Source organism: Pipistrellus kuhlii, unplaced genomic scaffold, assembly GCF_014108245.1.
Source record: "Pipistrellus kuhlii isolate mPipKuh1 unplaced genomic scaffold, mPipKuh1.p scaffold_m20_p_159, whole genome shotgun sequence".
Lineage (NCBI taxonomy): Eukaryota > Metazoa > Chordata > Mammalia > Chiroptera > Vespertilionidae > Pipistrellus > Pipistrellus kuhlii.
In genome coordinates this window covers 1-135844 of record NW_023425470.1, presented here as the reverse complement: position 1 = coordinate 135844, position 135844 = coordinate 1, and the positions used below count along the sequence as shown (strand labels likewise).

The window sequence follows — 135844 nt, the reverse complement described above, 5'->3', positions numbered from 1 at the left end:
CGGCTCCAGTTGTTGATATAAAAATAATGTAGTAATTAATAATAACACAAGAGTGTAACCTGTGCTTTGCGCACTCACGGCTGTAAACCTGCCTGTATGTCCAGGCAATCTTTGCCATCAGCAAAAACCTGCTCACCACGTGACTTAGACCGGCCTGTCCAGCAGAATTAGCCCCCTCCTCTCCGTGCTGCACAAACACTGTGTTCACACCTCAATCACACTGCGTCACGTTTTAATTGTAAGTGATGGTCATTTTTACAACCTTGGGACCCAACACTGCCTGACACATAATGGATATTCGTAAATGTCCAACAAGTGAACGGATGAGCTGGTGTTAGAATGTTTAGGATAAATATAGTTAATAAAAAGGTACTAGAGAATCAACAGGTGAACGGACAAACCAGTGACGGTACACGTCAATAACAGAACGTTCTCCAGTCATAGGAAGGAAGGCAGCAGTGACCCTCTCGGGGAGTGAACCCAGAACACTTGTGCTAAGCGAAAGAAGCCAGACACAAAGCCCAGATCTTGCCTGGTTCCGGGTGTGTGAAACATCCAGAACAGGCAGATCACCCCAGAAACAGGCCGCAGTGGCCGCCAGGAGGGAGTGGGGAGTCAGTGGCGGAGGAGTGCCACAGGTCTCCACCAGGTGACGATGTCTGGCAGCTGGACAGAGGTGGGCGGCATGACCCGGTGCTAAAATGCAAGGTTTGTTTTATGTAAACTTCACCTTCATTTAAGAAAGGACTAAAGGAAAGGTGGAAACACTACAGAATCAAGATTAAATTAACATTGGTGATCGGCCCGTTAGCTGGAGACCAAACCAGCAGCACCCTGAGTCTGCACAGGGGTAGGGTGCAGAGAAAAGTGGGGTCATTGTGAGCACAGCAATCACAAAACCCCGCTCCGTCCCACTTCGCTCCTATCAAACGGGCTCACTCGCTGTGATGAGGAATGAAGGAAACGCGCTTCCACGTAAGCACGGCAGAAGTGTCACCGTTACTATTACCCCCGTGGACACAGCCCTCATCTCCGCTCGTCAGTCCGCACCGCCTGTCTGCTGGCCAATCTCTCCACTCCCGCTGCAGAGGGGCCCCGGCCACACAACCAAGCCCCCTGCAGTGACAGCCCGCTCACAAGGTGACGGGACACCGCCATGCTCACGCAAGAGCTGCTGCAAGCGTGACACACCAAAGAGCAACCGGAGGAGGGGGACAGGGGCAGAGAGGAGGGGGACAGGGCAGGGAGGAGGGGGACGGGGGCAGGGAGGAGGGGGGCACGGAATCAGGAGGGGGAACATCACCTGCCCACGCACTGTACGTCCCACTGGACTCCCAGGTCCTTCCCAGCTCCCAGGCAGGCCGCTCCCCGCCACCCACCGGGCACAGCATCCTCGGTCCTCAGTCCTTGGGCTGCCTGCCTCCAGCTCCACCCGCCTCCTCCCCTCCAGACCCCTAAGCCAGTGAGAGGGGCGATTCCAGCGCTGAGCACAGTCCTAATGACAAGGCACAGGGGTGCTGGACGAACTGAACTGGATCCTGAATTCCAGGATGGGAGGAGCCAAAGAGGCCAACGCTGGTTTCCTTCCTTCCTTTCTTTTCATTTTTATGTCTTTATTGATTTGAGAGAGAAGAAGGAGGAGGGAGGAAGAGACAGAAACATCAGTGATGAGACAGAATCATGGATGGGCTGCCTCCTACACGCCCCGCACTGGGGATGGAGCCCGAAACCCGGGCCTGCGCCCTTGACTGAGAATCCAATCGAGAATGGAACCATGACCTCCTGGTTCATAGGTCAAAGCTCAACCACCACTGAGCCATACTGGCTGGCCAGCACTGGTTTTCAAATGCAAACGTGAAGCTCAGAGCAGACTGAGGGCCCTGCCGGAGTCAGAGACAGTGACCAGACCGGCACCTGCATTTTCTCTCCCAGTGAAACCCCCGCGCACAGAACTGAGGGTCTGGCTCCGGCTCCGAGCCCATCGGCCTGACACCCGGAGGGGGTGCATGGCAGGAGAGCCTCCCTGAAGGGCTTCCATTACTGAACACCACGTCCACACTGAAGGCTGCTTTGCGGCCCTCACTGGTGGGAAGGGAAGGCCAGGCCGTGGGGGGGAGGGGGGCAGTCTGTCTGTCCAGGGGGCATGTGAGGCCTCAAAACGGACCCACCGCGGACACACCCTCATGCAGATTCGGTGACACCCCAATAAAATGCAAGTGGCAGCTCGCCTCTGCGGGAACCGGGCACGGGGCACGTTTTGAGGAAGTGCCAGTCCCCCGGCCAGCAGCCGCCGGGCGGGGAGAAACCTGCTCCCGGCGAGGGAGCCCGGATGTGGGCACCGGGGAGGCCGGGAGGCCGGGGAGGCGCCAGGCGCCCGGGGACCACCGCTCCTGGCCGGCGGGCAGCTCGCGTCCTTCCAGGAAACTGGCGTCGGCGAGTCCCTAGAAACCGCTGGAGGCGCCGCGCTCGGGAGGCGCCGAGGCCGGCCAAGGCGGTCCCCCCCGGCGGGTGCTTCCTGCCCGGAGAGGCCGTGGGGCCGCGGACACTGTCAGGGGCGGAGGTGGGACTCCGGGCGGGTCCCGGCGCCCCGGGCCCTCCGCACGCCCCCAGCACCCGGGCTGCGCTCAGGGCAGCGGCCGCGGGCCTCCGCGGACCCCAGTGCCTGCAAGGCCGGGACACCCGGGGAGCGCCCGCCTCGGACCTCGGCCGCGCCGGGAGCCGCCGCCCACCGCGCCTGCGGCCTTCCCCGGCCTGCCCCGCACTCCGCAGGCCACGCCGGGCCGGTCGGAGCCGCGACCCGGCGGCGGGGCCCCAACTCCGCCCGCAGCGCTCCAGGGCGATGGGCGAGCGCCGGAGCGGCGAGGGGGGCGCCCGGCCCGCCGCCCCTCGGCACTCACCATGGCGACGCCCCGGCCCTGCGGCTCTCAGCAGCCTCCGCGCGCCCGGCCCGCCGCGGTCAGGTGACGCCAGCCAGGCCCCGCCCTCTCTAGCCCCGCCTCCGGGCCTGCAGGAGGCCCCTCGATTGGTCCGCTTCTAGGAGCCCAAGTCTCGCGTATCGATTGGCTCTTGCCCCAGCGCACTGGGTTGACGGACCGAGGCGCCAGCCAGTCTGTTCACGGTGTGGGAGAGGGCGGGGCGGAGGGGCGGGGACTCGCTCAGAGCCAGGAAGGAGAAAGCCAGAGGGGAAGGGAGCCTTCCTGGAGTCCGTGAGGAATGGAGCCCGTGAGGAACGGAGGAATGGAAGGAGCGGGAGCCGCTCCGCTTCGGCGCGTGCAATCGGCGTGCGCATGCGCATAAGGAGGGCCACGATTGGTGGGCGGGGGCGGCCTCACGGTCCGTCCCAGCCAATCCGGGCGCAGCAGGAGGGCGGGGCCTGGCCGCCACTGGCGGGCGCGGCGTCCGCGCGCGGGTTTCGTCTCCTCCGAGCGGCGCGCGGGCCCTCCGGTCGGCGCCATGGAGTCGGGGCTGATCCCCCGGTTAGCGCGGCGCCTGGGCGTCTCCGAGCCCGACGTGCTGAGGTGAGTCCGGCCGCGCAGGCCGCAGCGCCCGGGTCCTCGCCAGGCGGGCCGCGCCCCTTCCCGCGGGACCGAGGCCGGCGGCCGTCCCGCTATGGGCCTCCCCCCCGGAGCTGCTGGCTCCCCCGGGCGGGGTGCGGGGTGCGGGGTGCGGGCGGGAGAGCGGGAGGCGGGAACGTCGGTTCTTGGGGTCTGTCTGCAGCGGCGAAGCCGACCGAAGGGCACCGGCAGCAGCTACGCGCGAAACAGAGCGGGGCGCCGCCGGGCCGGGGCCGGGGGAGGGGTCCCGTGCGCCGAGGCCCGGGTGGCAGGAGGGGCCGGAGCGGAGCCACGGCTGTGCCGGAGCCTGGGGGCCGGCAGGGCCGGGTTGGCGGGCCAGCGGCTGCGGCTGCACCATGCACCGTGCACCGCGGACCCGGACGGGAGGAGACCCCTGGGCCTGGGTGCCATCCACTCAGCGCCTCCCGGTGCCGGCGCCTGGACAGAAAAGCAGGTTGTGGGTGCCGCCCACGCCCCCCCCCCTCCCGTCAGCGTCGCTGGGAGCAGACCCAGCCTCTCTGCCCCGGGTGTTGGGGCCTGGGAGCCCAGGCCTGGAGGGAGGGAGGGGTCCGGACGGAGCCGCGGGCCGGCCTGCCCGGCGCTGCACGCTGGTTCCGGGCCGTAAGGGAGACGGGAGGGCCGGTTCGGAGGGATCGGAGGGCTGGCTTTTGCCTGCAGGCGGTGCTGTGCACGGTGATGTCTGAGCCGGAGCCCCGCGGCCTCCCCCAGCGATGGCCGTCCAGGCCCCACGCAGCACTGGTCGGCAAACTCATCCGTCCACAGAGCCAAACATCAACAGGACGATGATTGACATTTCTTTGGAGAGCCACGTGTGTTTTTTTTAAATATATATTTTATTGATTTTTTTACAGAGAAGAAGGGAGAAGGATAGCGAGTTAGACACCCTACTGGGGATGTGCCTGTAACCACAGTGCATGCCCCTGACCAGAATCAAACCCGGGAGGGACCCTTTAGTCAGCAGGCTGATGCTCTATCCACTGAGCCAAACTGGTCTCGGCAAGAGAGAGGGACACATTTTTTAAACTTAAACTTCTAACGCCACTTCTTCAACATAGACTCGCCCAGGCCGTGGTGTTTTGTGGAAGAGCCGCACTCCAGGGGCCAGGGAGCCGCAGGTGGCTCACGGGCCTAGGGCTCAGGCCCAGGCCCAGGCCCAGGCCAGCCGGGCCCGCATGGTCTGGGTGTGGGACAGACGCCGGAGGGAGCCTCAGGGTTTGCTCATCCCCAGGAAGGCGGAGGAATTGCTGCGGCTGTCCCGGGTGAGGTGCGGTGGCCTGTCTGCATGCACCTCCGAGACCAGCAGCGCCGTCATGTGCCTGGACCTGGCGGCCGCCTGCCGGAGCTGCCCCTTGGACAGGGTAAGCGGGGCTGAGGCCGAACTGTCCTCATCTCCCCTTCTGGGGGGCCCATCAGAGCTCCCGTGTGAGGTTTTCCTGGCTGTTCGAGATGGACTTTAAAACCATTTTATCAAGCTGGAGGGGGGGGATTTTCCCCCCAACGTTCTCTATCGCCTGATTTCCCCGGCCCGCCTTCCTCCGTGCGAGGCCCCTCCCCGCTGTGGCTAGCGTCCTCCCCGCGCTCCTTCCATGGCCCCCGGCGTGTCCTTCCTCCGGGACCACAGTGGTCGGGGCACAGGCCGGGAATCGGGGAGTCGGGCTGAGACCAGATCTCGGCCCCACCTGGTTCTAGCTCCGGGAGCCTCAGTCTCCTCACCCGTGAAGTGGGGGTAAGGTAAGGTGACCAGACATCCAGCTTTTGGCGGGACAGTCCCGATTTTTAACCATTTGTCCCGTGTCCCGCGGCGTTTTAAAAAAGCCCCGATGTTTGGAAGGATTAACTTGGAGAGACACCTCCTGGTCCCGGTGACTTGCACACGAGCAGCTTTGTTGAAAAAGGGACGGCGGTACCTGCACCTCTCGGTTCCTGCCGCTCGCTGTACTGTGTGTGGAGGCACCCCACTCGGCTGTCCTGGCACAGCCCCTCGTGTGCAGGACTTAGGTCTGTGCGTCTTCCCTTCCGAAGGCTTACGTCGCCCAACTGGCCGGCCTGAACCAGAAGGCGTACCAGAGCCGCCTCAAGTCGTTCGAGTGTCTGCTGGGCCTGAACTCGAGTGTGGGGATACAGGACCTGGCCGTCCAGTTCGGCTGCACGGAGGCCGCGGCCCTGGCCGCGCAGACGCTGCAGAGGTACGAGCGTGAGGCCCGGGCCTGGGGCTGATGCCGGTCCGTAAGCAGCGTGAGTGACGCAGGGGTCTGCCCACGGGCCTCTCGCTGGACGCTCAGGTGCCAGAGAGCGTGGCGCACACATTTAAAGGGCCTTTACGTCTGACGGGCAATACTGCTCCTCACGGGGATCCTGCACGCTGCTCTCCCTCCCTCAGCTACGAGGCCAGCCTTCCACAGACGCAGCAGGCGGACCTCGACCTGTCCAGGCCGCTGTTCACCGCCGCCGCGCTGCTCACGGCCTGCAAGTGAGTGGGGCTCGGGTTTAACCTGCGAACCGGGAGGTCACGGTTCCATTCCCAGTCAGAGAAATCAATAAAAAATATATATTTGTCGTTTTAAAACGTCTTAAACCAAACAACTGTGGTTCTGCAAAACAATAATTTACCGAATTCCTTTGTAGGATTTTAAAGCTGAAGGTGGATAAAAACAAGATGGTAGCCACGTCGGGCGTGAAGAAGGCCATCTTTGACCGGCTGTGTAAGCAGCTGGAGAAGGTTGGGCGGCAGCTGGACCGTGAGTACCAGTTCCGGGGCTCAGAGCGTGTCCCGTGAAAACGTAAGCCTGCCGGTCGAAGGCCAGGATTTTCAAACTTGCGGAGCGGCTGCTTCTGAATTCTGTGTTGACGGCACCTGATACGTTTCCGCGAGGGAGTGTCTTATTCTGTCGTTCACTGAAGTGGCTTCAGGAGTGTTTAAAAGCCCGTGGCTCTGAGCCCACCTGGAAGTGGCTCTGCGCGGGCTTCCTGTTGGCGGCGGCCTCGCACGCTCCAGCCAGCAGAGCAGGGCTCTCGGGTCTGCCGAGAAGCCGAGAAGAGACCAGGGCGAGCTCGCTGCCTCCTCCCTGCTCCTGGTCGCTGACCAGTTGAGGAATCTGGTTTTTATTTGTCGCCCAAAAAGTGCCCAGACCTGGCCAGTGTTGCTCAGTGGTTGAGCATCGACCTATGAAGCAGGAGGTCTCAGGTTCAATTCCCAGTCAGGGCACAGGCCAGGTTTGCAAGCTGCATTCCCCAGTAAGGGGGCAGCCGATCCATGATTCTCTCTCACCATTGATGCTTCTCTCTCTCCCACTTCCTTCCTCTCCGAAATCAATAAAAACGTGTAAAAAAAAGTTGGTTTTAACATGCCTAAATACTAACGCTGAGCATAGAAGAAAAATTAACCCGATGACACTTACCGTTTCTGAAAGGAGAGCCTCGAGATGCCGGGTCCCCACCCTGGAAGAAACGGAAGGCCACGGACGAGGCTCTGGGAGCCGGTAAGGCGCACTGACTCCACGGACGGGTCTGTGCAGCGAGCGCCATGCCCGCTGCTGTTCCCGCCCTGACGGGCACCGGGTCCGAGGCACAGCTGCTGCCCATGCGTGGCCTCTGGCCGGGCCTTGCCGCCGCCTGACTGCGGTTTAGGGGTGTCCTTCCTGTCTGAGCGCCTGGCATTGCCCTGCGGGTGAAGGCGGCGGCTTCGGTGCTGGAGGCACAGGGTAGTGCGAGGCGAGTGCCCCTGCTGTCAGCGTAAGAGTAGGAATTAGGTGTGTTAGCGCTGCCTCCGCTTGCATTTCAGTCAGCGTCAAGTGCCAGTGAGGGTCCGGTTCCCTGTGACCCTAACGGGGGGCACGTGAAAGAGGCTTCTCTCTTAGGGCATTTGTACACTGAGGCTGACACACGGTGACTTGTCTCGCAGAAACAGAGGAGGTGGAAGAGGGCCCACCCAAACCGCCCAGCAGTGAAGACCCGGCGCTGGATTACGAGGAGTGGAAAAGGAAGATTCTGGAAAACGCTGCCAGAGCACAGGCGGCTGCGGCCGAGTGAGTTCCTCCTGCTGCTCGCTTTTATGGCAAGGACCCTCCGGCCCGCCTCAGCAGGGCAGCAGCGGCCCCCGCCTGGGCAGCAGCTGCCCCTGGCCTGGGCTGCACGCGCGCCAGATCAGCCCCGGCCCCGCTGGCACGGCCCGGCTCCCCATGCAGGGACCGGAGCCGCTGCTCCGTCTCCTCCGGCCTGTAACACTCAGGCCGATGGTTACAGGTTTCACTTCAGTTTTTGTCTTGTTTCTTGGATTGATTAAATCAATGTATGTACAGCCAAGTTAATAAATACCGCTTTTATGTGGGTCCATGCTGCCTTCCTCATGAGGGGCCCTTGCTGTCCACTAGCAGGAAAGCAGCCGGGGAAGCGGCGCCCCCGGTCAGCACCCGGCGCTCACCGCCCCGTGAAGCCGGGAGCAGACGGTCTGCTCACAGGAGGAGCTGAAGCACCCAGCACGCTGCTGAGGGAGCAGTGAGGACAATGTAGAGGAGCACCGCTCCCCTAGCGCAGTCCACAGCCCCTCCCTGAGAGCCAACGGGCCAGGTTCACTTCCTGCCATCACACTGAACAGCGTGATCTGTTAGACACCCTTTCTCCAAACCACAGGGGAAAGGCCTTTCTGAGGGGAGGCTGGTTGCTGTGGCTCAGTGATCACACCAGACACGATTTTAACTAAAATTAAGACCTGGCGGGGCTCAGTGATTGAGCGGCGACCTATGAACCAGGAGGTCACGGTTCAATTCCCGGTCAGGGCCCATCCTCAGGTTGTGGGTTTGATGCCCAGTACAGGAGGCAGCCAAAAAATGTCTTTTTAAAATATATTTACTGATTTCAGAGAGGAAGGGAGTGAGAGATATAAAAACGTCAGTAATGAGAAGCATGGGTCGGCTGCCTCCTGCACACCCCCTTATGGGGATTGAGCCTGAAACCCAAGCATGTGCCCTTGACCGATATCAAACCAAGACCCTTCGGTCCACAGGTGGACACACTATCCACTGAGCCAAACGGGCCAGGGCAGATAAATGATTCTCTTCATTGATGTTTCTCTCCCTTCTCTGATATCAGTAAATCTTTAGCACGTGGTAATCATTTTGATTATGTGGATTCCAGGAAGTATCGGGTCTAATAATAATTAATGTCGTTTTTAAACATTCGTTTAAAATCTTGCTTGGCGTTGACTTGTATCGACATAACCTTCAAACACGTGGTATCTACAGAACGTGTGAAGTGCAATTAACAAGTTTTGCTTGAAAAAGTTTGTGTTTGGTTTGGTTTGGTTTTTGTTGCAAAACTAGGGCTAAGAAGAAGGCGGATGAAGAGCATATTCGGCACTGCATGCTTTACGAGTTCCAATTAGGAAGAAAAGCAAGTGAGGCTGCAAAAAACATCTGTAGTGCTCTTGGTCAAGATGCATTAGCGCCAGAAAATGCCAGCGTTGGTTTGAGAAATTTCGCGAGGGAAATTTTTCGTTAGATGACAAGAGTGGTTGAGGCCGTGTGTCCAATTTTGATCAAGAAGCTCTTCAAGCTCTTTTGGTGCAAAATCCTCAAATTACCCAACAAGAGCTTGCGACAACTTTAAATTGTTCACAAAAAACAATTCCCAATCAATTGCGTCCACTTGGCAAAGTCCAAAAGTTTGGAAAATGGGTTCCTCATGAGTTGACCGACAACAGCCGTAATCAAAGAGTCACAATTTGCAGTTCGCTCCTCTCTCGTCAAAACTGTTTGCCGTTTTTAGAGCAAATTGTTACCGGAGATGAAGAATGGGTGCTGTATGTTAATTTGAAAAGGCAGCCTCAATGGTTGGACAAAAATGAGGCTCCGCAGCCCATGCCAAAACCTGACTTGCATGCGAAAAAAGTGATGTTGTGTGTTTGGTGGAATTTTAAAGGAATTCTTCATTATGAACTTTTACCATCTAACCAAACCATTACAAGTGCAGTGTATAGTGCCCAATTGGAAAGGGTAGCCCAAGCTTTAAGAGAAAAAGAACCTGCGCTGATTAATCGGAAGGGCGTAATTCTTCACCACGATAACGCACGACCGCATACTGCAAGAATCACTGCTGAAAAACTGCGCCAGTTGGAATGGGAAGTTCTCCCTCAACCTGCATATTCTCCTGATATTGCCCCTTCCGATTACCATTTGTTTCGTTCTTTGCAAAACTTTCTTCTTGGAAAAAAATTTAATAATGAAGAATGCCTCAAAAAATGCATTGACCGAATTTTTTGCATCAAAATCACAAGAATTTTACAACAGAGGGATTAAAATGCTTCCTGAGCGTTGGGCACAAGTAGTAGAAAACAACGGCAACTATATTGTTGATTAAATTTTGTTGTATTGTTTAAATAAATTCGATTTTAAAAAGTATTAGAAAACGACATTAATTATTACTAGACCAAATACTTGGTTCCGTCTTAAATTTGCACCTTGTCCAGGTGCCTCCTAGGCAGGATTCTTCCTGTTGAGACCTCTCCCGGCACGCTCCCAGGCGGGAAGCGTACACGCACTCCGTCCGCCCCCTTCTGTGTTAGAGCCTTTCGGAAGCTCAGCTCTCACAGCTGCTCCTGGTTTAACTGATTTTCTAAAACTTGCTCATGACAGTTTTCAAAGATCTAAGCAGTGAAGAGGACAGTGACAAGCACCCACGAACTGGTCACCCCGACGCAACTCTGAACCTGCCTGTTACCGACACACCTTTTCCCCAAGTCCCTCACCTGCAGCATCGCCCGCCCCGCAGCCCCCACGCTCTCAGCAGATCCGCCATTTAGAATCCCATTTCCCCGATGTCTCCAGTACCTTCTTATTTGCTCCAATCGGGGTCAAAACAAGGCCCACACTTGGCAAAGGGGTTGCTAATGTTTAATAAAAGCAGCACATGCTCCTTGTTTAAAAAATGAAACTATAAAGAGTGGGATTCCCCTCCCCCCATCACCCACGCTCCACACCTGCTGTTGGGTTTCTTACATAGCACGGACACGCGTGTCTCAGCGTGGGAGGGCCGTCCACACATGTAACAGCCGCAGGGCGTTCCCTCGTGGACGTGGAAATTTTGGTTACTAAACCCGAACCGATAGGCACCTGGGAGTGGTTTTCCTCGGGCCACCAGCGAACGTTAGAATGAACAACTGGCATGAATCTCTGTCCACGGGGCCAGGGTTTGCTGAGGGAGACATTTCTGGAAGCAGAATCCCCCGTGAACGTGGGGGCAGGACTGATTTGGGCGCACATCCATCCAGTGTGGGAGAACACGCCTCCCGCGCCCCTCGGCGGCTGGGCCCAGTGGCTCCTCCCGCCTTCGAGCTGCTCGGCCAGCGGTTCCCAGCGGCTTCGCTCAAACGGAAAAGTCCCTGGGAAACGGCTGGTACGGGCACGGGTGTGATCTAAAGCGAAGCGCACACCCCAGCCAAGCAGAGGGTTTAAAATAATCCGAGCTTTAACAGAAGTAACCCAGGAACATTGAAGCTTCAGGAAGGCTTTGGAGCATCAGGTAAGGGAGGCGCCAGCCCCCCCTCACTGGTGCGAACTGATCCTCTCGGGGAAAGATAGCAGCCCAGCCCCTGGGCTCAGAGGTTGAGCCACAACTCCCGAACCAAGAGGTCACGGGTTTGATTCCCGGTCAGAGCACAGGCCTGGGCTGCAGGCTCGATTCCCCACGAGGGGGCGTGCAGGAGGCAGCAGATGAATGTTTTTATCTGTATTCCTCCCCCTCTCTCAAATCAATAATATATTAAAAAAAAAAAAAAAAAAAAACAGCATATGGGAAAAAATAAAATTTAGTAGATAAAAGATTTTCTATCTGACCTGATACAGAAGCCACTGATTCCACGTGACTAGTAAGCACTTAAAATTAGCTAGTACAACTACAGAAAACTTAGTTTTTTTTAATTAAATGTCACCCTGGATACTTATTGTAATTCCGTGAGGAGGCAGTGTGTAAGATGTCACACAGCTCACGTCTGTTTCCGCAGTGAGTTTTATGAGATTTGAACACAAGCCCAGCCCGGATCGGAAATGTGTGTAAGGGTGGCCCATGCATCGATTGCGGAGTCTTCGCAGGAAAAATAAACACGAAGGGCCTCGGCAATCACGTTTGTGTGGACTACAGACGAAGAAACGCTTTGGGTGTGTTGTGTCCGATAAATCACTAAACTCCTTTCCCGGGTTTCCCTCTGAGAGGAGCTGTTAGAACTGTCTCCGTTAAGGATGTGGCTCGTGTTCAAGTTCCGGGAGGCTCTGCTGCTGTAGATCCAGGGAACGCAGTGTGTTTTCTGGGACAAGATGCGCAGCATCGCCAAGCAGCTGATGGCCGAGGGGCTGGAGGACCGGGACCCCGGAGTGCTGAAAGGTGTGCTCTCGCGCGCCCTCTGCAGGCTGCACTCGGAACAACGTTCCCAGAGGTACCTGCTGCATTGAAATCCAACACTTTACCAGGCCCCCCCCCCTTTATTTTTTTAATATATTTTATTGATTTTATACAGAGAGGAAGGGAGAGGGATAGAGAGTTAGAAACATGGATGAGAGAGAAACATCAATCAGCTGCCTCCTGCACACCACCCACTGGGGATGTGCCCGCAACCAAGGCACATGCCCTTGACCGGGATGGAACCCGGAACCCTTCAGCCTGAGGGCTGACGCTCCATCCCCTGAGCCAGACTGACGAGGGCCAGCCATTTGATGTTACTCTCCATTCCACTCCCTCCCTCTCTCTCTGAGATCAGTAAAGATACACAAATGCGTTCTCAGTGTATTTCCAAACTCAAAGGCTGTCAGAGGGGCACGCTTCCTTCTCAAAAGGGAGCGCAGGTAGAACGTCAGAGGATCCTTTTTTTTTTTTTTTTAAATATATTGATTTTTACAGAGAGGAAGGGAGAGGGAGAGAGTTAGAAACATCAATGAGAAACATCCATCAGCTGCCTCCTGCACGCCCCCTACTGGGGATGTGCCAGCAACCAAGGTACATGCCCCTGACCGGAATCGAACCCAAGACCCCTCAGTCCCAAGGCCAACGCTCTATCCACTGAGCCACACCAGTTTCGGCTGTTAGAGGATCCGACGTGGCTGCACACAGCGAGGGCCGGACGGTCAGTACAACGTGGCCCAGCCCCAGGGAACCGTAGCGGCAGGCCTTTCCGGGCCGAGGGAGACCGCTGACCGCCGGCCGCTGTGCGGGTCCGAGTCCCGGAATCCGGCCGAGCTCCGCAGTCCGTCCCCCTCCTCCCCCCTCCGTGCACGCCGCCCTCCTGCCACGGACGGCATGCCACACGGGCCCCGACGCAGGTGCACCTGACGGGCAGACACAGCCTTCACACCAGCCGCTCCGACGGCGGCCACAGTCCTGCCCACGGAAGGGCCGCCAGAGCCTCCTGGCACAGTTCTCGGCGTCCGTCTGAGCCAGAGGCCGGGTATCTCACGGCCACGGCTCCGTCAGGCCGGGATCAGGGGCAGGGCGGCCGGGCCGGGATCAGGGGCAGGGCGTCTGGGCCGGGCCCAGGGGCAGGGCGTCCGGGCCGGGATCAGGGACAGGGTGTCCGGCCAGGATCAGGGACAGGGCGTCCGGCCGGGATCAGGGGCCGGGATCAGGGGCAGGGCGTCCGGGCCGGGCCCAGGGCCAGGGGCAGGGCATCCGGCCGGGATTAGGGGCAGGGCTTCCGGCCGGGATCAGGGGCAGGGCGTCCGGGCTGGGATCAGGGGCAGGTGGGGAACTTCCTGAGCCTGTTGGCCGCCGTCACCACATGGAAGTGTTTCTGGAGACGAGGAGAGAGAGGAGAGAGGAGAGAAGCGGATCTTTAGGCTCGCTGTTTTCCTTAAACAACGAAAGGACAAGTGAGGCTCTTTAAACTGATCACCGAAAACCATGGTCGGCAAACTGCGGCTGGAGAGCCACATGTGGCTCTCTAGAGAAGTGGCGCTAGAAGAAGTTGAAGTTTAAACCATGTGGCTCTCCAAAGACATTTCAGTCGTTGTGCTGTTGGTATTTGGCTCTGAGGACTAATGAGTTTGCCGACCGCTGGCCTAAACCAGGATTCTAGCTGACATAGGACGGTCACGTGACTCTCGGGGCCAACTGGAGCAGGAGGAAGTGGGACCAGGAGCTGTCCCCAGCGCGGAGCCCACGGGGGTCCTGAAACCGAGTCGGCTGGGAAGCCAACAGGACCTTTCACTTCAGGGTGAGGCCAGGACTGCTGGCTCCTTCCCGGGCGAACGCGCTTTCTCTGTCTTTGCTTATTTGTTTGTTTCTTGTTTTGTTTTTTTAAGATATTTTTATTGATTTCGGAGAGGAAGGGAGGGGGAAAGAGAGGTAGAAACGTGAATGATGAGAATCAGGGTCCCGGGTTCGATTCCGGTCAAGGGCATGTACCTTGGTTGTGGGCACATCCCCAGTGGGGGGCGTGCAGGAGGCAGCTGGTCGATGTTTCTCTCTCATCGATGTTTCTGGCTCTCTACCCCTACCCTTTCCTCTCTGTAAGAAAATCAATAAGATATATTTAAGTAATAAAATAATTTTTAAAAAGCGGCGGCGGACAGGCACCTTCCACTTGCGCTGAGCCAGGTACTTCTGCAGCAGGAGCTGGGACCGGAGGCGCAGCTGGGCCCGGGACGCCTTGGCGGGCAGGTCGCTCAGCCACGCGTGCTTCAGGCACTGGGTGGCGCTCATCCTGCAGCTGGGAGCAAACAGCGGCCGGCGGTCAGCGGTCAGCGGTCAGCGGGGGCTGTCCGTCAGGAGGCCTCACGCACATGCGCCCCGGGCCACCACGTACCTCTTCTCCTTGACCAGCAGCTGGGACACGAAGTCCTTGGCGTCCTCCGACAGCCCCTCGAAGGACTCTGCCTCGAAGTCCCAGCAGCAGTTCACAATGAAGTTCATGGTCTCGGCGTCCGTCTCCCCGAGGAACGGGGACAGGCCGCTGAGCCTGCGGTGGGAGGGACTGTGGGCCACGGAGGCCACGGCAGCCACGTCCTGCCAGGTCCTCTCCCCCACACTCACAGCATGTGGTCCACAGAGGCCACGGCGGCCACAGGGCGGACAGTCCTGCCAGGTCTTCCCTCTCCTCCCTCCCCACACTCACAGCATGTGGGCCACGGTGGCCACGGCAGCCACGGGACGGATGGTCCTCGAGGTCTGCCCCCCCCCCACACACACACTCACACTCACAGCATGTGGTCCACAGAGGCCACGGCGGCCACGGGGCAGATGGTCCTCGAGGTCTGCCCCCCCCCCACACACACACACTCACAGCATGTGGTCCACAGAGGCCACGGCGGCCACGGGACGGATGGTCCTCGAGGTCTGCCCCCCACACACACACACACACACTCACAGCATGTGGTCCACAGGCGCCACGGCGGCCACGGGACGGATGGTCCTCGAGGTCTGCCCCCCCCTCCCCACACACACACACTCACAGCATGTGGTCCACAGAGGCCACGGTGGCCACGGCAGCCACGGGACGGATGGTCCTCGGGGTCTGCCCCCCCCCCCCCCACACACACACACTCACAGCATGTAGGTGATGACGCCCACGCTCCACATGTCCGTGGGGAACGAGACGAACTCGTAGTTGATGACCTCGGGGGCCAGGAACTCGGGCGTGCCGAAGTTCACCCTTAGCTTCTCCCGCGGCTTGTACCTGGGGGGGGGGGGGGCGGCTCAGGGAGACGCGGAGGCTGGGGCGGGCCCAGGTGCAGCCAGGCAATGTCGGACCCCACATGCCTCCGCCCCCCACACACACAGGGTTTCCCAGGCAACCCTCACTCCCCAGCCCCAGCCTCAGGCTTTCCTGGGTCCCCAGGGAGAACCGGAAGCCATGGAGCCCCCAGCCCCCACCAGGCCTTTGTCCGCGAGAGGAGAGAAGGTGACTCAGCCGGCAGCCGGGCTGGGTGGGGCTGGGTGGGGCTGGGTGGGCTGGGTGGGGCTGGTGGGGCTGGGTGGGGCTGGGTGGGGCTGGGTGGGGCTGGTGGGGCTGGGTGGGGCTGGGTGGGGCTGGTGGGGCTGGGTGGGGCTGGGGGGGCTGGGGGGGCTGGGGGGGCTGGGTGGGGCTGGGGGGGGCTGGGGGGGCTGGGGGGGCTGGGTGGGGCTGGTGGGGCTGGTGGGGCTGGTGGGGCTGGGTGGGGCTGGGTGGGGCTGGGTGGGGTGGGTGGGGTGGGGGGGGCTGGGGGGGGCTGGGGGGGGGCTGGTGGGGCTGGTGGGGCTGGGTGGGGCTGGGTGGGGCTGGGTGGGGCTGGTGGGGCTGGGTGGGGCTGGGGGGGGCTGGGTGGGGCTGGTGGGGCTGGGGGGGGCTGGCTCCCTGCTGGCTGCGCCGTGGCTGGGCCGGTGACTGTCGTGTGGGTTCATCGTGTTGGCGTCAGGGGCTGGGGGTGGGGGAGGGCTCTGCATGTGTGGGGCAGGGGGTCTGGAAACCTGTTTCTGCCCCTCAATCTTTCTGTGATGCTAAAACTGCTCTAAAAAGTAAAGTGTCCATTTAAAAAATTAAAAATAAAAAATCGGCTGAGCTGAGGGCACCCGTGCCCAAGAGGGCCAGAAAGAGCCCAGCGGGTGCTCAGTGCCCCCACGCCCTCACCTTCTGGCCAGCCCGAAGTCAATGATCTTTATCTGGTGTCCGGTCTGCTTGACACACAGGATGTTCTCCGGCTGCAGAGAAAGGGGGTCTGCTGAGGGCAGGCACCAGCTGGAAGCTCGGCAGCTCCCTCACTTACTGTCAGGCCTCAGCCTCCCAGCCTCCCGGGGAAATGAATGGCCCAGGTCAGCCTACGGGGAAGGGAGGGAGGGAGGGAGGGAGGGGGGAAGGATGGGAGGGAGGGAGGGTGATGGGTAGGTGATGGATGGTGGATGGTGGATGGTGGATGGTGGATGAATGATGGATGGATGGATGGATGGATGGATGGATGGATAGATGATGGATTATGGATGATGGATGGATAGATCAGTGTTTCCCAACCTTCTCTCATGATGAGAATCACCTGGTGGAGTTGTTAAAACACAGATTCCCGAATCCCAACTAAGAAGTGCTAAACCAGAATTTTTGAGAACATATAGGTAAAATTGCATACCTAACTTAGTGCTCTGTATATAAAATCTGTCTTAGAGCACTAGTTAAGTATACAATTTTACCTGTATGTTCCCAAAAATTCTAGTTTAGCACTTCTTAGTTGGGATCCGGGAATCTGTGTTTTAACAACTCCACCAGGTGATTCTCATCATGAGAGAAGGTTGGGAAACACTGGGATAGATGATGGACGATACAACTAGGAGTGGCAAGAAGCCAGGGATGAAATCCAGGTGAAAGCTCTCAGAGCCGAGGGAGCAGCAGAGGCGTGGGAACCCGGGCCGCCCACCACGCCCAGGTGGAGCCTGACCTTGAGGTCCAGGTGCAGGATGTAGTGCTGGTGGAGGTAGTGCACGCCCTCGCAGATCTGCCTGGTGAACAAGATCACGTCCAGCTCCGTCAGGTGGTACTTCTCATCCGTGATGCGGTCGAAGAGTTCTCCCCCGTCCACGCTGCCAGGAAAGCGGGAGGCAGGCGCCGGGCTGAGCGAGGCTCCGGAGCCGGCCGGGGAGCCCGAGGGGGCCCTGTGCTCCGGCCCCGCCCCAGCCCCGGTGCAGCTGCAAAAGGAAGTGGCGGCCACGGGGAGCGGGTTTCCTCCGTGCGGACACTCAGGCTCACATAGCGGGGACCATTACCGATGCCACAGGCCAGGGCCATGAACTCATCTGCCTACAGGGGCGCACGAGTGCCTCCAGGCGAGAACCCCAAACGGACAAACCAGCCCCCTTTCCGGCTGGGGGGACAGGCCCAGCGGCACTGGGTCTGCAAGAACAGCCGGAGCCCTGGCCAGGGCGCTGTCCCCTGCACCAAAGGCCGCCGGTTCGATTCCCGGTGAGGGCACGTGCTCGGGTTGCGGGCTCCATCCCCAGTGAGGAGTGTGCAGGAGGCAGCCCATCGATGTCTCTCACGCCCATGTTTCTTTCCCTTCCCTCTCTTTTCCTCCCTCTCTCTCCAAAGTCAATTTATTTTATTTTACATTTTATTGATTTTTTTACAGAGAGGAAGAGAGAGGGAATAGTTAGAAACATCGATCAGCTGCCTCCTGCACACCCCCTACTGGGGATGTGCCCACAACCCAGGCACATGTCCTTGATAGGAATCGAACCTGGGCCCTCTCAGTCCACAGACTGTCACTCTATCCACTGAGCCACACCAGCTAGAGCCCAAAATCAATTTTTAAAAGAAAAGCAGTATGCCTAGGTTTTAGTGTGAAACGTCCCAATTTCCAGCCGCTACCAACCAAACCCACATTCCTAACACCCGCCCAGCCACACTGCAGGTGGGGTCAGACTGGAGGCCGGGCAGAGGAGGTGACGGCGTGTCCGGGGTCCCAGGCCGGGGGCAGGGGTGGAGGGACGGGCGCAGTGCTGCCCAGCCGCCCTGCTCCAGCCCGGGGCCGCACACTCACCACTCCATGACCAGCGTGCAGCTGTGCCTGCCCTCGAAGGCGTCGTACAGCTGGATCAGGTTCGTGTGGCTCAGCTGGTTCATGATGGCCACCTCGTTCTTCACGTCCTCCTTGCCGAGCGGAGGGGGGGGGTCCCCAAAACATGTCAGGGGGCGGGGCCCACGGCACCTCCCGGGGCGCACACACGGGCACACGAGTGCCCACCCCCCCCCCCGTTTCCTGCCCTCACAGCAGGCCGCCTCCCCGCACCACCCAGTGGGTGCTCAGAGGGGGCCTGTCAGCCCCCCATCTCAGACGGGGCGCCCGGAGCCCGGGAGGAAGCCAGACGCCCGGGGGGGCCCCGCCGCCCAGGGTGCAGGGGAGCCCTGGCTGGGGTGCAGGGGGCACGGAAAAGAGGCGGCCCAGCCACAGGGCGCGGGAGTGAGCGGCAGCCTTGAGCCAGGTCACCGTTCCACTCCGGTCAGGGCCCAGGCCCGGTGCGGGCTCCATCCCTGTGTGGGGGCGTGCAGGAGGCAGCCGGCCCAGGATTCTCTCTCCTCACGGATGTTCCTGTCTCCCTCTCCCTCCCTCTCTGACATCAGTAAGCGTATATTGGGGGCCGGGGTGAGGGGGGAAGGAGCGGGAAGGCGAGGTCCCCCACTCAGCAGGCGGGAGCTGGGTGGCCGGGCCCCGGGCTGAGCCCTGAGCCGGGGCCGGAGCCGCCCGGCGGGCAGGCGGGCGGGCGGGCTCTCACCCGATCCTTGCTGCTCTTCACTTTGATGACCTTGGCTGCCAGCGCCAGGCCCGTGGCCCGCTCCGTGCACCGGTGGACCTGGCCAAACCGGCCCCTGTGGACCACACAGGGCTGAGCGCCCGGAGGCTCACCCCTCACCACCGGAGGTCCCCCTGTCCGGTCCCACCCCCTCCACACCCAGGGGACCCGTGGGTGTCATCCCACCCACTGCACACTGCCCTCTAAACCTAGACCAGAACTGCTCCTCCCTGCACCCCAGGGAGCACTCTCCCCTCCCCACCGCCGAGGACTTCCTCCCCCCCAACCCCAACCCCCCATGCGGCCCTCCCACTGCCTCCAACACGGCCCCTCTCCGCCCCGGGGACCTCCCGCTCCCCGCCCGCCATCAGCCGGAGCACCTACCCGCCCAGCACCTCATGCTGGCACACCGCGTAGCCCGCTGCGGCCGCCGCCTCGCGCAGGCTCACCACCCGGTGCCCGAACGGGGCCGGCGGGGCCGGGCTGTCGTCTGTGCAGGAGACAGCGGCCTGTGAGCCCCTGGGCCCTCCTCACGCTGCACACCCACCCGCCCCGGACCCCAGCGGGCAGCTCCCCCGGCCCCCCCAGGCTCCCCCGGCCCCACAAGACCCCCTGGGCCCCAGCGGGCAGCACCCCGGCCCCCCAGGCTCCCCCGGCCCCACAAGACCCCCCGGGCCCCAGCGGGCAGCACCCCGGCCCCCCAGGCTTCCCCGGCCCCACAAGACCCCCCGGGCCCCAGCGGGCAGCACCCCGGCCCCCCAGGCTCCCCCGGCCCCACAAGACCCCCCGGACCCCAGCGGGCAGCTCCCCAGCCTTGCGAGACCCCTTGGACAGACAGGGGGCCGGAGGGGGGATCCACACCCGCCCCCGGGGCACCGCCCGCTTACCCAGAACGAGGCCGCGGGCCACAGCTCCCTGGGGCGCCCCCGCCACGGCTGCACCCGGGCCCCCGGGGGTGCCGTCCCCCCCGGGCTCCGGGCCGCCGGCTCCCGCGCCCGTGTCCGCCCCCGAGCCCCCGCCGGCCCCGCTCAGTCCCGGGGCGGCTCCGGCTGCGGGTCCCGGCGAGCCCTCGGCCTCTGCTGCGCCGTGGCTGCTCCGAGCGGCGCCGTGTCCCCCCGGCTCGGTCCCTGGGGCCTGGGGCCGGCCCCCGTGCGCAGGCAGGGCCGGCTCCCCAGGCTGGGTAGTGGCCGGGGCCTCCACGGGGGACGCCACACGGGGGCTGACCCCTGGCACGCCCCGCAGCTCCCCCGGCGTGTCCGCCTCCTGCACGTCCGTCTCCTGCACGTGGACGGAGAGCCTGGGGGGGGAGACAGCCCGAGGAAGCCACCGTCACTGCCCCGTGGCCACCCCGCCGGGGCCAGGGCACCCAGGGGCGCTGCCCGGCAGCTGCTCTGCCCGAGCCTCACAGAGCGGCCCTGCCAGCCGGCCCCACGCCGAGGCCTCGCGCACCCCCCGCACCCCCCGCGCCCGCGCCAGCGGCTCGCTCACCTGCCAGGCGTGTCCTCGCCGCCGGGAGCTGCGGTGGCCCCGGCAGGCGGGCCCGAGGCCAGCGTCACACCGTCCTCCGCGCGCAGAGCGTCAGGACCGCTGGCCGCTGGCCCTGGTGCTGGGCCTGGTGCCACCTCCCGGCTGGGCTCGGGGGCCTCACCAGGCGCCCCGGGAGCTGTGGCTTCCGCCTCTGCGGGCGGCAGGTGTCCAGGTGCCTGGTCGGGGCCGGGGACCCCGCCTCCCGGCTCCGGCGGGGCCTCCGGCGGGGCCTCCGGCGGGGCCTCCGGCGGGGCCTCCAGCTGGGCCTCCGGCGGGGCCTCCGGCGGGGCCTCCTGCTGGGCCTCTGGCGGGGCCGGGACCTCAGACCCCATCCCTGACACGCAGACCGGGGGCGGCCTCGCCGCTGTGCCCTCCGGCGGGCCAGCCTTCTGGCTCTCTGCAGGGAAACGGGCGGAGTCTGTGCCCAGCAAGACAGGGACCTGCCTGCGCAGCTGCGGGGGGCGAGGCGGGACCCTCTGGAGCGCTGGGTGTACAGTGTGACTGTTCCATCTAAGATGTGTGTGTGCATGTGTGCGTGTGCATGTGTGCGAACATGTGTGTGTGCATGTGCATGTGTGTGCGTGGTGTCACCGCTTACAGTGTGGCCTTAGAAACCAGACTCCGGGGGAAATAAAAATAAAAGCTTCGTAGACACGGTGACATGGGGGGAAGGAGGAGGACAAGCCTGGCTGCTTCTTGTGCCTCGTTTGGTCACCGGGGCTTTGGGGCCGGGTAAATATTAGGCGGAGACAGCCCGTCAGAGCTCACTCAGCCCTCCGCACCCCTCCGCACCCCCACTCTCACCCCTCCGCACCCCCCGCTCTCACCCCTCCGCACCCCCCGCTCTCACCCCTCCGCACCCCGCACTCACCCCTCCGCACCCCCCGCACTCAACCCTCTGCACCCCCCGCTCTCACCCCTCCGCACCCCGCACTCACCCCTCCGCACCCCCCACACTCAACCCTCCGCACCCCCCGCTCTCACCGCCCCGCACCCCCCCGCTCTCACCGCCCCGAACCCCGCTCTCACCCCTCCGCACCCCCCGCTCTCACCCCTCCGCACCCCCCGCTCTCACCGCCCCGCACCCCCCGCTCTCACCCCTCCGCACCCCCCGCTCTCACCCCTCCGCACCCCCCGCTCTCACCGCCCCGCACCCCCCGCTCTCACCCCTCCGCACCCCCCGCTCTCACCCCTCCGCACCCCCCGCTCTCACCGCCCCGAACCCCGCTCTCACCCCTCCGCACCCGCTCTCACCGCCCCGAACCCCGTTCTCACCCCTCCGCACCCCCCGCACTCACCCCTCCGCACCCGCACTCACCGCCCCGCGGCCCCGGGCGCTCGGCCTGCACGCCCCGGCCGCTCAGCGCCCGCCGTGGCTGGGCTCCCGCCGCCTCCTCTCGCTCTTCGTCCTGAAAGAAGCACACGGACACACCATTGTCACCGTCGCTCCGCACAGACACGCTCGCACCGGCCACGTGCTGGGCCACCAGCGGGCAGAGCACCTCCAGGCGTCCTCAGTGCCTCCTAAACACGTTTACTGTTACTGACCTCGGAGAGGGAGAGAGAGACAGAAACATCTGTGACCAGCTGCCTCCGCACGCCCCCCACAGGGGGTCCAGCTTGCAATCCGGGCCTGTGCTCCGACCAAGAATGGAACCCTGACGCCTGGGTCATAGGTCAACACCCACTGAGCCACCCGGCTGGGTCCTAGGTGCCCTTCTTCCTCCTCTTTTTTTAAAAATATATTTTACTGATTTTTTACAGAGAGGAAGAGAGAGAAAGAGGGACAGAGAGCTAGAAACATCAATGAGAGAGATACATCAACCAGCTGCCGGGGATGTGCCTGCAACCAATGTACATGCCCTTGACCGGAATCGAACCCGGGACCGTCAGTCCACAGACCGACGCTCTACCACTGAGCCACACCGGCTTCGGCCAGGTACCCTTCTTCATGAGCCCCTGACAGAGGGTGACACAGAGTGGGCCTCGAAATGCTCAGAGCAGGGATGGAAAATTAGTTTAAATTCAACTGTCAACTCGGACCGGCCGCTTGGGGCGAATGGTGTGGTTTGGGTTGGATCCTAGGTCAGCTGACCCCGTGCTCGCAGGCAGCGTGCGGTGACCAGTGACGCGCTGCCTGGGAGCCGGGCGGCTGGACCCCACGGCCCCCCTCCGGTTCCCCAGGCGGCCAGGGCACCCCTTCACCACTCGGCCGAGATCCCTAACTCCCCTGCACCTCGCTTTCCCCTCTGGAGAATGGGGGGAATGTCAGCTTCTCACAGGGCTCAGTCCGGGGCGCTGGGGTGGGGCCGTCTGTGGGGCACTGGGAGGTGCCCAGCACAGGGTGGGCGCTCAGAGCCGGTGCTGGTGCCCGGCCTGGGACACAGCACCGTCCGGGCCCAGGGCGGGGCCGTGAGGACCTGGGAGCCCAGCGCCAGCCAGTGAGCGTCCCTCACGCTGAGCATCCGCAGGAGCCCCCGCAGTGTGGTCCGCAATCCGTTAAAGATGAGCCTGCCCGGGCTGGCTCAGCATCGACCTAGGACCCAGGAGGTCAGGGTTCGATGCCCGGTCAGGGCACAGGCCCGGGTTGCGGGCTCGGTCCCCAGGGTGGGGTGTGCAGGAGGTGGCCGATCCATGATTCTCTCATCATTGATGTTTCTCCCTCCCTCCCTCTCCCTTCCTCTCTGACATTGATTTTAAAACTCTGGCTGCTGCCGAGACCGGTTTGGCTCAGTGGATAGAGTGTCAGCCTGCAGACTGAAGGGTCCCGGGTTCAATTCCGGTCAAGGGCATGGACCTTGGTTGCAGGCACATCCCCAGCAGGGGGTGTGCAAGAGGCAGCTGATCGATGATTCTCTCTCATCGATGTTTGGTTTTTTTTTTTTTAATATATTTTATTGATTTTGTACAGAGAGGAAGGGAGAGAGATAGAGAGCTAGAAACATCGATGAGAGAGAGTCATCGATCAGCCACCTCTTACACACCCCCTACTGGGGACATGCCTGCAACCAAGGTACATGCCCTTGACTGGAATCGAACCCGGGACCTTTCAGTCCCCAAGCCGACGCTCTATCCATTGAGCCAAACCGGTCTCGGCTCTCATCGATGTTTCTAACTCTCTATCCCTCTCTCTTCCTCTCTATAAAAAAAAAATCAATAAAATATATTAAACAAACAAACAAACAAACAAACAAAACCTCTGGCTGCTGTCCTCAGGGTCACCACCGGCACCAGCGCTGTGACGGGAGCCGTCCTGCCAGCCGCCCTGGGGAGCTGGGGCCTTATCGCAGGCGCCTCCTGCCCCCTCTCCCCCCCCCCCGTTTACCCCCCACCCCCACCTTTCCGTCCGGGAGACAGGGACTTGGACAGACTGTCCTTTGGCAGACCTTGCTGCTCAGATTGTTCTCTCTCCCTCTGTGGTTGGTGCAGGCAGGCGCACATGCACACACACACACACACACATGCACACATATGCACACACACACTCGCGCGTGCACACGCACAGGCACACGTAGGCTTTGTCTTCAGCGCTCAGCTTTCTTTCTTTCTTTCTTTTTTATTGATTTTTCTTACAGAGAGGAAGGAAGAGAGAGATAGAGAGCTAGAAATGTCGATGAGAGAGAAACATCGACCAGCTGCCTCTTGCACACCCCTTACCGGGGATGTACCCGCAACCAATGTACGTGCCCTTGACCGGAATCGAACCTGGGACCTTTCAGTCTGCAGACCGACGCTCTATCCTCTGAGCCACACCAGTTTCGGCTGGCGCTCAGCTTTCGGTCCCGCCTGTGCGGTGCATGCAAAGGAAGGAGAAGAGGCCGGCCCAGCGCCCGCCCGAGGCCTGCATCGCTGACAGCTCCGCCAGGATGAGGCCGGCCCGCCGAGCTGGACCTGCCTGAGCACCCCCTCCACCCCGCATCCCACAGCCCCACCCCCGACCCCCCCCCCCCGAATCCCACACCTCCGACCCCACGGTGCATCCCACACGGCCCAAGGAGGACTCGGGTGGAGTCAGGGCCGAGTTTAAAATTTAACAGCCAGCCCGGCCGGCGTGGCAGTGTGTCCGCGGGCCAGGCCGGCTCCCAGCGGCTCTCAGCGGCTGCCCCTGTGCTGTTCCGCCTGCGTGACCGGCCGGGCCGGGGGCACGGAGGGCGTGGAGGCCTCCTGGCGGGGCCGTGGGGAGCTGACTGCCGGCTGGGAGGGCACCCAGTCCTCAGGCAGCCCCTGGGCTGTGTGGCCGACAGAGGATGGCCAGTCAGAGCCGAGCAGAGGAGACTTGGGAGGCCCTGGGGAAGAGAAAGCTCCCTCCCCCCGCTCCTCCCCCCGGCACCCCCCTCCGCCCAGAAATGCCGCCCAGGACGGCTGGCTTCGCGGCCCCCCAGCCCGCTCCGACACAACAGCCAGAGGAGGAAGCGAAGGGGAGGACGGAGCGGCCGCCCGCCCGCGGGACAGCGCACACGGCCCTGGACCCAGAGGATGCGCAGCTCCTGGAGCTGCAGGCGAGGACCGCAGTGGGTACAGGCCTCCGTCCGGTGGTTCGCCCTGTTCCCGGGGGGCTCCCGTTTCTGTGTGAATGAAAGGGAAAAGGCTGCTCATGGAGCACAGGACTGATCGCCTTATTGGGAGCCTGGCCCCCACCGGAAGGAGAAGGAGCCGGCGGCTGGGCTGTGAGGAGGAGGCAGGGGAGGAGGTGCGGATGAGCGGGCACAGCAGCCTCGGGGGCAGAGGACCGCCCGGGGAGCAGACTCCGCACCGCTGCCAGGACAGCGTGGCCGAGCGAACATGCCGATACACGGAGACCCCACCCCCACCTCCGGCGCAGCCGCTGCAGCTTCACGGACAGAGCGAGGGTGCTCCCTGGTGCGGAGACGCGCCCACATCCATGACGCAGAGAGCAGCAGAGGCCAGCACAGGAGGTGACAGCGGAGCTAAACCAAACCTCGGGCTGGGGGCACCCCAGGGTGCTTCTGGAAGGATGCAGGAGACCGGGCTAGGCTCAGGGTTAGGAAGCAGGGCTTGTCCTGGGCCTGGGGGCGGGGCAGGAGGGGGCTGCTCTCACAGCCGGGGCATGGTTTGCACCCTGCTCACATATTAGGTGAATTCTCGCTTAAAGCTGAGGCTGGTGCCCGGCCGGCCTGGCTCAGGGGCTGAGAGCATCGACCTAGGAACTAGGAGGTCACAGTTTGATTCCCACTCAGGGCACAGGCCCACGGAGTGGGGCGAGAAGGGGGCAGCCGACCCATGATTCTTACCGTTGATAGCTCTTTCTCCCTCTCCCTTCCTCTCTGAAATCAATACAACATAATGTAAAATAAACTAAATAAAATAAAGCTGAGGGTGGCTCTCAGCGGCGAGGGCAGGCCAGACGCCCCTGCAGGCCGCGCTCGTGGGCCGGTGCCCACAGGAGGGGCCGGGGTGAGGCGGCGCTGGGGGAGTGGCCGGCGGGGTGAGGGAGGGTCAGCGGGGACAGCGCCGGCCAGGCTGGGGGCGAGGAAGGGAGGCCGGAGCCCCTGAGAGCCCAGCTCAGCTGTAGCAGAGCCGGTGGGTACCAGCAGGTCCGAGGCGGCTCAGGCCCCGAGTGTCCCTAAGCAGCTGCCCCTGTGCCGTACCTAACAGAGCATTGCCTGGACACACCGCACATGGGCACACGTGTGCGTGCACACACACCCAAACACACATGTGCACGCACATGCGCGGACACGTACATACACAAACATGTGTGCACACACATGCACACACTCAAGCACACGCACACCCCCCAGCCAAACTCCCATAAGCCCAGGCTCGATTGCACAACCCCGGAGCAGCCGCCCTGCACCCCAGCTGCGCTGCGGCCCGCCCGCCCGGCTGGGTGCCCGGGTCCCTGTCAGCACCTCGGAGGCAGCTGCACTCGCGCCCACTCGGGGACGGGGCACAAGGTCGCGCACAGGAAGGGAGGGGGCTGGTTCTGGATGGTGCCCTGTCTGGGGGGCGGGCTGCTCCCCACGCCGCCCCCGGGGGACACGGCCTGTCCAGCGAGCGTCCCCACGGCCCCCAGCTCACCGGCTCTGCCTCGCTCTCCCGTCTGCACCCGCCCATGACTGTACGCTGCAGCTCCCCATTTCCCCATCAACTGGTCACACAGGAGGCACAAGGGGGACTAGACGCTGGCCGGGGTGGCTCAGGGGTGAGCGTCAGCCTAGGAGCCAGGAGGTCAGGGTTTGATTCCCGGTCAGGGCACAGGCCCAGGTTTTGGGCTCCGTCCCCAGTGTGCGGGGCGTGCAGGAGGCAGCTGGTCCATGGCTCTCTCTCATCATTGATGTGTCTCTCTCCCTCTCCCTCTCCCTTCCTCTCTGAAATCAATAAAATAGATTTTAGCCGAAACCGGTGTGGCTCAGTGGGTAGAGCGTCGGCCTGTGGACTGAAGGGTCTAGGGTTTGATTCCGGTCAAGGGCATGTACCGTGGTTGCGGGCACATCCCCAGTGGGGGGCGTGCAAGAGGCAGCTGATGGATGTTTCTCTCTCATCAATGTTTCTGACTCTCTATCCCTCTCCCTTCCTCTCTGTAAAAAAAACAATAAAATATATTTTAAAAAAACACAAATAATATTTTAAAATAATAAGAAGGGACAAAGGCTCGGCTCTCTACGCGCAGCCCCCTGGCCGAACTCCCCACTGCCCGGGCGGCCCCCCAGCAGGGCCGGGCGGGGGACGCGTCACCCACCTCGGGGGACCCGGGGGCCGGGCGGCCTCGCCTCCAGGGCGCACTGCCTCGCAGGACGAAGTCCAGCACCACGGAGTTCTGGAACAGGGCGCCCAGCAGGGCGATGGCCCGGTCCACGGCCGCCACCACCCGGAGCAGGGCCTCCAGCCGGGCGCCATGCCGGGCCACATCCTGCCGCACCGCCCGCACCAGGCCCAGGACCTCCGGCCAGCCGGCCTGCGCGTCCCCCCTCGGGGCCGGCTCCCCCGAAGGGGCAGGGTCCCCCTGGGGGGCAGGGTCCCCCTGGGGGGCAGAGTCCCCCTGGGAGACAGAGTCCCCCTGGGGGGCAGGGTCCCCCCGAGGGGCCGGCTCCCCTGGCAGGGTGGGCTCCCCGGGGGGGGCAGGGTCCCCCCGAGGGGCCGGCTCCCCTGGCAGGGTGGGCTCCCCGGGGGGGGCAGGGTCCCCCCGAGGGGCCGGCTCCCCTGGCAGGGCTGGCTCCCCCTGGGGGGCAGGGTCCCCCAGCGGGGCAGGCTCCTCGGGCGGGGTGGGGCCGGCCCCCGGGGGGCCCGGGCCCCGGGAGGCCTCCAGCCGGCTCAGGCCCCGCTCCAGGTGGTCCAGGCCCCGGCACACGCCCTGCAGCTTGTCCGCCACGTCCTCCTGGGCGCGCAGCAGTGTGTCCACCTTCTCGTCCAGCGCGCTCAGCTTCCGGTCCAGGCTGGACAGGCAGGCCCTGCCCGCTGCAGCCGCCGCCGGCAGCCCCCGGGGCCCCGCTCCCTCCTGGGAGGCCCTGGACATCCCAGCGCGGGCCGGCCGGGCGGGCGGGGGCGCGCGGGGCCCGGCCTCAGCGGGGCCGCGGAGCCCGGAGGGTCATGTCGGCCGCTCCGCGTGCCCAGCGCCCGCACGGCGATCGATCCGGGCGTCCGCAGCGCGACCTGTGGGCTCTGAGGCCTCGCTAACGGCCGCTCTGCGGGAGGGCGGGAGGGCGCCTCTGCGGGGCCTCTGACATCACGGAGCTGGCGCATTCCGGCCTGAGAGGGTGCTGACGGGCAGACATGTGAGGAATCTGCCCTGGCAGCGGGCGCGGGGCTGAAGCCGGAGGCTGGAGGGGGGTTCTCTCCCCGGACTCCGAGAGGAGCGGGGCCTCGGGAGTCCCCGGCCGTGGGGTGCCGCCCGCCACACACACACACACACACACACACACACAGACACAGACACACACACACAGGTGTGCACGCGCACACACACGCACACACGCACACACAGGTGTGCACACACACACGCACATACACAGACGCACACACATACACACGCAGACACAGACACACACAGACACACAGAGACGCGTGTGCGTGCGCACACACAGGCGCGCGCACACGCGCACACACAGACACACACAGACACACACACAGTCGCACACAGACAGACACACACACAGAGACACACGCACAGAGACGCACACAGACACACAGACACACACAGAGACGCGCACACAGACACACAGAGAGGCGCACGCACGTGCACATACACACACACACACACACACACACACGCTCACGCACACAGACGCACAATGAAAAGCGAGGCCGTGGAAAATGCCTGGCCGCCCTGGCGTGAGCCGGATGGAACAGGTGAAGCTTCCCCAAATCAAACACAAACCCTGGCCCCGGCCGGCAGCTCAGCAGGTGAGAGCGTTGTCCCCGATACGCCCAGCTGCGGGTTCGACCCTGGGGGAGGGCACACACAAGAATCAACCAATGCCCGGCCGGGTGGCTCAGGGGTTGAGCATTGACCGAGGAACCAGGAGGTCAGGGTTCGATTCCCAGTCAGATGGGCCCAGGTTGCCGGCTCCATCCACAGTGGGGATGGTATAGGAGGCAGCCCGGTCTATGATTCTCTCATCATTGATGTTTCTATCTCTCCCTCCCTCTCCCTTCCTCTCTGAAATCAATTTTTTTAAATTAAAATATATTTTATTGATTTTTTTACAGAGAGGAAGGGAGAGATATAGAGAGATAGAAACATCGATGAGAGAGAAACATCGACCAGCTGCCTCTTGCACACCCCCTACTGGGGATGTGCCCGCAACTCATGTACATGCCCTTGACCGGAATCAAACCTGGGACCTTCCAGTCCGCAGACCGACGCTCTACCACTGAGCCAAACCGGTTTCGGCTGAAATCAAATATTTTATTATAAAAATAATAAAATAAAATAAAGAATCAGCCAATGAGAGCACCGATAAATGGAATAACAAATGGGTGTTCCCCTCTCCCTTCCTTTCTCTCCCCCAAATAAAAAGTTGACCAATTACAGAAACCTGGGTGCTCGCTGCTGCTCTGCAGACGACCCCAGGGTGTCAGGCTGCGGGTGAGCCCCACAGCAGGCCCCCGTCACTCGGCACTTGTAGCTAAAAATAGAAGTGCAGCTCAATGGCCCGCCCATCCTCGCCAAGAGCGCCCTGCAGGCCGTGCTCCTCCCCGGACCCTCTGGGGCACATCTGCCCGCGAGGCCTGCGCCCCACAGCGGCTCCCCTGGAACCGACGGGTCAGGCCCGGGTGGCCCAGAGCCCGGCTCCCGTGGCCTCGCGCGTCTGGGCCTCACAGCCCTGTTCCCCGTGAACTTGGCCGGAGCGGCATTGGTAAAGCCGGCGGACATCAGGTGGGGGCGCCGAGAGTGCCACCGAGTCCCCAGCCCCTGGGGGCCCCTTGTGGCCCCCTGCCTTCTCCGTTTCCTTCCGGGCCCCCAGGCTCTCGGCCGCCCCAGGAGGGCTCAGATGGGGTCCCGGGTGAGCACGGGGCAGCCGATCCACTCCCGAAAAGCACAGGCTGGCCGCGGTATGCTGTGGGCGGGGTCAGCACCCACGGGCCCCCGAGACTCCACGCTGGCCTGTCTGGGGACAGCCAGCTTTCCCTGAGGCCTGGCCCAGGAGACATCCACCTCGGTCCGAGCTGCAGCCTGAGGAGGGAGAGCCCGCAAAGCGAGGCCTCGGGGAGAACCGGTCCAGGTGGCACGGATCACAGACACGCCGGACAACGGGGAGGCGCCCGGCGCCACGCGGGCCAGCCCACGCCTGCCCCGGCCGGTGCCCCTGCTGGTGCGGGGGCGGGGGACGGCCCGTGCTGTCTGCCTGGCCTCAGAGCCCGCTGCCCGCTGCGGCCGGAGACTGACGGCACTCGGCTGCGCGGCCGTGGCCGTGGCCGTGGCCGTGGCCGTGGCCGGTTCCATGAGGAGGGTGACGGGGACGGGACGTACGTGCCGCAGAGCGAGTGCTCAGACCCAGAGGGAGCGCAGGCCAACGGGCAAAGCGGAGCAAAAGGAACCAGAGACTCCAAGAAACCCCAGCGCGTCCGAGACAGAGTGAGCGCGGAACACATGCCTTTCCCACGGCGCCATGCACACGGCGCCATGCACACGGCGACATGCACACGGCGACGTGCACACGGTGACATGCACATGGCAACGTGCACACGGTGCCATGCCCACAGTGCTATGCACACGGTGACGTGCACACGGCGACGTGCACACGGCGACAGGCACACGGTGCCATGCACACGGTGCCATGCACACGGCGACATGCACACGGCGACGTGCACACGGTGACATGCACACGGTGACATGCACATGGCAACGTGCACACGGTGCCATGCCCACAGTGCTATGCACACGGTGACGTGCACACGGCGACGTGCACACGGTGACATGCACACGGCGACATGCACACGGCGACGTGCACACGGCGACGTGCACACGGTGCCATGCACACGGCGACATGCACACGGCGACGTGCACACGGTGACATGCACACGGTGACATGCACACGGCGACGTGCACACGGCGACGTGCACACGGTGACATGCACACGGCGACATGCACACGGCACCATGCACACGGTGACATACATGCACACGGTGACATGCACACGGCGACGTGCACACGGTGCCATGCACACGGTGACATACATGCACACGGTGACATGCACATGGTGACAGTACGAAGGTAACCGTCATCCCTGGCCAGTGTGGCTCAGGGGACAGCGCGCCGGCCTACAGACAGAAGGGTCCCAGGTTTGATTCCCGGTCAGGGCACATGTCCGGGTTGTGGGCTCCATCCCCAGTGTGGGGCGTGCAGGAGGCAGCAATCTGTCTCTCTTCCTCTCCCTCCCTCTAAAATCAATAAAAATATCAAAAAAAGAAAGAAAAGAAAGCAACTGTAGAGATCAAAACTGGCCATGCCCACCCACCCTACCCCACCCCAGAGGAGAGCCAGCCGACAGATGTGTCAGTCACCTCGGTGTGAGTTGGGGCAGGAGGGAGAGGGCCACCCCGCTGGCCCTAGGCTTCCTCTGCTGCCCAGGCCCTGGCCCAGGCCACCCTCCCGCCGGCGCCGTTAGCTGAGGCACACACGAACGAAGAGGACCCCAGCGGTGACCAGAGCCCAGCCAGCCCCGCAGGGTCCACACCAAACACCATGGGCAGCTCCACCGGCCTGGCCTGCACACACCTCCTTCAGGAGCCGGGAAGGGCCCACGCCGACAGACCCCACAACCCGCCTGGCCCCCTGAGTCCGTGGTCCCGAGGCCGCAGGTCAGGGGCCAGCTGTCCGGCTCCCTAGCTCCCTGGCCATGACAGCTGCTCAGGGCTCCCACTTCAAAGCAGGCCAGAGGCTGCCTTACCGCAAAGATCCGGGTGTAACCCGGTGCCCGTGGTGGAGGCGGGCGCAGCGTCCTCATCCTGCCGCCCACCGGGGACTCTGCCAGCTCCGTGTTTACTCCCCTGGAGATGCCCGGGTGGGAGTGAGGGGCTGGCCGGCAGGGCCATCTCTCCAGAACTCAGGAGCTTCGATAAGCCTGGCATTTCCGCTTATCTGCCCTGGCCCCGGCCCCGAGGCGCCCGGGCGTCACTGTTATCAGCTCTGCTGGCTGTCCCTCTCCGAGGGCCCACTTCCTGCATCACTTAGCGGGGTGTCCAGGGAAACAACCCCCCTGGTCCCAGGAGGGGAGAGGGGATGGGGGGAGAATAGAAGAGGGGAGGAGGGGAGGGAGGGAGGAGGGGGAGCTTGAGGGCCCAGCGGACCTGAGTTCAGACCCCAGAGCCTGGTGCGGGGCCCAGGGCTGCGCTGGGATCTGGGGGTGGCTGCTGCAGTGGACCTGGGGCAGCGGGGGCCTGACCAGCCACACAGGGGGGCGCAGAGGGAGGAAGCTCTTCCTCATGGTGCTGCTTGCACCCAGCTGGGGGCCTAGTCTCAGGAATTTTTTAAAATATTTTTTTATTGATTTCCGAGAGGAAGGAAGAAGGAGAGAGAGAGAAACACCCATGAGGAGAGAGAACTATGGACCCGCTGCCTCCCGCGCCCTCTCTCAGGGATGGAGCCCACAGCCCGGGCCTGCGCCCTGACCGGGAGTGGGACTGGACCTCCTGGTTCATGGGTTGATGCTCAGCCCCTGAGCCGGGCCGGCCAGACAAGAGGTCTTGCTGTCACATCTGAAGAACGGATGGTGGACCCGGTCCGGGAGAGGAGGGGCTGAGCTGAGAGGTGAAGAGTCAGGAGGGGGAAGGGGGTAGACAGGGGGAGCAGGTGCGAGAGCGAGGAGAGGACGGGTGGGCAGCCCTGGGCGGGACAGACTGGCCCCTGGGAGTGGCGGGGGGGCGGCATCGAGCCGGGGCGTCCAGGGCTCCCACACTTTGCAGACACCCAGGCCCACGCTGCCAGCTCCTTCCGGGTGTGGGTGGAGGTGAAGACATTGGAGAACCTTTTGGCAAAGAGGGAGGACTGCCTGGAGGAAGTGGGACTTGGGCTGAGCCTGCAGGGAGGGGTGTGCTGTGGGGAAGCCACGGGGAGCCACCCACACGGAGCCGGCACAGAGGGGTCCCGATGGCTGCAGGCCCAGGGGTCCAGCGGGCGTGACCGGGACCCAGGGAGAGAGGACGGGGAAATCGAGGCAGAGACCTGGGGACCCAAAGCCGAAGCAGAAGGGGACGCCAGCCCTGCAGCATGTCCTGAGGTGGGGGTGAGAGGACAAAGCTCGCCTCTGAGATGGAGGCAGTGGTGCCTGCGGGCAGGGCACCGACCTGGAGAGTCACCGAGGCCCCTCAGGAGGCTGGAGGCGTGTCCTGCTCCGGGTGCTGCACACACCTCTGTGTGTTGGACTCAGCAGCTATTCGGTCGGTGCCCTGGACTGCCCATCAGTTATGCCTCAACCAGGTTGTTGCAGCCCTAGCCGGTGTGGCTCAGTGGATAGAGCATCGGCCTGCGGATTGAAGGGTCCCAGGTTCGATTCCAGTCAAGGACACATGCCCAGGTTGTGGGCTCCATCCTCAGTGTGGGGCATGCAGGAGGCAACTGGTCCATGATTCTCTCTCATCACTGATGCTTCTATCTCCCTCTCCCTTCCTCTCTGAAATCAATAAAAACATATTTTTAAAAACCTCCATAACTGGTCTGGCTCAGTGGATAGAGCATCAGCCTGCGGGCTGAAGGGTCCCAGGTTCGATTCCGGTCAAGGGCATGTACCTTGGTTGTGGGCACATTCCCAGTGGGGGTTGGGGGGGGGATGCAGGAGGCAGCTGATTGGTGTTTCTCATCGATGTTTCTGACTCTATACCTCTCCTCTCCTCTCTGTAAAAAGTCAATAAAAAATATTTTTTAAAAAATAATAACGGAGGGGTGAGCCTGACACAGGTACGAACGGAGGGGCAGGCCCAGGATCCGCCTCCACAGAAGCGGAAATTTTCCAGCAAGTGTTTACCCGTCCTGGGGGCGCTGTTGCCAAAACACAGGGCCCTGAGGAGGCGGAGGCGCCGAGGAGGACTCTGGGAAAGTTCATCCCGCCTCCTCCCGGCCGCAGCAGGGGGGGCCCCCCCACAGCAGCTGGCCGGACCCCGAGGGTCTGCGATGTTCTTCCCAGGGCCATGGGGAAGACCTCACCCCCAGAGCGGGTGCAGAAACACGCGCACACAATAGAATCCCATTTTCCTTTAAAATATACGGATGCCGGCACGGCCAAGTCTGCACCAGAGAATTGCAGGTGATCTTTAATTTCTATGTTTCATTCATTTATTTATTTTTAAATACTTTTTACTGATTTTTGAGAGAGAGAGGAAGTGAAAGAGGTAGAAACATGGATGAGGCGTCATCACTTGGCTGCAACCTGCACCCCCCTCGCCCCCCCCACACACAAACACACACACGCACACACACACACACACACAGGATCCAGCCCCCCCGGGCATGGCCCTGACCGGGAGTGGAATGGTGGCCTTTTGGTTCCTGGGTGGATGCTCAGCCGCGGAGCTACACTGGCCGGTCTCCTGTGTTTCTCACTTATATGCTTATTTTAACGTTTAAAAATGTGTATTCCCTGCTTTATCAAACCAGTTTGTTTTTCTGTAACGGTCACCACCCCCTGGACCCAGAGGAGCGTTCCAGACAGTATGCACCAAGAGGCTGTAGGCGCCGAGAGCGGGCGACGGGCTCCTTGGGGCCCCGGTGACAGACGCACTGACCAGCTTCTCGGACGGCCGAGCCCAGCTGCTTTCCGCCTTAAAGGAACAGAACCCAGAGCTCGGGCCTCGCACAGCAAACCCAGGAGAAGGGCGGCTCCTCTCTGCACTGTCCTACGCGGCCGTCACCCCGTCCGCTGCAGCTCGGAGCCGTCCCGGTGGGGCTCACTGGGGAAGGCCCCAGCGCACAGCCGGTGGGGCTCACTGGGGAAGGCCCCAGCGCACAGCCGGTGGGGCTCACTGGGGAAGGCCCCAGAGCACAGCCGGTGGGGCTCACTGGGGAAGGCCCCAGAGCACAGCCGGTGGGGCTCACTGGGGAAGGCCCCAGAGCACAGCCGGTGGGGCTCACTGGGGAAGGCCCCAGAGCACAGCCGGTGGGGCTCACTGGGGAAGGCCCCAGAGCACAGCCGGTGGGGCTCACTGGGGAAGGCCCCAGAGCACAGCCGGTGGGGCTCACTGGGGAAGGCCTCAGAGCACAGCCGGTGGGGCTCACTGGGGAAGGCCCCAGAGCACAGCCGGTGGGGCTCACTGGGGAAGGCCCCAGAGCACAGCCGGTGGGGCTCACTGGGGAAGGCCTCAGCGCACAGCCGGTGGGGCTCACTGGGGAAGGCCCCAGAGCACAGCCGGTGGGGCTCACTGGGGAAGGCCCCAGCGCACAGCCGGTGGGGCTCACTGGGGAAGGCCCCAGAGCACAGCCGGTGGGGCTCACTGGGGAAGGCCCCAGCGCACAGCCGGTGGGGCTCACTGGGGACGCCCCTCTGCTCAGCGCTCACCAGGGCCGTCCGTCTGGAAACAGCCCTGAAACCGGGCTTACACGCGTGCCTCCCCCAAACCCGCGGGACCAAAGGCAGACCCGTGCTCGGGGAAGGATCCTGTCCCTGTGGTTGGCTCCGGCCAGACTCTGAAATGGCTTTCCGGCCGGTCTGCATGCCCCTCGCGCACCTGCTGCACACACACACGCACACACACACACACACACACACACACGCTCACACACACACGTTCACACACACACACACTCGCACACACGCACAAGCACACGCACACACAGACACACACGCTCACACACACACACGCTCACACACTCACACACACTCACACACACACTCACACACAAGCACACACACACACTCACACACACACACGCACAAGCACAGGCACACACACACTCACACACATGCACAAGCACACGCACACACAGACACACACGCTCACACACACACACGCTCACACACACACACACTCACACACACACACGCACACGCGCGCGCGGGACGTTTAGCATGTGCACTTACATACCACCTTCTGTCCATGGTCCCGGCGGCCCGGCAGAAATCCCCTCGCAGGTCCCGGGGGGGGCGCAGCTGTCACCCATCTTATAGGACCCGCTCCGGCGGGGGCGGGGGTGGCCCGTCAGCAGCCGCGGCCGCCCCTGCGCGCCGGCCGGCACTCTGGCTGGTGCCGGGTAAACCCTCACCACACCGTGCTCCCGCGGCTGGCCCGGGGCCCGGCACCGCATTTAGCCACAAGTGCATCAGCCCTGCGTGAGCGGGACAGCCCAGCTGCTTGGAAACCCTAAGTGGCATGTCAGCTAGCGGGGCCGAGAGCCACTCCAGGCCACGCAGCTAACACGGCCATCACCGGCCCGGAGCGGCCCCAGGCTTAGCGGTGACGTCTCCGGAGCCGGCGGACAAGTGCAAGGCAAAGGCCAGCTCCCTGGCCCGGCTCGGCCGCGGGAGCACAGCCCTCAGCGCCTGCTCCTCTCCCGGAAGTGACGCAGCCAACAACTGGGAGGACAGCGTGGCCGACTAACACGTTTACACCGTCTGTGCCCATGTGCCTGGCTTCCAGGCTGTCCACTGGTTAATTCAGAAAGGATCGACTACTTTTTAAATGTTTTTATTGACTTCAGTGAGAGGGAGGGAGAAGGGAAGAGAGAACCATCAGTGATGACAGAGAATCATATACCGGCTGCCCCGTGCAGGCCCTACACTGAGGCCTGTGCCCTGGCCAGGAATCGGGGCACGACCTGCTGGTTTGTAGGTCAACGCTCAACCCTGCGCTGCGCCACGCCGGCCGGCGGATCACCTTTTTGATGAGCTGCTCTGTGAGCTTTAACTTGGCCAATCACCTTGGGTAACTTTCTTTTTTAAATATATTTTATTTTTTTACAGAGAGGAAGGGAGAGGGATAGAGTTAGAAACATCGATGAGAGAGAAACATCGGCTGCCTCCTGCACACCCCCTACTGGGGATGTGCCCGCAACCAAGGTACATGCCCTTGACCGGAATCGAACCCGGGACCTTTCAGTCTGCAGGCCGACGCACTGTCCACTGGGCCACACCGGTGTCGGCACCTTGGGTAACTTTCTGCCCCCTCCTGGTTAACATTTTAGTTTGTGGTTTGTTTGTTTTTTTCTAAAAAGGCAAAATCTACTGCTTTTCTGTCTCACTGGCCCTTAGCACACGCCCCACTCAAACTGAGAAACCCTGATCCCCTCTGAAAAGCATCTCAGCGGGTGCCACTGCGTGGGGGGAGGGGGCCGCGCAAGACAGCTGGTCCCATTAGAAAAGGCGACTTCCCTGCGTAGCCAGGCTTCTGCGTTTGCATACGCTTTTTAGGCAATAAAATCTCTCTCAGTGGAAATATGTCGTTCTTTTCTAGAAACGACCATCAGTAACCATCAGTAAGCGTGTGTTGTTCTAAACCTTCACTAATGAACTAACGTGCTTGGCTTTACCCGCTGTGTGAAAGGAACAGAAGTGCCCGCAGGAGCGGAGCCAGCCTGGAGGAGAGCAGGGCAGTGAACGCCAAGCAGGGCGAGGCTGACGTGGGCGTGGAAGCCGCGGCTGATGGGAGAGACAGCAGAGACAGCACACGAGGGAGGCAGGACAAGGGCTGAGGGCTGCGGAGGGGGCTGTTCCCCAGGCTGAAGGGGCCCGGGCAGGGGGTGGCTCAACTGTCCCCACCTGCACTGCTCCACCACCCACTTCACCACCCCGCCCCTCACACACACTCAGTGAGTACAGCTGGCACTGACCCTGCAGCAAAAATAAAGACGCTCCCTGGCAGCTCTTCTCGAAAGACATGGAACTTCCGCACCGGAGAACCAAGGCTTTTCATCAAGGCTTGTGGTCCCAGTCAAGTCCTCCTGGCAACCCGGTGGCCTCGGCCTACATGGGTTCCTGTCCCCCTCGCCCACTCGGGTCCGGAGCACCCAGGGAGAAATGCTGCTGGGGAGCTGCCACCTGGTCCATGGATCCTGCATGCAAAGTGCTAGATGTGAGCCCTGGCCGGTGTGGCTCAGTGGATAGAGCGTCAGCCTGCGGACTGAAAGGTCCCGGGTTCGATTCCGGTCAAGGGCATGTACCTTGGTTGCGGGCACATCCCCGGTAGGGGGTGTGCAAGAGGCAGCTGATCGATGATTCTCTCTCATCGATGTTTCTAACTCTCTTTCCCTCTCTCTTCCTCTCTGTAAAAGAAAAAAAAAAAAGTAATAAATATAAAGTTAAAAAGAAATGTACCTTTGTGCCCCTTAGTCATGACCAGAATCTCAGCACAAACCTGGCTGCAGGGAGTGTTTTGCTGCGGACGGTCAGGGACGTTCTGGAAAAGGCCGAATGTTCACTAGCCAGGCACTCACCCATGCCGTTAGGAAAGTCCTGATGTCCTTGTGAACCAGGCAGGGAGCTGGTGCAGCCGTAAGCAGGGAACCGGCGGTCCAAAGAGGGTGGCCTGGCCTTAGCCGGGCTGCAGGGTCAGTCCTGAGTTTTGCGTCTCCCGCAGCGACGCAGATGGGTTATACCGAGGGCGGTGCGGTCAGGCCACATCAACCAAGGGGTATCACTTGCCATTTCCTGACCACCAGCTCCCCTTCCTGAGTACACCGCCCCCCAGTCTTGGGGTGCTAAGTCCAGGGGCTCCCATCCAAGCTCCCCTGAGGAGTGGTGCAGAGATGGGGGAGTGGCTGGCTCCATCCCCCCTCCCTGCCCTCCCAGCCTTCTCTCCTCCCAGACCCCCACGTAGTGAGCACCGGGTTTCTGGGTTTCATCTGTTCCTTCCCGTTGTCTCTCTCTCTCCTGTGCTCCCGTAGACCGTCTCTATCTTAGGATTCTTCGGAACATTTTGTGTCAGCGATCCTAATTTAAATCTCAAATTGCTTTTCAGATTGTGCTCTGATTTTTTTTTTTTTTTCAAATCATCCTCTTCTGGTTCTGTCAAATGTTTCTGAAACGTCTTTGAGCCGACTTTTCTCCTATTTCCTGCCCGTCGTTGTTCCCACCAGGATTTCTTACATCTGATACCTTTGCCTTTCTCACGCTGCTGCATCTGCTCACATCTAGAGCTTTTTAAAAAATCTTTAAATAGATTTTGTTGATTTTTTTACGGAGAGGGATAGAGAGTCAGAAACATTGATGAGAGAGAAACATTGATCAGCTGCCTCCTGCGCACACCCTATTGGGGATGTGCCCGCAACCAAGGTACATGCCCTTGACCGGAATCGAACCTGGGACCGACGCTCTATCCACTGAGCCACACTGGTTTAGGCTATTTATTACTTTTTAAGTATATTTTTATTGATTTCAGAGAGGGGGAGGGAGACGAAAACAAGAGAATATTGTGGACCGGCTGCCTCCTGCGCACTCTGCTGGGGATGAGCCCACAGGCCGGACCTGTGCCCTGACCGGAAACCTAGCTTTGACCTCCTGGTTCCTAGGCTGGGGGGCCAGTTTTCAGTTTAAACATTGACTAGGTTTGTGATGGACTGTCTGTAGGTGTGACATCTGTAAGGAGACTTCCGGTTTCAGCTGACAGGGAAGGGACCGGAAGTCATCCTCCCATCCTCACCAGAAAGGAGCTCAGGAACAGAGCTCGGTGCCTCCCTGGGACCGGCCAGGAGCGGAGGCTGAGAGCAATGGCCGGCCGGGGCTGGAGACGTGGAGCACAGAGAGCAGGGGAGACTCCGGAGCAGGAACCTCTGAAGCCAGGAGGAGCACCTCCACGGGGCCTGACCATGCTGGGCGCGGTGGACTGTGCGTGAGACACGCCTGGGCTGCGGTCCTGGTGGGCAGAGGGCACTGTCCTGGGCACTCCTGGGATCCTGCCAGGGTCTCGCAGTTCACAACCAAGAAAAGGAGTCCCTTCACAGCTCTAACCGAGAGGAGAAATAGCCCTCCACCCTAACACACACTGGCATCCTTCTCCAGGACAAAGGCCAGCCCCAGGGAAAGCCTTTCTGGAGCCTCAGTCACCGAGGGGAAGAAATGGCTGAACAGATTACATCACCCAGGGGAAGCTGTTTGTCCTCTACCAGAGAACTTTCCAATGAGCCAATGCTTTCTACACGCAAGCTGCAGCCCAGTCAGCAGGCCCCTCCCTTAGCCAATGACTAGCTCGGTGTGACTCCGCTATCTGCTCACAGGAACAGCCTCTGACATGGAGGATTCTTTAAGGAGATGCCTACTCAGTAAGCTCTTCTTGCTTTCTCTGGGGACATATATTTGGTTCACAGCATTTTTCAGTATTAACCACTTTTATGATTTTTTTCTCAAAATGAGATCGTTTTCTTATGTTTCAAAGATAAAACTCACATTAGTATTCTCAGGAATAAGAATTATTCTAGGGCTTTATTATTGTGGCTTTAAAATGCACACAAGAAAACTGCACTAGTACCTGCAGATAAATATGGAGGTTGAAGGGAAAGGACTTCTTAGGAAATTATAGGTCCGAGCTGGGGTGTCTCTTAAGCTCCCTCTGCTGGCTACCACTTAACAGAGTAAAAACAAAGCCGAGCCACAGCCTCTTTCTTTGGGGAGCTGCGGGGAGAGGAGATGCGGGTGCAGCGGAGGATGCTGTGGAGGCTAAGCCTGCGGCCGCCTGCCTCCCCTAATGAGGCTGTAGGACTTCCAAACGGAGTTGGCCCAGGGGTAGGTTTAAAATAGGAAGAGTTCTTGTCAAGTCTGAATATGTTAGTCATTAAATCGATATGCAAAACTACAAAAGCATTTAATATAAAATGAAACAATTATAAATGGTTAGCATTTAACACTGGAAAATTAAGAATTTAAATATATTTCACAAACTCCACTAGAACAATATGCTTGTAATATTATATAATCTATTCGTTTAAATATTAAGGTTTATTTTTTTTCCAGAGTGAGATTAAGCAACAATTTAAATAATTATCAGGATGCATTAAATGAACATCCATTCAGATAAAACATTACTGCTTAAAAGTGGATATGAAATATTTTGCATGTAATAAATATATTTAATGTTTAGGTTAACAAGCACCATCTCGAGAGCAGAAAAGTATTTTTTCATAACCAATAAATAAATTACATTCAGGAAAACAAGGTGTTTATATCTGAAGTATCAGATAACTTTAAATGTTTTTCTTAATATAGCACCCAAACTTCCAAACTGTCTAGAAAGTATCTCCCAAAATATAACTCATACCTTCAGTCATAAAAATAAAGGCCAAGAAAAAAATCAATTTAAGACAAAATTTACAATTTATGTTAATTCCCCATTCAATAAAATACCAACTGCCAAATCGTTAAAAGTAAATGAACTGTATATATGCAATCCATTAGTGCTGAAAATCTGAAATATATATTTTTAAAAGTCATTCTTTCTCAAAGTATTTAAAATATTGCATCTCTGGTGGCAAACCTGAAAATTACCAAGCATTTTATTTCCCTCGTTTTCATACTTCTGCTCCCATCCCCACCCCTTTAACCGTCATCCAGCTTTTTTTCTTGCTTTTTTTTTTTTTTTTTTGTAAATACACTTGCTTATATCCCGAACACAAAACACTGACAATCTCCTTGGGAGCCAAGGAAAGCCCGAGCAGCCCAGCCCAGCTTTGCTCCCCAGCGGGGCCCGGGTGCGGGGACAGGAGGCCAGCGCGGCCCTTCCCGAGGCCTCAGGAGGCTCCGGAGAGCCCACGCTGTCTGAGGCTTGGCTGATGCAATCCCGAAGGACGTGTGAACACATTCTGCAGACGAATGTCAGAGAATAAGTCTTTGATTGATAATTTTTCTATTTATTTCTGCCAAGGCGACTGAAAACACAAAAGCCTTTTCATCAGAGAGGTTAGCATAGATGTCAATTTCCTTTTCCTGTTTTTCTGTTAAGAGAAAAAGGGAAAGCTTACTATAAAAGCAGTAGATACAGTGTTTTTGTTTAAAAATTTAAAGCTTTCAAGTTTTTCTTTAAATGACAATATTATACATGATACTACAATGTACATTAAGTATTTCAAAGTATTATGCTACTGAACTGAAAAAAAAATTAATTTCAAAGGAGTTATTGAAATATCATGAACTGTATTCTGAAGACTAACTGGACAGACTATATATATTTCTATATATCTTCTAATATCTACATCATTTCTGTAAGAATCTCAAATTTCTTTCTCCTCGCTAGTATGAGTCAAATGACTCTACCAAAATGAATTTTCTCACCCTAAAGATAGTCTTCCTGAAAATCAATGGTATCTTTGTGACTATATTAACCTCTTCACCTTAGCCTTGCTACCAAATATAATAACATTTATTTCCCTTTTTCCTTTCCTGATTAAAAATGCAATCTAAGTTCACGGTAGAAAAAAAAACTTAAGTACAGAAGGACAAAAAGAAGCACCTAGCTTGTGAGTCAGCATTTTTGTGTACATTCTTCCAAAATTTCACAAGCTCTACCATGATTCCACTTTTGTCTGTTTTTTATGCTATCATTGTTTTGCTCTTTAATCCAAGTTAAACATTCATCTATCTTTTTTTTATTTTTTTATTTTATTGATTTTACACAGAGAGGAATTGAGGGACAGAGAGTTAGAAACGTCGATGAAATACCGACCAGCTGCCTCTTGCACCCCCCACACTGGGGATGTGCCCGCAACCAAGGTACATGCCCTTGACCGGAATCGAACCTGGGACCTTTCAGTCTGCAGGCCAACGCTCTATCCACTGAGCCAAACCAGTCCCGGCACATTCCTCTATCTTAAAGTAAAATTATTTTCACAGAACTGGTTACCAAAGTCACAACTCCTCCTCCCATGCACACTTCCTCTTCTCCACATGCACCCACACTCTTTCAGTTGTTCCTTCTTGTTTTTGCCTTCTGTCTGTAAAGAACATTTTTACATGATGCTACTGCTTGGGTTTTTTGTTTGTTTGTTTGTTTTAGGCATTAACTGACTTTCCCCAGTGGAAAATTAGGATTATACTGTTTTCCATCTCTTGCCCCCACCATGTGCTTCCCTTCCATCTTCCCATTATATCACAATTTTGGTGAGATTACTATTCAATATTCACATTATTCTGACTGTGTAAATGATTTCACTCTACACATACACTGTCTTCCCTGAAAAGATTCTCTTTGCACATCTGCTTAGTTTTCATTACTAATTGAACTGAACTCTCTCCGAGTTGTATAACATTTTCAGAATATTTATACATAATCAGGTATTAGATCAATTTTTCCTCTGGAGTAAATCTCTGCAGGTCTTCTGCTCTGCTCCAATCGGAAATGGTCGCTTTCTGAGCTTACCCACGGCACTTATCATCTGGGGATCTCTCTCCAACATCACGCTGGAGATCCTCCCCTCCCTCTCTCAGGGTGGGCCCTGTGCCCCAATGCCAGCATGCTTTCTTGGCTCACTTCTTCGTTTGATGGCATGTATCTTGCAGTAGGTCCTGAGAAAGGGAGTGTAGGCAGCTAATTTTTGAGACCCTGAAGGTCCAAAACACATCTATAGCCTACCCTCACACCAATTCATGGTGTGGCTGACTAAAGACTCGTAGATTCCCACTCAGTATTATGAAGGCAAAAAACTGTCTTCCATTAACTGGTGCTACTGCTAAACACACACAAAAAAACCCAATACCCCTTCTTACAGTTTAAAAAAAAATTATTGCTAAATCTCAGTGAAATATATAAACCAGTTCTTAAGTGTATAAATGGAAGGATTTTAACGAACACATGCCAATGTAACTCCCATCATACTCCTCTCCCGACAATCCCTCCCCACCCATCAGCAACGACTTCTAGTTCCATCGCCATAGAGTAACTTCGCCTCCTCCTAAACTTCACATACAGGACATCGTACTGGTTTGTGTCGAGCTTCTGCTGTTTAACGTGTTCTTGAAATGCACATATCAGCAGATTGTTCCACTGAATTAGTTCTAATACCATTTTGATTCTTTTGTCTTTTTCCCCTGAATACTGGAGGATTCCTTTAACCAGAGAGATGACTTACGATAATGTGCTTTGGCAGAACTCTACTGTAGCCGGTTATCCACTGAGAATCTGTGGCCGCTTCAATAGGAAACGCAAAGTCCTTCAGGTTTGGGATTTCTTAGATTGTGTCACTGACGACTGCCTTCTCCTGCATCTTCTGTGTTCTTCTGCTGCAATGTCACTGTTTATAGATGCTGATCTCAAACTGGTCCTCTAAATGCCTCGCCTTTCCCATTCTGTTTTTTTCGCCTCGTACCCTATTGTTCTACACGCTGGTACATTTCTTCAATTTTGTCCGTGAGCCTTTGGTGATGGCTCTTCATTTCTGAAAATCATGTGTGTGTGTGTATGTTCATATTTTAAAGTTCCTGTTCCAGGTCCTTTTTTTAGACACGGGCAACTTTTGTTTACATATCATCTTGTTCTTGTTTTATGACTACAATATGTCCTCCTTCTATGAATATTTATAATAGCCTTAATTTTTCTTCTCCCTGCAAAAACTTGTGTTATTCGAATGTTTTTTCTTCCCTGATGACTTGGTCTTCGTCTTGCACACTAGGTGCTGTCTTCCGTACATCCGGGTAATGCTTGGCCATATGCTCATACCTGGGCGCGGACCAAAAAGCTGACTGGCTCCTGCACACAGTGAGCCTGGCGGTGGCCGGCCCTTCGGGACACTGCCTGGACCGGTTCTTCGTGAGCTCAGGCCTTCGCTCTTGGGCTCTTCAGGGCCCCTGGAGAAGATGCTTCTCATCTCGTACCTGGGAGACCAAGCCTTCCTGCAGAACTCCATGCCCACCACCTCCTCTTCTCACCTCACCTCACCTTCACCTTCACCTGGTTATACCCCTGCCCTCAGTGAAGCCGGTGTGCCCTAGGCCAGAGATTCGCTGTGTCTCATCTTTTTCAAAGGATCAACTTGGAGAGAGGTGAGGACGAGGTAAACAGCCTTAATGGGGTATTTTAAAAAACAGTCTTTCAAACAATATTGTTTGTAGCCTCACTTCCTGACATAGCTGATGTGCAAATTCCTCATCGTAAGGCAGTTGTGTAAAAAAAACATTTTTTTCCTTAGCTTTCGCCAAAGGAGCTTACAATTTGTTTCATAGGTGTGCTAAAGCAGTTATCATTTTCCAGAATTTTGCTGTTTCTCCCATTCCTTGTTCTTGTGGGATTTTGCCATTTTTGAAAAATATCCTTATACTAGGATTTGGGGAGGATGCAGAGCTAAATGTGTTTGTTTAAGTCACCATCTTTAACCTGAAGTCTCAGGAATTCTATATGTTCATTAATAAGACATTCAGAATTGCCCAATATATTTTAGTCAAAAATGTCACTACATTACTAATATCCCAAATAATTATACTCCCCACATATAAAATGAAGACTTATCTTTTTTTTATTATTATTATTGATTTTTTACAGAGAGGAAGGGAGAGGGACAGAGAGCTAGAAACATTGATGAGAGAGAAACATTGACCAGCTGCCTCTTGCACACCCCCTACCGGGGATGTACCCGCAACCAATGTACACGCCCCTGACCGGAATCGAACCTGGGACCCTTCAGTCCAAAGACCTACGCTCTATCCACCGAGCAAACCGGTTTAGGCTGAAGACTTATCTTAAACAAACCAAAACTTGTTACATTTAATGATTTGTTTTTATGATTTTATAAAGATAATATTGTTATCTGGATGCCTAACAAGCTTGCGTTCTCTATCCTTCCTTCTTCCTGTTCTTTTTCAAAATATTGAAAACAAGGAAGCCAATTGAAAATGTGTTTTTAGAAACAGTCAGGTTATTCTTATTAAAATAATGGCAAACCTTGCTTCGAACCTTTCAAGTGCCCGCGAGCAGACAATAAAAGCTAAATTAAATAGCTACTTAACACTAAGGAGCATATCAAAGACGTCTATTCTAGTCTTCTCACTGAGCTCCTTTCTGTCGCTCTGTGGCAGTTATGGATTCGCATGAGAAGAGACCATTCACAGAGCTAGCATTATTCTGCCTCCTGTCTTCAGAGCTATATGCTGCTGTTTTGTGAGACATTTTTGCAAAAAATTAAAATTAAAAAAAATAAAATAAATCTATTCTAAAACATATGACACTCCAAAAGTCCTATTTCCTCTCTGTATTTAGAAAACTTGGTCTGCCTCAAAGGTTAGCAAAGTGCAGCCTCGGTGCCCCGTCTGGCCCACCACCTGTTTTTGCCAAGCCTGACTGGCACACGCCCTGCCCGTTCATTTACATGGTGCCGATGGCTGTTTTCCAGCTGCGATGACAGAGCAGAGTAGCTGTGAGAGACTGTGTGGCCCACAAGGCCTGGAACATTTATCTGGCTCTTTACCATCCACCCCACCCCTGGTCTACACTGAAAGATTGGTTTATTCTGCCAAAGTTTTGAGCACTTTCCAGTTTGTATTAGGAGCAAATAAATTAAGCCATATTTTATTCTAGAAATCATTTCTTAAAACTGTTTTTATAATAAACTTAAAATACCTGAAAAAATGTATAGCCAAATCAACGCTTCTTTCTCCCAAGTCACCATGGAAGGAAAGTACGAACCTGCATATCAGGTCCTGGTCCACCCAGACTCACTCCCTGTCTGCTCCCCACCGCGCCCCTCCACTGCAGCATTCCTTCTCTCTTCCTTCGGTTCCATTCCCTTTACTTCGGCTGGAAGAATGCTGTTTTCTGGGCCAAGCAGTATTTTCCTCTCTCCCTTTTTTCTGTGACTTTATTTCCCTGGTAGCATTGATCTTTCTATCACCCCCTGTGAGAGCAACACATTCAGACTGAGGAAATAACTCAAACTCCGGGAGAGCAGTAACAGACGGAAAGAGAAAAAGCAGTGAAACTGCTCAGGAACGAACGAGTAAGGACAGTCTTCACAGAAGCCAGTCAAACACAATACAAATGGCATTCCCCAAGCCATACAACAGAACACCTTCACCCTGACAAAAGTTAGGGACAGCTGTACCAGTGAAGTCATTTTCCCTAGCAGCTGTTACTTTACTCAATTAAAAGCAGAGAAAAATGATAAACAGGTAAAACTTTCTCAATGTCTTAAAAAAAGAGAAGTTTATATTTATGCTCAATATTTGAATACCTACGACTGAATATCTGAAAAAGCAGAGCATAACTCATAAATATCTAAGAAACACATTTCACTGAAAATAAAGTTACTTTACGAGGTTTTTAAAGAATTGTAAAGAGCAACCATACTGAAGAACTTTTTCAATAGTTAATTTTAAAAACTCATAGTATAGCAGTTTGAAATGTCTTAATAGAACCCACTTTTACCTTAAAAAAAATAAAAGCACAACCACTTGAACAGGATGTCACATACACATTATTATCTCTGAACTCTACTATCATCAATCATAGCAAGGTGAATATTACCTAATTTAAGCCTTTAGTTTTCTAATAAAAATTACATTGATGAGCAACGTCAACATCAACTGGCTGCTTCCTACACACCCCCTACTGGGGATGGACCCTGCAATCTGGGCATGTGCCCTGACCGGGAATGGAACCAGAGATCCCTTAGCGCACTGCTGATGCTCAGCCATTGAGCCATACTGGCCAGGCGAGGAAATGGGGATTTTTAAGGCCAGGAGCTCCATGCCTGGCTAACACTTCCTTTGAGGCTAGCTCAGTAGGATCTTAGGAACACGGAGTGTGTGGCAACAAGCTGCTTGGGTCATCATACCTCTTTCTTCCTCGTGTTTTTTGGCAGATGCACTCTTAGGTCTTCCTCGGCCTCGCCTGCTGTGATCTGAGTGGCTGTTGCTCCGGGACCTCTTTCTGTTTTCTAAGTCCTTATTTCCTGTCGGGTGCATCTTCTCTCTCCTGGCTCTCTCTGTGCGCCTCCTCTTGGCCTCGTGCTTGTTCTCTGGATGGGGAATAAAAGTGATATATTTTAGGGCTTTAGCAAGAACTGTTTGCCCAAATTCTCCCTCTCTTCCTTTTTCTTTCTAAAAGCACTAGTTTGCTGCCTGGCAAATTTCATTAAACTGCCACCATGACATTTATGCCCCTATTAGCCACACAGGAAAAAAGAAATTCAACAGCATTTAGGTGACCCATGGACACATGAGGGAAGTCTTAAAACAGAACACTTTTCTTTACTTGGCACCTTTAACTCCAGCCCCTACAAGCCTGCACAACTCGCCGAAACCGATTTGGCTCAGTGGTAGAGCGTCGGTCTGCGGACTGAAAGGTCCTGGGTTCGATTCCGGTCAAGGGCATGTACCTTGGTTGCGGGCACATCCCCAGGAGGGAGTGTGCAAGAGGCAGCTGGTCGATGTTTCTCTCTCATTGACGTTTCTAGCTCTCTATCTCTCTCCCTTCCTCTCTGTAAAAAAATCAATAAAATATATTAAAAAAAAAAAAAAAAAAAAAAAAAGCCTGCACAACTCCACAGTGACCTTTCTGCTCTTTCTCTCTGCTTCCAAGCTAAAAAGGGTGACGTAGTAGAAAAGAAGGTGGGGGGGGGGGGGTCATTCTTTTTTGCCACTATGCAAATTATGTGTTGAAATATGTCAAGTATGCAGAAGCGAAACTGACCTTGCCATAATATATTACAGTTACCAATAAAAAACAAACAGAAAGCATCCACAGAAAATATAACACTAGGAAACTAAGTAGTTTTCCTCACCTTAGCCACAGAGGAGGTCATTTCTGACATTCTAAGAACATGCTGATCCGTAAATGGAACAGCAACAGAGGCACTTGACTCAATATGGTCATTTAATTAATACAAGAAACCACCCTCTCACTCCAAACAAATCAAAATGATTTGATTTGATAAGACAACAACAATTTTTAAACAGCAAAACCCAAAACTTGCTTTAATCCATCCATACCTGAAAAGAAAATTCCCCAAATGCTTAAAAATTACTGTGGGAGAGGCAAATCACTGCTACAAAACGCATGAACTTGGGAAGCATTAGGCTAACTGAGCTAAGCCAGACACAAAGGACACACACCACAGGATTCCACTTTCAGGAAACAACAGTAGTCAAATTTACAGGCACAAAAAGGAGAACAGTGGTAACCTGGGACCGGGGGGTGGGGGGTGAGGGTGGAGGGATGAGGGGTTACTGTTTAAGGGGTACAGGGTGTCGGTCTGCGAAGATGAAAAGAGTTCTAGAGATGGATGGTGATGATGGTTAAGTACACAATAAGAATGTACTTAATGCCACTGAACTGTGCACTTAAATGATCAAAATACTAAATTTTGTATATGAATTTATCTCAATAAAAGATGAAAAAATAGCCAAAACCGGTTTGGCTCAGTGGTAGAGCGTCAGTCTGCGGACTGAAAGGTCCCAGGTTCGATTCCGGTCAAGGGCATGTACCTTGGTTGCGGGCACATCCCCAGTAGGGGGTGTGCAAGAGGCAGCTGGTCGATGTTTCTCTCTCATCGACGTTTCTAGCTCTCTATCTCTCTCCCTTTCTCTCTGTAAAATATCAATAAAATATATATTTTTTTAAAAAAGATGAAAAAATAAGATTTGATAAAAAAGAAGAAAACAAGATGAACTGCTAAAAATTAAAGTGCAAAAGACACACTAAAAAACAGCATGTCTGCAGACCAAATTAGACCTAGAAAGGAAATTCAATTAAAGTTCCTGGAACAAAGCAGAAGGACAAAAAGAGAGAACATGTGACAGCAAGTGAAGAGAAGGGAGAAAGGCCCAAGAACCCAATGCCGCTCACCTATGACAATACTGTAATTATCTACCCAACACTCAGCCTCCCTCTGGATAAGAACAGCGTCCTGTGTGTTCCTAGGACGATGTGCCCGCTAACAAACACATCTGAGACTCCTCGTGTGAGCGGCCATGAAATGCAGCCTGGCAGTGACCCGCCAGTGGAGGAGTGAGGTTTCCAGAGAGATTTTTTCAGGGGACAAGCATGGCTGGCTCGCCCCTCTGCCTTCCCTCTTCTTCCTGCTCAGGGTGCTCGTGGGAGGCCCCTCCTCACAGGTGAAAGCCGCAGCCTCTCAGGAGGGAGAAGGACCCAGGTCCTGATATCACTGAGCCCAGTCCTGTGGGGCCGCCGTCATCTTCCTCACTAAGCTGTGACGGCAAACTCTGTCCAACCAGGGCCAGGCAGGTGTGCTGTGGATGGTGATCCTTATATGTCACCCAGGAAGTATTGCCAAAAGGAAAAGGAAGGATGATGGCGGGGAATATACAGAGGTAAAAACTGCCTCAGCTGCAGCCTGGAGCGTTCCAGAGGAAGAATGGGAACACTTAATGCAAAGTAAAGGTATTCCCCATCACCACATTTTTTCATAAAAATTTTTCCAGGTCTGAAACAATTTCTGCAAAATTTGTTCCAGAGACAAAAACACAAGGGTAAAAAAAAAAAAAAAAAAAAGGGTGCATACGAAAAAGTGGGATTATCCCTGGAGTACAATGGAAAGAAATCTTAGTTTGACAGTGTGCAGCTAACCTTAAACCATTTTTTTTTAGTTTATTTTTATTGATTTCAGAGAGGAAGGGAGGTGGAATGAGAGAGGTAGAAACATCAATAATAAGAGCATCGCTGATCGGCTGCCTCCTGCACTCCCCACTGTGGAGGGAGCCCACAGCACACAATCAGTATGTCTTCTGCAAAGGCCTAAAGCTTCTTCATCAGAAGTCAGAGGATCTATTTAAAAGGTCTTAAAGCTCAGCTGGTGTGGCTCAGAGGTTGAGTGTCAACCTATGAAACAGGTCATGCCTGGTTCCCGGCCGGGGCACAGGCCCGGACTGCGGGCTCTAGTCCAGTAGGGGGCATGTAGGAAGCAGCTAATTAATGATTCGCATCCATTGATGTTTCTCTCTCTCCCTCTCCTTTGCCCTCTGAAATCAATAAAAATATTTTTAATTAAAAAATTATCTTTGCCGGGACCGGTTTGGCTCAGTGGTAGAGCGTTGGCCTGCGGACTGGAAGGTCCCAGGTTCGATTCCGGACAAGGGCATGTACCTTGGTTGCAGGCACAAACCCAGTGGGGGGGGTGCAAGAGGCAGCTGGTTGATGTTTCTCTCTCATCAACGTTTCTAACTCTCCCTCTCAATTCCTCTCTGGGTAAAATCAATAAAATATATTAAAAAAATAAAATAAAATAAAAAATTATCTTTTATTGCTTTGACTTCACTTTTTAAGTTAGTACAATTTTAGGTTTAAAGATGGCTCTTTTTTATTAAATCCGAACTTCTTATTCTGTTTACAAAGTCCTACTTAATCTGGCCCCTGCCTAACCTCCGGCCTCATCTCCACACTCTCCCGCTGACTACCCTGCAAGCACATCAGTCTTCATGTTCCTAAAATATACCAATCTTTTTCTAGCCTTAGAATTTCTGCATCTGCTATTTCATCAGTCAAGAATGTTCTCCCTGATCTGATCATGACTAGTCCCTTGTTCCATTCAGCCGCACCTTAAATGGCACTTCTCAGAGGCCTTCTCCAACCATTCAGTCAAAGGAGCCTTCTATGCCGAGACCAGTTTGGCTCAATGGATAGAGCGTCGGCTTGGGGACTGAAGGGTCCCGGATTCGATTCCGGTCAAGGGCATGTACCTTGGTTGCGGGCATATCCCCAGTGGGGGGTGTGCAAGAGGCAGCTGATCGATGACTCTCTCTCATTGATATTTCTAACTCTCTATTCCCTTCCTCTCTGTACAAAATCAATAAAATATATTTAAAAAGACAAAGGAGCCTTCTAGTCACACGCTGGCACAGTCCTCATCTGAATTTCCTACATGGCACTTATCACAAGCTGATATTCTCCGCCGATTTGTTCACTACCTCTCTCCTGCTCACAGGAGCATTAGCTCCATGACAGCAGCGAGCCGCCTCTATAGGACAGACAGACAGTCATTCATTCATTCATTCATTCACTCATTCATGGCCAAGGCTCTGAATAGTGCCTAGCATACAGCCGGTGCTCAGAACATATTTGTAATCAACCTACTTTTATTTGAGGATCATGGCTATATGAAGTCTGATTTTACCAAAGAATAAGTATCAAAATTTCATCTTTTAATAAGTATATCCATTGAATAAATCCAATCTGTCCAGTTAATGGGAATGTAAAATAAGATTATTTTTTAGATCTTCTAAATAAAGGAGTTATAAACAATAACCAATGTGTCTAAAAATTACATTCACACCAAATCAGCTATTATTTTTTCCAGTCGCTAGTTTAAAACCTCGAAAGTTGTTATAAATTTTATCAGCATGATGAAGGAAAAAAACAAATGTCCATCAACCGGTAACTACAAAAACAAATTAGGGCATATCCATGCAGAGAATACTACTAAGCAATAACAAGGGTACTTTTTCTTGATGTAAACAGCGTGGTTGAGTCTTAAACTAGCTCAGTGAAAGCAGCCAGACAAAAAGGAATACATATTACATGATTCCATTTATATTAAGTTCTAGAACAGTGACAGGAAACAGAGCAGCAGGTATCTGGGGCTGGGGCAGCAACACTACAAAGGGAACGAGGAAACTGGGAATGAAGGACATGTTCATCATCTTGACCGTGGTGACTGACTGGCGTGAACATGACAGACTAATCACACTGTGGAGTTTACATATGTGTCACTTGTTGAACGTCAATTATACCTTAGTTGTTTTGTAAATCAAATCGTACACACGCTTGCATTAAAATCCTTCAATGGCTCTCCGCCCTCCAAAAACAGAAAATTTGTTACAAGCTTACCAGCACGATAAGGGATTATCATTTAAATGAAGGAACAGCAAACTAATGTCATAAGCTGACTTCCAACAGCTAATAAAAACCAGACACACTTCAATAGATTTTAATATGACTTCAACAAAAATGTAAATAGCAAATTCACACAAAAAAATTAAATTTCTACATCAAATCTGAAAATGTGGTAAGCTCTCAATTACCTGTTGAAGGTGGTGATTTCTCTGGGTGCTTTGCATTTAAAAGTTTTCTGCTAATAAATATGTAACCACAGGGACATGACTTACATGCAACAGGAACCTGTAGAAAAAAAAGAAAAAAATATATTATTACTATTTTTCTATTGTTAACCTTCCCAATGTTTACAAAGTCTCCTAAACGGAATGATAAATTACAGTAGGAATCATAGATTTATTTAAGCCCCAGCTCCATACAACAAATTATTTGAGCTCGGTATTGTGTCCTATACATCTTCATATTTCCCTAAGGCTTTACAATGCCATGACTATGTAAATGAATAAACAACATGTACTGAGGAAAGTGACCAATAGGAAAGCATATTAGAACCAAAGCCAGGAAAAACATGTGAAAAGGAAAGGTAACATTTCTTAAAAGATTAGTTAGCCAGGCCACTGTGGCTCAGAGGCTGAGTGTAGACCTAAGAACCAGGAGGCCATGGTGGATTCTGGTCAGGGCACAGGCCCGGGCTGGGGGCTCCATCCCCAACAAGGGGAGTGCAGGAGGCAGCCGGTCCATGATTCTCTCTCATCACTAATGTTTCTCTCTCTCTCTCCCTCTCCCTCCCCTTCCTCTGTGAGATAAATAAAAATATATTTATAAGGGGGGAAAAAAGATTACTTTGCTAGCTGGTACCTCTTGGCAAGACTGCAACTAGTGATGTTTGTACAACCAAAGACTCTATTTTGTAGTTTAAGGGGGAAAAATTGACTATGTTTTACTTTCCGGAAAGAAAAAAAGAAAAAAAGATTAGCTTGATAGCAGTTTACATAGAACAAAGTGGGAAGGGAAACGTGGCCGGGAAGCCATTAAAATAATCCCAGCATAAGAGCATGAGGGCCCAGCGGGAAACAATGGTAAGAAGGGAGATGGAGAAAAGTAAATCTCTGCCAGACCCTCCAAGAGAAAGAAAGAACTGAAAATGACTCAGGTTCTTACATGATAAGGTCAGATGCCAATTGCCAACAACACACACATACACACACTAGTTTTCAGTAACCAGTTTGAGGGCAAAATTACATTACATTACAAGCCAAAGAGAACGCAGGAGAAAGTAGTAGTTGAGATCTAGGGTCACAGAGTCTCAGCTCCAGAGAGGACAATGGATGGAACAGCGTGCCTGGACTCTGAGAAAGAAGGTACCCACTGAGAAGGCTCAAGGCTCACTGGGCTCAAGATTATAAAATGGAACCTGCCAGCTGTTTCCACGCCTGGCCACTCGGACCAGCTGTTCCAGGGATAACATCTCCACCAACAACCAGAGCGGCTCCATTCTGACGAAGAAGGACAGTGCTTCTGGGACCAAACGAAGGAGAGAAACTAGTCCTCGTTTGCACCAGGAAGAACCAACTGGCCGGGCCAGGGCCAGGGCCTTCTCTAAGTCAGCTCCCACCCCTTTCCACTGAAGACAAGACTGATTCCCCAGCTGGAGATGAACCACCACAGCCGCCTCCCCACCCGAGGGGAGAACAGGCAGAGCCGGGCAGACCAGCTGTCTGGCCAGAGGGCCTCGCCCAGCCACCTCCCAGCGCACTGCTGCCTGACTGAGCTGGAACACCGTGTCCCACCACCCAGAGCTGTGTGCACTGATAATGTCTCTTTCTCCACCGCTCTCTCTCCAAACTGGGCTTCCTATTGGTGTTCAATCGGCGCCAACAACCATCAGCTGACAACACTTAAACTCTTCACGCTTCTACTTCTAACAACGTAAAATACAAATGGCTCCTTTCTCCATTTCAAATGTTCTTGAAAATTATTGAAAAAAATTTTACATTTCCCCCAATAACCTAATTACATTTCACTAAATCAACCTACTGATCCTTGGAGTCATGTTAATAAAAAACCAGACATGTTAATAAAAAAAACCACAGAAATTAATCTCAACAAAAAATACTCAGAATAATTAGTCAGAAAAATTGCAATTCCCTTTGTAAGATAAAATTAATTTTCCCATTGCTCTGCTTGTTAAAAAGTTTAGTTACGATCATAAAGCTTTTTATCTGTGTATGTGTGAAATGCCTCATACTCTAGATAGGGGTGTCAAACTCAATCAGAGAAGGGGCCAAAATCTAAAATCCAGCCTAAATCGCGGGCCGAATGGTTTACTGAACAGTCATAAACTGTCATTGTGATGGAAACGCAGCGGAGTGCAGTGATGACAGCGCGGTGCGGGCCACATTGCAAGGCCTGGTGGGACGGATTTGGCCCGCGGGCCTTGTGTTTGACACATGTGCTCTAGAATATACTTTCATTAAGCTAAATTTAAAAATTTGGCAGAATTCTTTTTCTTTGCATAAAAAAAAAAAAAACTGAACAAAGGATACCTAGTTTGAATTTAAGAAAAATAACAATAAATCCTACAAAAACAATCAAAATCCAGATGTCTAACAGCTTGCTCTATTTTAAAATGTGATGAGATTCTTTCAAACCATGACAGAAAATGTAACATTACACTTTTAATAGTGTAAAACCTGCCCAAAATAGATGTTTGTCATTTTAAAAATTTCACATCTTCATAGAAACCAAGCTAAGAGGCACTGACTCACTTCCCTTACCCTTAGTCACATCGTTAAGGCAGTCACGGGACTGTGAACTGTTTTAAATTAACGCCGTCAGAGCCGCAGAAAACCTGATGTGCTTACTTAGAGACCCCTCTCCGCAGCAAGCACTCTCCTACCTGCTGAAAGTCACTATGTTTCCAGTTAAGTCTCTGTCCTCTACAATAAAAAGTATCAGCCCACATCCGGAATCAGCAGATTGCTACAGTTAGATGAGAAATGTACATGTGGCTTAGGGATGAAGAATACACAATTCTAACTACTTAATAGGTTGATTTTCATCCCTTAATGCAAGTGTTTTATGCTCAAGAAACATTCAATGCACCTGAGCTAAGTCACCTAAAGTCCTTTCCAAAAAGGAAGGTTCCTTTCCACGACCCCAATCCATATACACACACTCACACACGCCCCTACACACACACACACACACACACACACACACACACACACACACACACACACCAAACACCACCAAAACCCAAATCCTATAAAAATAATTATTAAATAGGGTAGACAACTTCATTAACCTCTTTATAGTATAATTTGGATTTTAAACAGCCTAAATAAAATTCCTTCAAATTTCAGTTGCAATGTCAAAGATATTGAAAGTTCTAATGCCATACTTTCAGGAATTTAAAATAGGAAAAGAAATCCTGATGTGGCTCAGTTGGCTGAGCATGGGCCTATGACCCAGGAGTTGACGGTTCGATGCCTGGTCAGGGCACATGCCAAGGCTGTGAGCTCCATCCCCAGAAGTAGGTGGTGTGCAGGAGGCAGCCGGTCAACGATTATCTCTCGTCATTGACATTTCTCTCTCTCTTCCTCTCCCTCTCCCCCTCCCCCTCTCTGAAATCAATAAAAATATATTTAAAATAAATAGAAAAAATCCAAAATTTTATTTACTGATGGCTTATTGTGTATCAACTTATTTCTTGAAAAGTGTATTTAGGTTGTTCGTATGTTTTACAAGTAAAACAGATTTAAAAAAACTACCAAAAAAAAAAATCCTGTTCCTTTATTGTTTCAGTGATTTAAAAAAGCTCTAAAATTACCTAATTATATTCTTTGCTGCTAAAAAAAAGTTACTTATTGTGGGCATGTTTGCTATGACACATAAAATTTCTTATAAATGAAAAAACAAACAGCTGCTCTATTTTTAAAAATTAAGACAAAAACAGAAACAGACAAAAATACCAGAAAAGTCACTAGAATCATCAATAGTATTAGCTTAGTAATTTGGGCCTAGTGGATGTGAAAATGAAAAGTATTGTGGTTTAGATGTTTCAGAACTATATCATCAAATGGAGGCATTTAAAAGGGATGTTCAAAAACAACTAAAAATCTAGATCTGTCTTCTTTGCTGCTCTCTCTCTACCTGTTTTTTAAACTTACATATTTAATGGGGGCCATCTCCTCAAATTTTGAAGATTTTTTAAATTTTCAATTGAGTTTTAGAGAGGGGGGGGAAACATCTGTGCGAGAAACAGTCATCAGTGCCTCCCACACCGCCCTAGGAGATGGTACTCCAACCCGGGAATATCCCTGACCCGGAATCGAACCCACCGGGATGACACGCCGACCAACTGGACCACACAGGCCAGTGGGCTTGTCCTCGCTATCCCTCTTAAGATTTTACATTTGTATTTATAAATTGAATTTGCATTTAACATTTCTAAACTATGTAGTAGCTTGCTAGGGACTGAGCTGTGTCCCACCTCCCTTCCCAAATTCTCACACGGAAGCCCTCCCCCCAATTGGCGGGGTCTGGAGGTGAGATGATCTGGAGATGAGGTGGTGAGGTCACCTCAGGAGACTGTGCCACTAGAATAAGAGACACCAGCCAGCTCCCTGCCAAGACCTCGGCCAGCCAGCTCCAGACCGGGAGGAAGTAAGCCGTTGGTTGAATCACCAGCTGTGGTATTTCACGGCAGCGAGGGGGGCGATCGCGTGTGCAAAGCCAAAGGGCTGTCTGCGCTCTTCCCAAATAGCACGCTGACCACCTTTGGCTGGACAGTTCCAGGACTCCTTAAGCTTATTATTCTCTCCTCTTTCTTTAAAAGGGTATCAAAAGCGGGTCATTTTCCCCAGAAGGTTCCTTCTTGCCAAGTAAAACATGGTCGGGATTCGCAATGACTTGCACCCAACAGAACACTGGGATGCGTCCCGCATGCCAGGAAAACCTCACTCCGCCCTCTGCGCCGGGATGGACGGGAATGACTGAACCACTGAAATAAGCCCCTGCAAAGCAACTCCAGTAGCTGTGTCCTAATGTCAGAACTTCACAAACCACTGAATGGAAGAATGGGTAAGAATGGAAATTGAGCCGAGACCTGTGTGGCTCAGTGGATAGAGCATCGGCTTGGGGACTGATAGGTCCCGGGTTCGATTCCAGCCAAGGGCATGGACCTTGGTTGCGGGCACATCCCCAGTGGGGGGGGGGGGGTGCAAGAGGCAGCTGATCGATGACTCTCTCTCATCGATGTTTCTAACTCTCTATCCCTCTCCCCTCCTCTCTGTACAAAATCAATAAAATATATTTAAAAAATAAAAATAAAAGAATGGAAGTTGAGCTCCTCACTTTGGAAGCCGCGGCCGCATCGTGTGTAGAATGCGTCCTCAAACTCCCGCCGACACCCGGGCGGATCAGAACCCCGCCGGCCCAACAGGGTACCGGGTGCAACACGCACTCGGTTTCTGCCACGAGGGCTGCTCCGCGGAAAAGACCGCTTGCTCCTCCAAGAATGCGCGAAAAGCCGGCTTATGAGAAGCCTCCAGCCATTCCAAATCACTCCCGATCAAAACCACGAAAATAAGGGGGCGGGGCGGGGCGGGAGGAGGAAGGTAGTCATTTTGAAAAAACTCTCTCGGTGGAAAAGAAGGAAAAAAACAAGAAAACACCCAGATCCGCACGCGGGCATGAAACGAGAGCCTCGCGACTGGTTCTCACTGAGTTTCAGCTCCTTAGACTGCGGCCTCGGAGGGAGAGGAGGGCGCTCCCACCCACAGCAAACGGGCATTTCACAGCACAGCCCCACTCCAGGGCTCTGCCAGAGGCAGTCACTTAGAATGCTGGGACCGTCATTTACATAATGTACACATATAACACATATAAATAATTTATATATTATTATTATTAATTTTTGACCGGGAGTGATGTGCAATGGCCGGGACGCATCCTGAGGGAGCATCTGTCCCCCTCGGTGTGCGGGCCGGGGGCAGGGAGGACGGGAGGGCCTCCGGGGCGTCGGTCCGGCGGGTGGAACCACGGAGAGGAGGCCCGCGCCGCCAGCCAGGCCGTCTGTTCGGAAGGAAAAGGAGCGCCAGCCCCGCCGGCACACGGCCCCGCGGCCCCGCCGTCAGGGGCGGGCGGGCGCCGGGCGGGGGCCGCGGGGCGGGCCCGGGGGGAACAAAGCCTCCTGCGGGCAGGGCGGGCGCGGGCCGCGCTGTCAGCCGAGCGGCCGGGCGGGGGCCGGCCCACGCCCCCTCCGCGCCGCCGCCGCCGCGGGCCGCCCCGCCGCCCTGGGGCGCAGCCCGCGGGCCGGGCGCCCCGGGGCCCCGAGCCCACAGGCCGGCCCCCGCCCGGCCGCCGCGACCACAGCCAACCGCCGCCGGCAACGGCCGCCCGCCCGCCGCCCGCCGCCCACCTGTTGGTCGCACTCGGGGCACGATTTGGTGGCCATCTTCACTTTCTTGGCGCGGCTCGCGGACATGCTCCCCTCCGGCGGCGGCGGCGGCGGCGGCCTGGGCTCCTCCCCTCGCACCGAGGCCCAGCCCCGCCCGCCGGTCCCGCGGCCCCGGCCGACGCGCTGCCCGGTGCGCGCGCGCGTGCGCGAGGGTGGGCGGAGCCTGCGTGCGAGGGGGCGCGGCCGGCGTGCGAGGGGGCGCGGCGTGCGAGGGGCGTGGCCGGAGTGCGAGGGTGCCTCGGCGATGGGCGTGGCCTGTGTTCGGGGGCGTGGCCTGTTGTCAGGGGCGCGGCTGCAAGGGGGCGTAGCGCGACGTGGCGTGCGCTAGCTCCGTGGGACTCGGGACCGCGCTCCCCCCCACCCACCCACCCACTCAATCCCATCAGGATTCAGGGGCAGATGGCCGGACCTTCCCGCGAGATTATGGCCACGCCTTCTCTCGGTTAGGCGAACAGTGGAGGCGTGGCTCGGACGAGATTTGACAAGACGGGCATCTGGCTCGACCAATGAGTGCACAGAACACCAGTAGGTGCTGGCCACGGAAGGAAGGAGAGAGGGAGGGGGAGAGGGGGAGGAGGGCTGTCGCCCCGGTGGTTAGTTAGTAACTGTTAGTAAGTAACTGCATTTAGTTAGTAAGTTTAATCATTGCGGAGCTTAGACATCTGATGAGTCTCCTCTATGCCAGGCCCTGGGGTCAGCGCCGCGAGATACAATATTCGTTGTCCAATATTTATCGAGGGCCAGTCTGCCACACGAATGGGAATACGTACTAGGAAGTGCTGAACCTAAGAATCACCTAACATTCCACTCCTGAGGAGTTGGGTGGCTAATGGGAAGAGTGAAGTGGTTGAAATCCACTTATTTATTTATGGAAATAAGTATCCTGAGGTGAGGATTTTAAAAAATATGTTTAAAGACTAATAACATTAAATATTAGTGAGAGGGAGTATAAAATGGTGCAATCATGCTGGGAAAATTAAATATACACATAGCCTCGGACTCAGGTGCTCCAATTTCAGGTATTTACCCGAGAAATGTAAACACATGTCCACAAAAAGCCTCTGCAAGAATATTCATAGCAGCTTTATTCATAAAAGCGAGAGGATCACTGTAAAATTCAAGTATATAAAGTATACTTGAACATGTTTGGACATTTTCACAAGTTAGAGAAAACAAAACCTACTTATTTAAAAAACTGTTCATTTGGCTTTTAACTACTTGCAATAACAAAACAAGGATTTTCTACAAAGAGGACGAACCTGGCCCTCGCATTTACTCATTCACTGAACAAACATTAACAGGTGTCTCATATGCACTAGACTCACGCATGTGCACCCCGGGTTGCTCCTCACCCTCCGGAAGAAGCCTGTCCCCAGGTCCGAGTGCCAGTCCATCTCCGGGCTCAGCCGGGATCTAGGAGGTGCCAGGGTGAACCATATGAAATTGCCTTCTGTAGGTCAAAAGGAAAATGCTGTATTTAAAAACAACAACAACAACAAAAACCCAACAGCTTCATTCAACCTAAAATATGCACTGATAGCATTAGCTGCTTTCTCCAAGTGATAAACATCTCCCAATATTAAAGGATATAGACTACATTTATAAAATCCAGTCCTGTTAAAAGATATTCATTCCGGCTTCTCAGTCGGAGAATGTTCTGTTTCTTAGTTACAATGACAAGGAGCGTGGTGGACTGTTTTACCAGGTCAGGGAGCCTGATGGACCGCTAGTTCCTTCGCTCGATGCAGGCGCCTCCCCGTGGCGCTCTGCCGTCCGAGGTCACCTGTGGCCACGGGAAGGCAGACCACGCCAGGCGATTCGGTCCGTGAGTTCCGCTGCATGACAACGCGAGCTCGCTTTAAAACGGTAAAAGCGATCTGGGGTAACAAGCAGTGGGGTAACACCACCAACTGGTACCAGATCCTTTTTTTGGTTGAACGGCGATTTTGACATGTTTGGGAACTTCATCAACATCCAACCACTGTCCAGATCGGATCACTTTCAATTTCATTTCTGTCGCACTCATGACGCCGCATCAAGTCTCTCCAACTACCTGTTTATGGTCACCCATCAACGGCTGTCACCCACTCGTCCAGCTTTTTCACCTTCCCGATGGCGGCCAGGTGTCGAGAAATGGTGGTGGTGGACACGCCGAGGTCGGCGGCGAGGCCCCGGATGGCGTGCTTGGGGTTGGCTTCCACCAGGGCTCGCAGCTGGTCCTGGTTGAGGACAGACCTGGGTCTCCCGCGAGGCTCGTTTTTCAGACTCAGGTCCCCCGAACGGAACTTCTCGAACCACCAGCGGATCGTCCTCTCGTTGACAGCGCCTTCTCCAAAGACGGAGACGATGTTCCGGCTGGCCGTGGCCGCGCTGTGGCCCAGTTTAAACTCGTATAAGAAAAGTATTCGCAAATCCTGCGGAGACATGGTTTTGCTCGCTTCTGTGGAGAAAACAAACAGGAGCTCAGTCATCGAAGACGGCTGAAGAGCACGCCATCGACACGGACCCTAAACAACACGAGCGAGCAGACCTGACACCTACTTCCGTCAGTTACATGCGGCGGCCGGCAGCAGCAATCTCATTCAGAGGGAAGTGCTCGGAGCACAGTTTCTATGCGGTGGATGTTATGTTGGAGTCTTTTGGTTTTCCCATAGGGATCCAACTGCCAGTAATTTCATAAACATCTACCACAGAAAAAAAATTATTTTGAGCCCTAACTGGTTTGGCTCAGTGGATAGTGTCAGCCTGTGGACTGAGGGGTCCCAGGTTCAATTGCGGTCAAGGGCATGGACCTAGGTTGCAGGCACATCCCCAGTAGGAGGTGTGCAGGAGGCAGCTGATCGATGTTTCTAACTCTCTATCCCGCCTCCCTTCCTCTCTGTAAGAAATCAATAAAATATTTTTTTTAAAGGAAAAATTATTTTGAACTAAAATATGAGTTGTGCTGCCCTAGCTGCTTTGGCTCAGTGGATAGAGCGTCAGCCTGTGGACTGAAGGGCCCCGGGTTTGATTCCGTCAAGGGCATGCACCTTGGTTGCAGGCAAATCCCCTGTGGAGGGTATGCAGAAGGTGGCCAATCAACGATTCTCTCACATCATTGATATTTCTCTCTCTCTCTCCCTCTCCCTTCCTCCCTGAAATCAATAAAATATATATTCAAATATATGAGTTGTGCTTTGAGACCCAGGAACTCACACCTTCCATTTTTTTCAGTGCTCTCAAATTAAGATCTCAGATCGATGTGATGCTTGGAAAAACATCCTCCCATGATGGACTGGTAAGCAGCTGTTCCTTATACTTTCTGAGTGTTTTTAGGTCTGCCTCCTCCCTGTCTCAGGCGATCTGAATGACTGCCACTTAACAGACTCCCCATCTTCTTTTAGCCTCTCTATTTCACTGCTCTTGGCTTCAGACTTAATTTTGGTGTAGACGAGTAGAAATAACTTACTTTAGGGACGTGAAAGAACCGTTTGCCTAAGTTTGCACCCCACCCCAGCAGTCGCATCTTTTAAATGGCTCTATAGTCCACAGCCCAGTAACACACAACCATAACACAACCTTTCCTACACTCATCAAAAGTTGTTTTTTAAAAAAGGAAGAGAAATTCAGCAGAATTCAATTCTGGGCAAATTTGGGGGGAAATCGTGGGGCAATAAGCAGGATTTCTCTTTCAACACCTTTAATTCCAGTCCCGTATAAATACACATCCCTTCCCAGAAACTGTTCTGCCTTCCAAGATGATGAATACCCTTGCTTAATTTCTAAGTTACACTATTTCAAATAAGTCAATAATTAATCTTCTGCTACAAGAGCAGAAAAAATGTGACCTCAACCATAAATACTGTTACAAAATATATATATATATCTTGCAAACTATAAGGTATTAGGAAAGTGGATAGCTCTATTTTAGTTTCTAATATCCTGAAAGCAATTTACCCTATTGTTCCTAATGGCCCTGACATTGAGGAGAAAGGTTTCCTGTCGATATACAATAGATTTAATTAATGCAAGAAGCCAGCTCTTCTACTTCAAACAAACATGCTGTTGAGATACAATCAAAGACAAAACTTGTTTTACTACAGATCTAAATCCAAAAGCAAAAGATTTTCCCAAATGCATAGGGGGGCAGGGAACCTCAAAGCCACACTGTGGTGAGAGGTCACGGGAATAGAATTCATACCTCAGAACTGCATACAAATAATAGAACAATCCAAAACAGAAACATTTGCAGGCAAGTTAAAATAAGACATTCTGCCCTAGCCCGTTTGGCTCAGTGGATAGATTGTCAGCTTACAGACTAAAGGGTGCCGGGTTTGATTCCAGTCAAGGGCATGTACCTTGGTTGTGGGCACATCCCCAGTAGGGGGTGTGCAGGAGGCACCTGATCGATGTTTCTCTCTCATTGATGTTTCTAATTCTCTCTCCCTCTCCCTTTCTTTCTGTAAAAAATCAATAAAACGTATTTTAAAAATTAAAATTAAAAAGGAGGAGAGGAGAGGGAGAGAGAGAGAAACACTGATTGGCTGCTCTGACTGAGACTATAATCGGCAACCATAAAGTACATGGGATGATGCTCAACTGAGCAACATGAGCCACGGCCCAATAGACTTTAATATTATAACTTAAAAAATAAATAAATAAATTATAACTTCAGCAGCAGAAAAAAATTAACAAAAATTAACTTTTAGCCGAAACCGGTTTGGCTCAATGGATAGAGCGTCAGCTTGGGGACTGAAGGGTCCCGGGTTCGATTCCGGTCAAGGGCATGTACCTTGGTTGCGGGCATATCCCCAGTAGAGGGTGTGCAGGAGGCAGCTGATTGATGACTCTCTCTCATCGATGTTTCTAACTCTCTATCCCTCTCCCTTCCTCTCTGTACAAAATCAATAAAATATATTTTTTTAAAAATTAACTTTTAATCTATATAACAAAAACCATAAAAGCTGAAAAGATGGTAAACTTGCAATTACCTGTAAAAGGTGATGACTTATCTGACTGTTTCACTTTCAGGAGTTTCCTATTAATAAATATATAACCACAGGGACAAGATTTACATGCAACAGGAACCTGGAGAGGGGAAAAAGAGAGAACATATATTACCTTAGACTTTTTAAGTGTTTCTGCGGTCTCTTCAACTAAACAATAAGTAACCTGAAGGAAGCAATCACATTTACATTTAAATTCTACCTCCTCATACGCACTGAGATAAGAATCACATCTAGCCCTGGCCAGTTTGGCTCAGTGGATAGCGCACTGGCCTGTGGACTGAAGGGTCCCAGGTTCAATTCTGGTCAAGGGCACATGCTTCAGTTGCAGGCTCCAGCCCTGGTAGGGGTCCATGCAGGAAGCAACCACTTGATGTGTCTCTCTCACATGGATGTTTCTCTCTCTGTCTCTCCTCGCCTTTCCACTCTCTCTAAAAAAATCAATGGAGCTGAAATCGGTTTGGCTCAGTGGATATTTAACCCTGCTATTCTGGCTTTCACACTCGCTTACTTGCTTACTTGCTCAAGGGTCCCAGGTTTGATTCCGGTCAAGGGCATGTACCTTGGTTGCATGCATATCCCCAGAAGGGGGTGTGCAGGAGGCAGCTGATCGATGTTTCTAACTCTCTCTCCCTTCTTCTCTGTAAAATAATCAATAAAATATATATTTTTTAAAATAAATAAAAATCAGCCGAAAGCGGTTTGGCTCAGTGGATAGAGCGTCAGCCTGCGGACTGGAAGGTCCCAGGTTTGATTCTGGACAAGGGCATGTACCTTGATTGCGGGCACATCCCGGTGTGCAAGAGGCAGCTGATCGATGATTCTTTCTCATCGATATTTCTAACTCTCCATCCCTCTCTCTTCCTCTCTGTAAAAAATCAATAAAATACATATTAAAAAATAAATAAAAATCATATTAAAAACAAAAAGATTAACAGGAGTTCTCCAAAGACCAGAAGGAGGAGCTCTGGTCACCCTCCCGCCAGCGCTCTGGCCCCGCCAGCCCACAGCGGTGGGACGTCATCGGTTGCTAGGAGACGGGATGGCGCCCAGGACCCTGCGGCATCTCAGCCGGTGACAGGCCCTGGCTCTGGCTTCCCGGACCGCAGCGCTACCACGCCATTCCCCGCCGATCCTGGGAGCCCGGCCTTGCTGGTGGGCGAGTTCAAATCCACAAACTGTCCCGCCACCGTCGCTCCCGCCGGCGCCGCGGGGGAAGCCCCGGAGCGCGGAGCATCCTCCGAGCCAGGGCGCGGCGGGGGCAGTCCGGTCCGGGTCTGACGGGGACAAACTGCCCTCCAGGCGCGTTCCCGTCCGGACGGACACGGGGGCTGACGGGCCGGACCCGCCGCCGTCACCGGGACCGCCGGGCGGCCGGGGACGGCCCACGCCCCCTTCCGCGCCGCCGGCCGCCGGAGGAGCCCGCGCCGCAGGACGGACCCTCACCTGTAGGTCGCACTGTGGGCACGACTTGGAGGCCATCTTCACTTTCTTGGCTCGACTCGCAGACATGGTCCTCCCGCCAGCAGCCCGGCCCCCGCCCTGCGGGTCCCGCTGCCCCGACTGAGGCACAGCCGCATGCGCATGCGCGTGCGCGAGATTGGGCGGGGCCTGTATGCTGGGGGCGGGGCCTGTGGGGCGGGGCCTATGTGCGAGGGGGCGGGGCGCTGCAGCGTGCGCTGGCACGTGGGACCGCGCTCCCACCAATCCACGCGAAGGGCGGGCCCTCCAGCGAGACAATGACCTCGGCTTCTCTGGGTTCTGCAACGGCGTGGGGGCGTGGCTAGGGCGGGACCTGGCAGTGACGGGCGTCGGGCTCCACCAATGAGTGCACAGGACGGTGCTGGGCACGCCTCCCCCGGGAGGGAAACCGGGAATGGGAGAGGGCGGGTGGGAGAGGGGAGGTGGAAGGTACATTGTCCAGCACAGGTTAACTTCAGCAGCTGGCAGCGAGTCTAATCATGGAGGAGTTGTACTCACACCCTGCATCCAGGGCCCGGGATTGAAAATGCACCCCTTTACTTAATAAATAATTGCCTAAGGCCCACTGCGGGGCCAGTTCCGCCAGGAAACACCTGCTTTTTGAGCCATTAGTCAGAGATCTACAACCTACTCCTCATAAAACGACGTAAAAAACATACATATAAATGCAAGTTCATTTTTTAAAATGTGGAAGTCGACACAAAATCACATTTCAAGATTAAATTATGTTCTCTCTTATGTTGAAAGCAGGAACAAACATGAGAGAGAACATAATTTAAGAAACTGTGCACTTTGCTCAGAGAAAATTTGCCCATCAGCGTTGCTGACAGACAATGGCTGTTGCCCTGGTAACTGGCTGTTCTATTGTAACTAAAGCACGGTCTGAGCGATAGTTCTATTCTGCACATTAAGTGCCTGTAAGCACATTTTGAATAAATACAATGTGCATAAATAAATACGTAAAGCATTCAATGTTGCAAATTGAAGTATGGTAGCAACCAGACATAGGTAAAAACTGCTGTTTGAATTGTAACCCTGCTATTCTGGCTTCGGCACTCGCTCACTTGCTTAAACAATAGGGTAGTTGTCTCGGCTCCCAGATGGAGACCTGGAGGCTAAGGGAGTTTTCCTGTGCCTGTGAGCCAGGACCACAGGAGACTGATTCCCACCGATTCAGTAGCTTCAGGAGCAGAAACTGTAGATAACCTTTAGAGATTAACCGCTCAGCTCTGCTTCTGTACTATCTGCTATCGCAAGATAGGGCCACATTCCAATGTCCAGCAGGATGTGGCTGGGAACGACCCTAGGACTGTTCCCAGAATTTAGAATTTAGAACAAAGGAAAATGTCTGTAGTTTAGGCCTTTAAAAGGACTGCCTACACCTGGAAGGGCACAGTTGTGAGTGTGGACTCCACCTGTGTGTGGTGCTCTGGAGGCCGTCCTGGCCAGTTCAATAATTCTGCTTTTTTTAATCAACCGGCAGCCTCCTGTGGTCTTATTCTGACTCCAGGGTTCGACCCACAACAGAATGTGTGACCACCCAGCCAGGTGGTGAGTCCCTGAGCGTGGTGGACCGGCCACGGGGGATGATTTTGGGTGATGATGATGTTCCTCACGATTGTAGTGAATCCACAAGGCCACTCCACACTCGGGAAGGCAGGGATTGAGGCCCACCTCCCGAAGGAGGGTGTCTTGAAGAATCTGCAGACATCTGTCAAAACCATGACTCTGGCTGCTGGCAAGAGGCCTCAGCTCAGCCCCTCCCCACGGGGCCTCTCCATAGGGTGGCTCCGGTGGCCTTAGGACATGGCAGCTGGCCTTCAACAGATCGGTGACCCGAGAGAAAACAAGCAAGAATCCGCAGTGTCTTTGATGGCCTGCCTTCCGCTCTGTACACTCATCTCTGTAGTACCGCATGGCTCGCCCAGGCCAGCTCCCTTCGCGTGGAAGGGACTAAATCGGGGCACACATTCCGGGAAGCAGGGGTCCCGGGGGTCATCCTGGCCCCCGGCCACCACAGGTGCCCACAGGAAGCAGTGGCTAATTCTGGTCAATAAGCAATTAGACCAGGCAGGTCGTCTGTAATAGCAGGCATGCTGGGGAGGGCCCTGCAAGGAGAGTGGCAGCCACTGAGAAAGCTGAGCAGGGTCAGAGGTCAGGGACAGAAGGAAAGGAAGAACAGAAGGGGCTGGAGGAGACGGGCTCTGGCAGGCTCACAAAGAGCAATCAGAGCAGGCGGCGGCGGCGGTAATGGCAGGTATTGTGTGCTCAGTGAGCAGGCTGGCTCTTCACAGCCGCTGCGAGAGCTCCCGGAAATTAGGACGTGGGCTTCCTCAGGGACACGGAGTGTGCCAGCCCGCCTCCCTCCCATCATGTGAACATTCAGAACATCGCGTCTCCACCGACAGCTCTTTATTTTATTTTATTTTTTTATTTTTTCCAACAGCCCTTTCAAAGGGTCCGTTTTTGGTGGGGAGAGGAAAGGAGGAGCAGCAGCAGGAAGCTCAGCCAATCTCGGTTCATTCCCGGTCAGGGCACCTGCCCAGATTGTGGGCTTGATCCCCCCGTAAGAGCAAGTGGAAGGCAGCTGATCCATGATTCTCATCATTGATGTTTCTCTCTCTCTCTCACTTCTCTCTCTCTCTCTCTCTCTCTCTCTCTGAAATCAATAAATATACTTGTTAGTCCTTGCTGGTTTGTTCAGTGAATAGAGCATTGGCCTGGGGATGGAAGGGTCCCAGGTTCGATTCCAGCCAGGGGCACAGGCCCGGGTTGCAGGCTCGATCCCCAGTGCGGGGCGCGCAGGAGGCAGCTGATCCATGATTCTCTCTCACCACTGATGTTTCTCTCCCTTTCCCTCTCCCTTCCTCTCTGAAATCAATAAAAATATATTTTTAAAGGTATATTTTAAAACGTAATCATGAGGTAGGAATGATAGAGGAAGTCTGATGGGGAGGTTTCTCCTGCTGTGAAGACAAAGGCCGTGGCTTCCTCCCTCTGACAGGCCCTCAGGAGGCCTTCCCGCTGGAAGCGGCCGTAAACAACGTGCAAACGGTGACAGCCGGCGCTAGGTGGCAGGCTAGCCATTCCCAGCCCCCGCCCGCCTGGCCCTGCGGTTCAGATTTCATGTCTAGTGCAGCCCGCTCCCTGCCAGGTCCCCACTCCCACCTCGGGCAGCCTCCTCCCTGCCCTCCGCTCCTCCAATTCCTCCTCACGGAGCCTGGGACCCCGGGCCTCCCTGCCCCGCCAGGGCCACCAGTGCTCCTGTGTGTACCTCCCTGCACTGGCCCACCCTCGGGTACCTGTTGCCAGGCACCCTGGCACACCCCAGGGCCTGGGTCCCTGGGGAAGAGGCTCAGAGTCTGAGGCTCAGGAGGAACCCTCCCGGTGCAGGGACTATATCCACCCCCCTCGCTAAATAACCGACTTCCACAACAGCTTTTTTTGTGTGTGTGTGTGTGTGTGTAGAAAAGCAAGCAAGAATGTATTGACCACAGCAAACATATACTTAGGTAGTGACACAGGAAGGCATAGGACAGTGGTTAGTAAACTCGTCAGTCCACAGAGCCAGATATCAACAGGACCAGGATTGACATGTCTTCAGAGAGCCACATTTTTTAAACTTAAACGTCTTCTAACGCCACTTCTTCAACATAGACTCGCCCGGGCCGTGGTGTTTTGTGGAAGAGCCACCCTCAAGGGGCCAAAAAGCCCCATGCGGCTCTCGAGCTGCGGTTTGCTGACCACGGGCCTAGGAGGAGCCACTGGAGAGCCCAGGCCGGGAAGTCAGAGAACAGGGGGCCTTGGAGACGGATTCGGGGGTGAGCCTGGGACAAGCTGCTGCTGCTGCCCACTGCTCCCCTGGTGGCAATCGCATGGGGTCCTTGGGGATACGTGCCTGAGGGGTAAGGGGTGGGGGGCGAGAATGGCACAGGTGTACTCTCAGAAGGAGAAGGCCCACAATGGCTCTCACCGGTGTCCTCGCTGCCTTTGGATTTAGCCAGTGAGGGACAGGAGGTGAAACCGTTGTCTTAAGAAAGGCACTTTTAGTTGTAAGTAACCAAAGCCCTGTGACAAGGAGCTTCAGCCAAATAGAAAGATGAGAGAAATTTGTTTTAGCCAATAGCCTTAGGGGCCATATGTAGTGTGTAATCTTCGACACAATTATACAACCATGTACCTACCTATAGAGTTTACGTTTCTCCAAAGAAATGTCCATCGTTGTCCTGTTGCTGTTTGGCTCTGTGGACTCATGAGTGTGCCGACCACTGGCCTATCCAGTTTGGCTAGACGGAGGCAGAGGTCAGGATGAGAACGAGGGAGGCAGGCGTGGCTTCCGAGAAAAATCACCAGGGTCCTGTCACCCGAGGGAGGGACCCAGGGCGAGCCGCCCCAGCACGCTCACTCCCTGTCCCCTGTCCAGGCACACCCGGGACTTCCTGTCGGGGAGCGGCTGTGCCTGGCTCAGCCGCCTCTGGCGAGCTGGCCGGCGGGGGCAGAGGTTGCCCTCTGGAAGCCCGTCACAGGCGGCCGATCCTGATCCCGGCTGACATTCTCTCTGAGGTGAATCAGCACCCCCTCCCTCGCCTCTTGCCACTGAGCGGGGTGCTGGCTCTGGCACCGGCTGCTGCCGACCAGGCCAAGCCCGTGGAGGAACTGCCTGCCCCTGGTGGCACTCCCGTCCCCGCCCCGGGAGGACTCCCCCACCCTCTACCCCTTAGACTTCCTTGGCTCCTGCCAAGTGCATGGGGATCCATTTCATCGTGCTCTTGCCCAAGACATGCAAGTTTCCCTTAATAAACCCTATTAATTACCGGCGGGGGGTGGGGAGGCTGGCTGTCTGCGTCCTTCCTGGGCTCTGCTTGCGGGGTGAGGTTTCAGCCCCGGCCTTACCCCGGGGTCTGTGTGGACTCGCCTACCAGGTAACAGCGCTGCTCCCCGGTTCGCTGGGCCCACCACCGCCCCTGACATCCTCTTCTCCAAAGCCGGGGTCAGGTCAGGGTTGCCCAGCAAGCCTGGAGCCGTGCCTCAGTGTGAGCTTCGACCTAGGAGCCAGGAGGTCACAGGTTGATTCCCCGGTTGGGGCACAGGTCCGGGTGCTGGGTCCATCCCCAGTGGGGGGTGTGCAGGAGGCAGCCGGTCCATGATTCTCTCTCATCATTGGTGTCTCTCTCTCTCCTCTCCCTTCCTCTCTGAAATCAATAAAAATATATATTAAAAAAAGAAAAAGATTGCATAGTCACACGTGTGATTGTTAAACTGGTGGGTATCTTTCCCCTGGTGTCCCACAAGAAGTTCTAAAACGTGCAACACCTGCCAAAACCGGTTTGGCTCAGTGGAGAGAGCGTCGGCCTGCGGACTGAGGGGTCCCGGGTTTGATTCTGGTCAAGGGCATGTACACTGGTTGCGGGCACCTCCCCGGTAGGGGGTGTGCAGGGGGCAGCTGGTCGGTGTTTCTCTCTCATCGATGTTTCTAGCTCTCTATCCCTCTCCTTTCCTCTCTGTAAAAAATCAATAAAATATATTTAAAACATGTAACACCTGACTCTGTAGTCAGGGGCACTAACCTTTTTCCCTCTTGGATTGTCAAGTTAGACAATGACAACAAAAAATAAATAAAATGAAATAAAAAATGACCACTGCCAACACAATAATAGCCGCCTGGTGTGAATGAATTAAAATTGCACCTATTGTTGTTGCCAGATCGGCAACAATACAATACACTTGTGGAGTGCCACAGAATTTTAGGAATTCATTTTTGTGCGACGAGATGGAGAAGGTTGAGAATCCGCAGGAGATGACATCCCTAAGCACACGCAGGCCTGGTGAGCCTCGGCCGGGATGGGTCCGTACACAGTGGGCGCTCAGTGAGCACGTACACAGTGGGTGCTCAGTAAGCACGGGTCCACTCGGCCCTCCCGCTAACCTGTTAGACTCCGGCGTGAGTCCAAGCAGACATGGCCCCTGCCCGGCCCCGCCTGGGGGACCGGCTGGGCCGCCACAGCCACGGCCACCGCAGTGCTTCCTCCGAGAGCAGCCCTCAGGGGGGAAGGAGCCTGGGAGAAACCGCTGAGTCACAGGATCCAGGGGAGCTGCCCTGACCCGGACCAAAGTGCAAAGCATTGGAAAGACACTAGCCAGGTGGGGGGGGGGGAGGAGGAAGTGGAGGAGAGGAGGAGGGGAAGAGGATGAGGAAGAGCGGGGAGGGGAGGGGAGGAGGGGGGAGGAGGAGGAGGAGGAGAAGGAGGGGGGAGGGGGGAGGAAGAGGAGGAAGGGGGAAGGGGAAGAGGAGGAGGAGGAGGAGCGGGGAGGGGAGGGGAGGAGGGGGGAGGAGGAGGAGGAGGAGAAGGAGGGGGGAGGGGGGAGGAAGAGGAGGAAGGGGAAAGGGGAGGGGAGGAAGAGAGGAGGAGGAGGAGAAGGAGGAGGAAGAGGAGGAGGAGGAGGGGGGGAGGAGGAGAGGGAGAAGAAAGGAGAAGGAGGAGGAGGGGGGAGGAGGAGGAGGAGGGGGAGGGAGGGGGAGGAGGAGGAGGAAAAGGGGAAGGAGGAGGAGGAGATGGAGGAGGAGGAGGGGAGGGGGGGAGGAGGAGGACTAGGCCCTCACAAATAAGGTGAAAAGCAAGGGAATGCAGCGTAGCCTGTGTGTTGGGGGGGAGCAGGAGGGGTGGGGCAGGGGGTGGAGGCCTGATGGCGGAGTCCCTCGGCATTAACCCTCCAGAACAGGGGTCTCCATGCAGAAACGGGGGCGTTTGGTTAGCCAGAGCCTTTCTTTGAAAGAAAAAGCCTGGCTGGTGTGGCTCAGTGGTTGGGCCTGGACCTATGAACCAGGAGATCCGGGTTCGATTCGGGGGTTAGGGCACGTGGCTGGGGAGTGGCTCGATCCCCAGCATGGGGCGTGCAGGAGGCAGCTGATCATGACTGAAGTTCCTCTCATCATTGATGTTTCTCTCTCTCTCTCCCTCTCCCTTCCTCTCTGAAATTAATAAAAACATATTTACAAAGAAGAAAGGAAGGAAGGAAAGAAGGGAGAGAGGGAGGGAGGGAGGAAAGGGGCTGGTGTCCAAGGAGAGTTTTTTGGACAAAGCACTGCTTTAAAGGCCAGGGCCTGGCTGTGGGATTCCCCCAGCGCCTGGCAGGCGGCTGCCGCACAGTAGGCCTGCAGTCAATGTGCGCATGCCTGAGGGGAGGCGGTCATTGCGATCAATGGGTTTTCCTTTTCCTTTTTCTTTTAGGGAGAGAAACATCCACTCGTTGTTCCACTTGTTTATGCGTTCATCGGGAGTCCTGTCTGTGCCCTGACCGCAGATGGAGCCACCACCCTGGCGTACTGGCACACAGGCCTGCCAACCGACTACCCGGAGCTCCGGCCGGGCCCACGGGTTTCCGTTAGAAGGGAGAGCGCAGCCCGCGGGCAGGCCTCGCTGGGCGCCCGCGAGGACTCGAGCACACAAAGGGAATAGAGGGACGGCAGTTACCTCAGCGGGGCAGGTCTCTGTGACCTGTCAGGGCGGAATGAACTGTGCCGGCTCCGCGGGCCATCAGTCCAGGTGCTGCCACTGCCCCTCAGAGGGGCCAGGGGCCCTTGGGTGCCAGGCCGAGCCGGGGCCAGGGGGACTCAGCGCTCGGGGTGTGAAGGGGAGGCCTGGCCCACACACCGTTCCTGTTCCCCGGGCCCCTGTGTGTCACCCCGCTTGGGACCTGGGGTTCTTGAAGACGGCGGCGATACGCATTATAGAGGAAGTTCAATCCCGTCTCTGCCCACCGCCCCTGCCCTCCCCCAGGTCACGGCAGGCCTGGCGGTGGAGAGGCCTAGAAAGGGTTCATCAAGAAATTAGGGTGCGGGGGAAAAAAAAAAAAGAAAAGAAAAGAAAAGAAATCAGGGTGCGGCCCTGACCAGTGTGACTCAGTGGATGGAGCGTCGGCCTGTGGACTGAAAGGTCCCAGGTTCAATTCCGGTCAAGGGCATGTTCTTGGTTGCAGGCACATCCCCAGTAGGAGGTGTGCTGGAGGCAGCTGGTCGATGTTTCTCTCTCATCGATGTTTCTAACTCTCTTTCCTTTTCCCTTTTTCTCTGTAAAAAAATCAATAAAATATTAAAAAGAAAAAAAAGAAAGAAACAGGGCAGGCGCCCGCTCGGCTCTCTGGAGCGCGTCCTCTGAGGGCTCCCGGCCCCGGGCAAGGAACGCTCTCCCCACTAAGGTCACCCAGCGGCAGGACCTGCCATTCCGCCCGCACTGTGTGTTGTAAAGTCCATTTTTGATGATGTGAATAATTGACGAATGTGCTCCTTCCTGAGACAGTCACACGGGTGAGGCTCACGTCCTCCCCAGCCCCCAGCTCTCCCGGCACCGCCCTGACGATGCCCGTCTCCCACCCCCTCCGGGCTCCTGACCCCCCTGCCTGCTGAGACAGCGCTTCCAGCCCCTGCACATTAACCAGCGCGGGCCTGGCCGGTGGGGCGGTGGGTGGGGGTACAGCAGCGGCCGCGCACTGACCCTCGGTGAGCAGGGAGGGCCTGCGCTTTGCTCGTATGCAGGTCAAGGTTACGTGTTTGGGGTGGAGGTGGGGGGTGGGGAGTGTCTGGAAGTGCAGCTCCCTAAGTGGGCAGAGCAGGTGAGAACAGGACGTGGGAGGCAGGAATCTTAGGAAAGCTAAGCTCCCAGGGAGTCACCGGGAGCCTGGCCTCAGAGACAGAGGCTGGGGAGGAGCTGGTGTAGGCCCAGAATTTCCAGAGCGGATGCCCTGGCCGGTTTGGCTCGGTGAATGGAGTGTCAGCCTGCGGACTGAGGGGTTCCAGGTTCGATTCCGGTCAAGGACATGTATCTTGGTTGCGGGCACATCACCAGTAGAGGGTGTGCAGGTGGCAGCTGATCGATGTTTCTCTTTCATCAATGTTTCAAACTCTATCCCTCTCCCTTCCTCTCTGTAAAAAATCAATAAAATGTATTTAAAAGGAGAAAAAAAAAAATTTCCAGCTCAGATCCCCAGGGTGGAGCGTGCAGGAGGCAGCCAATCAACAGATCAATGAGTCTCATCATTGATGTTTCCCTCTCTCTCTCTCTTCCTTCCTCTCTGAAGTCAATGTAAACATAACCCATCCTGTGTTAAGCATTCATTCATTCTCCAGCAACGTGTAGAGCGGCTGCTGGGAGCGCTCAGAGGGGCGGTCATGCAGGACACGCGCTGCCCCAGCCGTTCCCGAGCTCCCACCGAGGAGGACCGTAAACCAGAGAACAGTGACTGAGCAGGATCATGTCCGATGCCGGGGAGGAGATACACAGGGGCCGGAGGTGGGGGAGAGCCCCGACGGCGGGACCAGAAGAAGCCCGACCACGTGCTCCGCCAGGTGCGGGACCCCCCACCTTCCACCCGCTTCCAGGCTGTGGGCATCCTCCGAGCTGCCCACACGGAGCTCCCCGTTCGGAAGGGGAAAGGGTGGCCGTCCGGCCCCAGACTCCTCCCCGCCGCCGGCCACCTGGATGATGAAACCGGTGGAGGCTGCACCTCCTTCCAGGGGTGGCGGGGTGGCGGGGAGTTTGCGGGAGACGCGCCTCCAGGGAGAATCCGCAAACAGCTCTGCATTCACAGAAGTTTGAGACGTGCCGAGCCCCGGCTAAACCCCCCTCCCCGGGGGCTGAGCCAGACCCCGACTCCCGCCCGCCCAGCCCGGGACGGAGCCAGACTCCGGTGCCCGCCTCCTCCCCGCCCCGCCCCGCCAGGCAGGCCAGCGCGGGGCACGATGGGACTTGTAGTCCACCCAGTCCCCACACCGGCTCCAGAAATACCCCGGGGAACTACAAAGCCCAGGGGTCAGCGGGCGGCCGGGGCGGGCTCGCGGCTGTGGGTGTGCGAGCGCAGGGACCTGGCCGGGCGGCGCGGGCGCCGGGATGCGGGAGCGGACGGCGGAGCCCGGGAGCGGCGGGAGGCTCGCGCGCTAGCGGGGCGGCCGGGCGGCGACGCGCACGGTGCGGGCCCGCCCTGGGCACGGCCTCCGCGGCCCCGACGGCGCCGCGCTCCGGCCCCGCGGCCGCGCGTGGGGGGTCCGGTCGCCGGGGGATGGGCGCCCGGTCCCGGAGCCCGGCGGGTGGCGGTCGCCCGGCCGGGCTGGGGGGCGGGAGCCCGGGTGCCGGCCGTGGGCTGTGAGCCGCGTGGTTTTTAATTCTTTTTCTTTTTCGTTTTGTGCCAAAGGTGTCCCTGCGCGGGAGCGCGATGCAGCGAGCGGCGGCGGCGTGGGTGCGGCGGGGCTGCTGCCCCGGGACCCGGGGCCCCTGGCGCCGCGGCCGGAGCAGCGCGGCCGCCGAGGCCCCGGCGGTGCTCCCGGGGCGGCCCGAGCGGGCCCCGCGCGAGCGCATCCTGACGCCCGAGTCCATGAACCCGCGGGTGAGGGCGGTGGAGTACGCGGTGCGGGGCCCCATCGTGCTCAAGGCGGGCGAGATCGAGCTGGAGCTGCAGCGGGTGAGCGTGCGCGGGGCCGGGGCGCGGGGCTGGGGCGCGGGACGCGGGGCCGGGGGGCGCGGGGCCGGCGGGCGCGATGGGGGCGCAGAGCCGCCGTCCTCCGCCGGGTCCGCGCGCCCCACTCCCCTCCTCCCCCCGAGGCGGCTCCTGCTTCGGTCCAGCTGGACCCGAAAGGACCTGCCTTCCTCCCACCCTCTCACCCCCAGTGCCCGTGCTCCGCACAGCACGGCCCTCCCGGGGTTCGGGTCACTTGTTGAGCCGCGGGGTGCCTGGCGCTGCAAGTTGGGGGGCTGCCTTCCTTCCTCGCCCGGAATCCGGACCCTTGGGGGCGGGGGGGGGGGGAGATAAAGAGACAACCAGCAGCAACGGGAGGTCAGAGTGCAGGGCCTGAGTCAGTGGAGGGCCCGATGGGGTGCTGGGTGGAGGTGGGGGGAGGCGATCGCTGGGGAGGGGTCCGGCTTGTGCCCCAAGCCTGCGCTCTCCATGTCTGAGACCTTTGGGGTCCTTCCCTAGTGAGCCCCAGGCAAGAGCAGGCCGGAGGGGGCCCTGCCTGGTCCAGGTCCAGGGCGCACACACACACACACACACACACACACCCGCCCCCTCTGGGACCTTGATCTGCAGCCACAGTCGGTTCTCTGTCCGAGGACAGCCGCCCCTGTGAGTGGCCGCGCAGTCAGGATGGGCCCTCGGGCGTTGGTCGGGACTTTCTTGGTGGGATCCTGGCTGAGTTCACAGCAGAGTTCACAGCTGCGAATCAGGAGGGCTTTCTGCACCGGGACAGCCAGGTGGCTGGCAGGGGCTGGAGGTGCCACCGTGAAGTGGCGTCTGGAGGGGCATGGCACAGGGTGAGCGCCAGGGTTAGAGCTTAGAGAGTTGGACAGGAGAGTTCTGGCCCCGAGTGGGGGCGGGGAGGTGCCTGGATCTTGCTCTCAGAGGCCCCAGATCACTCACTGTCCCAGGGCAGGCAGGGGCCGTGACGGCCGTGGCACTCGGTCCTCATTCCGATGGGGCCCCTCGGGGCTGGAGGAGCTCCCGGCCTGCAGACACCTCGCTCGGGACACCCCGTTCTGCTGACTCAAAACCGAGAGCAGGACCGGCCGGCGTCAGCGGCTCCCGCTGGCTCCCTGCGGGGCCAAGTGTGAAGCTGGCTCCGAGGCTGGCGGTCTGATTTCTGGCCCCGAGGTGGCCGGCCGGGCGGGGCTGGCGGGGCAGGGTGGGGCCCTGCCCTGCCCCTGGCTGATACCTGGCAAGCAGAGTGATAACCATCTCCCTGTCATCACAAAGCAGAGGTTACCTGGTTCAAGTTTATCGCTTTCCTTATCGCTTTCCTGGAAGCTGATTTCTCTGCTCCCAGAGCTGGCTGGGGCAGGGTTATCTCTGCATTTCGCTAAACGCCAGCCTGGGTGTCGCCGAGGAGCACGAGGACTGGCTGGGATTCTGCCTTTGCCTCCCCACGGCTGGGGCTGGCTGCTCTGTGCCGGGGCCTGAGCCCCTCCCCAGTCCTTAGGGGGCGGTGGGACTTCTCAGCAGCCAGAGCAGACGTGAGCTAGGGGCTGTGAGCGGCGCCTGGCGGAGGTGGGGCCTGGGCAGGTGGGGAGCAGGGGGTGCTGGTTGGAGAGTCGCTGGGCAGAGGGAGACGGGAGGGACGGAGACGTGTGAGCTGGGCTCGGGCTGTCACGTGCGAGGTTTGGGGGTGAAGGTGAGGGACCCCGAAGGGCCCTCGGCGGGGTGGGGCGCGATGGTGGCAGGTAGACGTTTCTTGGCCACTTGAGTCGGAAACACGCTATGATTAAGGTGACTGGACGCCCCGATTTTCAACCATTTGTCCCCGCGCCCCACTGCGTTTAAAAAAAGTCCCGATTATTTCCAAAATTGTTAAAAATCGAGGGACAAATTGTTAAAAATCAGGACATCTGCCAAAACTGGTGTGACTCAGTGGATAGAGCGTCGGCCTGGGGACTGAAGGGTCCCAGGTTCGATTCCGGTCAGGGGCATGTACCTTGGTTGCGGGCACATTCCCGGTGGGAGGTGTGCAGGAGGCAGCTGATCGATGTTTCTCTCTCATCGGTGTTTCTAACTCTATCCCTCTCCCTTCCTCTCTGTAAAAAATCAATAAAAATATTTAAAAAAAAAATCGAGACGTCTGGCCACCTTGGCTGATGTCTGGGACAGACGCCCCTCGCCCCACGCCCTGCCTCTGTGTGAACTGAGCCGTCCTTTTTGTCCTCCTGCGGTGTCCAGTGCCCTCTCTTTTGTTGGGTCCCAGGCGCCTGTGCTGTTGGTGCTGGTGAGAGAGCCAGCCGGCCAGCACAGCCCGTCCCCTCCCCCCACCCCCACCCCCACCCCCACCCCTCGCCCCAGAGACAGTCTCTGCATTGTGCCGGCTTCAGCGGTGCCTCAGCCCTGGGTTCCCCGCCTTTTTTGGGGGGTGGGGGGAGGTGGGTGGCTTGGCCCAGCTCGGTGGTGAAAGCTGGACTGGTTCTAAGTGGGCCCCTCGGTTCTGGACGGGACGGGCAGGGGTGTGGCCGGGGGAGGCCTGGGGTGAGCCAGCCTCCAGGCTTTTTCTGCCCAGGCCTCTCGCTGTCCGGTCTCCAGGTGCTCTGCAAACAGGAGCGGCCTCGCTGGCCATGGGGCTCGTGTTTGGCTTTGGGGTGGCTCCCCTGGAGTCCTGTCCTTCCCGCTCCTGTGCTGGGCCTGGAGCTGGGCCTGGAGCGCTCCAGGGCGGGGCGGGGGCGGGGGCCGGGGGCGTGCCCTGCAGGGAGGGAGCCTTCTCCTGCCCCTCCGTGTGGGGCTTTTGTTCCTTCCTTCCTCTTGGCCCGGCAGCCTCCGGTGCGTGTTCACTTTAAAAGCTGCGGGAGCGGGATGGGAGCCGGGCTCAGACCCATCAGCCCTGTCCCTCCCTGTCCTTCCTGCTCGGTGCTGGGCCCTGAGAGCCGGGAGTGGTTTAAGTCAGCAGCTGGGGCCGAGCACCCCTCGCTGGAGGGAAGTGTGGCCTCTGCTGTCCACATCAGGCTGTGAGGTCACTGCTGTCCACATCAGGGTGAGAGCAGGTAACGGAGGCCCCGGGCTGTGCCTGGAAGCCGGGGGCAGGGCACAGGTGGTGAAATCGATGGGTCATTTCCTTTCCAGTTAGCAGCTCCTTTAAAAGAGAGAAACTCGGCCCTGGCCGGCCGGTGTGGCTCAGTGGATAGAGCCTTGGCCTGTGGACTGAAGGGCCCTGGGTTCAATTCCAGGCTCAGTCCCTGGTCCCAGTTGGGGCACATGTCTCTCTCACATCAGTGTTTCTCCCTCCCCCTCCCCCGCCCTCTCTAAAAGCCAAGAGGGAAATGCCCTCCGGGGAGGATTAACAAAAAATAAAGAAATCTGTGATGTAGGACTCACCGAAGGCCCAGGAGGCGGGGTGGGCAGAGTCCTCCCAGAACCGCGTCCTTGGCTGGGCATGCCCCCAGCTCATCCATCGCGGTCCGGGACCTTGAAAGGAGGTGCTCGGTGTTCCCAGGCCCGCGATTGGCGGAGCTCGCAGGCCGGCCGGGCCCGGCTCCAGGCATTATCCTCCCACAGGGCTGGCGGGGCGCCCGCAGCTGCGCTGCCTCCCGGCCGGAGCGTGGCTCCTCCGAGGGAACGGGCCGGCCAGCCGTGGGCATCACCTGCGTTCAGGGCCCGGCCTGGGGGCTGGGCGATTCGGCGCTGACCGAGGGCCGTGCTGGGAGCCCAGGCCTGTGCCCAGGGATGTGTCAGGCCCGCCCCTGTGTCCGTGGCCTCGGCCATCCCATCCCCAGCCTCTGGGCTCCCGCCTGCGCCTGCGAGAGGAGCCCTGAGGCCACACGCCCACAGCCCGTCTTCGGGCGCCTCTCACCCAGTCCCCGTGGCCCAGTGCCGTGGCCCAGTCCCCGTGGCCCAGTCCCGGAGCGGGGGCAGCGCCACGCCCGCTGGCCCTGGGGACACTGCCTCCTCCATGCCCCGGCACTCTCCGGGCTGGCCAGCCCCGAGGGCTTGCAGAAAGGGGGGGTAAGGAGGCCTCTTTCCCCCCAGAAACGTGGCCTTTGGGGACGGGCCAGGCCCTGCTTGTGAAGGTCATTTCTGGGGTGCCCTCCTCACGGTCCCCCCTCCAGAAGCCCCTGGAGGATTTCTGGGGGAGGAGGGCCGGAACACTTGCCTGGCAGCTGCTTTATCCCATAAGCCCCCAGCTTTCTGCGTCAGGTGCATATTACTGACTGAAAAGGGGACAGCTTTGCCGGCCGGCGTGGCTCCGTGCTTGCATGTGGACCTAGGAACCAGGAGGGCAGGGTTCGATTCTCGGGTCCTGAGCGGCCGGCGGGCTCCTCCGCTCTGAGCTCTGTGCTCTGGCCGGCCCTGGTGTTCTCCGCCGGCCTTTTCTTCCCAACACTGTGCTCCTCCTGTGAAATCAGCCCTCCTCCTCCTCCTGCAGAGCCAGGGCTGCGGGAGTGACCCTGAGTGCCCCCTGCTGACGGCTCTTCGGGGAGGGCGGTGACTGGGCTGTCCAGGCCGAGCTGCCCTGGGGGCGGGGGGAGGCGGGGGCAGGGGTTGGGGGGCCTCCCTCCCCCCACTCCCTGTGACCTTGGCCTCGCTCGGCCCCGTGTGCCCAGGACCCTCATTCAGACACGGCTCTGAGGCCGCCCAGGGCTGTGGCTGCAGCTGGGCCCGGGGCCCTGGAACAGGACGGTCCTTGTGGCCTTCGGGGAGGTGGGGTGGCGGGGAGGTGGAGCGGGTGGGCGGGCGGGTAAGAATGCTGTGGCTCTGGCTGCAGGCCCAGCGCTGTGTGTGTGTGTGTGTGTGTGTGTGTGTGTGTGTGTGGCCTCGGGGCCGTGTCTGCAGCCTTTGAAGTCTCCATCCACGTCTTAAAGTGAGATTAATGCTAATTATGCCAGTACCGGTGTGTCTCCGTGGTTAGAGCGTTGGTCTGCGGACTGAAGGGTCCCGGGTTCGATTCCGGTCAAGGGCATGTGCCTTGGTTGCGGGCACATCCCCAGTGAGGGTTGTGCAGGAGGCAGCTGATGTTTCTCTCTCATCGATGTTTCTAGCTCTCTATCCCTCTCCCTTCCTTTCTGTGGAAAATCAATAGTACATATATTTTTAAATGCTAATTCTGCCTCACGGGCTGGGGGATGGGTCGGTGGGACCCGGTGGGTCCCAGGCTTGGCAGGTGCCGGACACCGGGTGAGGCTGGCAGGGCGCTGCCGGTCTCTGTCCGTGGGACCCTCGCGCGGCCTCGGGAATCCAGCGTCCGAGAGGCGCCTGAAACCAGCTGCCACCCTCTGTGTGCTCAGGGCATCAAGAAGCCGTTCACTGAGGTCATCCGAGCCAACATCGGGGACGCCCAGGCCATGGGCCAGCAGCCCATCACCTTCCTCCGGCAGGTGAGGGGCCTGGGAGGGCGGGCTGGCCGTCCCCTCTCACCTCTCTCTCACCTCTCACCTCTGCCCCCTCCCCGCCGGGCCAGCCCCTCAGGGCGAGGCAGGCACCCCAATCCCAGTGCTCGCTCGCTCGCTGTCTCCCTCAGCCCCTGGCCCTTGCAAAACCGTCTGAAATTCCCCAGCCCATGGGTAAGGTGACCAGACAGTCCCGATTTTTAACCATTTGCCCCGAGGCGTTTTAAAAAAGTTGGGACTTTAAAAGGCCTCGGCACAAATGGTTAAAAATCGGGGCTGTCCCGCCAAAAGCGGGACGTCTGGTCACCTTACCCATGAGGGGTGGGGGGTTTCCCGGTGGACCGGCTCCGGGGCGGCTGTGCCTCAGGGTGGGGTCCGGGTGGCTGAGTTTGAGCCTCCTTGTCCCCACCATTCCTCTGGGGAGGCCCCGGTCACCGAGCACCCCTCCCTCGGAGCCCACGGCCTCGGAGTGGTCCTGACGAGCTTGTTGGTGCCCCCCCCCGGCTCTCTGGGGTGGGGGTGTGTGTGCAGGAGCCCAGCCTGTGCCTCTGTCTCCCAGGTGATGGCGCTGTGCACCTACCCCAACCTGCTGGACAGCCCCAGCTTCCCGGAAGACGCCAAGAAGCGAGCCCGGCGGATCCTGCAGGCCTGCGGAGGGAACAGCCTGGGTGAGGGCACCTGGCCCGGAGGGCGGGGGCAGTGAGCGAGCCGATGGTCGTGCGCGGGTGTGAGCGTGCGGGTGGCTGGGTCCTCGGTGGTCCGGTGTGAGGGCAATGGGGTACATCTTTTTGTAAAAAGCCACGTCCCGCGTGATTCGAGGTTTGGGATCTGGAGCGGGCAAATGATGAGACGGGAAATAGTAATTTGGAAATGGGGGCCGGGCGGAGAGCCCAGCAAGGGGAGGGCTTCGCCGGTGCCCAGGCCCTGCCAGCCTCGTGTTCCATTCTGGAAGCACGTCCAGCCCTTAGGCAGGCAGTTCCGGTGGCAGACAGAGGTAGAGGTCAGTAAATATTAGTAAAGGTTTCCTCGGAGACTGTGTGGTCAGGAAACGGCTGGAGCCACCATGGTCTCCTCTAAACAAACCGTCTCTGGTGCAGCATCCCGGCTGTTTACAGTTTCTGATCTTTCTGATCGGAGGACAATGGGGTTCTGCCAGCACAGGCATGTGGTGGACGGGAGGCTGGAGGCTGGATTTGGGGTTGGTCTTGGGAGCCCACGTGGGCACGGCCCTCCGTCAGCCGAGGGTTGAACCTGAGGCCAGGGAGGCGGAGTGGAGGCTCCAGCCCCCTGCTCGCCGCCCCAGCTCACCCGCTGGGCCTGGGGCTGAGGTCCATCCTTAGGGAAGGATGGTGCTGCACAGGCCCCGCCCCCTTTGGGCAGCTTCTGTGGGTCTGACAGTCCCCCTCTCCCCCTCGCTGTTCCATCCCTGGCCTGAGAGCCTCTCTGCTGGGAGCCAGGCCCTGCCCAGCCCAGCCCAGCCCTGCCTGCCGCCCCCAGAGCCAGACCCCCCAGAGCCAGGCCCCCCAGAGCCAGGCCCCCCCAGAGCCAGGCCCCCCAGAGCCAGGCCCCCCAGAGCCAGGCCCCCCAGAGCCGGGCCCCCCCAGAGCCAGGCCCCCCAGAGCCGGGCCCCCCCAGAGCCGGGCCCCCCCAGAGCCAGGCCCCCCCAGAGCCAGGCCCCCCAGAGCCAGGCCCCCCCAGAGCCAGGCCCCCCCAGAGCCAGGCCCCCCCAGAGCCAGGCCCCCCAGAGCCAGGCCCCCCCAGAGCCAGGCCCCCCAGAGCCGGGCCCCCCCAGAGCCAGGCCCCCCAGAGCCGGGCCCCCCCAGAGCCAGGCCCCCCAGAGCCAGGCCCCCCCAGAGCCAGGCCCCCCAGAGCCGGGCCCCCCCAGAGCCAGGCCCCCCAGAGCCGGGCCCCCCCCAGAGCCAGGCCCCCCCAGAGCCAGGCCCCCCAGAGCCAGGCCCCTCAGAGCCAGGCCCCCCCAGAGCCAGGCCCCCCCAGAGCCAGGCCCCCCAGAGCCAGGCCCCCCAGAGCCAGGCCCCCCCAGAGCCAGGTCCCCCCAGAGCCAGGCCCCCCCAGAGCCAGGCCCCCCAGAGCCAGGCCCCCCAGAGCCAGGCCCGGGAGGTGAAGTGAAAATGACCTCCTCTCTCCCTTCCTCTGGAGCCGGGACTCCGGCCTTGAGGCCTCTGCTCTCGGTGTCTCCGGTGGTTTTTCTGTTTAGTTTTGCTCTTTCCTTGCCCAGCAAGGGGGATCGGCTTCCCTCTGTAGACCCCGGGGGGTGGGGCGCCGTTGTTTTCAGAGCTTTTGTAGGCTGCACGCCCGATTGTTCCGGAACGCGGGGCAGGGATGCTCGCACTGCCCAGCAGGGGCTCAGGGCCCGGGCCTCTGTCCTCTGCCCGCCCTCCGCGCCCCTGGGCTGTCCCTCCGGCTGTCCTGAGAGGGCCCTCGGGTGCGGGTGTGGGTGGGGGCGGGGGCGGGTGCTCTGGCCGGGAGGTTCGGGAGAGGGGGCCGTGTCCTGTGAGGCGCTGGTGGGACGTGGCCGACTGGCGGTCACTGTCGCTGGGTGTCTCTCAGGCTCCTACAGCGCCAGCCAGGGCGTGAACTGCATCCGGGAGGACGTGGCCGCCTACATCGCCCGGCGCGACGGCGGGGTGCCCGCCGACCCCGACAACATCTACCTGACCACCGGCGCCAGCGACGGCATCACGGTGCGGCAGGCAGCAGGGCCGGGGGCCGCGCCCGGGGGTGGGGGTGGGGGGCGCAGAGGGGGAGGGGGGGCCGCGCCCGGGGGGGGGGCAGAGGGGGGGGGGGCCGCGCGGAGCCTCCGCCGCAGGCAGCCTGGGAGGGAGCTGGGCCCGGGGGCTGCGGGCCTCACCTCGTCCGCCCTCCGGAGCCCGCGGGGCGGCAGCCTGGGTGTCCCCCGAGCGCACAGCTGCAGGGGCCGGGGGAGGCGCCCGCGTTCCTGCCACCGGCCGCTCTCCTCTGCCGGCCGGTGCTGGGAACCGGCCCCGCGCAGACCCATTTCACAGACGTCAGTGAGGCCGGGAAGCGGGGTGCCCCGCCCCTGGGGTCGTAGCGCGGCTCCCGGGCCTGGGCGGCCGGGTGGGGCCTCCGGCGCCGGTGCCGGCGCCGGTGCCGTCCGCGGCCGGGCCCATACCGCGCCACCTGCTCCCGCAGACGATCCTGAAGATCCTGGTTTCCGGGGGCGGCAAGTCGCGGACGGGGGTGCTGATCCCCATCCCCCAGTACCCCCTCTACTCGGCCGTCCTCTCGGAGCTGGGCGCCGTGCAGGTCAACTACTACCTGGACGAGGACAACTGCTGGGCCCTGGACGTGCAGGAGCTGCGGCGGGCCGTGCGGGAGGCCAAGGAGCACTGCGACCCCAAGGTGCTGTGCATCATCAACCCCGGGAACCCCACAGGTGTGCTCCCGCTTCCTGCGGGGCGGGGCGGGGCGGGGCGGGGCGGGGCGGGCGGGGCGGGGCGGGGGCGGGGCTGGGGCACAGGCGTCTGGGCGCCGCCAGTTACCGTATTTTTCGGACCATAAGACGCACCAGTTTTTAGAGAAGGGAATGAAGAAAAAAAGATTCTGAAACAAATAGTGTCCTAAAATATTTTATGTGCATTAAAACCCAACATCACAGTCATAAACACATGTAATCAACCCTGTAAAGTAAACAGCAGCATTTAGAACCATTTTAGAGCCGGGCAAGCACACAGAGACCACACAGAGCCGGGCAAGTAAAAAAAACTTTTTTTTTTAAAGTATATGTGGAGGCTATATTTGGACCATAAGACGCAGGGACTTTTTCCCCCCACTTCTGCGGGGGGGGGGGGGGGGGAAAGTGCGTCTTATGGTCCGAAAAATACAGTAAGTCCCCTTTGCTCTTGCTTTCCCAATCGTATTTCCCAGTCCACCTCCCAGCCCCGTCCAGTCGGGATTCGCAGTGTGAACGTTTACGGGCAGTTTGCCTTCTTCTCCTGGGCAGGCTGTGCTCTCGCTCAGACCAGTTTTCCTCCCTCCTGTCCTCGCTTTTGCAATCCCCTCCTCAGGGTCCCAGGCCGCAGCCATTCATCCTGGGCCTCGGGCTGTTGTTCTGAAAAGCCCTGTGTGTGTGTGTGTGTGTGTGTGTGTGTGGGGGGGTGTTTTGTGTTTCTTGGAGGAGCCAGACCGAGAGGCCCGAGCAGGAAATGCCACATAAAAACAAAAGCAGGAACTGCCTGCACCAGCTGAAAACCATTCCTCATTTTGCTTATTTTTCTTAAAAAGCAAAAAGCACAGTCCCGCCCGGTTTGGTCTCCGGGCTGCTGGCTTCGCAGGCCCCGTGCGATTAGGATGCCGCCGGGTGCCGTGAGCAAGGGCGCCCTCTCCTGGGAGGAGGGGAGCCGGGACAGGGCCCAGGAGGGCGCCGTGGAGCTGCGCTCTGGGAGCAGCCCTCCGTCCTGGCGGTACCTCGGAGTCACCAAGGGAGCCTTTCAGCAAGGCCAGGCCAGGCTGCACCCCGGAGCCTGGCGGGCATCTGCATTCTGAGCAGCGGCTCCAGGGAACCAGCCACTGGCCCCACTCCCAGACGCTCCGCTGTGATTGGAGCCTCAGGGGTGCTGCCCCACCGCCCCCTGCATCCCAGAACCCTGCGCTCGCTTCCAGGCGGCTGGCGGCCTTGCCTGGTGGGACCCTGGCTGGTCCCTCAGCCCAGGAGCTGCCTCAGTGCTTAGTCCCGCGGTCGGCAGACTGCGGCTCGCGAGTCACCTGCGCCTCTTCTGGCCCCGTGAGTGCGGCTCTTCCACAAAATCCCTTGGCCTGGGCGAGTCTATGTTGAAGAAGTGGCGTTAGAAGAAGTCTGTTTAAAAAATTTCGCTCTCAAAAGAAGTTTCAATCGTCCTGTTGGAATCTGGCTCTGTGGACGGATGAGTTTGCCGACCGCGGGCCTAGACAGTTCAAGGCCAGGTACCAGCTGATCATCATGAGGTTCCGTCTGTACCGTTTCAGACGTGTTCTTGATGCTCTAGCATAGATGAGAGGATGGGTGTTTTTATTTGTGACAAAAGGGTAACTAATCGGCGTACTGGTTTGCATCAGATACCTGTGTACATACAAGTAATGCCTGTGCGCACACACTGAGTGGCCGGATGATGGTGATCTCTGAGCACACAATAATCTGGCCACTCGGAGTGTGTGTGTGTGTGTGTGTGTGTGTGTGTGTGTTGGAGGCCCAGTGCATGAATTCGTGCATGGGTGGGGTCCAGCCAGCCTGGCCAGGGGGAGGGGACATGGGCGGTTGGCCGGCCTGCCTGCTGGTTGAACTCCTGGTCGAGGGGACAATTTGCATATTAGCCTTTTATTCTCTAGGACAGACACGGAGTGGCCAGGTGACTGTGCGTGCAGAGACCGCAGTAACCGGCCACTCCGTGTTTATCTGTGTGATACCCCGTCAGGCACACACGGGGAGGGGCGGCGCCCGCGTCCCTGGGGCTCCTTACCTGGGACTCACAGCTCGGCCTGTTCTGTGGGTCCCAGGCCAAGTGCAGAGCAGGAAGTGCATCGAGGACGTGATCCACCTGGCGTGGGAGGAGAAGCTGTTCCTCCTGGCGGACGAGGTACAGCGGCCGCGGGCGGCCGGGCGGGCGGGCGGGCGGGTGGGGGCGGGGCCGTCCAGGCTGGCCGAGCTTCTTGGCCGTTGGAGGGGGGAGGCCTCGCTCTGAGACTGTGGCCTGAGCCATCCCAAACTGCCGGGCCGGCCCCGCCTCGCCGCCGTCGTGCGGTGGGAAGGTCTGGAGGCCGGGTGGGGTTCGTGCGGGCGGCCTCCGCTCCCAGAAGGCCCCGTGAGCAGCCCGCCGCCCGCCCGCCCGCCGCCCGCAGGTGTACCAGGACAACGTGTACTCCGCCAACTGCACCTTCCACTCCTTCAAGAAGGTGCTGTGGGAGCTGGGCCCCGAGTACTCCAGCAACGTGGAGCTCGCCTCCTTCCACTCCACCTCCAAGGGCTACATGGGCGAGTAGGTGTCCCCTCACCCCGCCTTCCGCTGCCCGCCCCCGGCCGGCCCTGCTGCTGCCCAGACGCCCGACGGGCCGCACGCCCGGAGCTGGTCGGGGGCAGCCTGGTGCGGGGTGTCCCTGGCGGCCAGGCCGTGCGGGACGCCCCGTGTGCTCGCGGGGGGCGCCCGGTCCGGGCTCAGCGGGAGCGTCCGCCAGGGGTTCGGAGGGCGTGGGGGGCCGGGGCGTCCCGCGTGGGGACGCCCCGGAAGCTTCCGGCCGGCGGACGGCACTCAGCGCGCCTCCGCCCCCTCCCCCAGGTGCGGCTACCGGGGCGGCTACATGGAGGTGGTCAACCTGCACCCCGAGATCAAAGGGCAGCTGGTGAAGCTGCTGTCCGTGCGCCTGTGCCCGCCCGTGTCGGGGCAGGCGGCCATGGACATCGTGGTGAACCCGCCGCGGCCCGGCGAGGAGTCCTTCGCGCAGTTCGTCCGGGTGAGGCCGGGCCGGGCGCTCCCGGGGGCTCGTGTGGTCCCTCCGGGCGGGAGCACCGCAGGAGGCGGGGCGGAGGGGCGGGGCGGGGCGGGGCGAGCGTTGGGGTGGGTGCGGCCCTCCCTCCTCTCCCTCCCCCGTGGGCCCCGCCGAGGGGCACCCAGAGAGAAGGCCATGTGTCTTGGGCACCCCAGGGGGGTGTTCCTGAACTCCCAGGGGAGCGGGGAACAGCACTGATTCCAGGCCCCGGGCCTGCCTCTGGCCTCATCAGACATCTCAGCTTAACGCGGGCCATTCGGACCCTTTTTAAAAATACTTATTTTCATTGATGTCGGAGAGGAAGGGAGAGGGGGAGAGAGACATCCATGATGAGAGAGAGAATCGTGGGCCGGCCGCCTCCTGCGCGCCCCGCACTGGGGATGGAGCCGCACCCCGGCCTGCCCCCTGACCGGGCATCGGACCGCGGCGCCCGCCGGCCGGCCGGGCGGTCAGACCCTTTCGACAGCAGACACACCCGGCGGGACTCAGCAGGCGGGCTCGCCCTCGAGGCGTCCGCGGGGCCGTCGGGGTGACATGCTGACCGCTCTGTCCCGCAGGAGAAGGAGGCCGTGCTGAGCAACCTGGCCGAGAAGGCGAAGCTGACGGAAGACCTGCTCAACCAGGTCCCGGGCATCCGCTGCAACCCGCTGCAGGGCGCCATGTACGCCTTCCCCCGCCTCCTCCTGCCCCCGAAGGCCGTGGAGGCCGCGCAGGTGGGTGCTGGGGGCGGGGGGGGGGGCTCCCCGGCTCCCGGGCCTGCGGGCCATGGGCCCGGGGGGTGCAGGCCACCCCGAGGCCCAGCCCTGCTGGCCGTGCTGATGGCGGCGGGCGACCTGGGCCCGTGGCGCTGGGGCCTGAGCAGGGCTCGCGCGTCCCCTCTCCCGGCCACCTGCCCCAGAGCTTCCCTCCGCGAACTTGGGGTTCAGGAAGCCCGGAGGGTCCGAGACCCGCTTCTAACAGTTTCCACGGACCCTGCTTGGAGGATCAAGTGCTTCCACCCTCAGACCCCCCCCAGGCCCATCCCCTGCGCCAGCCACGGACACCGGCGTCCGGCGGGTCCTCGGAGGGAGGGGGGAGGGAGGGGGGAGGGGGAGGGGGAGGGAGGGAGGGCAGGGGGGAGGGGGGCGGGGGGCGGGCCTGGCCCCGGGAAGGAACTGGTTCTGCTGTGTGTGCGGGGTTGGGGGGCTGCTTGTGTGAAGCGTGTGACCGAGGCCGCTGTCCCCCAGGCCCACGGCATGGCGCCCGACATGTTCTACTGCATGAGGCTGCTGGAGGAGACGGGCATCTGCGTGGTGCCCGGCAGCGGCTTCGGGCAGCGGGAGGGCACCTACCACTTCAGGTACCGCCCCCGGCTCTCGCAGGAGCCTGGCCCGGGCGCCCAGCGGGGCTGGCGAAGGACCGAGACGCGTGCAGCCGCCTCCCTGGGCTGCCCCTCTGCCCCCCCAGAGCCCCCGGTCCCCCCGAGCCCCCGGCCCCGTAGGGTACCCCCTGGCCCCCCCGCTCCCCGGCCCCGTGCTCCCGGGCTGCCCGCCCCGGCCGGGCTGACCCTGCTCCCCCCCAGGATCACCATCCTGCCGCCCGTGGAGAAGCTGAAGACGGTGCTGCAGAGGGTGAAGGACTTCCACGTCCAGTTCCTCGAGGAGTTCGCCTGAGGCCCCGCCGCCTCCTGGACGCCCCCGAGCCCCTCCGAGCGACCTGCCTCCGGCCTGCGGGGCCCGGTCCCTCCTCGCCGTCCAGCCCCCATCCTTTGTGCCTTGCGTGGGAGCCCGTCTCCCAGCCCACGTGAATGGGGTGTCCCAGAGGCCCTGTTTTTCTTCTCGTTTCTGATGCAACCAAAGTCGCGGGGACGTGGCCCGCCTGTGGGGGGCGCCGTCTGGACCTGCTGCCGCCCGTCAGGGTGGAAAGCGGGCGGGGTCAGAGGCTGTCTGAGGGACGAGAGGCTGGAAATGCAGGGCTTCCCCTGGAGCGGACTGGGCATCCCGGCGCCACGCGATCTGTGAAATAAAACCCTTGGTGCAGAACCCAGCCTCCCGCGGGGCGCCCCCTTCTGGCCGGAGGCAGACGGTGCGTCTCGCTGCAGGCGAGCAGGGGCCCCGGGGATGGATGCCAGGCCCTGGTGGTGGGTCCTTTTCCTCGTGTCCTGCAGGGGACGAGGGGGTGTGAGCCGGGCGACCAGCTCCCAGGCAGCAAGGACTCTGCCCCCACGAGGCTCTGGGGGTGGCGGGTTGGCGGGGACCCGGGCCCGTCGTGTGTGGGGCGTCTGCCTGGCGATGCCAGAGGCTCCGTCCTGCTTTTCCACAAAGGCCCTCGCCCAGGGCTCCGCGGAGCCGTGGCACACACCGCCCTCTGCTGGCGAGAGCAGGAATTGCGACCCTGACGGTCCTGGAGCCCGAGGGGCCTCCCCGCGGACGGGACAGTCACCTTCCCCACCGTGTCCGCCGAGTCCGCGCCAACCGCGTCGGCCCGTTTCCTGCCCATGAGCTGGCCGAGGCGCCCGGCGGCACTGCGGTGGCCACGTGCGGCCGATGGGAAGTGCGCACACGTGGTTCCCTTCGAGCAGCGTTGGCCTCCGCCTGCTGCTGGCTGCCGCCCTCCCAGACCGCCAGGCTCCCGCAGCCTCTGCACGTCCCAGCCGGGGTGGGCACCCCCCTGGCCGCCGCGCCCTGGCTTAGCACACCGGCCGGGCCCCGCCGCCCTCCGGAGAGCGGGAGCAGGTGTGCCCCCCCCAGCGGGCAGTCAGGGAGCCCAAGGCCAGCACGGGGGTCTGGGGCCCAGCGAGTCCCCAGGTGGAGAGGAAGCAGCTGGGCTGAGAAGCAGTGAGCTGGGAAAGCAGCCTCCCGGCTCCAGTTTCCGACGGGGTGCGCCCGCGAACTCCCAGCGGCCCCCCGGCCGGCGGCCCCGTCCCCGAGAGAGAGGCAGCCGCGGCCTCGAGGGGCCGGATCTGGGACTGCGCCGTCCTTAGGAGACGGGCCCTGGTGCCGGGCGGGCCCTGGCGGGGTCCGTCGGCGGGATGCGCCCGCGGCGCTGAGCAGAGCAGAGGGAGTCTATTTTTTGTATTTTTGTAACAACTGCTTTTTTCATGGGCGGAGGGTGGGTGGGTATTTGTAGTCCTAACAAGTCCAGCAGTGTTTTTATAAATGTCTCTGCGGATGCTAAGTAACCCCGGAGTTCTCGCAGTGTTGGCTGCATCCACGGGGACTGCAGGCCCAGCGGGGGGCGCTGGCCACGCGAGAGCCCCGCCCACAGCCTCCGTTCCCGTGTCTGGGCACCGTCGGAGGGAGACATCGGCCCCTTGGGGTCACCATAAACACACCCGAGAGGGTTTGTGCATTTAGACCCGCCAGTGGGGCCCAGGGTTGTGGATGTGTGTGCTGGTGGGGCGGCAGGCCTGTCTGCCCAGGTTCCCATTTGGATTCCTACAGGCGGCTCCGAGAAGGCACTGAGGATGAGCGCTCTGCTGGGAATTTCACAATAAAACACTTGGTGTCCAAAACGGTCCCCGGCGTCCCTGTCCTTGTTGAGGTTTCACACTCCGTGTTTGCAGCGTGTTTGTGGCACAGAGAGCGTCTCCTCCAGAGGCCGAGGCCAGGGGCACGTAGAGGTTCGTCTGTTATTTGACTTTTGCGTATATTTTCATCATAACATTTAATATATTTTATCTTTTTTTTTTTACAGAGAGGAAGGGGCAGGGATAGAGAGTTAAACATCGATGAGAGAGAATCATCGATCAGCTGCCTCCTGCACACCTCCACTGGGGATGTAACCAAGGTACATCCCCTTGTCCGGAATCAAACCCGGGACCTTTCAGTCCCCAGGCTGATGCTCTATCCACTGAGCCACACCAGCCAGGGCTCCTCATGAAAACAGTTAAACAACCACAAACCTTGAACGCAGGGACATGGTTATTTTTTACCCGGTGTGCCTGCTCTCAGCACCTCGAGGCAGGCGTGTCTTAAACGCGCAGCACGCGGATGCGTGGTTTCACATGCCAAAGCACGTCACAGCACGGTGCCAGCTACGTACCGGCATCAGGGGACACGACGAGAAGGAACGGGGTGTGTGTCCAGGTAGCAGCTCCTTCCTCACGGTCGCCGCTCCTCTCCGCGAACGTTCTCCTGCGGATCTTGTGCGCAGCCATCCCATCCCTACGAGGAAGGGAGTTCCCAGATGAAAAGATGTCCAAGCACCAATGGATTCCCAGCAGCAGTCACTTATTCACTTATTGTAATTTCGTTTCCTCTTCATTGATTTTAGAGAGAGGAAGGAAGAGGGAGAGAGGAACTTTGACTTACTATTCCCCTTAATTACACACTCAACTGATTCTTGTCTGCCCTGACCGGGGATCGAACCTGCAACCGTGGTGTATCGGCACTGAGCTCCCTGGCCGGGGCGTGGCAGGGTTTCACTGAAGAGCAAACACTCGCACGGTGTTCAGCTTTGCCATGAGACCTGGACACAGCTCCTAAGCGATGCTGGCCCCGTGCCTCTCGCTGAGACGGGCGGTGTGGGCTAACTAGCCATGCACGGGCGCAATGATAGAGCCCAGACTGCACTGCGGTGGGCGGGGAGCGTGGGCGTGCACATGTGTGCGACAGGAGGCCCCGCTTCGCTCGGCTTGCCGGCTGCCTTACTGGCCGGGCAGGTTTTCGGGGTGAAGCCATCCTTCCCGGTACGTTCTCGCTGTGTGTGCAGCCTGGTGGTGATCTGGGCCGTGACGGCTCTGAGAGCGGTGACTCCGCCCTGGGTGCAGGGAAGGAAAGGGAGGTACTGAACGGCTGACCTGTCCCAGAGGTGGCCTCAGGTCGCTGCTGCCCCACCTTCGTCAGGAAGGGCCCCTCGAACAGCCTCCCAACATTCCTGCTGCTCAGATGGCAGTGGGGCCCGGCCAGCGAGGCTCAGTGGTTGAGGGTGGACCCATGAACCAGGAGGTCACGGATCGATTCCCAGTCAGGGAACAGGCCCAGGTTGTGGGCTTGATCCCCAGTGGGGGGTGTGCAGGAGGCAGCTGATCAATGGTCCTCTCTCACTGATGTTTCTCTCCCTCTCTCTTCCTCTCTGAAATAGTTAAAAATACTACACACACACATACACACACACTAAGTGGCCAGATGATGATGATCTCTGAATGCATAATAATCTGGCCACTCAGTGAACATCCTACATAATAAAAGGCTAATATGCAAAATGTCCCCTTGATCAGGAGTTCTACCAGCAGACAGGCCGGACAACCATCCATGTCCCCTCCTGCTGGCCAGGAGCACAAATTCATGCACTGGGCCTCTAATACCTCTAGTATATATACACACACACACACACACACAGAGTGGCCATATTATGTGTAGAGAGACGATAATCTGGCCACTCAGCATGTACATAAAGATGGCCATGGGAAAGAAGCCCCGACCCCTGCTGACAATGGATGTCTCTCAAACACCCAAGACGTGCCCCTTCCAAGGCAAGGCCTCTGCATCAAGCAAGTCAAACTCTGGGACCACAGGCCGCGCCTCCTTCACTCGGCCTGGGTTAGCCTGTGAATGTGACGTGCTTGCTTTTCGTGGAAACGCGGGCACTGAGGTGAGGTCCGGTGAGCTGGGCCGGCGACGGGGTCCAGGGTGGCCGACGGGCACCCGGCCTCGGAGCTCCCGGGCCTCGTGCTGGAAGCGGAGGAGCAGCTCTCCCGGGGCTGCTGGCGGGCCGGGGGGCATGTCCTCCACGAGGGTGGGCCTCGGGGTTGGACCTGACCTGGGCCCCTTTCTCCCCCGCCTCCTGGCCCGTGGCTGCTCTGGAAGCTTCTGGCCGCACCCTTGCCTGTGAGCCGGGGCGCTGGCTGGGCGGGGCGGTGACGCGGGAACACGGCGCACTCAGCTGCCGGGCTGGCCACTCCTCGGCGGCTGCTGCGGAGGTGGAGGCCGGTCACCGGCGTGGCTGTCTCACAAACACAAACACAAACACAAACACGGGCTGGGTGTGATCAGCACCTGGGACAGAACCTGATGGGCAGCTGAACAGGATTGGACATGAACCATATCCTCTGGTTTGTAAATCCCGACATCCTGGACATTAGCGATGGTTTTGTGGCTCTTCACAGGCAAGCATAACGATGCACACCCTAAGGAGCTTCCTGTGGCGCCAGCCGCCTGGGCTCAGGGCCCGGCCCCTCCCCGGGGACAGGCTGAGCTCCCGGGGAAGCACCGCTGGTGGAAAGCTACTCCAGTGACACGGGGCTGGTCCGGCCACAGCGTTTGGGGAAAGTGCTTACTGTGGTGCCAAAAGCACAAGGAGCAAAAGAAATAAAACCGACACATTAGATCTCAACAATTTTAAAAACGTGTGTGCTTTAAGACCCACAGAATGGGAGAAATATTTGCAAATCAAACAGATGCTGCGCTAGCCAGTTTGGCTCGGTGGATAGAGCGTCAGCCTGCGGACTGAAAGGTCCCAGGTTCGATTCCGGCCAAGGGCACATGCCTGGGTTGTGGGCTCAATCCCCAGGGATGTGCAGGAAGCAAACAATCAATGATTCTCTCTCATCATTGATGTTTCTCTCTCTCTCCCTCTGAAACCAAATATATATATATAAACATGATAAGAATGGTGATGAAAATTAGGAAATATATACAGCTCTGGCCAGTGTGGTTCAGTGGGTAGTGTTGGCCCACAGACTGAAGGGCTGTGGGTTGTTCTGGTCAAGGGCAGGGTACCTGGGTTGCAGGCTTGACCCCCGGCCCCAGTCAGGGTGTGTGCAGGAGGCAACCAATCGATGTGTCTTTCTCCCTTCCCCTTCCATTCTCTGTAAAAACCAACAGGAAAAATCTCCTCGGGTGAGGACTAACAGCTAACAACATTTAAAAAGGTGGCAGCCGAAACCAATGTGGCTCAGTGGATAGAGCATCGGTCTGCGGACTGAAGGGTCCCGGGTTCGATTCCGGCCAACAGCATGTACCTTAGTTGCGGGCACATCCCCAGTAGGGGGTGTGCAAGAGGCAGCTGGTCGATGTTTCTCTCTCATCAATGTTTCTAGCTCTCTCTCTCTCTCCCTTCCTCTCTGAAAAAAATCAATAAAATATATAAAGAATTCCAAATTTATTAAAAAAAAAAATAAAATAAACAAAAAGGTGGCAGACGATACTCAGCACTGCACGCCAGTCCACGGTTGTTCTCCCCGTGGCGGGGCCACCGATTCTCTCACGCGACCTGGACTGCAGGGCTGCCGGGCAGGTGCCGGGCAGGGTTCTCGGTGTCTCACTGCAGCGGCTGCTGACCTGGCCGGCGGGCGAGGGCCTCGCAGGAGCGTTCCACGCCAGCCCTGACAGCGTCCTCAGCCCCGTTCAGGTCTCCACCCGGCCCGAGGGCATGCCAGCCAGGCGGTGCCCACGCAGGGAAGGCCAGACACAACACAGCACCCGCGGCGGAGCGAGGGGACACGGAGACGCCGGGTGGCTGGTACACGCGTGGCGTGTGGGCGCGGCGCGTCATTCATCACCAGGCGGATGCAGACCCCGGCCCCTCCCCCACCGCGAAGGCTGTCCACGGCGGGTCTGCGCGGGCAGGTGAGGAAAAGGAATTCTCTCCGCCGCCGCTGGTAGGATCATCCGGTGGGACAGCCTTCTGGAAGTCTGGCAAAGGGTTAGACGGTTACCGGGGGAACAGTCACTTCACTCCTCAGGATCTACCCGGAACTGGACAGGCGCCCACACAAAACCCTGTGAAGTTCACAGCGTGATCCAGTGGGAAACCCGTGTCCACCGGCGCCGAGTGGTGAGCAGGCGTGTGCGTGCCTGTGCCAGGAGCGTGGCCTGGCAGTACAAAGGCAGGACTGTGCGCTCAGGGATGAGCCCTGGACGCGGACGAGGTTAGAACCCCATTGGAGCCCCGGCCACTTTCACGGTGGTCAGCGCGCCAGCCGTGGACGGATGGGTCCCAGGTTCGTCCCCCGTCCGCTGGGACTAGTGCGGAAGGCAGTCACACCGGTGCTCCTCTCTCCTCTCTCCCTCCCTCTCTCTACAGACTAATGGGAAACATCCTTAGATGAGGACCTAAGAAACAAGTCCCATTTCATACCACCAGGTAAAGCCGGCCACGCCGGGGACAGACACCGGATGACTACACCGGAGGCAGGGCCAGAGCGCGCATGCTAACCGTTTCTCTCCGGGGTGGAATGTTCTGGGGGGAGAGCGGCGAAGGCTGCCCAGTCCCGAACGTCCTAAGCCCCCGCCCCGAGTGCACCCCTTCCGAGGCCTAGCGAGCGGTGCACACGGCCTCACTTCCGACGGCAGTCGCTGCGGCCGTGCTGCAGGCCTCCTCTCCCACAGCTCTGCACACGCAACGAGGCCGCGGGAAGTGACGGATCCGAACGCGCCTGCGCCCCCCCCCCCCCCCCCCCCCCCCGGGCTCGCTCAGAAACACCCGCACAGACGGACGGACACGCCGGACCAGCTCACAAACCTTTATTGGGAAGGCGGAACCACACACTGCGCTGCATTTCACGCTTCACGTGGGCGCGGGGAAGTAACCCGGAGACAGAACTGGCTGCTGCCTGGCCAGGCCGCTGTGAAACCGTTTCTGTTCTCGGAGGCAGAGTGGAGAGGACAGGAGCCGACACCGCACTGGAATGCCAGGACCCCTGCCCGGCCAGGCGCTGGCGGACCGAGGGCAGACTGCGCGCGTTAGAATTAGGTCGAGGGTGGCAACATGTGACGTGTACGGCAGAGGGTTCTCCTTCAAATCCAACTGCATCTTGGGAAGGGAGGTCCTAGTGAGAAAGGTGGAAGAGCCACACAGGGCCCCTCACACAGCAGTGGGGCCGGCTGTTCTCACACTGGTCCGAGCCTGCTTTTCTATGGAGCAGCAGCGCAGTCCGTCCTCCATCTCATCAATCCCCCTCCAGCACTCAGCCTGATGGAGACAGAATCTTTACCTTAACGTGAATGAAAGCGGGTGCTATGGTTCTAATGTTGCTTTGCAGTTTCCTTGCTTCTAACAGGGGCGATGGTGGGGTACAGAGGCTGTCGCCCCAATGTGCAGGGCCCTGACTGAGCTGTGTAGCTCGGGTGTCCTGGATTCTAAAGCATCAGTGGAAGCCAGTAAAGCCTGTTTCTACCCACGTCACAAACTGGTGAAAAACGATCAAATGGGCATGCGCCTGAGCATCTGTGCTGCTGGAGAGCCAGAACTAAGACACGTTCTCCAGGTCAGGATCCTCCGACAGTCCAAAACATGCTCCCCTCTGCCCGGCCAGGGCACATACCAGCTGTGGGTTCACCCCCGTCAGCACTGGCATGGAAGGCAACCCCTTCATGTCTCTCACATCGATGTCTCTCTCTCCCTTCCTCTCTCTAAAATCCATTTTTAAAAATGTGTTCCTCCTCCTAAAGATGTGACACAAAAATAACTTACACCAACTGCTTTTTATTACCGAGTTTCGAAACCTTTCACAAGATGATAAAAAACAAGAAAAAGAGGAAAAACCCAACAACATGACAACCACCGCCGATGCCACCCCCTGGTTCCGGTCGGCTCCACGCCCGGGGTGCGCGCCCACGCCCATGCACCTACGCCAGACGCAGGCTGGGAAACTCTTTATTCTGGTGTAGCAGCTGAGGATGCAGGCGCAGCCAAACACAAGCTCCAGGACACACTGGACAGACTTTACAACGTGGCTTCGAGGTGCAAACATGGAACAAACCTACCCGATCTGACAGAAACGCGCCCGGACCTGCGGGAGGCCGGGCACGCGTCAGTCCTGCCTCCTCGAGTGCTCTCCTCTGCAGACCAGTCAGACGAAGATGCAGAGCTCTGTGGTTAGTTAAATTATACACTCTGTAGATACTATACCGACTTTAAAGTTACACATAGACCAGGAAATATCCATCAGTTCATTCGCATCGACAGGCCCTCTGCTGGGCCGCTGAAGACCAACGGGCGCGCGGAGGACCGCCTGTGCCGGGCGGCTCACTGGTGGGCACACTGCACGCCGGGCCCGTGGTGGCTGCTGCCCTCCTCGTCGGAGCTGTCGTTGTAGGCCTCACGCCGCTGCCCGCCGCCCGAGCCCCGAGTGCTGTCGAATTCCTGAAGCTCCACCTCCTCCGTGTCGCCGATGATGCTCGGGACTTCCGGTCGGGATGGCAGAAGGTCTTCTAGTTCCTTCGTTAAAATGAAACAAACAGAAAAGGTCACTGAAACCGGTTTGGCTCAGTGGTAGAGTGTCGGTCTGCGGACTGAAGAGTCCCAGGTTCGATTCCGGCTGGTTGTGGGCACATCCCCAGTAGGGGGTGTGCAAGAGGCAGCTGGTTGATGTTTCTCTCTCATCGGCGTTTCTAGCTCTCTCTCTTCCTTCCTCTCTGTAAAAAATCAATAAAATATATTAAAAAAGAAAAGAAAAGAAAAGAAGAAAAGGTCGCCCCTGCCCACACACAGCCAAGGGGCGGCTCCTTCCCAGCGAGAAGCTGAGACGCAAGCCGCACCTGCAGACTCCTTCGAGCGGCCTCTGCTGCTTAGAAAACAAGCAGGCACCTGCCCACTCTGAACACGGGACACGCAGACAGCCTCCTGCACGAAGAGCAGCCGGCTGGGCTGGGTGCCTCCTTCAGGCAGGGAACCCCCCACCCGACTCCCCCTCCCACCAGCACACCACACCCAGGGCCTCCACTTTCCCACCCCCCGGCCCTGGACACGGCCAGCAGCAAAGCCCATCTCAGGAGCAGCCGGCCAGCCGGCCAGCCGGCCACACACTTCAGAAGCACTTGCATCTGCGCTCTCATCTTGGCACCACAAGCAAATGGAAGGCGACAAAGAAACTCAACCAGCGTCGGCTGGTTCTGCAGCCGGCCAGGCACTTACGGAGAGCTTGTCGGGGCTGACCCAGTTGTTCTCAGGAAACTGCACGTCGAACTTGATGTACAGGTCGCCCTTCTCGAAAGGGTTACGGTACTGCGGCATTCCTTCCCCGCGCACCACCCGGACGCACCCTGTCAAGTGACAAGCCGTGGGGAGTGTGAGGACTGAGCAAGAGGAAGAGTGCCCACCGCTGGAACACCTGTTTCCCCGGAGCTCGGGCCGCCTGGGGACTCACCCGGCTCGATGACCTTGCCGGGCGGGTACTTGACCACGATCTGGCGGGCGTCTAGGTGCTTGAAGGTGAACTGGAAGCCGCAGAGGGCCTCCACCAGGCCGATCTTGTAGGTCATGTGCAGGTCGTTGCCGTCCCGCTGGAACACCTGGGGAGAGCCGCCTGCTGTGCTCTGTGCCGGAGCCGCTGCACACGTCCCTCGCCACCGGAGCAGGAGCCCGCCCCAGCCGCCATGGACGTGTGTGGGAAGCCCTCGCCATGCTCAAGGCCAGCCCTGGAACGGAGGAGCGGCTCCGGCCTAAGCCCCAGCCCAGGCCGCAGGACCAGGCAGCGTGCCTGCGGGCGCGTCCTGGCCCGGCTGCCAGCTGAAGGTGCGGAGGCCCAGCGGATTCTGTGAGCAGGCCCGCCCCCGGAGTGCTCCCCAGACACGATGGGAACAAGGGCAAGGGAGGCCAAGTTCAACATAAACAGCTCCACTGGCAGTGCTCAACCCACGAAGGCACTTATTAAACACTGTGCGCCCCGTCCCACACGTACGAACACGCTTCCTCTCGCCTAAAGCTCCGAACCTGCTCGGAGGAATGCAAATCAACAATAACCCGTGGCTGAGCAGCGAGTGCAAAGGTCACTCCTCCAACATCCAGTGTCTCCGCGCTTCTGCGGAGGAAAGGCCAACCACCTGTGCTCAGGCCTGCCTCTGCTTCTCTCCCCGAGCTCACAAGCACCAGGCGCTTCTCTTGAAATTTAATTTAATAAAATTAACTGCAGTAAAGGTCGCCTAGGTTTTCCCCTCAATACTAGTCTCTTTTCCAAAGAGTGCGGGACAGCCGAAGCCGGTTTGGCTCAGTAGTGGAGCATTGGTCTGTGGACTGAAGGGTCCCAGGTTCGATTCCGGTCAAGGGCATGTGCCTTAGTTGCGGGCACATCCCTGGTAGGGGGTATGCAAGAGGCAGCTGGTTGTTACTCTCTCATCGATGTTTCTAGCTCTTTATCTCTCTCTTCCTCTCTGTAAAAAATCAATAAAATATATTTAAAAACAAAACAAAAACAAAAAGAGTGCGAGACAGTCAGAGAAGAGAGGAACCTGAACGACAGCCCCAGCCCCAAACCCTCCTACCAGATCTGCCCGCGAGGGAAAGCCGACCTCATCCATCCCCGGCCTGGGTCTGGGGCCACGGCCGCAGCGGGAACAGCCACCCCGAACCACACAGCCTTCGGTGACACGCTCTCCCTCTCCCTCCCCCGAGACGTGGAGCCAGCGGGCAGCGGCACCTGCTTTCAAGGCCCCTTTCTCCGAGCTCGCGGAAGCCAGAGCAGCCCCATGGGGGCCCCTCTTAAAGAGGCAGCCGTGCAGGGGGGCCAGGAGGGGGCGCTCTCTGGGGTGTCCTGGACAGCAGGGCTCACCCTGATGTGGTTCCAATACAAAATGGCCTCAGAGCTTTTTGGCTGTTTTGGGCGGTGGTGGGGCGGTTAGGCTAGCCAATGTGACGTTAAAACTCAGAAAACACACAAGCAAGAATTAGGAAGTTTTTGAAAAACAGGATTAATGGAGAGGCTGCCAAGAACAAGACAGCAACCCACTTACAGCGACCATCACGTCTGAGAAAGGAACAGAGGCGGGCTCATCCCAGATCCTGCGATCCTCTGTGCACGTGCACCTGGCAGCCACACGCCAGCACACGCACGCACACACAGAAGAACCACACACATGCGGTGCAGCACTCCCAGCAGCACTGCCTCCTTAGGAGACTCACACAGGCTTAGACCCACACCCACCCTGCCGCACGGCCTCCTGTTACCTTAGCACAGAGTTGGGAGTGAAAAACACAAGAAAAACCAAGTTCAAACGAGTCAGTTTTCCCCAGAAGGTCCAGAATGTTCTCAGTAGAAACTAAGCCATTGCCCAGTGCGGCCGGCGGGGCTCAGGCCTAGGAACCTGGAGGCCGCGGTTGGATTCCGGGTCAGGGCATAGGCCCGGGGTGTGGGCTCCATCCCCATTGGGGGGACGTGCAGGAGGCAGTCGGACTATGATTCTCTCTCATCACTGACGTCTCTCTCTGCCTTCTTCTCTGAAATCAATAAAAAACAGACAGGACCGGTTTGGCTCAGTGGATAGAGCGTCGGCTTGGGGACTGAAGGGTCCCGGGTTCGATTCCAGTCAAGGGCATGTACCTTGGTTGCGGGCATATCCCCAGTGGGGGGTGTGCAGGAGGCAGCTTATCGATGACTCTCTCATCGATGTTTCTGACTCTCTATCTCTCTCCCTTCCTCTCTGTACAAAATCAATAAAATATATTAAAAATAAAAAAATAAAAAACAGTAAAAACAAAACCAACTGCCCACACCTCACCTTGGGCTCAAACTTACTGTCACAAAACCAAGGAGGACTGCCACCATCCCCCGTCTGCCGAGGAGCCCCACTGCACAGGGGCCAAGGAGCCACAGCGACCGCTCAGACCCCTCCCCGTGCCCGACGGGGCAGCTCAGGCACCACCTTCCGGGCCGAAGGCCGCGAGGGAGGACTGCTTCGTGTCCAGCGGAGCCAAGCCCATGGGGGCCACGCTGTCCACGGGAGTCAGAACCGACTGAAGGCCTTTGCCTCCCAGTCTTCTGACCTCCCTTCTAAATCCCATTGGATTATATGCCCCAGGACAGGCTGAGCTTAGGGGACAAGGTCTCATGTCAGTCCACAGGCCAGATAACCAACCACCATTCCTACGCCCCCTGCCCCGACTTGCGTGCCACCCTCCTGCCGCAGCCGCAGACACCACATGCTGACTGCCCCCCGCTCCCCGAGATGCGCCGCGGCCGCACCACCTTACACCGGCTCGCTGTGCCCACGCGGACTCAGGCCATCTTTCTCTTTGTGCCTTTACTGGCGCATACGGTGCTGTGCGAGGAAGGCGAGGCTGACCATAAACAGAGAACCTCGTGAGAGAGCTACAAATACTCCCACCTGCAGGCCCCCAAGACAGAACTCTAGAGATTACTATGTGTCAGCAACCGAGAGCCTGGCTTTTTGTGAGCTTCGCAATATGGACAAAGGGCTGACACACACAGAGCAGCCCACAGCTCCCGAGGCTGGGAGCCTGAGAGCCCGAGGGAGGCGAGCAGCACTCCCCCAGCGAGGGAGGGACCCAGCCCGCCCAGCATCTGCATCGCCAGCATGGAGGACTGAAGCTTGCCCCGCCCCGGGGCTGTGCAGGGAAAGGAGCCGCTCAGCCTCCTGGTCCGGCCCTCGCTTTCAGACCGGAGGCTGGGGACAGACACCAAACCACGAGGCACAGTGCTGGTCAGCACCAAGGGGGCCACACCTGGCTCCGGCCGGCCCCGCCTCAGCCGGACCACTGGCTTCCTGGCGCGCAGCCCTGCTCCAGGGAGGCGCCCAGCGCTGTGCCCCCCCCGCGTGGTGAGGCGAACACCGCAGCCGTACCTCGTGCTCCTTCTCCTGCAGCAGGAGCACGATGTCGCCCGGCTCCACGCCGGGGGCCTGGTCCGCTTCCCCCGCGAACGTGATCCTCTGGCCGTGCTTCATGCCCTTGTCCACGTGGACCTCGAGGATCTTGACCTCTTTGATCACCTTCTTCCCCTCGCACTTTTTACAGCGGTCCTTCTCGTTGATGACCTCTCCTGCAAGAGAGCGTTCAAGCTTCCGGTGAGGCGACAGCTGCTCTGGTAAGCCTTTATTCATTAGACACATTTCTGAACGCCTTTAACGGCCACCTAAAGAACCATTCTGAGTCTCCAAGCTCACCCCGCCCCGAGGGCCGAGCTACCCAGGCCTCCGCCATTTCCGAGCACAGTGTGCCTTAAGCCCTTCCTGGTCCCGACTCTCTTCCTGGAGTGAAAACATAGCTGAGGGCCGGGAACAAAAGGGGTGTCAGGTGCCCTGGCTGGTTTGGCTCAGCAGATAGAGCGTCAGCTTGTGGACTAAAGGGTCCCTGGTTTAATTTCAGTCAAGGGCACAGGCCCGGGTTGTGGGCTCGATCCCCACTAGGGGGCATGCAAGGTAGCCAATCCAGGATTCTCTCTCATCTTGGATGTTTCTCTTCCCCCTCTTCTTTCCTCTCTGAAATAAAAACCACAAGGGGTGTCAGGTGCTGGACTCTGTAAACGTGTCCTCATGTCTGTGCTCAGCCTCAGTGCCATGCATTCACAACCCAGATAAAACGTGAGTGTCCACACTGCACAGCTGGCAGTTCCACTGACTTCAGACCGAAGCGGCACTGGCGCCCTCCCAGGGGGCTCCCGTATGTAGTTCACGACCAAGGACAACGGCGGAACCGCTAGATGCTGCATTAGCGCCGAGTCCCTCCACACACACTCAGGACACACGGCTTCTCTTCCCCACGCACTCTGAAACATCCGACAGTGTCTAGTGGAAAAAGTGCCCGTTTCTGATGGCTGGCCGGCCGCTTCAACGCTGAGAGGACGTGTATAATCAATAACTTCCGAGTCTGTTTCTAGAACACTTTGCAAAGCATGTTCTGCAAAGTGCCAGTTTCTCCAAGTGGCAACGGCACCGGGCAGGTCTGCCGACGCTGGCTTCTCGACAAGGGAGCGTCGGCCACAGTGACAGGGAAATGCACTGGGCCCCGCACAGGGGAAGGTGACAGGCCGCTCCCCCAGTGACCGCGTCCCGCCAGGAGCACAGGGAAAAGGATGCGCTACCCCCGCGCTGGCCACTGAGCCACCACCAGCCATGCTGTGAGTGAAAGAACTCGGCAGCCGCAGGAAGGGGTGGTGACTGTTCGGGACGTCACATACAGAGCATTCCAGTCATTGCAGAGAAACCCTCTGGCCAGTGCGCTAAGTCCCGCCCACCGGGAGGGCGGAGGCTGCCATGTTGTCTCACAGTAACAGTGACTGAACACGGCTGTTTCCCTCTCTCCAACGTTACCTCTTGTCCATGTTCTTGCTACTAGAAAAGAGGAACGTCTCACTGAACTGAATACACATTTATGGTTCATCTGGAGTGATTTTTTTCACATCTTCCTTCCAGGACTCCCCGTGCCTCCCGTTATGGAATAGGAAGATACCACCACACGGAGAAAGAAAACCGCGCGCCCCCCAATGCTGCGCGCGCCCCCACCCCGCCCGAGCCGGGCCCAGCACGCACCTTCTCCGTTGCAGTCGGAGCACACGGACTGCATCTGCTGCACCATGCCCGGGGCCAGCTGCCGGATCATGATGCGGACGCCGCGGCCCCGGCAGGCCCCGCACTTCTGAACGGCCCCCGACTTTCCGCCTTGGCTAAAGAAGCAAAGGGTCCGTTAGGCGCCTGCCCGCAGACAGGACAGGCAGGAGCTGTGCTTCCCGCCTTCATCTCCAACCCCTCAGTGACCATCAAACTGACTGCAGAGGGAGAGAAATGTCTGTCGGGTGGAGAGTTTTGCAAAGAACAACTTCACTGGCAGACACGCGGTGCCGCTGGCACAGGTGGGTGACCCACAGCCAGGCCACACTTACCCGCTGCAGGCGCTGCACAGCACATTCTTGCTAAGCTGGAGTTTGGTGGTCTTGCCGTTGTACAGATCTTCTAAAGACACTCTGGGGAGAAAGGAATTGGGTTCAATCAAATGTTGCCCAGTTCTCTCAAACACAGACATAATGACAGCCGAAACAGCAAATTTCACTATAACCTTCTCAAGCAAAGGACTAAAGCCCCCTTTCATGACGCCACGGACTGCGGTTTCACTGGAGGCCTGGATCACCAGAAAGCTGTGTCCGAACAGCACAGATGGGCCTACGGCCAGCACAGGGTCAGGCCAGCGGCGCGCTCTTGCATTTTCTGATAAAGCTGGCAACTCAAGTGCACAGCCTCCCCCGGCTCAGGCAGGAACCCCCTTTCCAGGACAGACGGACACAGCGAGGCTAAGGCAGGCCTCACTCCACGACAAGGCTCTGCACCCACCAAGGTCAGGTCAGAAGGGCGACCAAGTCCTGTTATAACTGGAGGGTGGCACTCGGAGTGCATGTCTCAAAAGAGAAAGGGAAAAAGTGGCCTTATCTACCATGTGACAGTGAGAGAGGAGGAGGGAACAGGTCTTTACCAGAGCCTACAAGTCTTCACGCTCTAAAGAACCCAGTTAATTCTAGGCAAAACTGCATCAATTTTTACCAAATTTTCAGAGTTCTAAGACAGAAAAAGGGTGGCGTTAAAAAGTCTTTTAAAAATATATGACTTAGCCGAAACCGGTTTGGCTCAATGGACAGTGTCGGCTTGGGGACTGAAGGGTCCTGGGTTCGATTCCGGTCAGGGGCATGTACCTTGGTTGCAGGCATATCTCCAGTAGGGGGTGTGCAAGAGGCAGCTGATTGATGACTCTCTCTCATCGATGTTTCTAACTCTTTATCTCTCTCCCTTCCTCTCTGTACAAAATCAATAATAAAAAATATATATATATATATATATATAACTTAGCCCTAGCTGGTTTGGCTCAGTGGTAACAGCGTTGGCCTGTGACTGAAGGGGCCCGGGTTTGATTCCAGTCAAGGGCATTAAGCCTGGGCTGTGGGCTCAATCTCCCCGGGAGGGCGGTGGAGGGGGGCATGCAAGAGGCAGCTGATCAATGATTCTCTCTCATCATTGATGTTTCTATCTCTCTCTCTCTCTCCCTCCCTCTCTAAAATCAATAAAAATATTTTAAAAATAAAAATAGAATAGAGGAACAAAAAAATAGTTGAAGTATATTGCAAAGAACAGTCTCTTTTTGTTGTTGTTGTTGATGGTTTACAAAAATTTATTGAGTTGATCTTCTATCCCATGAGTAACTCAAACTTTCTCAAAATTGCTAAGTGAAGCTAATGAGAAGGAGAAGGAAACACTGACAAAGTCGTCTGTCGTCGTCGTCCCCCCCCCTCCCACCCCCCCCTCGGTAAGCAATGCCATGTCCACGGCGGCCCCCTGGACAAAAGCCCCCGGGGTGTCCGCCTCTTACTTTCCATAAGAACCCTGAACCAAATCTCTGACAGCAAACAAACCGGCAGGGCCTCTCGGAGGCTATTACGTTACAGCCAGCACACAAAACCGCACCGAGGCCGGCACAGTGGCCGAGGCCAACCACCGGGGCCGAGAAAGGAGAAATGTGGGCCATGGTCTGTGGAGCTGACCTCTCCGGCCGTTTCTACCAGGAAACGGCTGCATCTATCGGCTGCACACATGGCCTGCCTGGGAACCTCTGCCAGGAGAGCTGCGCAGACACCCCAGAGCACCACAACCTCGGGAGGCCCTGGCAGCCGCCTGGGAAGGGGAGCCACTAAATGCCACGGCGGGAGCATCAAGCCACCAACACGGAATGCATCACCGCAGGGAATGCTCAATGCCGCGGAGAACGCAGCAGGAAATAACTGCATGGGCTGCACACTAGGAACCAGCATGTAAAGGCGGCCTGAAGGACCATGAAACCCAGCACTCTGGATTCTACTTCTCAGACCATTTCTTTTCTCTTTTGTAATGTTTTTATTAATTTCAGAGAGGAAGGGAGAGGGAGAGAGAAACATCCATGATGAGAGAGAATCACTCACTGATCGGCTGCCTCCTACATGCCCCACACGGGGGGTGGAGCCCGCAACCTGGGCCTGTGCCCTGACCAGGAATCAAACCCTGACCTCCTGGTTCATAGGTTGATGCTCAGCCCCTGCGCCATACTGGCCAGGTCTTAGACCATTTCTTTGTCAAAGAAAAATATAGGGAAAAAACAAAAGTAACCAATACTGCACAAGTGTTACTCTTGGAATAGTATCCAAATGATACCATTTCTAAGGATAAATTCTTTCAACACATACATCTAAGAATGAGAGTCAAACAATGTAACAGGTTATACTTTACTTCCTCTGATCTATTCAGATGAATAAGTAACATGAAATATTTTAAGTGCTGGAAATTCAGCCCCTGCCATTTGCTTGTAAAATCATTATTAGATTGAAAAGCTGACAGGACCCAAGGCCTCACAAATTTCACAAAGTAAAAAAGCTAGTTTCCAATTGTAGCAGGTTCATGAGCTCACAGTCTAAGATCAAGGTCAGACCCGTTCATATGTTGGCAGGTTGACGCCAGGCTTGAAGCCTGCAAGCTCCATGGAAACCGATTTCGGAGAGTTCTCGCTGAGGATCAAGTAATGAGTGACTACACCGTGCAAACACACTAGGCTGGCAGGCACTCAGCTCGTGTGTTTTTAATAAAAAGTGACTTGGGAGGTTTAAATACGTCAAAGGGGAGAACTCCATCATTGGAAATGCCAGTCACAGACTCTGCCTGGGGAGCTCATGAACAAAACCATCCTCCCACTCAGTGCCAACACCACCCGCCCTTTGGATTTGTAGCAAAACACACACACCCAGTTACCAAATTCAACTTGTCACCCCAAGTGGACAGACAGCGAGGCTCCCGGAGTCTGTTTTCTGATGACAGATAACACCTGTGGACACACCTGTTCTCTCCTACTATCGCTATGGAAGGAAAGTGCTTTTTAAAGGAAAAAGAGGTATTCACTTGAGCGGATGCATCATGTCCTCTCCTCTTCTCCGGCCATTCCGACTCCTGCTCTGATTGCCCATGAAGCCGAACAGTCCGCCCCCGAAAATGTGCGAGAAGATGTCGTCCATGCCGCCACCGCCCCCGCCGCCTTCCCGGAGGCCCTGCTCTCCGTATCGGTCATACAGCTCGCGTTTCTCGGGGTTTGAGAGGACTTCATATGCAAAACTGATTTCTTTGAACTATCGAGAAAAAGGAAAACAATCAGGTTTTTAAATAGAAGAGTGGAGAAAGGCTACGGGAACCCAGAATCCACTGAATTCCGGAAGGTGCAAGCTGCCTCTGGTTTGATCCTGGCCCATTCCCACCCTCCACTGCCCGGAATGCCGGTGTTCCTGCCACAAAACCAAACTCTCCGAACCTAAGAACTGGGCTCACGGGCATAAAGGACTTTTCTTACGTTCCTTTGACAAGGAGGGCAACTTAAGTTTAAGGCGGAAACCTTGGGGAAAGTCTCACGTTACTTACTTTGTCACCAGCATTTGGATTCTTATCAGGGTGGTACTCCTTGGCTAGTTTTCTGTACGCCTTCAATGAGGGGTAAAAAACAGACAAAAAACGGGAGGGTTATAGACACAGACCAGCTTAAAGACTTGTCCTAACATAACCACTTCCTGAGAAGCATCACCACCTTTCCAAAACAGCCTGTGTTCACGGCAACTGCCGCTTCCCATCTTAACACTGTTTACTGGCTGACTTAACACAATAAAGCAGGCGGCAGTTTTGCTTGAAAAGAGGTTATATCGAAGCCAGATGCAAACAATGAAACGCCGCCAGAGGAAAAGCCCAAAACATCGAACACTCTGGAACACTCCGTCTCTTCACAGCTGCCCCATGTCTTCCATGGCCACTAACCGGGTCCGAGTCAAGAAGACTTGGATAAGGCGTGTTTGTGAAGCTTTACCAACGGCAAGACATTGTCACTAACAGCCAAGCCGCGGTGAGGATTCCTGCTCACGACGGATCCTCTCATTGTAGCATCCGGGGGAGGCAGGAGCAGCTCCGGGCCGTGTTTTATTTTCATCAGGGGAGGGGGGCCCGCTAACTGGGGTTCGGGGACCTGGGCGAGCCTCGGTCTACGGGAAGGCACCCACTAGATGGAGGCGGCCGGGCTCCCCTGCACCCCGGTCTTCATTCTCAGGCCCAGGAATTACATAATGGGCCGGCATTTCCGGTAAGGTAACAGGAAGTCCCCTAGCCTCCAACTGTCCCGTCCCGCCGCCTCCGGGAGCGGAGACCCGGGTTTTCTGCGCTCGCGGGCGCGGAGGCCGCGGGGAGCCATCGGGGAGCCATCGGGCGCCTCCTTTGGGCGCTGTCAGCAGGCGGCCCGCGCGGCGCGATGGCGAGGCCGGCCATTTATTTTTAGGCGGCGGACACTCAGGGGCTTGGCCGGCACCCACGCCGCCGCCCGGAGCGAGCGGGGGCAGGACGCCCGCCGCGTTACCTGCCCGGGCCGTGTGCGCGCGGCCACGCGGGAGGGACGGAGGGGGACGGAGGGGGGAGGGAGGCGGAAGGAAGGGCGGAGCGGCCGCGGCCCCGGCGAACAGCCCACCTGCCCCGCCGCACCGGCCGGCGGCCGCGGCCTGGACGTCCCTCCCGGGGCCGGGGCCCACCCTGTCGGTCCGGGCCTGCCCCGGCGCCGCGGCGGAGGGAGGGGAGGAAGCCCGGGTGCGCGCCGCGGCCGCGGTGTTTGCTGCAGCCGCGGGCGGGGCCGGCGGCCAAGGTCAGGCGGGGCCGGGCGGGCGGCCCGCGAACCGCGTCCGGCGGCCTCGCCGCGCCCCCACCCCCGGCCTGGGCCCGGCGCCGGCTCGCGGGCCGCCCGGGAGCGCGGCCTGGCCGCCCGGCGCCGCGCAGGCCCGCGCCCCGCCGCCCGGTACCTTCTTCAGCTCGTTCTCGCTGGCGCCGGGCGGCACGCCCAGGATGTCGTACAGCTTCGTGTCGACCACGTTCGCCATGGCGGCCGGCCGGCGGCGGGCGGCGGGCGGGCAGGAGGGCGGCGGCGGCGCGGACGGAGCGGCGGCGCAGGCCGAGGAGACAGCGAGGGGAGGGCGGGGGCGGGGCTGCACTTTGACCCGGCGCACGCCGCGCCGTGACGTCAGCGCGCAGCCGTCCGGGCGCCGGCGGCCGCGGGGTCGGGTGTGACGCCGCGCGCGCGCGCGCCTCCCCCTCGGCGTCCGGGGCCCCCGCGGCCAGCGTGGAGCCGGGCGCTGGGCCCTCCGTCCGGATGCCGGCCGCCCCGGGCCGGCTCCCGCGGGCCGGAGGGTGGGAAGGACCCCCGGGGCTGCGCGTCTCGCGTGTCGCACTTCCGGGCGCGTCCAGGCGTCCGCCCGAAGCAGCGGATCGCACCCCGGAGCGCCGCCCTCCAGCGCCTTAAGGGGAACCACTTGTTTCCCAACGCCCTGCTTCCTAAACTCCTGCGCATCTCACAGGCCGCTGAGGCCCCGGCCGGCGTGGTTCAGTGGGTAGAGCTGCGGACTGAAGGGTCCTGGGGTTCGAGGCCCGGTCAGGGCACAGGCCCGGTTGTGGGCTGGATCCCCAGTGGGGGGTGCTGGAGGCAGCCTATGCATGATTCTCTCTCATCATTGCTGTTTCTGTCTCTGGAGATCAATAATAATAATAATAATAATAATTAATAATAATAATAATAATAATAATAATGGATGACTTTGTAAGACTTGGGTTTTCTCCACGGCCTCCTGCCCACGCCCCATGTGTTTCAGTCTAACAGGAGGCAGCCTGGCTGGGCACACCCAGCATCAGAAGATGTTTTGCTCGCCCTAACTGGTGTGGCTCAGTAGATAGAGCACTGGCCTGCGGACTGAAGGGTTCCAGGTTCGATTCCGGTTAAGGTCGAGTACCTGGGTTGCACGCACATCCCCGGTAGGGAGTGTGCAGGAGGCAGTTGATCGATGTTTCTCATCGATGTTTCTAACTCTATCCCTCCCCCTTCCTCAACAAAATATGTTTTAAAAAGAAAAAGGAAATGTTTTGCTGTGAACCACCACGTGTTAAGGTGGTGGACAAACGTGTTACAAAAGAACAAGCCATGTCTGTGAACACAGACAGGATGTCTGCTCCTTTGGAGCGCGCCCTGGTGGTTAGTAAAGACCCAGCCTCAGCGTCTCCGAATACTCTCTTGGCATTCCTCAGGACCCGGCGTGGCCGTGGCCGTGGCCGTGGCCGTGGCCGTGGCCGGCGTGGCCCAGGCGGTTCGGCATTCTCTCCTGCACAGAGAGATTGCAGGTTTGATTCCAGGTCAAGGGCACATGCCTGGGTGCAGGAGGTGGCTCATCAATGTTAGGTTTTTTTAAAAAAATATATAGATTTTTAATTTATTTCAGAGAGGAAGGGAGAGGGAGAGACAGAAACATCAAAGATGAGAGAGAATCATGGATGGGCTGCCTCCTGCACACCCCCTACTGGGGACTGAGCCCAGAACTCAGGCATGTGTCCTTGATGGGAATCGAACCCAGGACCCTTCAGTCTGCAGGCTGATGCTCCATCCACTGAGCCAAACCAGCTAGGGCTCAATGTTACTTTCTCACATTGATGTTTCTCTTCCCCTCTCCCTTCCTCTCTCTCAAATCAAGAATAATAACATATTAAACAAACAAAAAACATTTGAACAACCCAGCTGTGGAGGGCCTGGAGTACAGGCCAAGGGATTTGCAAACATATCCCTGGACACCGGACACTCCTCCCACCTACCTCTCCCCTTTCCCACCAATCCCATCCAAACCTGCTCTGCCCGGATCCCACAGCCGGGGGCAGGCTGTCCCCGCGGAGGCCCCACGGCCTGGGCTGGGCCTTGGCAGCCAGGTCCGATGTGGGGTTTCAATGGGATTAGTCTGAGCTCCACCAATGGGCTGCAGGTTTCTTAGGGGAAACTTTGCCCCACAAGGTGTGGCTCTGAATGCCGGGGAGTCCTCCATCACTTCCGTTTCCCACTTCCTTTCCACAGGCTGGGTCGCTCCCAAGGGGCGGTAGGAAGCCGTGGTGCAGGCAGAGGGAGTGGGGGCCGGCCTGGCTCGGCCGTGGACTGACACCGTGGCTGTGAGCGAGCGGGTTCCCAGGCAGGTCCTCCTGTGTCAGTGGGTGTCACAGTGTCAGCTCATGGGCTTGTGAGGGTTCCAATGACACAGCGCGCTTGGACCAGGAGCAAAGCAAACAGCCGCGAGCAATCGTCTGTCTGGTCCGTTTGCCTGCAGGCTGTCTCCACCTCCCTGCTGCCATCTGTGTCCCTGCAGTCCCACTCCCCCAGCGGGGTTTCCCTCTGTGGACCGAGGACTGCCCCCGCCATCCCTTCTCATGGCCTCCCTCTCCCGGTCCCCGTGCTCAGCAATGACCGTGGTCTACTCTTCTGCCAGGTCCTCTGATCCTCTCCCACACACTAGCTTTCACAATGTTTTGTGTGTGTGTGTGTGTTTTTAAATTTTTTTTGTGTTTTTTTTCTCTCTTTTATTATATATATATATATATATATAGATATAGATATAGATATAGATATAGATATAGATATATAGATATATTTGCAAAAGAAAGGGAAAGGGAGAGGGATAGTTAAAAACATCGATGAGAGAGAAACATCCATCAGCTGCCTCCTGCACACCTCCCACTGGGGATGTGCCACAATCAAGGTACATGCTCCTGACCGGAATTGAACCTGACCCTTCAGTCAGCAGGTCAATGCTCTATCCACTGAACCACACCGGTTAAGGCCATATCGTTTATCTTATTTTCTTTCTGCTCTAAAGAGTCCAGAAGAGCGAGACTTTATTTGTTTCAGTTTTCTTCTTCTCCTTCTCCTCCTCCTCCTCCTCCTTTCCAAGGGAAAGGCCCTTTGGTGACTCTTGGCTTCTGCTAGCATCAATCCCTCCCTCCCTCTGTAATCTGTGACCTGATTCTAGCTCATGTTTTGTGTGTGTTTTCCTTTGTTGACAACAGTCTGCCATGTGACCGGCTGATCTCATAGGTCAACAAGTGATTGCAGAGCAGCTCCGTGCACTCCCGGGACACACGCCGGCCTCACGCTGAGCCACGCCGTGTCCGTGCGAGCCCGGCCACACCTGAGCCGCCCACGTGGTGCTCCGCAGGGAGCGCAGGCCCAGCACTCCGCAAGTGGCCAGGCCCGGGAAGCGCTGAGTCAGCGCGTCTGTGGCTCCAGCAGGGCCTGCAAGTTCAAGGCCCCGGAGATGTCAGCTTCCTGCCCGGCTTCCCGAGTGCAAGTTCGGTTCCTCTCGGTGGTGAACTTGTGTAACTGCGGGGCGGGGTGGGGGGTGGGAGGGGGAGGACTGGGGCAGGAGTGGGAGGACGTTGCCACTGCTCCCTGCGAACCTCACGGCCCCCGTGGCCCATCGCGTGAGCCAGCCCCGGGGGGGGGCCACTCAGGTGGCCAGGGGGCGTTTTGCTTCCTGCCCTTCACATCGCTAAGCTTTTTAAAATATGTCTTTTATTGATTTTAGAGAGAGAGAAAGGGAGAGAGCTAGAGAGACAGACACGCTGGCTGGCTGCCTCTGGCCCGTCCCCTTGTGCTCATGCCGGGAATGGAGCCGTGACCGCCTGATCCACGGTTGATGCTCAGCCACTGAGCCGCACCGGCCGGGCAGGACTGACCGGTTTCCTAAATGAAAAAGGGGAAAAGAACTGGCTCAATCTACCACAGAAAAATGCCTCTAAGTTACCGCTCACTGTCCACCTCTACTGAACGTGTGTGAGAACTACAGACATCTGACAAGGAAACCAAGATGAAAATATTTTTATTCATACATTTATGTTATTCAAAAGTCTCACCTATTTTAAAAGTAGACAAAGAAATCTTGCTTCCACCCCATCCTCTCTACCTCACACCATTGCCCATATTTCTTTATTACTCTTTTCTTTCTCTATGCAAGTCATGCAAATACAAATATATATATATATAATTGATTTCCGAGAGGAAGGGAGGGGGAGAGAGACAAACATCAATGATGAGAGAGAATCATGGACCTGCTGCCTCCTGCACGCCCCCTACTGGGGATCAAGCCCACAGCCTGGGCCTGTGCCCTGACCAGGAATTGAACCATGACCTCCTGGATCAAAGGTCATCACTCAACCCCTGAGCCACACCGGCTGGGCCCCAAATTTATATCCTAATCTCCACTTTTTGTTGATAGAAAAAGTAGGATCCCTAAGTTCAGCTCTGTACTGGCTTTGGTCATTTAATAAATCCTGAAAATTAGCATCAGTACAGATTTTCCTCATTCTTTTCTCTCTCTCTTATTCTCTCTTTTGGTAAAAGCTTTATTGAAATATAGCAACATTGAATCAGTTCTCTCTTGGTAGGCAGTTGACTCGTTATCTGCTCAGTAAGATATGCATCTATGCCAGCAATGAAAAGGCCTTAGAAATCATTCTTTACTTCCTAGCCGTGAGGTAATAGGGTCTAATTCTTCAGGAGCATTCTGCAAGGCTGAACCGAGTTCTGGATTTGTTTTGATGGTTTAATTTTGAAGAACATTGCTTTAATTAAGAGAAAGATGTCTGCTTTCTGTAGCACGGAGGGCACTCATTTTACGGCCCCTGACATTAGACAGCTCCCCGGGGACTACGGGAAGCCAGCAGCCAGCCCGCCGGCGTGGCTCCGTGGCTGAGCATCGACCTATGAACCAGGAGGTCCCGGTTCAATTCCGGTCAGGGCACGTGCTGGGTTGAGGGCTTGATCCCCAGTGTGGGGCGAGAGGAGGCAGCAGGTCCATGATTCTCTCTCATCATGGATGTTTCTCTCTCTCTCTCCCTCTCCTTTCCTCTCTGAAATCAATAAAGAAAATAAAAAAGAGCCGAAACCGGTTTTGCTCAGTGGATAGAGTAGGGGTGTCGAACTCAATCAGAGAAGGGGCCAAAATCTAAAATCCAGCCTAAATCGCGGGCCGAATGGTTTACTGAACAGTCATAAACTGTCATTGTGATGGAAACGCAGCAGAGTGCAGTGATGACAGCGCGGTGCGGGCCACATTGCAAGGCCTGGCGGGACGGATTTGGCCCGCGGGCCTTGTGTTTGACACATGTGGAATAGAGCGTCGGCCCGTGGACTGAAGGTCCCAGGTTTGATTCCAGTCAAGGGCATGTATCTTGGTTGCGGGCACATCCCCAGTGGGGGATGTGCAGGAGGCAGCTGATGGATGTTTCTAGCTCTCTATCCCTCTCCCTTCCTCTCTGTAAAAAATCAATAAAATATATATTAAAAGAGAGAGAGAGAGAGAGAGAGAGAGAGAGAGAGAGAGAGAGAAAGCCCACAGCCATCAGCATCCGCGCTTACACGTGAGCGTGGAGTCCTGGGCTCTGCCTGTGACGGGGCAGTGCCCCGGAGTGGCACCGGACAGCAGCTCTGAGTTACGGTTTCAAGGTCACTGTAATGGAGACGTTCCTCTGGGCGGTTTGGCTGTGCACTCAGCCGGCAGATCTTCCCCGAGACAGAACGAGCGCCTCGGGCCGCGGAGAACACTCCAGAGACCCTGCAGGCCGCTGGCCGGGCCCGGAGAACACTCCGGAGACCCCGCAGGCCGCGGCCCGGGAGGTCTGGGTTCGATTCCCGGTCAGGGCACAGGCTCGGGTGGCGGGCTCCATCCCCAGTGCAGGGCGTGCAGGAGCTGATCCATGATTCTCTCTCCCTCTCCCTCTCCCTCTCCCTCTCCCTCTCCCTTCCTCTCTGAAAATCAATAAAAACATTTACAGAAACATCAACAAGCCCACAAACCAGGGAAGAATTTGTCCCTGACAGAGGAGCAGACGGCAGACCAAGGAGCGAGATGAATGAATGGCCGCCGTTTCCATGGTGACCTGAGGGCCAGCGCCAGCCACTCTCAACTGTGCAGGCATTTCCTGCCTTCTTTTATCTCCTTTCTTTCTTTCTTTCTTTCTTTCTTTTTTTTTTTTTTTTTACAAGTTTTAAGCACTTTATTTTTATTGACTTCAGAGAAAAAGGGAGAGGGAGAGAGAGATAGAGAGGGAGAGAGAAACATCAATGAGGAGAGAGAATCCTGGCCGGTGTGGCTCAGTGGATAGAGCACCACCAGCCTGCGGATTGAAGGGTCCCAGGTTCCGTTCCTGCTGGGACATACGCCTGGGTTGCAGGCTTGATCCCTGCCAGGGGTCATGCAGGAGGCAGCCAATCAGTGATTCTCCCTCATCATTGATGGTTCTCTCTCTCCCTCTCCCTTCCTCTCTGACATCAATTAAAAGAGAAAAAAGAAAAAGAAAAAAAGAAAGTCACCGCCTTTGAGCAGCCTGTCCTGGGCCGGCCAAGCGGGAGGGGTTTTGAGTGGAAATCAAGGCAACTGGTCCCAACTCTGGCCGCCAGGGGGCGCGCGGGGCTGCGGGATGGTTTTCTCCCTCCTGGGCCGAGGCCGGGAGCCTCAGGGGGGCCGGAGAGGTCCCTTCCTCTTTGCTCTGAAACCAAGTCAGAGAGAGGCACCCGCACCCTCCTCCGGGGGGAGGGGTCTGCCTGGGGTCAGGGGAGCCGGGACTCCCCCTCCCCTGGTTAACTGAGACCTGGGCCTTCGGTGTCCTCACTGTCAGTCAGGTGAGAGGGTTTATTCCTGTCCCACAGGCCGCCCGAGCCCGCGGCTCCTCCCACCGGGAGGGGTGTCCGGGTGGGGCCACAGCAGCCCCCCCCCGCCCCCCCGGCTCCCCACAGACCCCCTCCTCCCTGTGCCTCTGGCGATGGTCTCCGGGCCGGTGGTGGGACTGGCAGGCAAACCTCTCCCCTTGGCCTCTTTGAAAAACAAACATGTATATTTCTATTGATGTCAGAGAGGAAGGAGAGGGGGGGAGAGAGGAGCATCAACGATGAGAGAGAATCATAGATCGGCTGCCTCCTGCACGCCCCCCACTGGGGATGGAGCCTGCAGCCCGGGCCTCAAACTGTGCCTCCTGGTTCAGGGGTCAAAGCTCAACGCCCGAGCCAGGCCGGCCGGGCCCAGCCCCATTTCGGTGCGGACTCCCTGCCCCTCGGGACGGTGGGCTGTGGGGGCCTCCCCTCTCCCTCAGGGGCATCGCCCGCAGCCAGAGGGACAGTCGTCAGCGGCTCTGGCTTTGCCTGATTGGCCTCTGGCATCAGCAGAGAAGTCTGCTTGGCGTCGCTCGCTGACGCCGTTAGAGACAATGAGGCAATGCGGGCTGGGGCCTGGTGTCCCGGGAGACTGCGAGCAGCAGCAGTGCCGGGACCCACGTCTCCGTGCGCCTCCCATAGACCCCGGTCCGTCTGACCTGGACAGCCCGCCCCACGCTGGCGGCAGACGGCAAACCCGGGACAGGACGCGATGTGCGTGAACCTGGGTGAGACGTTCACAGAGGCTCCGCTACTCCTTCACCTTCCGCAGTTTGAAGCTTTTCAAAACAAGAGGAAAAGGAGCCTTGACCGGTGTGGCTCAGCGGATAGAGCGTCGGCCTTTGGACTGAAGGGTCCCAGGTTCGAGTCCAGTCAAGGGCATGGACCTTGGTTGCGGGCACATCCCCAGTGGGGGGTGTGCAGGAGGCAGCTGATGGATGTTTCTCTCTCATCGATGTTTCTAACTCTCTATCCCTCTCCCCTCCTCTCTTTAAAAAAATCAATAAAATATGTATTTTTAAAAATCACAAAAGCAAAACACTGAAGCTTTCCACCAAGGCCAGGCACTGTTAACAAACATGGTTTATTGAGAATTCACAGGAATTGTCTTGCCAAGAAAAGGCGGCAGGAAGTTGTGGGATGACGGAGGTCACACAGTCAGAGGCGAGAGAGTAAAACGCAGTGTTTGAAGGAAACAGATGGTTACAGGACCCATCACATACGGTCAGGGTCCCGGCCCGGCTTCCTGGACTAGGCCCCGCGCTGAGCCAGGACGGCGGAGCGCTCGGCGGGGGCCCGGGACGCGCTCCGAGGCCAGGTGCTCGCTGCTCTTCTCCGCCTTCGTTTTCTCATGACGTCGGACCACACCCCCTTTCTGAGTCTTAAAAGAACCGAGAATCCAGGTTCCTCTGCGTGGACCCAGGGCGTGTTAACATGGGACACAGGAGCACCAGCCGCAGACACCCTCCAGGAGCGCGTCCTTCCTGCGAGGGGCTCACTCCCCCGGCTGGTCCTCCCGCTCCTCCGCTCAGCAGGCGCGGAGGCCCCTCACCGTGTGACACAGGGCAGACCGCCCAGAGCCTTCGGGAGGGAAACGGCGGCCTCTGCTCTCGGACCCACAAGAGGCCCCTCCGGCTGCGCCCGCACTGGGTGTCGGGATGGCCGGGAGGACTGAAAGGCCCCCCCTTCTCTGTCCGCGTTCTCGGCGAAGGGCCGGGAACCCTGGTGGCTGCACTGTCTCCATGAACGGGTATGGCTTTGACTCGAGTGAAGAATCGGTAACGCCTCTCCCACTCAGCGACGCACCTTGTGTTGGAAGAACCCTTACCTGGCACAGCCGTGCCCTCCCCGCGGACGGCAGGCGGCTGAGGAGTGAGGACGTCGGATCCCTCTACATGGAGGCACGACAGAGTGCGGGCTGGGAGGGGAGGGGCAGAGCCTATGCGTGTATGCACGGCCCACGGCCAGATGGCGGGGCGGGGCCCCTGGAGGGAGAACGGGGACGGGGACGTATGTGACACTTTCAACAATAAAGAATTATTTAAAAATATCTGTCTCGCCCAGTTGGCATGGCTCAGTGGTCACTGGTTCAATTCCCAGTCAGGGCACAGGCCTGGGTGTGGGGGTGTGCAGGAGGCAGCCAATCAGTGATTCGCTCCTCATTGACGTTTCTCTCTCTCTCTCTCCTCCTTTCTGAAATCAATGAAAATATATTTAAAAAATAAAAACACCTATCTCTAGAGATAACAGATCAACCGAAGGACTTGTATACATGCATATAAGTACAACCAATGGACATAAAACTATGGGGAGGGAGGGGATATGGGGGAGGGAGGGAGGGGGCAAAAAAAAATCATTAAAATATGTAAAAATAAAAAAAAAAAATGTTGAGAGGGAAAAAAAAAAAAAAAAAATACCTATCTCTAGTTCAACGAAAAGGGGGTGGGGGTGGAGCTGTCTCAAGCTGGCCTGGCGGTCAGCCACTCCAGTTCTGTCCCTGGACGCAGACTGACCACCAGCCGAGTCCCAAGGCTGCCCCGGGGGGGCTGTGCTTTTTGCAATCTGAGCAATGCCACCCCGATGGGCACCCCCTTTCAGACGAGAAGAACATCCGCCTAGGGCCCTGTCATCCTTCCAACATGACGGCAAATTAAAAGAGAGAGAAAACCAGACTCTGGTGCTGGGCAGTTCATCGGGAAACACACACGTTTCCGGGGCCCGGCAGCCAGTCCGGAAGCCGGCCTGCCGTCCGGTCTGCTCCGGGCCCTTAGGTCACCGGGTACCACTTTCACTAGGTCTTCTCCCTTTCCCAAGCTGTATTTTTAAAAAACTGGCTTTAGAGAGAGGGAGGGAGGGAGAGTCAGAGAGACAGAGAGAGAGAGAGGAAGACCCATCGTTGCCCTGAACCTGCCCAACTGGGGGGTCGATGCTGTAACCGGGGTGCGCGCCCCGACCAGGAGTCAAACCCGGCCCTCTGGGGACGGCGGCAGCGGGGACATACAGCGGCGACACCGTGAGTGCATACCACGTGCAGGCTTTCCCCTCTCATGTGTGACACACTTAAAAAGAGGAGGTTCAGACGCGAAGTCGTGTCACAGAGGGGCCACGTGAGATCCGTTCTGGGAGAGCAGAGAGGGTGCTTAAAAGATCAAACAAAACCCAGGGAAGCTCCGGTTTCTCATTTCACTGAGGATTTACCACCGGCCCCGCCCCAGCCCGCAGGACAGGGGAAGTCATCCCCCTGGAAGGGCGTCTGTTAGTTCTAACTCCACACACGGCGCCTTCCTATGCACATCTAAGGCCCGAAACCTCGACGCAGGACGCGGGGTGATTCAGAGTAATAAATATCACACGGTGAGGGTGGCGGAAGGAAACCAAAGGCGTATGTACAAGGACCGGGGTCTCTATGGGGCCGCGAGTCTCTGACCTCGCCGTGAAAAGCGTGGACAGTGTCAACCACCACCACCAAAGGCCGGACAAGCCGGCGAGCTCCTGCCTCCTGTTTATAAAGGACCGCGCCTGCTCCGTCCAACAAAAACCACCACAGGTCGAAGCACATTAAAAAGACGGTGGGAGTCGCTATCCTGGGAGAGAACCAGAAGGTCTGGTCCCAGGGAGACAGGGTCCGGAGGCTCCGCAGGGTCTCTGTCCTCCCTGGACGCCATGCGGCCTGGCCTCCGGGCGCCGGGGGGAGGGAGAGGGAGCTCCAGTCTCCGCTCCGACGTGGAAGGACGAAGGGCCACCCCGGAACGGAGCCCCGGGGGGACGTCTCGGAGGATTGCTGGACGTCGTTCTTCATCGTTCTCACGATGCCAGTCGTAACCGGCGACGGGACGGGCGCCCAAACTGTGCCACTCTGGACTAGAACAGAACGGAGATGGACAGGCCACACAGGGCACTCACAGCAGACGATCGGGAGACCCGGGCACTGGAAGGCAGCGGCGGAGACACAGTCAGGAAGGAGCGAGTGGATGGCGCACAGCCACGGGGACGGCCACACGTGGACAGTCTCGGGCCGATGCTCGTGTGGAAACACAAGCGGTACTTCACCCGGTGTATGTACGTAAGAAAACAAAATGTAAGCAGTACTGGCCTGCAACAAATCCACAGGGGAAAAAAGGGATGTGAAGAAAAGTCTTATCTTTAAACTTCTTGTGGGACCGAGATGTGGCCAGAGCCGTGTCCGTCAACAGCAGATTCCCGCTGGCCAGTGTGGCTCAGTGGCTGAGCGTCCACCCCCGAACCAGGAGGTTGTGGCTGGATTCCTGGTCAGGGCACAGGCCGGGGTGCTAGCTCGATCCCCCAGGGGGGGTTCTTTCTTGTCCTTGATGCTTCTCCCTCTCCCTCTCCCTCTCCCTCTCCCTTCCTCTCGGAGATCAATAAAAATAAATTTTAAAAAAGTCACCGTCAGGACAGGTGGGCGGCAGGTGCAAGTCCTGGTCGCTGGGAGGAGGAGGGGACCGGAGACAGGGAGGCGCTGGGGTGCGTTCCCACGTCCCTGGGGAGGGGGGTCCCTGGCGGAGGGGGTCCCCGGCCGATGGGGGTCCCCGGCGGAGGGGGTCCCCGGCCGATGGGGGTCCCCGGTGAAGGGGGTCCCCGGCCGATGGGGGTCCCCGGCCGAGGGGGGTCCCCGGCGGAGGGGGTCCCCGGCCGAGGGGGGTCCCCGGCCGATGGGGGTCCCCGGCCGAGGGGGGTCCCTGGCCGATGGGGGTCCCCGGCCGATGGGGGTCCCCGGCCGAGGGGGGTCCCCGGCGGAGGGGGTCCCCGGCCAAGGGGGGTCCCCGGCCGATGGGGGTCCCCGGCCGATGAGGGTCCCCGGCCGAGGGGGGTCCCCGGCGGAGGGGGTCCCTGGCCGATGGGGGTCCCCGGCCGATGGGGGTCCCCGGCCGATGAGGGTCCCCGGTGGAGGGGGTCCCCGGGGAAGGGTCCCCGGGGAGGGGTCCCCGGGGAGGGGTCGGCGGCGGCGAGGTCAGAAGTCGATGGTGAGGGCCGCCGGGGCAGGGTCCTCGCGGCCGCGCGCGTAGATCTCGCAGGGGACCTCCTCGGCCACGCGGCCGGCGCGGGGCGAGCTGGGGCCGGCGGCCGGCTGGAAGGTGAAGCTGCTGCGGGGGAAGGTGCTGTTGAAGGTCTTCATGGGCTGGGGCGGCGCGAAGTCGTGGCGGAAGGGCAGCTCGGCGGCCGGCAGGGCCGGGCGGCCGGGCCGGGCCTGCGCCCCGCAGTGGTGCTCGTGCACGCAGCGCGAGGCGGAGGAGGCGCGCTGCAGCGGCCGGTAGCCGTCCAGCTCCTCGCCCAGGTCGCCCAGGTCGGCCGCCAGCTCCTTGTCCCGCAGCGAGAAGAGCTCGTAGTGCGGGGGGTCGAAGGCGTCCGGGAAGCCGGGCTTGGGGAAGGCCGCCTTGCAGGCCAGCACCTTCTTCCGCGGCTGCTTCACCTGCACCAGCACCGACACCACCAGCAGCACCAGCACCACGCCCGACGCCACGCCGATGATGGTGCCGTGGGTCCGCGTGATCTGCTCGAAGAGGCCGGCCCGCTTCCTCTCTGCGGAGAGACGGGGGCCTGCAGCCGGGAAGGGGCCCGGGCACCGCCCGCCACGGGGACCCGGGAGCCAGGAGGTCACGGTTCGATTCCCGGTCGGGGCACAGGCCCCGGATGTGAGCTCAATCCCCAGTCGGGGGCGTGCAGGAGGCAGCTGATCAATCTCTTCCCTCCGCCCGCCCTTCCTTCCTCTCTCTAAAAAGCAATAAACACATCTACACTAATAAAAGAGAAAGATGCAAATTGTGCCTTCACAACGCCCACCAGCCAATCAGGGGTGAGTGTGCAAGTCAACCCAACAAAGATGGCGGATTAATTTGCATACAGAGGTGCCGAGCAGCTGGGGGCTGGACACAGGCATTCAGCACTGCCCCAGACACTCTGGGCCTCGGGGCAGCCTGGGAAGGCCGAAAGGCGGCTCCAGGCCAGAGCACAGGCGGTGCCGGCAGCCAGGGGAAGGCAGGCCCATTCTCGCAGGAATCTTCGCGCACCGGGCCTCTAGTATCTAATGAGCAGTGATGGCGCTGTCCCCCGGGGAAGGCGGGCCTTCGCCCAGGGACTCACCTTTGCAGTGGTTCTCGTCCCACGGGTACGCGCAGTTCTGGACGCCGTTGCAGACCAGCGAGTTGTTGATGCACATGTTGCTGTGGCAGAAGAAGGTGCTGCCCGTGCAGGGCGCTGGGGGGAGGCCAAGGACAGAGTGTGAGTCCTCCCAGGAGCGCCCTCTGCACCACGCCGCCCCGGGAAGACAGAGGCCAGCGCTCCCCAAAGACCACGTGCTACTCCTCACCCGAGGGCATCTTCCCGTTGATTTTTAGAGAGAAGGGAAGAGAGAGGGGAAGACAGAGAGCAACATCGATGAGAGGAACACAGGGATGGGCTGCCTCTTGCTTGTGCCCAAGCCGGGGAGCCTGCAAGCGAGGCACATGCTCTTGGCTGCCGTTAGTCCCCGGGCCCAACACTCTCTCCACTGAGCCACACCGGCCAGGGCTCAGCCCCACTTTCTCCTTTTCTTTCTTTCTCTTTTAAAATATGTTTTACTGATTTTTTTACAGAGAGGAAGGCGGAGGGATAGAGAGCTAAAAACATCGATGAGAGAAACATCGACCAGCTGCCTCCTGCACATCCTCAGTAGGGGATGTGCCTGCAACCAAGGACTAAGACCCAGTCATGTCTACACCCTGTGAGCTGCCGTTTTTGTCAAAAGAAGACGCTCAATGTCCGGCCGCGTGGCTCCGAGGCTGAGCATCGACCTAGGAACCAGGAGGTCACGGTTCAATTCCCGGTCAGGGCACACGCCCGGGTGGTGGGCTCCATCCCCAGTGCAGGAGGCAGGCGATCCATGATCCTCTCTCATCATGGGTGTCTCTCTCTTTCTTTGAAATAAATAAAAATATATTAAAAAAGAAAGAGAAAAGGGAGGAGACGCTCCAGGACCGTCTTGAACGGGTGGAAACGATGCCCACGACCTCACGCCCAGGCGGTCACTCACGCTCCACGAAGGAGGTGAAGAGCAGCCGGAAGCGGCTGAGCCGGCTGCCCTCGTCCGCCCACATGCGCACCACGCCCACGCCCGTGCGCAGCGTCACGTCGTTGGCCACCGTGCTGCAGAACTTGGCCTTGAGGTTCTCGATGGCACTGCTCCCGTCGTACACGGCCACGAAGTTGCGCTGGCACTCGTTGGAGTGCTCCATCTGGTAGTCCAGGAACCGCAGGTAGATCTGCGAGCCAGAGGGACACGGCTCTCACGGGGCCCGGCGCCCAGGCACCGCCCAGGCCGAGGGCTCGGTCCCGGTCAGGGCACCAACAGGACTCTGCCCGGAGGGGGCGACACGTGGACCGAGAAGTCGATGCCTCGCTCCCTTTTCTCTTTTAATACAAACACACGTTACGTGTCAGTTTAACTGCTGGGACTCCTGGAAGCGACAAGCAGGAGGAGTTAGCCGCCAACCCCCGTCTGTCTGTCAGGGACCGAAAGCCGCCTCCCCTGGGGGCGTCCCGGGAGCAGTCTGACTGGTGGGATGGGGGAGAACAGGGGACTGGGGTTTGCTGCGTTGGGGTTTGGTGTTAACCAACCCCGAGACCTTGGACAGAACACTTTAGCTTCTTGGGATCCACTTTTCCTCTCAAAACTCCATTTTTTTTTTTTTAATCCTCACCTGAGGATGTTGTAATTGATTTTATTTATTTACTGATTTATTTATTTATAGTATATTTTATTGATTTTTTTTATTTTTTTTTTATTTTTACAGAGAGGAAGGGAGGGAGATAGAGAGCTAGAAACGTTGATAAGAGAGAAACATCGATCAGCTGCTTCCTGCACATTCTCTACTGGGGATGTGCTCACAACCAAGGTACATGCCCTTGACGGGAATCGAACCTGGAACCCTTCCGTCTACAGACCGACGCTCTACCACTGAGCCAAACAGGTTTTGGCCAATAAAATATATTAAAAAATAAAAAGAATCTTACTGCAGCTGTGTGCTATTCCTGAAATTGACACGATAGCTTATTTGTTTACAAACACATCATCGCAGGACTCGCCCTTCCGCCCTGCCCCGCCCTGGCCGCCCCACCCCGCGCACCTTGGCCCTGGGGGTGGCCCGGATGGTCCAGATGCAGTCCACTGCCTGCCCGGGCTTCGTCTTCTCCTCCTGCTCCACCTGGCTGGACCGCACCACGCCGTCGGCCCCCGAGAGCTCGAACTGGCAGTCTGCAAGGGAGGGGGCACGGTGAGCGGGTGCGCAGGCGGGCGGAGGGCGGGGAGGAAAAGGAGGGAGCATACTAAACCTGGGATGGGGTTTAAAATACCTCCGAGGTACGTAAAGTCTGGATCTGCAACGGAAAGAGGAGAGCGTCAGCGGCTTTGAGGCAGTGTAGAGCCACCTACCACGGCGGACGCTACATTTAGAAACGGACGTTACAGTAAAAACTGCTACATTTAGTAACAGACGCTATAGTTAGTAACGTATGCTACAGTAACAGATGCTGCACTTAGTGACGGCTACTACGTTTAGTAACAAACGCTACATTTAGTAACAGACACTACATTTAGTATCAGCTGCTACAGTTACAGATGCTACAGTAACAAACGCTACACTTAGTGACGGCTACTACATTTAGTAACGAACGCTACATTTAGTAAAGGATGCTACAGTAACAGATGCTACAGTAATAGTAACCGACACTATATTTAGTAACAACTGCTACAGTAACAAATACTACACTTAGTAATGGCTGCTACATTTAGTAACAGACGCTACATTTAGTAACAGGTGTCACACGTAGTAACAGACGCTGCACTTAGTAATGGTGCCAGAGAGAGCTTCCTGGTGTGGACTAGAGACCACTGTGATTTAAGTGCACATTCACTGACAGCATCATGCTTTTAAGTGATAATACATGGGTTTAAAAAATACATCTTTTTAATTGATTGCAGAGAAGAAGAGAGAGAGAAACATCAACGGTGAGAGAGAATCATGGACCGCTGCCTCCTGCATGCCCCCCACTGGGGATGGAGCCCGCAGCCCGGGCCTGGGCCCTGACCGGGAGTCAGGGCTGCCGCTTTGTGACACGCAGGCAGAGCCACAGGGGCTGGGCTTCATCTCTCCCGGTGACAGGCTTCTGCGTGAAAACCCGAATGGCAGTGAGAGCCGCGCACTCGCCGCCGGCAGAGGGCAGCCCGTGTCCCCGTGTCCCCCCGGGGCTGGCTCTGCCGGTCAGCCGTCCGAGAGCGCCGGTCCCGGCGGCGGCCCGGCTCTTACCTGGGATGAAGGAGTACTTGGCCCGGAAGCCCAGGCCTTCGAGCTCCTCGTCGGAGCTGAACCTGACCCACAGGAAGCGGCCGGTGGAGCGCAGCAGTGGGGGTCTCCGCGCGCCGCAGAAGCGGTCGATGAGCGGGGAGAAGCCGAAGGGCCCGTCCCGCACCTCCAGGTGGTCGAAGCGGCACTCGAACGAGGGCTCGATGTGGAAGTGCTGGTCGAAGGCCAGCTCGATGCGCTGGCGGGGCGCGGCTGCAGGGAGAGCCACGGCGGTCACGGTTAGTGACGGGCGTGCAGGCCGCCCGTGGGCGGGCGCTGCCGAGGGCCGGGGGGAGGACGCTGCTCACAGAACCCACGGCCCGTCCGTCTCCGCTGCTTGGGGGGCGCCGTGCTCACCAGCGTCGCAGGGAAAGGGGAGCCGAGCAGCTCGTGTTGGCCCCGACCACAGTGCGCGGGAGCAGAACCCCGGGGGGAAGGCAGGGAGGGGGCCGAGGGCGTGGACTGGCCCGGAGCCGGGAAGTGAGAGCGGTCCTCACCGAGGGGTTTCCCAGCCAACGGGGCAGCGAGGTGCGCTGGGACGTCTTAGGCCAGTGGTCGGCAAACTCATCCGTCCACAGAGCCAACTATCAACAGCGCAACGACTGAAATTCCTTCGGAGAGCCACATTTTTTAAACTTAAACTTCTTCTAACGCCACTTCTTCGATACACACTCGCCCAGGCCGTGGCATTTAGTGGGAGAGCCACACTCAAGGGGCCAAAGAGCCGCATGTGGCTCGGGAGCCGCAGTTTGCCGACCATGATCTTAGGGGATTCAAACTCCTAGGTCATCGCAACTGTTGTCTTGGGAATGTGCTCGGTATTCAGAAACACGGACACACTGCTAGAGTTCAGCTCAAAAAATAGATGCTGAATTTTGTTCAAGTTGGTTTAAACAGGGCATTTTAACCAATGGGTTTAGTTTTACCAGGAAAGTAAAAAGGCCCTGGCTGGTGTGGCTCAGTGGATAGAGCGCCAGCCTGCGGACTGAAGGCTCCCGGGTTCAGTTCTAGTCAAGAGCACAGGCCTGGGTTGCGGGCTCGATCCCCAGAGTGTGGCATGCAGGAGGCAGCCGATCCATGATGCTCTCTCATCATGGATGTTTCTCTCTCTCGTTCCCTCTCCCTTCCTCTCTGAAGTCAATAAAAATATATTTTAAAACATAAAAAGAAAAGAATCAATCAACCAATCAATGGGAAGACGTCCTCGGGTGAGGAGAGAAAAGAAGAGCAGTGAAAAGGCGCGGAGTGAGGACAGAAGCCGGCGGTACCTTCCAGCACGTAGGTGCACTCCCTGTTGGGCGGGTACGGGTCCGGGTAGCTCGGCGAAGCAAAGTGGCCTCCATTGCTGGTCCGGACCCAGATGCCGCACTGGGTGCCGGCCACGTGCCGGACCCCGATGTTCTGTCCATCTGGCGGGAACGGAGGTCAGAGCAGCGGTCCCAGCAAGAGGGCGACCCTCCTCCCTCCCACCACTGCCCGCCTCACCCACACGGCGCCTTTCCACACCCCCCCCCCACGTGCACGTGCAGCGGCCCCGGAGCGCCTACCTGGGGGCTTCTGGGCTACAGCGATCCCCTCCACCACCAGCACGGTGATCAGCAGCACTGCGGGGAGGGAGACGGGTACGGCTTCCATTAGTATTTAAGGAAGATCAGATGACGACCGAGGAACCAAAACCACTTTCCTTACATTTGCTCTCGATTTAAAAATTTAAGGCAAATTTTATTAAGCCTAGTTGGCGTGGCTCCGTGGCTGAGCATCGACCTGTGAATCAGGAGGTGGCGGTTTGACTCCTGGTCAAGGGCACAGGCCCGGGCTGTGGACTCCATGCCCAGTAGGGGGCGTGCAGGAAGCAGCTGGTCCATGATTCTCTCTCCTCATGGATGTTTCTATTCCTCTCTTCCTCTCCCTTCCTCTCTGAAATCAATAACAAAATTTTTTTAAAAGTATTTTCTTAAGTCTATTTTTATTGCTTTCAGAGAGGAAGGGAGCAGGGAGGGATAGAAGCATCCATGAGAGATAATCATGGATTGACTGCTCCCTGCATGTCCCCTACTGAGGATAAAGCCCAAAACCGGGGCCTGTGCCCTGACCAGGATGGAACGGCCACCTCCTGGTTCCTAAGTCTGTGCTCAACCACTGAGCCACACTGGCCAGCGGGAATCTGCTGTTGACGGACACGGCTCTGGCCACATCTCGGTCCCACAAGAAGTTTAAAGGTAAGACTTTCCTTCGCATCCCTTTTGATTTTTTCTTTTGTTTGTTGCAGGCCAGTACTGTTTACCATTTCGCTTTCTTACGTACATACACGCAGTGAAGGAACCGCACACGTTTCCACATGGGCATCAGCCCGAGCCTCCGTCCACGTGCGACAGATCCCGTGGCAGCTGCCAGGGAAGCCGGAGCTGTGCTCTGTGGGCCAGGAGGTGAGGGTTAGCTGTGAGGTTCTGATGAGCTACTGGACAGGGAGGGCAGCCCGAGCACAAAGATAACTGACAATGTACTCAAGTATCTGAACCCTGAGGACACTCAGCACGGAAAGCACGTTTTAATTCATGATGCATTCCGAGAACACACACTTTTTCTTTTTTTACAGCAAACGTGGCAGACCCCAGCTGTTCCCGTCGGCCCTGTAGTCCCCCCAGGGGTGCACGCTCTATGGCTGGCTCTGCGGTGAGTCAGCCAGCAAACGCTCGGCGAGGCGATGGGCCGGGAGGAGCACTGAGAAAAAGGACGGGGAGGGGGCGGCAGGCTCCCGGGGACCAATCCCGGGCGCTCTGTGGCCCTGCGAGGCCCAGGCCCCCGACCGAGGCCGAGGGACTAAGGCCCGGGGTGAGGACACGAAGCTCTTTGTTCCTCCCCATCTGAGGCTCAATCAACGATAATGAATTCCTTCGTGCTGTGAAGAGCCTTTTACTTCTTAACTTTTAAAAACATGTTTTAATTGATTTTCAGAGAGAGCGAGGGAGAGGGAGAGGGAGAGGGAAACACCGATGAGGAGAGAGAATCTTCGGTCGGCTGCCTCCTGCACATCCCGACGGGGGTGGACCTGTAACAGGGGCACACGCCCTGACCAGGCTGACACTCAGCCACCGAGCCACGCCGGCCAGCTCAGTTGCAATTTTATACATCAACACCGAACTACCGGACAAAAACCATACACCTATGGATGAGGACAGCGGGGTGGGTTGGGGGGGGGTAAAGGCAGAGGGTGGGGTGGGGATCAGGTGGAGGGGAGCTATGGGGGGGGGGGAGGGGAAACAATTGTAATAATCTGAACAATAAAGATTTATTAAATTAAAAACAAACAAAAAAAAACCACACTGAATTACGAGAAAGGGAAACTAAGAAAACAATCCCATTTATAGTTGCGAGCGCACACACACACACACACACACCCCAAACCAAACAAAGACAACGAGAAATGGAAGCAGACACGCTGAGTGGCAGCACTCTGTGTCCTGGGCAGGAAGACTGGACACCATGGACCTGTCCACATGGTCCCCTGCACCCCACAGAGCCGCGCCTCCTGTCCGGACCCCGAGGGCGCGTTCCTCGGAACGGGAACAAACGCCCCGGAAGCTCCCGGAGCCGCAGGAGGCCGGAGCCCGGCCCAGAGACAGAGGGACGCGGCCGGAGGCCCGCACCGCCTGCCACCGGGCGTCCGGGGCGGGCATCACAGCGGCAGATCGATGGGGCCGAACAGAGCGCCCGGGATGGATCCACGCCTCCTGCTCCGATCGACACTCCACAAAGGAGCAAGGACGCACACCGGGGTAACGGCGTCCATGCAATCGATGGTGCTGTGATAATGGGACACCAGAATAAGCTCAGAATAGATCAACTTAAGTACTGGACTTGGAACCATAAAAATCCAAGGAGAAAACAGAGGCAGTAAAATTTCTCGTAGCAATATATATATATATATCTGTTTTTTCTGACCCATCTCCTCCGGCCAGGGGAACAAAAGGAAGAATGAGCCGTCGGGACCACCTCGCACCAAAGAGCTTTTGCCCAGCAAAGGGACCATCGACAACGAAAAGACAAGCGCCTGAGTTAAGAACGTACCCGCCAAGGCCACATCCGGTAAAGGTTTATGTCCAAGATGGATACAGAACTTACACAGCTCAACACCACCCCCACCAAACCACACCGCCAATGAGGGCCGGCAGAGGGCCGGCAGAGGGGCTCTCCGAGGACTGCAGAGGCCCAGACACAGGAAAAGGTGCTCAGCCTGGCGAACCACCCGAGAGACGAAAACTTAAACCACAATGAGCATCACCACCTCTCACCGGCCAGAGCGCGATCACAGGAAACCAACCGGCGCCAAAGCGCCGGGAGGGTGCGGAGAAGAGGGAGCCGGTGCCCGCGGCGGGAGGCAGGCCGGGCGGCCGCGGCGGGAGGCAGGCCGGGGCAGCCATGGCGGGAGGCAGGCCGGGTGGCCATGGCAGGAAGCAGGCCGGGCGGCCATGGCGGGAGGCGGGCCGGGGCAGCCATGGCGGGAGGCGGGCCGGGGCGGCTATGGCGGGAGGCGGGCCGGGGCGGCCATGGCGGGAGGCGGGCCGGGGCGGCCGCGGCGGGAGGCGGGCCGGGGCGGCCATGGCGGGAGGCAGGCCGGGGCGGCCATGGCAGGAAGCAGGCCGGGGCGGCCATGGCGGGAAGCAGTGTGGAGTTTCCTCGACAAATTAAATGGACCTGCCTGTCACTGCCGGGCACACCCCGGAGAGACCGACCCTGAAGGGAGGAGCAGGTGCCCCGTGCCCACTGCGGCCACGGTGGAGGCAGCCGCAGCGCCACCCCGAGGTGAGGGGTGAAACAGCTGGGGGACAGTTCAGAAGGAATAGCACTCAGTCATAAAAAGGGAGGAAATCTTGCTGAAACCGGTGTGGCTCAGTGGATAGAGGGTTGGTCTGCGGACTGAAAGGTCCCGGGTTCGATTCCGGTCAGGGGCATGTACGTTGGTTGCGGGCACATCCCCAGTAGGGGGCGTGCAGGAGGCAGCTGGTCGATGTTTCTCTCTCATCGATGTTTTCTAACTCTTTATCCCTCTCTCTTCCTCTGTAAGAAAAATCAATAAAAATATATATTAAAAAAGAAGAAGAAGGGGATCTTATTACCCTCTGCGACAGCGTGGAGGCACCTGGAGAGCGTTGTGCTGAGCCAAGTAAGCCGGTCAGACAAAGCCCTGTTCCCTATGATCCCACTCACGTGGCATCTAGCGAACAACGTGAGCTAACAACCACCTCAGAAACAGACCGCAGGCACGGAGAGCAGACTGACGGCTGTCGGAGCCCAGCAGCTTGTGGGGTGGGTGAAAAAGCAAAGCAAATCCCCTCCCGCAACAAACAAACGTACAGACAGACAATGGTATGCTGATCGGGAGAGGGGAAGGAGGTGGAGGAGGGAAGAGAAAGTAAAGGGGGCCCTAACCCGTGTGGCTCAGTGGATAGAGCATCGGCCTGCGGACTCAAGGGTCCCAGGTTCAATTCTGATCAGGGGCATGTGCCTTGGTTGCGGGCACATCCCCAGTGGGGGGTGTGCAAGAGGCAGCTGATCGATGTTTCTAACTCTGTCCCTCTCCCTTCCTCTCTGTAAAAAATCAATAAAATATATATTTTTTTTAAAAGAAGAAGAAAGTAGCCGAAACCGGTTTGGCTCAGTGGATAGAGCGTCGGTCTGCGAACTAAAAGGTCCCAGGTTCGATTCCGGACAAGGGCATGTACCTTGGTTGCGGGCACATGCCCAGTAGGTGGTACGCAAGAGGCAGCTGATCGATGTTTCTCTCTCATCGACGTTTCTTAGCTCTCTATCCCTCTCCCTTCCTCTCTGTGGAAAATCAATAAAATATATTAAAAAAAAGAAAAGAAAAGAAGACAGTAAAGAGGGAAAAGAGGATGGAGGAGACTTGACGTGGGGCGGGGAACACACACACGACACACAGATGATGTCGGGGCAGACTGTATCCCTGAAACCAATACAATTGCATTAAATAATGCAGTAAATTAAAGACAGACACAGCTTTCCAGGACTTACTTATGCCTGCACTGTTTGCTCTCTTCGATGCGAGGCTTGGATGAAGGACAGGAGCCGGAATTATGCCGGCCTCACACAGGTGTTTTCAAATGTGGTGCAAGGGGATGTTCACGCTGCATCATCGCCAATGCAGCCCCCGGTCCCGGCAGCGTGGGCGCGGACGGGACTGTGATCCAGACAGGCACGCACGCCGAGGACCTGCCCTCTGACCCGGCAGGTCCGTGTGACCGAGCACACTCCCGGCGGGTCCCTGGGAGGCATCGGGGCCTCAGAGCCGAACGGACAGGAAGCTGCGGGGCCTCAGACAGGGGAGCCGCTCCGAGGGCCCGGGGCGGCGGCAGAAACGCCTGGACCGCGGCCTCCCTGCGAGGCGGAGGCCAGTGCCGCCGGGACCCCCTCCCGGAGACCGACAGCCTTCGTCACCTCCGCACGCTGGCTGCATTTGGAGAAAAACAAACCCCCCTTTCCCTGACGGAGGGAAAGCCTTCGGAAGCACCCAGCGCCCCACACTGTCACAGCCTGAGCGGCGGCGCTGGGAAAACGCCATCTCTGTAACTTTCCAACTTAAAGGCCATGCTGCTTTGCACAGGTGACGCACGCACCGGCTTTAAGACATCAGGCGAGGGACGAGGGACGAGGGACGCCTCCCCAGGGGCTGTGCTCCTCTGAGGACCGGACACAGGGCTTGTTCTGTCCCGGGCTCAGGAGCGGCTTTGTATCCGCCTCCTTCCATCTCCACACACACGTTACTCTACTGTGCACACATGTAACCTACTGTGCACACATGTCACCGAGTGTGCACCCCTTCCATCTCCACACACACGTTACTCTAATGTGCACACATGTAACCTACTGTGCACACATGTCACCGAGTGTGCACCCCTTCCATCTCCACACACACGTTACTCTACTGTGCACACATGTAACCTACTGTGCACACATGTCACCGAGTGTGCACCCCTTCCATCTCCACACATACATGTTACTCTACTGTGCACACATATCACCGTGTGTACACCCCTTCCATCTCCACACACACGTTACCCTAATGTGCACACACGTAACCAAGTGCACACCCCTTCCATTGCCATACACATGTTATTCTAATGTGCACACATGTTACTCTAATGTGCACACATGGAACCGAGTGCACACCCCTTTCATCTCCACACACAGGTTATTCTAATGTGCACACATGTAACCTAATGCGCACACACATCACTGAGTGTACACCCCTTCCATCTCCACACCCGTTACTCGAATGTGCACCTCTCACTCGGACACACAGCCACGTCACCTGAGGCACACACTCCCTGCTCAGAATCCCGAATCCCGGAATCCCCCCAGGCGGCTGTCAGCACCCTCCTCTGCAGGCGCATGGCTGTCAGAGACCAAACACAGCGGCTGGGGCCGGGCCTGCCCCGCCACAGCCCCCCCCGCGGCGCGGCCACCCCACTGTTGTCACCGGAGCTCCCCGGCCCCCGCCACGGGCAGAGCTCGGCCGGAGGGGGCGGCGGCACCCCGAGAGGGGCAGGCGGCCCCCTCCCTCCCGCCGGGAGCCGGGGCCCCACAAGCTGTGCCGGCGGCGGCGGCGAGGCTGAGCCGCGCACTGACTGTCCGGGAGACAGAGCCCCGTGATGGGCAGACACGGGAGGGGGAGCCCCCGGAAAGCGGCTCCCTCTGCACAGTTCGTTTGGAGGGGGCACAACACCGCCTTCCCGTCCTGCCCGAGCCCGGCCCCGGGGCCGAGCGGGCCGGGTGGGAGGAACGGGGGAGCCGCCAGGCGTTCATGGGGGGACGGAGAAACAGGCTCCGGCTGGCGGGTCCCAGTGCCCGGTCGGCCCGGAGCCCCGGGTGGGAGTTGGGGGGCCGGGGCCGAATGCCTGTCCCACGATGGAGACTGACACCGAACGCGCTAATGACTGTCACACCCGGGGACGGGAAAGTGTGGGTGCGGACAGGAAAACACCCCCTTGGTCACCCCCGGTTCCAGGGTCCTGTGGCGAGCGCTACATGCCCGCATACACCCCCCTCTCCACTCCTTCCCCCTGAGACAGAGACACAGAGACAGACAGAGAGACACACAGAGACAGAGAAACACAGAGACATAGATAGAGACAGAGAGATACAGAGAGACAGAGACAGAGATACAGAGACAGAGACACAGAGACGGAGCATGTCGTAGCGTTGCCGGCACGCTGTCCGGCGGGCACGGGCACCGGGAACGAACAGGGCTCATTCAGGGCGAGTTTCAGCGGCAACTTTGTCTCCGCATCTCGGCGGCCTGGGCTCCGGGTCCGAATGGAAACCGCCCCCCGCCCGCCCGGGGTGCCGGCCCCACCGCGGCAGGCGGAGCCGGGTGCCCGGTCCGGGCGGCGGGCCGCAGTGGGGCCGCAGCTCGGGCCGCCGCAGGTGGGACCGGCGGGGCCGCCCCCCGCCCCCCGCCCCCCGCCCCGCGGGCCGTGCAGCGCCGCGGGGCCCGCAGGTCCGGGAAGCCGGCCCGCGCCCGCCGCCGCGAACCCGCAACTTCGCGGAGCGAGCGAGGCCCGCGCCGGCGCCGTGGGTCCCCGTCCCGGTCCCCGTCCCCGTCGAGCCCGGCCGGAGCCCCGAGCCCGCGCGGCGCCCAGACAAAGGCGCGGCGCCGGGGACGGAGCCCGCCTCGGCCCGCAGGGGGCGCCGCGCGGGCCCGCTTACCTTTGAGGGTCGGGCCGAGCCGCTCCAGGGCCATGGTCCCGGCGGCGGCGGCGCGGCGGCGCTCACGGCCCGGCTGGCAGGCGGCCCCGCGCCGAGCCCATCGCGGCCGCCGGGCGGCCTCCCCGCGGGCGGCGCTCAGGGCCCGCCGTCCCCGCGCCCGCCGCCCGCCCCCGGCCCCCGACGGGCGCCGCCTCCGGCCTCCCGGCGCCCCGTCCCATCGACCGGCCCCGAGCCGCGCGGCGCGGGCGCACGGACAGCCCGAGCGGCCCCGCTCAGCGGCGGCGGCGGGGAGCCCGGCGCATTTAAGCGGGGAGCGAGCGCCGCGTGCCGGCCGCCGCCGCAGGCCCCGCCCCGCCAGCGCCCTCGCGGCCAATCGGAGGCCTTGCTCCGCCCTCCAGGCCCGCCCACCCGCGCCCTCGCAGCCAATCGCCCGTCCGCCAGGTCCCGCCCCTCACCATCAGGCCCCGCCCCGCCAGCGCCCTCGCGGCCAATCGGAGGCCTTGCTCCGCCCTCCAGGTCCCGCTCCTCCCCACGCCCTCGCGGCCAATCGCCCCCGGAGGGCGGCCCCGCTCTTGACCGGGCCGCCAGGCGGGGGAGGGAGGGCTGGTGGTGGTGTGTGGTCGCGGTCCAGTCCCGCCCGGAGAGCGGGCACCGCGCTCGGCCTCCCCGGGCCGCGGTGTCAAGGTCAAGCGCCGGCCCCGCCCCCGCTTCCACCGCCCGGGCCTGCCGCCGCCTCGGTTGCAGGCACCGGACCAAGCACTTGCCCTCAGGCGGGCCCGGTGGGGGCCGTGGAGGGGGAGCGGAGGCCAGAGGGGCTTTGTCCGTCCAGGGCCCGCGCGGGGAGGGCGGGGGAGGGAAACCGAACAACCTGTTCCCCACACACCTGCCCCGCAGCCCGAGCGTGACCTATGACCCAGAGGTCACGCGGCGCAACCCCCAGTGGGGGGCTTGCAGGAGGCCAAGCCCTCAGAGGATCCCCGCATCATTGATGGTTCCTCTCTCCTCCCGCTCACTCGCTCTGAACCAATAAAAACAGATTTTTTTAGAAAAACATTCAGTTGCTGCAGGCAAGGGAGGCTCCGCACAGCGCCTTTTTCTCCGAGCTCACTTCCCGGGTTTTAACCACGTCCCGGAGCCAGTGGGAGCTGCTGGGAGCACCCTGCCCCGATGGCCACACTGAGCCTGTGCCTGACACACAGTAGGGACTCAGCCGCGCTGGTCCCACCGGCTTCATTGGGGACCAGGGCCGCACCGGGAAGAAACCTCCCGGTTGTCAGGAGCGCTCTTTCCTTCCATCACCAAGAGGCAAAGCAGCGGGTGTCCGCAGGGTTTGCTGTGAGCGCGGCCGCCCCGGTGGGCACCGAGGTCTCAGCCCGTGGCGGGCCCGGAGGCATCGCACTGCGTGTGTGGGCGACCTCCCCTGCCGTCATACGAGAATGGCATGGATGAGCAAGAGCCAGCCAGCTTATCGGGCGTTCAGGAGCCCCCTTCCACAAACACTATCAGGTGCCCCCCGGGGAGACCTCCGAGTGCAGACCAGGGTTGTGGGGGCCGTCTGCAGCAGTGGCAGGCTCTACAGGCACGGCCGAGGGGAGGGAGGAGGGCGTGTGTGCTGTCTCCGTGTAGGGGCCGGCTCGTGAAGGGCTGGGGGGTGGCGAGGGGGGAGGGGAGAGGAGAGGAGGGGCGTGTGGTGCTTGGAGGCGGCGGTCAGGCCGAGTCTGCTCTCCCCTGAGGGCGGAGGCACAGGGTCACAGGGGAGCCTCAGGGGCAGGAGTTTCAGGCTGTGACGGGAGAGATGAGAGCACCCGTAGTAATTATATCTTCAAAATACACGTTT

General features: G+C 57.9%; 8 protein-coding genes, 1 long non-coding RNA gene and 1 other non-coding gene across 17 annotated transcripts in view; 4 read left to right on the top strand and 6 right to left on the bottom strand.

Annotated features, from left to right (window-relative positions):
- Positions 1–3042, bottom strand: part of VPS35 (VPS35 retromer complex component) — an 18024-nt gene extending 14982 nt beyond the window's left edge. The window contains exon 1 of the mRNA XM_036439498.2: positions 2898–3042. Within this exon, the coding sequence (XP_036295391.1) occupies positions 2898–2900 (3 nt within the window). The 5' untranslated portion in view covers positions 2901–3042. The remainder of the gene's footprint in view (positions 1–2897) is intronic.
- Positions 3043–3182: 140 nt separating this feature from the next.
- On the top strand, positions 3183–7903 carry ORC6 (origin recognition complex subunit 6). 2 transcript variants are annotated; one of them, XM_036439499.2, is made up of 7 exons: positions 3192–3518; positions 4804–4933; positions 5598–5761; positions 5956–6045; positions 6201–6313; positions 6986–7054; positions 7477–7903. In XM_036439499.2, exons 1-7 carry the CDS (start codon positions 3454–3456, stop codon positions 7602–7604), a joined length of 759 nt encoding a protein of 252 aa, XP_036295392.1. In that variant the 5' UTR covers positions 3192–3453; the 3' UTR covers positions 7605–7903. The 2 variants fall into 2 exon arrangements, with proteins under 2 accessions (XP_045438219.1, XP_036295392.1); XM_045582263.1 differs by lacking the exon at positions 6986–7054 and having other exon boundaries at positions 3183–3518.
- A 4670-nt stretch (positions 7904–12573) lies between these two features.
- Positions 12574–27838, bottom strand: MYLK3 (myosin light chain kinase 3). Its single transcript, XM_045582264.1, has 15 exons — positions 27544–27838; positions 26989–27276; positions 24791–24898; positions 21652–21742; positions 20295–20730; positions 19694–20103; positions 19191–19296; positions 18789–18882; positions 18056–18165; positions 16958–17099; positions 16162–16232; positions 15103–15231; positions 14362–14514; positions 14133–14265; positions 12574–13347 (listed from the first exon to the last, which is right to left on the bottom strand). The coding sequence occupies exons 1-15, from the start codon at positions 27808–27810 to the stop codon at positions 13288–13290; spliced, it is 2598 nt and encodes an 865-aa protein (XP_045438220.1). The 5' UTR covers positions 27811–27838; the 3' UTR covers positions 12574–13287.
- Positions 27839–40106: 12268 nt separating this feature from the next.
- CUNH16orf87 (chromosome unknown C16orf87 homolog) lies at positions 40107–59078 on the bottom strand. 4 transcript variants are annotated; one of them, XM_036439492.2, is made up of 4 exons: positions 58909–59078; positions 52673–52769; positions 47470–47652; positions 40107–41514 (listed from the first exon to the last, which is right to left on the bottom strand). In XM_036439492.2, the coding sequence occupies exons 1-4, from the start codon at positions 58972–58974 to the stop codon at positions 41312–41314; spliced, it is 549 nt and encodes a 182-aa protein (XP_036295385.1). In that variant the 5' UTR covers positions 58975–59078; the 3' UTR covers positions 40107–41311. The 4 variants fall into 4 exon arrangements, with proteins under 4 accessions (XP_036295385.1, XP_036295389.1, XP_036295386.1 ...); XM_036439493.2 differs by having other exon boundaries at positions 41368–41646; XM_036439494.2 differs by lacking the exon at positions 40107–41514 and adding an exon at positions 42901–43213.
- LOC118719752 lies at positions 45678–45808 on the top strand. Its single transcript, XR_004988253.1, has one exon. It is a non-coding gene; the product is annotated as a small nucleolar RNA SNORA75 (small nucleolar RNA).
- Positions 59079–60444: 1366 nt separating the features above from the next.
- Positions 60445–65500, bottom strand: LOC118719747 (histone-lysine N-methyltransferase SETMAR). Its single transcript, XM_036439497.2, has 3 exons — positions 65379–65500; positions 63918–64014; positions 60445–61387 (listed from the first exon to the last, which is right to left on the bottom strand). The coding sequence occupies exons 1-3, from the start codon at positions 65442–65444 to the stop codon at positions 61011–61013; spliced, it is 540 nt and encodes a 179-aa protein (XP_036295390.1). The 5' UTR covers positions 65445–65500; the 3' UTR covers positions 60445–61010.
- Positions 65501–75577: 10077 nt separating this feature from the next.
- Positions 75578–93460, top strand: GPT2 (glutamic--pyruvic transaminase 2). 2 transcript variants are annotated; one of them, XR_006741771.1, is made up of 12 exons: positions 75578–75866; positions 81158–81247; positions 81819–81927; positions 83828–83961; positions 84431–84674; positions 86771–86850; positions 87113–87249; positions 87547–87721; positions 88315–88470; positions 88984–89096; positions 89319–89648; positions 93430–93460. XR_006741771.1 is itself a non-coding variant. In XM_036439487.2 (11 exons), exons 1-11 carry the CDS (start codon positions 75621–75623, stop codon positions 89407–89409), a joined length of 1575 nt encoding a protein of 524 aa, XP_036295380.1. In that variant the 5' UTR covers positions 75578–75620; the 3' UTR covers positions 89410–91245. The 2 variants fall into 2 exon arrangements, 1 of the variants encoding a protein (XP_036295380.1); XM_036439487.2 differs by lacking the exon at positions 93430–93460 and having other exon boundaries at positions 89319–91245.
- A 3689-nt stretch (positions 93461–97149) lies between these two features.
- Positions 97150–109413, bottom strand: DNAJA2 (DnaJ heat shock protein family (Hsp40) member A2). 2 transcript variants are annotated; one of them, XM_036439490.2, is made up of 9 exons: positions 109239–109412; positions 107830–107889; positions 107320–107543; positions 104295–104375; positions 103945–104078; positions 102259–102455; positions 98829–98973; positions 98597–98724; positions 97150–97900 (listed from the first exon to the last, which is right to left on the bottom strand). In XM_036439490.2, the coding sequence occupies exons 1-9, from the start codon at positions 109314–109316 to the stop codon at positions 97709–97711; spliced, it is 1239 nt and encodes a 412-aa protein (XP_036295383.1). In that variant the 5' UTR covers positions 109317–109412; the 3' UTR covers positions 97150–97708. The 2 variants fall into 2 exon arrangements, with proteins under 2 accessions (XP_036295383.1, XP_036295384.1); XM_036439491.2 differs by lacking the exon at positions 98597–98724 and having other exon boundaries at positions 109239–109413.
- Positions 107543–129352, top strand: LOC123652426. The gene is made up of 3 exons (XR_006741772.1): positions 107543–107956; positions 127550–127558; positions 129342–129352. It is a non-coding gene; the product is annotated as an uncharacterized LOC123652426 (long non-coding RNA).
- On the bottom strand, positions 120845–134288 carry NETO2 (neuropilin and tolloid like 2). Of its 2 annotated transcripts, none has more exons than XM_036439488.2 (9): positions 134008–134288; positions 126828–126884; positions 126549–126689; positions 125245–125493; positions 124271–124315; positions 124066–124193; positions 122973–123201; positions 122045–122158; positions 120845–121483 (listed from the first exon to the last, which is right to left on the bottom strand). In XM_036439488.2, exons 1-9 carry the CDS (start codon positions 134039–134041, stop codon positions 120915–120917), a joined length of 1566 nt encoding a protein of 521 aa, XP_036295381.1. In that variant the 5' UTR covers positions 134042–134288; the 3' UTR covers positions 120845–120914. The 2 variants fall into 2 exon arrangements, with proteins under 2 accessions (XP_036295381.1, XP_036295382.1); XM_036439489.2 differs by having other exon boundaries at positions 120846–121483; positions 124292–124315.
- Between the last annotated feature and the right edge of the window lie 1556 nt (positions 134289–135844).

Excerpts from the sequence above, each read along its gene's own strand:
- ORC6 (XM_036439499.2), top strand. The coding sequence starts at position 3,454 with ATGGAGTCGGGGCTGATCCCCCGGTTAGCGCGGCGCCTGGGCGTCTCC. Across the intron at positions 4,934-5,597 it reads GGAGCTGCCCCTTGGACAGG|GCTTACGTCGCCCAACTGGC; the intron begins GTAAGCGGGGCT and ends TCCCTTCCGAAG. Across the intron at positions 6,314-6,985 it reads GGTTGGGCGGCAGCTGGACC|GAGAGCCTCGAGATGCCGGG; the intron begins GTGAGTACCAGT and ends CGTTTCTGAAAG.
- MYLK3 (XM_045582264.1), bottom strand. The coding sequence starts at position 27,810 with ATGTCCAGGGCCTCCCAGGAGGGAGCGGGGCCCCGGGGGCTGCCGGCG. Across the intron at positions 27,277-27,543 it reads CCACCCCGCCCGAGGAGCCT|CCGGCCCCGAGGGGGGACGC; the intron begins GCCCCGCTGGGG and ends CCTTCGGGGGAG. Across the intron at positions 24,899-26,988 it reads GCTGGGGGGCCGCCCGGGCA|AAACGGGAGCCCCCCGGGAA; the intron begins GTGGGGAGTTCG and ends TCATTCACACAG.
- CUNH16orf87 (XM_036439492.2), bottom strand. The coding sequence starts at position 58,974 with ATGTCCGCGAGCCGCGCCAAGAAAGTGAAGATGGCCACCAAATCGTGC. Across the intron at positions 52,770-58,908 it reads GCCCCGAGTGCGACCAACAG|GTTCCTGTTGCATGTAAGTC; the intron begins GTGGGCGGCGGG and ends TTTTTTCTACAG. Across the intron at positions 47,653-52,672 it reads GAAATCACCACCTTCAACAG|AGAACAAGCACGAGGCCAAG; the intron begins GTAATTGAGAGC and ends TTCCCCATCCAG.
- LOC118719747 (XM_036439497.2), bottom strand. The coding sequence starts at position 65,444 with ATGTCTGCGAGTCGAGCCAAGAAAGTGAAGATGGCCTCCAAGTCGTGC. Across the intron at positions 64,015-65,378 it reads GCCCACAGTGCGACCTACAG|GTTCCTGTTGCATGTAAATC; the intron begins GTGAGGGTCCGT and ends TCCCCTCTCCAG. Across the intron at positions 61,388-63,917 it reads TAAGTCATCACCTTTTACAG|AAGCGAGCAAAACCATGTCT; the intron begins GTAATTGCAAGT and ends TTTTCTCCACAG.
- GPT2 (XM_036439487.2), top strand. The coding sequence starts at position 75,621 with ATGCAGCGAGCGGCGGCGGCGTGGGTGCGGCGGGGCTGCTGCCCCGGG. Across the intron at positions 81,248-81,818 it reads CCATCACCTTCCTCCGGCAG|GTGATGGCGCTGTGCACCTA; the intron begins GTGAGGGGCCTG and ends TCTGTCTCCCAG. Across the intron at positions 87,722-88,314 it reads CCTTCGCGCAGTTCGTCCGG|GAGAAGGAGGCCGTGCTGAG; the intron begins GTGAGGCCGGGC and ends TCTGTCCCGCAG.
- DNAJA2 (XM_036439490.2), bottom strand. The coding sequence starts at position 109,316 with ATGGCGAACGTGGTCGACACGAAGCTGTACGACATCCTGGGCGTGCCG. Across the intron at positions 98,725-98,828 it reads CGGCAAGGTCATCGAGCCGG|GGTGCGTCCGGGTGGTGCGC; the intron begins GTGAGTCCCCAG and ends GTCACTTGACAG. Across the intron at positions 97,901-98,596 it reads TCAGCCCCGACAAGCTCTCC|GAACTAGAAGACCTTCTGCC; the intron begins GTAAGTGCCTGG and ends ATTTTAACGAAG.
- NETO2 (XM_036439488.2), bottom strand. The coding sequence starts at position 134,041 with ATGGCCCTGGAGCGGCTCGGCCCGACCCTCAAAG. Across the intron at positions 126,885-134,007 it reads GCTCGGCCCGACCCTCAAAG|TGCTGCTGATCACCGTGCTG; the intron begins GTAAGCGGGCCC and ends CCCTCCCCGCAG. Across the intron at positions 124,316-125,244 it reads CAAGTACTCCTTCATCCCAG|ATCCAGACTTTACGTACCTC; the intron begins GTAAGAGCCGGG and ends TTTCCGTTGCAG.